The following is a 144,179-nucleotide window of genomic DNA, read 5'->3' on the forward strand; positions in this document are numbered from 1 at the left end:
TAGATCTCTGTGAGCTGGCTTAAAGCAGGCCTTCTGGGAGGCAAACAGTGCTGTCTCTGGTTAGATAGGGGAGTCCTGTATTCCTAGTTAAGGCAGGCCTCCTATGACTCTGGCTAAGGCAGATCTCTTGTGATACTGGTTATGGCAGACCTCCTGGGAGTCAGGCTGTCTCTGGGTCGGTGGGTGGGTAGGCTATAGCTCCCAATCTGCCCTGGGTAGAGTTGCAGACCAGAAGGAAAACATGTCTCCACCAGTGCAGACAGGTCATAAGTGCACTGGGTTCTGTGGGGGTCCTAGCTAGGGTAGATATAGGGGCAGGGGGCATGACTCACCTGTGAGGTTGGTTATGACAGATGTCCTGGGAGTCAGGCTGTCTCTGGGTATGAGAGGGGAGCTGGAACACACAATCTGTCCCTAGATTTATTTTTATTATTTGTATTTGTGTGTGTGTGTGTGTGTGTGTGTGTGTGTGTGTGTGTGTGTGTATGTGTACTTGATGGGGAGGCCACAAGATAGTGCTGGGTCCCTTGGATGTAGAAATACAATTGATTGTGAGTTCTGGGAACTCAACTGTGGTTCTCTGGAAGAGCAACAAGCAGTCTTTTCCAGTAAGCCATCTCTCCAGTGACAGGATTTGCTTCTTCATTTTCAAATACACAGAAAATTCTAAATACAAGTAACTGATTTCTTACATAACTACATTATACTCTAAAATATATATTATATACAAATATATACCATATATTCATGAGATATTTGAGACCTAAATGATAGTATAACAACATGCCTTTTATAAACAGCATATTGTCACAATTTTTATTCTGTAAATATTAAATGTTATATTAGATTAGGCATGTTGAAGCAACTAATATTCGTGGTTTAAATATGCTTTTTCTATTCTTTTGTTTGTCTTACTTTTCATATTATTTCTTTTCTCTCATTTCATTTTACTTAAATTGATGGAGATTTTTGTGCCTAAATTTCTTTCTTGACATGATGGCTTAGTGAAAACAGCTCCTATTGTCAACCTGATGACCTGAGCTTGATCTAGAGGGTACTTATAGTGAAAGGGGAAAACGAACTCCTATATTTTTTCTCTGACTTTCAAACATATGTCATAGAATATGTTCACCCACATACATACATATATACAAACATACATACATACATACACACACACACAGAGGAGAGAAATGCTAATCATTTAATTTATTGTGGCAAAATGCACACTCAATAAAATGGGTAATGTGAACCACTTATCTGTGTGCAGGCTAAAAAGTCACAAATGATTTTCAGTTTCTTCAGTGGCTTGGTGGTGGCTCCTCTGGGAGGCCTGAACTCTAAAATTGGCTCCTCCAAATACTGTTTGGGACTGGGAACCTTGGCATCCTTCTTTATCTCAGCTTCCTCCTCGTTGGTAATGTAGCCACTCGGTTCCTTTATGTCAGGGCCCTTGATCCCATGCATCAGCTGTATGTGCTTCGCCAGCATCAGTCACTTTGGTGAAGGCGAGCAGACATCAACGTTCCCGATGCCTTTGTGCTTGATGTGATTGTAGCACAGGCTGTGGGAGGAGCTAAAAGACATCACACTGGTGGCAGGAGTGCTTCTTCATTTGCTTCCCATGTGAGACAGATACACATCCCTCCGTGTGAACAAGTAGTCACACTCCCAACACATCCACCAAAGACTGACCATCTTTTTAGATTCTGTGGATTTCTTTGCAGGAGGTGGAGACTTCTTTTCCAATTTCTCTTTCCCATTCATGGACTTGGCATCCTCTCTGCTCTGGTTTTCTGAATTCTGAGTTGCAGCTTTAATATTCAAAGCCAAGTTTGGAGGCCCTTCAATAATTTTCAATGTTCCATGCGTAGACTTGATATGGTCCATCATAAGTCGTTCCTGGGCATATAAAAGAGAACAATAATCTGGACACTTGAAAACAGACATCTTCTGGTTTTCAATGTGTTGGTCAATGTGGTGATATAGCAAGGTTTGCATGGTGAACACAGTGTGGCACGTGGAAGACTCATAGATTTTTGGTTCTCCTATCTTGATGCCAGGATGCTTTGTGTAGGTGTGGGAATATGTACTTGAGGTAGACTTAAATGCCATTGGACAGATGGGGCACTTGTAGAAGACTTCACAGTGAGAATCTTGAATGTGAGACCTCAGTGTGGCCACATCAAAGCATACAACATTGCAATGTACACATGGAAAGCCACTGGGTGTAGTGTAGACAGTTCTTGGTGACGTGACTCTGGAAGTGTGCTGACCTGCAGATGGCCCTGCACTTAAGGCAAGTGTAGGGAGATTTGTGCTAATGGATTCTCTGGTGGGACGCATAGCTGCACTGGTTAGGAAGCAGCATCTGGCAGACAGTGCAAGTCTTTTGTCCACTCGTATCTGCAGCATGCCGGAAATGTGTAGCCAGGGATGTCTCATCCTGGAAGTCTTCATTATACTCCAAACACGTAAGACTGTGCTACAGAGCTTGGAGGGGTCTTCATTAGGGGCAGAGCTGGGCTGATGGGTGTGCTTGGGGGAGCTGAGATAACTGCCCCCATTATGCCAGGCTGGACTTTCGTGACAGTGTGTGTGGCAGCTCTCACAGAGCTCTGCAGAGTGGAAGCAGTAATATTTGCTAGATGGAGAAACTATCATCTGGTTGGCTGGGACTGCTTTTAGGATTAAGTGGGAACACTGCATTACCACGACATTCTCCTTATGCCCTTGGGCATGAGAAAGGAGACTGCACTTGTAAAAACCAAGGTCTTTGTACATGACAGCATATTACTTTGATGCACACTACCCCTGTCGTAGTGCTGGCTCAGGCTCTTTGCCAGGGCAAAGGAGTCCCCACACTCCAAATCTTATACCTGCACATTGGTAACATGATCCCTGCATTGGGAGGAGGATTGAGGTTTGGGATTTTCATTTTTACAACTCACCACATAAATTGTAGGTGATTGTGGGTCTGACAACACTAGCAACTTTTAAATGTCTTAGCACCACACTCAGCGTGCCTGCTCCTAGCAACTAAGGGCTCCAAGGACAGCATCACCTGGTTAAAAGTTTAGCCTGAGTCATCCCAGATCATTGAAAGCAGTCTTACAGGTCTCTCCTTTTCCACAGTGGGTAAAAGAGGCCAGGAATCTAGTAGGGAGTATGGGTATCCTTAATTCCAACTGGGAGAATAAGGAAGAAGGAACCCATAAAGGGGAGAAAATGGAGCTGGTGATATTTTTCAGATGAACTCAAAGGCTGGCTTACATAAGGAGACAGGCTAGGAACAGGCCAGCCTGTGGTCAAAGTTGAAAGTTATAGATAGACCTGCAGCTCTCTATGTCTCGATGTAGCTCTTTTGTCATGGAATTCAGCAACCATTCTGGAAACATACACTACATGAGTATCAAACACCCACATAGAAGGGGAGGGGGAGGGCTTAGGGGGGTGTTGGCCTGGAAACCGGGAAAGTAAATAACATTTGAAATGTAAATAAGAAATACCCAGTTTAATAAAGATGGAGGAAAAAAAAGAGTATCAAGTATTTCTCTGGCTCTTGGCAGGAACAAAAAGGCACGGTTGACTTAATCCTTTGCTGTCTATACAGTTGGTGTTTCTCGTTTTGGGTGCTATTGCCAAATGTTCTGGTGCATAGTGTCGGAATACACAGCCTCACCACCAACCCAGCAATGAAGAAGCCTGGACTCTGCAAGTGGCCATAGATGAGCCACCAGGCTTCTAGAGTTGTTTCAGCTCAAGGCTGCCCGACGGGAGCATTGTGGAGGTGTTCTTTGACACATCCCTGTATAGTTCTCTAGGAAAGCTACATATTTCGGTTATTGTTTTGTGTTTTCTGTTGCATTTTTATCTTGTATTTATCTCCAGATATTCTTGGTACTTTTGTCTTCCTAAAGGAAGAAACACATTTGTGCATACAGACACTTGCATGATAGACTGTAGTCAACGTTCTGCTCCTTGAAAGGTCTGGCTGCTGTCAGGCGTGCACCCTACACCATCGTGACTGTACTCAACTCATTTCACCTGTAGATAAACGAGGAACATCTGGCCCTTGGGGGTGGGGGAGAGAAGTTACAAATGCTTACCACTCCTCCAGATTTTGACTTCCAATACTCGTTCAGTTCGCAACTCCCTTCAACTCCAGCTCAAGGAGATTTAGTGTTCTCTTCTGGTCTCTGCAGGGACCTTCACTCGTGTGCATGTGACTCCCCTTTCCCCACAGCATATACCCATAAGTAAAAATAAAAGTAATTTTTAAAAGTAAAATATATCTGTTATTGTTCAGTCATCAGCATGGACTTTCTCCAGATCCGTCATCTTGCAAATCTTACACTCCTTTTCCGCTGTACGGTAACTCCTCGGACTCCTCCCACCAGTTTGTGCTGGCAACACCTCTGCTTTCTGTGCTATGATTTGGCTATTCTGTACTTCACACCTAAGGGAAATAATATGATCCTTCTGCTTCTCGGTTGGCTTAGTTCATTTAGCTTTATGTCCTTAATGTTCCTTTGATGTTGTTGTTTTTGAATGCTTGTATGGGTGTGGTGTGGGCAGCAAATACATGTTAATGGAGATTTGGATGCAGAGCTCCACTCAGGGTTTAGTCTCAGGAACACTGTCCACTTCCTTTATGATGAGTTTCTCATTGCCTTGGAGCTTACCAGCGAGGCTAAATTGGCCAGTGAGTCCCAGCAGTCTCCTGTTTCCACAGCACTGAGATCATAAGCACTACCATTACCCTGCCTAGACCATTTTTGTGAATGCTGAACCTTAACGCCAGTTCTTGTATATGTAAGGTTTTACCAACTGAAACTTCAAAAAAGTCTCCTCTTTTATAGCTAAATAATATTGTATTGTGTGTCTATATCATGTGCTCCCTCTCTATTTCCCTGTTAGTGAACCATGGCTATTTCAATGTTTTAGCTGTTTTGAACAGTTGCTATAAAGGATACTTGAAAATACTACTCTGTATAGTGGTAAATATTAAAATAACGAAATGAGACACCATGCCACACTATCGCTGGCTACTCTCTGGGTCCTGCGGCCATCTTGCCACCGTGACCAGTCCCAGCAGTGACTTACCCTTCTAGTTCCCATGGAGGGTTGCTACCATGCCAGCTCCAGGCAACAACTGCCTATCATGGCTCTCTTGCTTCTGACTCACAATTCCGAGGAACGCAGTAAAATCAAAACTCTAGAAGCTTGGAATCCATCAGTCAGATTTATATCAATAAATTCTCACCCCACAAAAGGTCCACAAAATAAACTCAGAGTCAATTGATATTGATATAAACCACCCACCTCTATAAGACAAAGTGTCCTGAAATAATCCATCTCTTATGAGAAAATCATAGCCACCTGTGTCTATTTAAAGTCACAGAGATCGCCGGTGTCCTTCTCTTTCTCCATCTCGGTGGTTCTCCTTCTCTGCCTATCTCTTCCGCCTCTCAAAAGCTCTGCGCCCGCCTTACTTTTTCACTGCCCAATCACAGGCCTTGCTTTATCTTCTGCCTGCTGCCCTCATCTGCGTATAGACATCAACCCACAACTCTGAATAAACCTCTGCCTGCAGGTATGCCGAGATACATGTCTCACAGTAGAACTGCTGGAGCATACAACATTTTTAAAGCCATTATTGTTTTCTATAGCACCTACACGACTTTCACTTCTACCATAGGTGTCCTAATTATTGCACAAGGAAAGATATGTGCTTTAAAAAAAGATATGTTTATTCTATTAATTTAAAAGTTTTTCATATTTCTGTGCTCACCTCAGAAATTACCATGTTTGTTCTTCATGCATCAAGTATCTTTTGGTATTTTTCTCATCTTCTGAACAGTGTAAGAACTGTGAACTATTTTAATTGAAACCCCTAATCTCCTCTATATTGTATGCCAATGTTGTTTGATACTGTAATTCTCTTTGTATTTCACACTAATGAAACTGCATTATTATTCCTGCTGCATTTTACAATCTTATTTTCTTGGTCCCTTATTCTCTTCCAGATCTCAGAGTTTTTATTCAGCAGTGTTTTTCTTCTCATGTCTCTAAAATATCTTCAGGAATGCCTGTTTGCGTAGTCTGCTATGTGTCACTCTCCTATGTAGTCTTTGGTTTTGTTTATTTTCCGAACATGTTTGGGTTGGTTGAAGTTTCTGCACTAGCTATGATATTTCATATTCCTATATTTTAATTTGGGGTTCTGAAAGAAATCATATCATGGCGTCCTGATTTCTTGGGCAATGATCTTGTTTTGTTTGTTTGCTTGTTTGTTTTGAGAATTCAACAGTCCAGTTGTTTCCCTAAGGAAGGAATAGTTTCTGCTTCAGTTCCATCTCAGGTTTCACTATTCTCTTTCACCTCCAGTTGTTTCACCTGACTCTTGTCATTATTATTTAAATTTTATTCAGTTTCTTAAACCTTTGACTTGATGAGTTTCGTCATATTCACTGTGTCCCTTCTCTTCTCTTAGTAATGAATGAAACACTTGCTAGCCCTTCTCTTGCGCTCTCTAGTCCTCTTGCATTCTCTTTGTGTTCTATTACTTTGTCACTCTGACTCTTGACTTCTAAACTGCTTCTCAGTCTCTCAGTCTCTTCTAGGCGCAAGTTTCCACTCCAAAATTATCTTTAAAAACTGCCTCACTCGATTCCCACCAAATTTCCTCAGCCTTACTTCATCTTGTTACCCACCCAGCCCAGATTTCAAATTCAAAATTATTTAGGTAAATTTCCTCTTAAATATTAGTGTTTCTTGGTCAGTTGTGTTTCATCTTTTGAGATCTCTGTCCAATTCACACCCCATTTTGGATTGAGTTGTTCGTTTCCCTGATGTTCCAATGTTTAGGTCTTTATATATTCCTTCTTTCCCTCATTGGGAATTCTCCTGCCCAATTTCCTTGATATATATTTGACTACTTATATATACCTCTGTCCACATGGTTAGGAAACTTCCAGAAAACCAGAACAAAGAAGTATTCTGCTTTGATGTCCCAAGTACTTAGCAGAGCACCCAACGCTGTGAATGAATGAAGACACTAAGAATGAATGAACAAATAAATGAACGACAACAGATAAAAGGGGAAGAACATTTCAGATACAGCCAGATTATGAACTAATTTCCTACTTTAATGTTATTCATCTTGAATGTTGGAAGCCTGGGAACTGAGAACCTCAGCGACTATTAGCATGACACCCGAGTATCGTGACTCTAAGTAAGGAAGCTATTTCTGTATTAAAATGAAGGAAGAAGCATTTTAGAGATAAAAGTATATTTCTTCTACAAACAAACATCTTAATTTTATTGTAACTTATTATTGCCTTCATCTTTTCATTTAAAATTATTTTCAGGAACTGTTTAGGTTACCATACTGTTGAGATTTCCTGGGTGTAGATTCAGGATGATCCAAATGCGACAGACAGAAGAACTAATAAAAATCAGAAGAAATTGATAGAAACAAAGAAAATCTTACAAAGAATCAACAAATCTAGAAGCTGGTTCTTTAAAAAGGAAAACAGTATCAAGAGATTATTGGCCCAGGTAACCAAAAGAGAGAAAGATATTGCTCAAATCAACAGAATTAGAGATGAAAAAGAGGGCATGACAGAAAAACAATTAAATTTTAACAAAGTAATTATTCAGTTTATCAGTCCTTACATTAAGATTTTAGAAGAAGCCACAAATCCTTGCCTTTGTTTCCTTTCCCCCTCCCTGAAGGCTTATACTAAGTTTAAACTTTAAAAACTCTTAGACAATCCTGGGTGTGATGGTGTTCACCTGTAACCCAAAACTAGAGACGATGAGGAAGGAATACTGCTCTGAGTTATATGCCATGCTGATCTAAAACAAAAAGAAAAAAACTAATTATTTATTAAAGAATGTGTGGCCTTTTCTTGTTCCTTTCAATGATATCTTTCTTCAGAAAGACAGACAGACAGACAGACAGACAGACAGAAAGAAAGAAAGAAAGAAAGAAAGAAAGAAGGGAGGGAAGGAAGAAAGGAAGAAAGGAAGAAAGAATGAAGGAAGAAAAAGAATAAAGGGAGAAAGGAAGGAAAAAAGAAAATGTTAAAGTTGAGTAGGAAGTGTACTTCAACTATTGGAATAATATAAGCTGAAAATAAACAAGAAATGTGAGAAAATGAGGAAATAACAGTAGAAATATAATGTGCGATAATCCTCTTCTTGGAGTAACATGCTATTGAGCTATCAAAAACCATTAATATCTTGGGATAAATTAATAGGACAGATAATGTAATCAGTCACTGAAATATTCCTGGCAGGTTTGACTGGACTTGTTACTATTAGAAGACAGTTGCATGAGTTGAGCCATCTCAGGAATGACCCCCATCTTCCTGGCAGAGTCAAAATTGATTTCATGTTCTCAGGCCCCAGAACCAACTCATATCCTGCTTCTTCAGGTGTTTCATGTTTGTATGCTAACCAGTAAAGAATGTAAAGAGGAAAGTTGCCAGTTACCTAAACTAAGGTACACAAGTCATAAATATATTGCCTGCTATGACTTAATTGACTACCTGCAGCTTGCCCACTCCAGGCCAAAGTCCACCAGAAGACCACCAAGGCTATGAGTCAAGGATCTTGAAACCAGATGACCTGGATAAGGCCCAGTGTTTATCCCCTTGCTCAACCCCTTGTGTTAAAATAAGATTGGTCAATGCCACAGGCCACCCTGCTCCCACTCACTTTATCATCTCATCTTTTATATATGCTGTGCAATTTGTCTTCACGGTCACAGTTCAGCCCCTGAGTCTGTTCTGTGGCCACGATCCATCAGTAGCAGCCTGAGTACAGTAACATTTGTCATCTGCTTAAATACTTATAAGATGAATGTCAAAGATGCAGTCAGCTTGTGAGTCTGTGCTGCTGTCCCTGACTGGTCAGTTTTTGCTCCCTAATTCAAATAATGATCTTGCTTTGATGGACTCTTGTGGCTAATTGGGGTTTTTTGGTAGCCGACAGTTATGAAAGATAGAGGCAGAGGGTGAAGACCCATCATATGAAACCCATACAGGAAGACCTCCCGAATGTGAAGCCGCAGGGTTAGTCTTGAGACCATGGAAAAATTCAGGAAGGTTCTTCGCTGCTGAAACAAATAGCCATGAGGAGACATTAGCAAATCTCAGTACAAGCTAAGGTGCATAAGGAGGCACCTGCAGCACAAGCACTGGCTCCTGCTTTATTACAAACTTTATTACAAGCGCCCCTGTCTTTCCACCAAAAGTTAAGTTGTGAGGTGTTTGCATGCCACATAGAACATAAACTTGTTCTGTGCCATCGGGGGCCCTGTGTGAGGTTGTCTTTATGTACAAAATCAGGGAATGGAAAAGGGCTTTGCAAAATGATTCTTGTGTTAAAAAGACAAGTGGAATAGACACTAAAGGGGTAGCAGGGTATTCACCCAACTAGAACCTGTTGGGTGTCTTCTTTTGCTTATTAGTATCCTGTATGAGCAATGACATGACCCGGTCCATACTTCATCCTCCAGGTTTACTTCCTATTTTCCTAACCTGTCATGGTTACCACCTTCACATGCCTCTGAAATTTTCTTCTGACTAGAACTGACTTAAACGGCCATTTCCATTGACCTACCTAATACAAACAGATATTCTTCCGTGGTTATCGTTTACCTGTGACATAAAGCTCTCCCTAGCATTTATCACTCATGGATTCACAACGCTAATCCACTAGTCCAAGAAATTTGAATTTGAGTCATGCTTTTTTTTTTTTTACATTCTTCAAATAACAGAGCACTTTTTAAATATTTTAAGAATAATTCACAGATTCATAAATGACATTCCTGGGAATAGAAAGAGAGCCACTCTATAAGTTAAGTGAGACCACAGGTGTAAATCAAGGCTATAAGAACACATGGATGAATTAAAATATCAATGAAATCAGGTTCGTCCAATAACTTTCTGGGCACAAAGAAAAGGTATAACACCCTCATCAAGTGCCATGGTGATAGAGGTATAACACTGCAACGGAATGACTTCAGACCAACATATCATCTGAAACCTGGCATGGATATCAAGGACCAACAAACAGAGGATTCTCTGGCTGTCCCTGGAACCATGGCTCGCCTTGGTCCTCTTTGATGATGCAGGCTACTTGACTTCATGGTCTTGCATCGTGACTCATATTCAGCTATTCACACATCTCGATCTTCCCCAGAGCCATTCACTGTTCTCTGACTGTTCTTTGGCCCTTCTTTTTTTTTTTTTTTTTTTTTTATTATTAACTTGAGTATTTCTTATATACATTTCAAGTGTTATTCCCTTTCCCGGTTTCCGGACAAACATCACCCTCCCCCCTCCCCTTCCTTATGGGTGTTCCCCTCCCAAACCTCCCCCCATTGCCACCCTCCCCGCATAGTCTAGTTCACTGGGGGTTCAGTCTTAGCAGGACCCAGGGCTTCCCCTTCCACTGGTGCTCTTACTAGGATATTCATTGCTACCTATGGGGTCAGAGTCCAGGGTCAGTCCATGTATAGTCTTTAGGTAGTGGCTTAGTCCCTGGAAGCTCTGGTTGCTTGACATTGTTGTACTTTTGGGGTCTCGAGCACCTTCAAGCTCTTCCAGTTCTTTCTCTGATTCCTTCAACGGGGGACCTATTCTCAGTTCAGTGGTTTGCTGCTGGCATTCGCCTCTGTATTTGCTGTATTCTGGCTGTGTCTCTCAGGAGCGATCTACATCCGGCTCCTGTCGGTCTGCACTTCTTTGCTTCATCCATCTGGTCTAATTGGGTGGCTGTATATGTATGTCTTTGGCCCTTCTTTATCTAGCTGCTGAACTCTGCAGGCTCACTCTTTTTTTTTTTTTTTTTTTTTGCTTTTTTGCTTGTTTGTTTGTTTTCTCTTTTTTTCCTTTTTCTTTTTTTTGGAGCTGGGGACCGAACCGAGGGCCTTGCGCATGCTAGGCAAGCGCTCTACCACTGAGCTAAATCCCCAACCCTGCAGGCTCACTCTTAAACCCTGACTCCAGAAGCTTTCAGGGTCTTCTTTCTGACACCACTCATCAGATTCCTCATCTTGTCATTCCAGATTCCACCCACTGCTGAAATGTTTACAACTCGGCTGCAGCCATTTTAACTTGTATCCATCCATGTACTGTATGATGTGTGATAGTAGAGGTAATACTAGAAATTAAAACTAGAATAAAAGAAATTTCATTTGCTTCAACCAGGCTACCAAAGTATGTGAAATTCTGTGATAAGTTGCTGTCATTAAAGCCTTTAATTCTTGTAAATTCATGGCTTTTTTCCTTTTTTTTTTTTTGGATATCACACACACACACACACACACACACACACAAACACACACACACACACACACACACACACACATATATTAACCATACTTGATATTTTTATCGGATTGTATATTTACATTTCAAATGTTATCCTCTTTCCCAGTTTCCTTTCCAGAAACCCACTATCCCATTTTCCCTCCCCCTGCTTCTATAAGGGTGTGTCCCCACCAAACCATCAACTCCCTCCCATTTCCCTGCCCTGACATTCCCTTACACTTGGGCATTGAGTTTTGATAGGAGCAAGGGCATCTCCTCCTACTGATGCCCAACAAGGCCAGGTTCTGCTGCATATGCAGCTGGAGCCATAGGTCCATCCCTGTGTACTCTGGGGATGATGTTTCCGTCCCTGAGAGCTCTGGGGGACTTGGTTGGTTGATATTGTTGTTCTTCTTATGGGGTTGCAAATCCCTTCAGCTCCTTCAGTCCTTTCTCTAACACCTCTATTTGGAACCCAGTTCTCAGTTCAACGGTTGGATGCAAGCATCTGCTTCTGTATTTGTCAGGCTCTGATAGAGCCTCTCAGAAGACAGTTATATCAGGCTCCTGTCAGCAAGCACTTCTTTGCATCTTTAATAGTGTCAGGGTTTGGTGGCTGTATATGGGAAGGACCCCCAGGTGAGACAGTCTCTGGAAGGCCTTTCCTCCAGTCTCTGCTCCACACTTTATCTCAATATTTCCTCCCTTGAATATTTTGTTCCCTCCTCTAAGTACTGAAGCAACCACACTTTGGTCTTTCCTCTTCTCGAGCTTCATGTGGTCTGTAAATTGCATCTTGGGTATTCCAAGCTTTTGGGTTAATACCAACTTATCAGTGAGTAAATATTATGTGTGTTCTTTCTCATGATGATATTTCCTAGTTCCATACATTTGCCTAAGAATTTCATGAAATCATTGTTTTTAATAGCTGAATAGTGGTCCATTGTATAAATGCACCACATTTTCTGTATCCATTTCTTTATTGAAGGACATCTGGATTCTTTCCAGATTCTGGCTATTATAAATGTGACTGCTATGAACATAGAGGAGCATGTGTCCTTGTTATATGTTGGACCATCTTTTGGGTATATGCCAAGAAGTGGTATAGCTGGGTCCTCAGGTAGTACTATGTCCAATTTTCTGAGGAACCTCCAGACTGATTTCCACAGTGGTTGCAACAGCTTGCAATCCTACCAACAATGGAGGAGTGTTCCTCTTTCTCCACATCCTCAATAACATATACTCTCACCTGTGCTTGTGATCTTAGTTATTCTGACTGGTGTGAAGGGGAATTTCAGGGTTGTTTTGATTTTCATTTCTCTGATGATTAAGGATGTTGAACATTTCTATAGGTGCTTCTTGGTCATTTGAGATTCCTCAGTTGAGAATTTTTTGTTTAGTTTTGTAGTCCATTTTTAGTAGGGTTATTTGATTCTCTGGAATCTAACCTCTTGAGTTCTTTTTATATATTGAACATTAGCCCTCTATCAAATATAGGATTAGTAAAGATCTTTTCCCAATACGTTGGTTGTCATTTTGTCCTAATAACAGTGTCCTTCCCCTTTTAGAAGCTTTGCAATTTTATGAAGTCCCATTTGTTAATTTTTGATCTAAAAGCATAAGCCTTTCCACATTTTTCTTCTATTAGTTTGAGCGTATCTGGTTTTATGTGGAGGTCCTTGATCCACTTGGACTTGAGTTTTGTACAAGGAGATAAGCATGGATCAATTTGCATTCTTCTACATGCTTACTGCCAGTTGAATCAGCATCATTTGTTGAAAATGCTGCCTGTTTTTCCACTGGATGGTTTTAGCTCCTTTGTCAGTGATCAAGTGACCATAGGTGTATGGGTTCATTTCTGGGTCTTCAATACTACTCCATTGATCTACGTGCCTGTCGTTGCACCAATTCCATACAGTTCTCATCACTATTGCTCTGTAATACAGCTTGAGGTTAGGAATAGCGATTCCCCTAGAAATTCTTTCATTTTTTGAGAATAATTTTTGCTATCCTGGGTTTTTTGTTATTCCAAATGAATTTGCAAATTGTTCTTTCACTCTGCACAGAATTGAGATGGAATTTTGATAGGTTATTGCATTGAATGTGTAGACTGTTTTTCAAAAGATGGCCACTTTCACTATATTAATCCTGGCAACCCATGAGCATGGGAGGTCTTTCCATCTTCTGAGATCTTCAATCTCTTTCTTCAGAGACTTGAAGTTCTTGTCATACAGATCTTTCACTTGCTTGGACAGAGTCACACCTAGGTATTTTATATTATTTGTGACTGTTGTGAAAGGTGTCATTTCCCTAATTTCTTTCTCAGCCTGTTTATCCTTTGAGTAGAGGAAGGCTACTGATTTGTTTGAGTTAATTTTATATCCAGACACTTTGCTAAAGTTGTTTATCAGGCTTAGTAGTTCTCTGGTGGACTTTTTGGAGTCACTTAAATATAGTATCATATCATCTGCAAATAGTAATATTTTTACTTCTTCCTTTCCAATTTGTATCCATTTGATCTCCTTTTGTTGTCTGATTGCTCTGGCTAGAACTTCAAGAACTATATTGAATAAGTAGGGAGAGAGTGGGCAGCCTTGTCTAGTCCCTGATTTTATTGGAATAGCTTCATGTTTCTCTCCACTTAGTTTGATGTTGGTTACTGTTTTGCTGTATTTTGCTTTTACTACATTTAGGTATGGGTCTTGAGTTCCTGATCTTTACCAGACTTTTAATATGAAGCTGTGTTGAGTTTTGTGAAATGCTTTCTCAGTATCTAGTGAGATGATCATGTGGTTAATTTCTTTGAGTTTGTTAATATACTGGATTACGTTGATGGATTTCCATATACTGAGCCATCCCTGCATTCCTGGGATGAATCTTACTTGATCATGATGGATGATCCTCTTGATGTGTTCTTGGATTTGGTTTGTGGGAATTTTATGAATTTGGCATCAATATTCACAAAGGAAATTGGTCTGAAGTTCTCTTTCTTGTTGGGTCTTTTTATGTTTCAGGTGTAAGCATAATTGTGGCTTAATAGAAGGAATTAGGTAGTGCTCCTTCTGTTAGTATTTTGTGGAGTAGTTTGGACAGTATTGGTAGTAGGTCTTCTATGAAGGTCTGATAGAATTCTGCATTAAAACCCATCTGGTCCTGGGCTTTTTTTTCCGCTTTGGAGACTTTTAATAACTGCTTTTATTTCTTTAGGAGTTATGGGGTTGTTTAGATTGTTTGTCTGATCCCAATTTAACTTTGGTACCTGGTATCTTTCTAGAAAATTGTCCATTTCATGCAGATTTTCCAGTTTTGTCGAATATGGGCTTTTGTAGTAGGATCTGATGACTTTTTGAATTTCCTCAGTTTCTGTTGTTATGTCTCACTTTTCATTGCTAATTTTCTTAATTCGGATACTGTCTCTGTGCTCTCTGGTTAGTCTGGCTAAGGGTTTATGTATCTTGTTGATTTTCTCAAAGAACCAGCTCCTGGTTTTGTTCATTCTTTGTATAGTTCTTTTTGTTTCTACTTGGTTGATTTCCGCTCTGAGTTTGATTATTTCCTGCCTTCTACTCCTCTTGGGTGTATTTGCTTCTTTTTGTTCTAGAGCTTTCAGGTGTGCTGTCAAGGTGCTAATGTATGCTCTCTCCACTTTCATTTTAGAGGCACCCCGAGGTATGAGTTTTCCTCTTAGCACTGCATTCATTGTGTCCCATAAGTTTGGGTATGTTGTACCTTCACTTGCATTAAATTCTAAGAAGTCTTTAATTTCCTTCTTTATTTCTTCCTTGACCAGGTTATCATTGAGGAGAGAGTTGTTCAGCTTCCATGTATATGTGGGCTGTCTCTATTTTTGTTATTATTGAAGAACAGCCTTGTCCGTTGTGATCTGATAGGATGCATGAGATTATTTCAATCTTCTTGCATCTGTTGAGGCCTGTTTTGTGACCAATTATATGGTTAATTCTGGAGAAGGTGCTGAGAAGTTATATTCTTTTGTTTTAGGATGATATGTTCTACAGATATCAATTAAATCCATTTGGTTCATAACTTCTGTTAGTTTCAATGTGCTCTGTTTAGTTTGTTTCTATGATCTGTCTTTTAAAGACAGTCTGTGTTGTCTGTGTTGAAATTTCCCACTATTGTTGTGTGAAGTGCAATGTGTGCTTTGAGCTTTAGTAAAGTTTCTTTTATGAATGTGGTGCCCTTTCATTTGGAACATAGATATTTAGGATTGAGAGTTCATCTTGGTGGATTTTTCCTTTGATAAATATTAAATGTCCTTCTTTATCTTTTCTGATAACTTTTGGTTGAAAGTTGATTTTATTCGATATTACAATGGCAACTCCAGCTTGTTTCTTGGGACCATTTGCTTGGGAAATTGTTTTCTAGCCATTTACTCTGAGGTAATGTCTGTCTTTGTCACTGTGGTGCATTTCCTGTCCGTAGCAAAATGCTTGGTTCTGTTTACTTATCTAATCTGTTGGTCTGTCTTTTCATTGGGGATTTGAGTCCATTGATGTTAAGAGATACTGGGGATCAATGGTTGTTGTTTCCTATTATTTTTCTTCTTAGAGATGGTATTAAGTTTGTGTGGCTATCTTCTTTTGGGTTAGTTAAAAGAAGGTTACTTTCTTGCTTTTTCTAGCATGTAGTTTCCTTCCTTGTGTTGAAGTTTCCCATCTATTATCTTGTGTAGGGCTGGACTTGTGGAAAAATATTGCATAGCTTTGGTTTAGTCATTGAATATCTTGGTTTCTCCATTTACGGTAATTGAGAGTTTTGCTGGATATAGGAGCCTGGGCTGGCATTTGTGTTCTCTTAGGGTCTGTATGACATCTGCTCAGGATCTTCTGACTTTCACAGTCTCTGGTGAGAAGTTGGTGTAATGCTGATAGGTCTGCCTTTATATGTCACTTGACCTTTTTCCCTTACTGCTTTTAATATTCTTTCTTTGTTTTGTGCATTTGGTCTTTTGACTATTGTATGATGGGAGGAATTTCTTTTCAGGTCCAATCTATTTGGAGTTCTGTAGGCTTCTTGTAAGTGTATGGGCATTTCTTTCTTTAGGTTAGGGAAGTTTTCTTCTATAATTTCGTTGAAGATGTTTACTGGCCCTTTAAGTTGGGAGTCTTCACTCTCTTCTATACCTATTATCCTTATGTTTGATATTCTCATTGTGTCCTGAATTTCCTGGATGTTTTGGGTTAGGAGCATTTTCTGTTTTACTGTGTCTTTGATGGTTGTGTCAATGTTTTCTATGATATCTTCTCCCCCTGAGATTCTCTCTTCTGTCTCTTGTATTCTGTTTGTGATGCTTGCATCTATGACTCCTGATCTCTTTTCCAGGTTTTTTATCTCCCTTTGTGATCTCTTTGTTGTTTCTATTTCCATTTTTAAATTCTGGATGATTTTGTTCAATTCCTTCACCTGTTTAGATGTATTTTCCTGTAATTTTTGTGTTTCCTCTTGAAGGGCTTCTATTTGTTTACCTGTGTTGTCCTGTATTTCTTTAAGGGAGTTATTTGTGTCCTTCTTAAAGTCCTCTTGTCTCTGACAGTGGCTTGACCCTCCTGTAAGCCTGTGTGTCAGCACTGCTGTAGACCTGTGCTCTTTCAGCTGAATCTGGGAACAGAGAGTTGCTCCTGGGTTTGTGCGTCCTGAAGCCTCCAGGCAGATCACCTAGAGCAGAAGAGTTGGCTTTACCTCTGTTCTCAGGTGTGTCCGTGCTCTTGGTGATTGGCTTTCAGCTGTGGGCACAGGCAGAAACTGGAAAGGTCCTGCCCCTGACTGTTCCTAGCTTCCTCCTGGTTCAGGAATGTGAGCAGAAGTAGTTGTTTCCTCTGAGCTCTCAGGATTGTCCTCACTTCTGAGAGTCCAGCTCTCTCCCCCCATAGAATTTGGGTACAGAGAGCTGTGGGACCAGTTCAGTTCAGTTCTGGGCACAGGCAGAAACAGGAAGGTTCCTGCCACTGACTGCTCCTATGATCCTGTATCCAGAGGGCGCTATCCTAAGGGATTAGAGCTCATCCCAGCAGGGACAAATGGGGGGAAGTGGGAAGAAATGGAGTTTATGACTGAGATGTTGGTTGGGATTGTTAAGCAGAAAGCAGAAAGCAGAAAGCAAAGAGCATGAGGTTGAAGTACTGTGAGAGTATATGATCTCAAAGCCCACATCCAGTGATGTATTTCTTCCAGCAAGATTCCACCACCTGCATGTCTCCATAGAGCACCACCAACAGGCAAATGAGTCTTTAAACACCTGAGCCTGTGGGGGATGATTCTTATTTAAAATACCACAGAAGAGTTGAATATATTTCAGTCACTAGTGTAGTATTTTTCTGTGTGAGTATGGTAGATGTCTATTTATTTAGGGGGCAGCAAATCACTGAGCTTAATCTTGAGTTCTTTTTTCTCTCTGTTTTTAGTAAAGCCAAATTACAATACTTCACAAAACTCATTTATCAAATTTTTTTCCTAATGACAGTGTCCTTTGCCTTACAGAAGCAATTTATGAGGTCTCATTTGTTGATTCTTGATCTTAGAGCATAAGCCATTGGTGTTCTGTTCCATTGATCTACCTCCCTGTCTCTCTACCAATACCATACAGTTCTTATCACTATTGCTCTGTAATACAGTTTGAGGTTAGGGATGGTGATTCCTCCAGAAGTTCCTTTATTGTTGAGAAGAGTTTTCACTATCCTGTTTTGTTGTTGTTGTTGTTGTTGTTGTTGTTACAAATGAATTTGCAAAATGTTCTTTCTAATTTTGTGAAGAATTGGGTTAGAATTTTGATGGGGTTTGCATTGAATCTGTAGATTGCTTTTGGAAAGATGGGCATTTTTACAATATTAATCCATGAGCATGGGAAATCTTTGCATCTTCTGAGATCTTCTTCAATTTCTTTCTTCAGAGACTTAATCATCCTGAGTGAGGTAAATCAATAACAAAAAAACCACACATGGTATGCAGTCACTGATAAGTGGATATTAGCCCAAAAGCTCGGGTAATTCAAGATACAATTAATAGACCACATGAAGCTCAAGAAGAAGGACAACTAAAATATGGATGCTTCAGTCCTTCTTAGAAGGGGGAACAAAAATATTCATAGAAAGAAATACGGAGACAAAGTTTGGAGCAGAAACTGAAGGAAAGACCATCCAGAAACTGCCCCACCTGGAGATCCAGCCCATATGCATACAGCCACCAAACCCAGACAATATTGCTGATGCCAAGAAGTGCATGCTGACAGGAGCTTGTTATAGCTGTCTTCTGAGAGGCTCTGCCAGAGCATGACAAATATAAAGGTGGACACTTGCAGCCAACCATTGAACTGAAAACAAGATCCCCATTGGAGAAGTTAGAGAAAGGATTGAAGGAGCTGAAGGGGTTTGCAACCCCATTAGAACAACTATCCCAACCAACCAGAGCTACCAAGGACTAAACCAATTCCAAAGAGTATACATGGACTGACCCATGGCTCCAGCTGCATATGTAGCAGAAGATGGCCTTGTTGGGCACCAGTGTGAGGAGAAGTCCTTGGTAATGTGAGGGCAAGATCACCCAATTAAGGGGAATGTCAGGGCAAGGTAGGAAGTGGTGGGTTGATTGCATGGGAGAACACCCTCATAGAAGAAGGGGGATGGGAGATGGGATGAGGGGTTTACAGAAAGGAAACTGGGAAAGGGAATAACATTTGAAATGTAAAGAAATATCTCTAAAAGTAAAAAAAAAATAAAAAATTTCAATACATATATAATAACAATTGCTATTAATTGCTATCTAGCATTCATAAGCAACTATTATGTACCAGAAGCAGGCAACTGTCCTCCTCACCTTCATTCATTACATCCTCCCCTGCTAGAAGCATTCACTAGTGTGATAAGTAGAAAGGTCATATATCAATAAATTATGTTACTTCTGCCTTCTTTATAGAATGTGTGAGCACTGATGCCAGTTTCCTACATCCTAATTTAAGCAGAGACATTCTCTTATATCCAACACATAAGACAAATCTAATCTGTAGAAATATCAAGACCATAGCTGGAACATTTCGAATGTGTGTGTGTGTGTGTGTGTGTGTGTGTGTGTGTGTGTGTGTGTGTGTGTGTTTCTGTCTGTCTGTACTTTTACAAACAGCTACATGAATTCAATTCAGCACAAGAAAGTTATGTGTGGTAAAGGTTTATCAAGGGATGCAAGAGAAGTTTTGACACTTCTCAATATATAGTCATAAAAAATCTTAAGTTCTTTTTAGCAGTCATGACATAAGACAATTGTATGGTTTGATTCTCAACTTGTATGTTTACTTATGTTTCCTTCCAAATGAGCTGGTCAAATGGGAAGGGGAAATTATTTAAACAGATGGGGGAAACGAATTGAAAATATTGTCATTAAACCAAAGCACACATAATTATGAGGTATCTCTACTCTGTTTTCACAAAACAAATTAAAGTTGAAAAGCAAACAAACTGATGTCAGTGATTTTTGTTCTAAAGGTTTTTTTTATAGCATTGCTCTATTCTAACAGATTCCACTTATTCAAACATGCCTTCTAGACGGGTTTCTCTCAGGATAGTCATTAAAGTCTGAGTCTATGACTTTGCGCCATCACACAATCTTACAACACCTCCCTTTTGTCAATCTGTTAAAAAGATAAAATATTCACTATCAGTGTAAGAGTAAGACAAGAAACTCTTTGTAATTTTCATAGTTCCTCATGAGTGGTAGGCGTGGTTGTGTTCACTCTGGCTATCTGCATATGTATGCATGTGTGTCAAGAGTGAGGGAATTGGGTAAAGGACGGACTATTCATTTCATATACCAGCAGAGATGAAAGAGAACTTTAGGTTGGTTCAATCCTTTTGATGTCAGTGCATGCTTATGATCTCAGTGATACAGCACAGAAGCTTTATAACTGCAAGGGTCACTATACCATACTTTTTTTCTTTTAGTAATTATTAGTTTTTAAATTTTATATCCCATATACTATTTAGAGCAGAGAAGAATTTCATACTCAACATGAAAGATTAATCTAAGCCATTTTATATGCAATAATATCAGAAAAAACCAAAACCTTTGCTAACATTGGTTGAACATCATATGTCTGTGCTTATCTAAGCACCTACCTGTGTGAAGCCATTTATTTCTATGACACTTTAAGGAGGGCACTCATTAACCTCCTTATTACACAAAAGTTAGAGCACTTATTTTTTATAATACTAAAAGGGGTATACTCTGAAACACAGAATCTATCTCCATAAGTTTCTCCATGATGTACATGAGAGTTTTGTTGTCATTTAGGTTGACATGATACTTTATTGGCCAGCACTTTTCAAGATAATGAGGATCCATTCCCCTTTCCAATTTAATGCTCATACCAGCGGCCAGGCATAGTGGTAACCAAGACTGATCCCGAACCTCACCATTTCCAAACATCTGCTTGTGAATGCAATTTTCCAACTTAAAAATACTGCAGACCAGATTTCACAGGCAATATCCTATTCAATTGAGGGTTTATACATGCAAACATACACACTGGCAAATTTGCGTAACTTAGAGATAGTCAAGGATTGAATAATTGTACATTTTTAAACCTCCCCTTGGCCTTCTTGACAAATGTTCTTTTTCTCCAGTCCTTATGCACAAAAGCTGGGATCTTTTTTAAAAAGGCAAAAGAAAGAAAACATTAAACACAAAAATTAAATGTGAGAAAAAGTGGGGGAAACTGAAGCAAAATAGAACATGGAAAGAATTGGTAATGAGACCTCAGGTTCATTGTCAGTGTCACTTTTTACCTCGAGCTACAACTTTAAGAATAAATGCAATGGGTGTATAAAACAATGTCAGTATCTGGGACAACCTACCCAATCACTTATTTCTGTGTTTTAGAGAATTGCAACATTTCGAAAAGGGGACGGGGAGGCCTTCCATTTGTTGGTCTGTTTCAAACATCACCAAATTGAAAACTGTCCCCTTACAATTTCTTTGACATTTGACTGATCATCCTCTGCCACATGTCACTTCCAAGAGCAGGCAGATCATCGACTACTTTTAAAAGAATCTACATCTCTTTCATTTTTTCCTAATTGACAGAAAGGCATCTTGTTTAGATCTGACATCTGCTGTGCCTCAGCCTCTGTTCCACCCTCTGGAATCATATGGAATGAGTTCAATCCTCCCACATGAGATCCCTCTGAAATTTTGAAATAGTTGTGTTGCCCCTGAGTCCTCCTTTACCCTAAATAAACATATGTGGACCATAGGATCTGTCCTTTAAAAGACACTATGTCTGGTTGCATGGCCAATGTCCTCAGAAGCCTGGCTTCATTTCCAACTTGGTTGTAATATTTTACACACACACACACACACACACACACACACACACGCACATGCACACACATATTTATATATGTATAGTCATATATATAGTCAGCAGGTCTTGTATGTTGTGTTATATAGCCTGTGTGAACTCCATGTTTATACCTATGTATAAACATGAATTCGTACACCCAAGCATTAACCAAATAGTTTATGTTTATATTCAAATTTGCAGCCACAGCCACAGGCACATGTGTAAAAGTTACATGCTGAAACCCTTCCCTCCCCATCAAGTGCTCCTTAATTCCCTGTGTCCAGTTCAGTCCTCTAATTCACTTATCTATAGACTTATTTCACCCCTTCAGAAATACGATGATCTCTTTAGAGCTGCACTTAGATCGCTTAGCTCAGTCAGAGCAGTATGCACACTCTGCCATGGCTGACCAGCCCTGGGTGGATCTCTTTCACCTTACAAAAATGAAAGAAAACACTCAGACACCTCACAACAGAAAAGTCCGATATCACTGCCCATGTGAAATAATGTAATAAACAATTGATGATCATAAAATCCTGTAAACTAAACACCAACCTCTTTTTGTGTCTCAGCTTCCTTTCCAACTACACCTGCTTTGGTCTTCTTCCAGGCTGTGTGTGTTAGATGTTTGCCAACCTGACTCAGGGTGAAGTCTTCTGAGAAGAGGGAACATTAGTTAAGAAAATGTCCCCATCAGAGTGGCCTATAGACCAGTCTATGGGACACTTTATTGTTTAATGATTAAAATGGGAGTGTCTACACCAAGGAGAGCAGTGCCTGTGAAGATTGCCCTGGGAGGTACAGTAAAAGTAGCTGACATTTGACTTTCTGGGTCTATATTGCTGGATTCAATAGGATCTCTTCCAACTACATTTATTTTCATACATAGGTCATAATTTCCTTTTTCTTTACAACTGATTTCTTTACAACTATATATGTTTTATTATCTGTCCATGGACTATAGTATATATGGGTCATAGTTTTATTATGTATTCATTATCTGTTCAAACAACATTTAGGTTGATTCCATTTCATAGCTATTGTGACTAGAACAACAACAGATGTGGCGGACCAAGTATCTGAAAAGTAAGAAACAAACATACAAATAGCCTCATATGGATTGGCCCATATATATAAACAATTAATGTAAAAAGAGGTCATGAATTTGATAAAAACAAGAAGTAGAATAAAAGAAATAAAATGATATAGTTATAGTGTGATATAAAAATAAAGTACTATGACATTATTATGAGAAAAAAAGACAGGATAAAAGTTAATTTTACAAGATGTTGAGTCCTTGGGACATGACAAGGCATGTGATAGCTGGATCACATAGTATATTTATTTTTATCTTTTTGAGGACTCCCTTCACTGATTTCTATGATGGTTGCACAGGTTTCCAATTCCACCAACAGTAGATGAGTGTTCCCTTTTTCTAATATTCCCTCTAGAATTTGTTGTCAACTCTTTTCTTGGCTTTTGCCATTCTGAATGGAGTAAAGTAAAATTTCCAAGTTGTTTTTTATTTCCCTAATTGCCATGGATAGTGAGCAATTTTTGAGGCGTTTCTTAGCCATTTTTTTTTCTTTTGAGAACTCTCTGTCCAGGTCCCAGGTCCCCTCTTTTTTGATTCTCTGCGTTTTTGAGATCATTATCTACTCTGGATATTAATCTCACAGAGGTCAGAATGTGTACCTGGGAAAGAGTCTCTCCCATTCCGTGGGCTTCCTCTTTAACCCAATTAATTGTTTGTTCAGCTGTGGAAAAGCTATTACATTTTATGTAGTCCCACTTGTCAATTGTTGTTTGCCTTAATTCTTGATAATTAAGTATCATCGTGGGTGATACCGGAGACTTAGCCCACTATCCTGGGCTAGTGAATGCGTGGGTCTTAGAGGAGAACCTACAACAATCACTTTACTAACCATCACAATCCATAACTACATTCTAAATATTTGTCCTTCTCCCCATAGATAAATATTATCTTCAACCCTTATCAAAGAAACTTCTCAATGTAACAGATGGGAACCATTACAAGAAGCTATGCTTAGCCAAAGTTCAGAGTTGTGGGACACAGTCCCAGGGAATACATCTATAAAACAACTCCCACTCAGGGAACACTGGAGAAGGTGGAGGGAGAAAAGATTGTTAAAACCAGACAATCAGAGAGTTTGTGGTAAAATTGTGTTTCCAAGTGATGTCACAAGCTACACCACTAAGTCTCACCAACAGGATCCCCTAAACATGAGCCAAATAAAAGCAGCAATAAATATGATTAATTGAATGACAAAAAGACCACAAGGCCAGAACCCTACATAAAGAATCACAGGCAATTAAGGAATGCTGAGACCTTGGAGAAGAACAATACCATTTGGTTATCTAGTACCAAATGGTCCAGCCCTGGAAACAAACATACAAATATCATATGAATTGGCCCAGATATATATATATATATATATATATATATATATACATATACATATACATATATATATATATAATGTAAAAAGAGGCCATGAATTTGATGATAGGAAGAATTATAAGAGAAATAGAAATGATATAGTTGTATTGTGATCTAAAAATAAAAATGTTAAGTACTATAACATTATTATGAGAAAAAAACTGACAGTATAAAAGTTCATTTATAATTTTACAAGAAAAACGTTTTCTAGGATATTTTATTTATTTACATTTCAAATGTTATCCCCTTTGCTGGTTTCCCCTCCAGAAACCCTCTATCCCATCCTCCCTCACCCTGCTTCTATGAGGGTGCTCCCTTACCCACCTACCCACTCCCGCCTCCCTACCCTGGCATTCCCCTACATTGGAGCATCGAGCCTTCACAGGACCAAGATCCTCTTCTCCCATTGATGTTCAACAAGGCCATCCTCTGCTACATATGCAGCTGGCCATGGGTCTGTCCATGTTTACTCTTTGGGTGGTGGTTTAGTCCTTGGGAGCTTTGGTTGGTTGGTATTATTGTTCTAATGGGGTTGCAAACCCCTTCAGCTCCTTCAGTCCTTTCTCCAACTCCTCCATTGGGGACCCTGTGCTCAGTCCCATAGTTTGCTGTGAGCATCTGCCTCTGTATTTGTCAGGTTCTGGCAGAGCCTCTCAGAAGACAGCTATAACAGGCTCCTGTCAGCAAGGATACTTCTTGGTATCTGTAATGTCTGCTTTTGGTGTCTATATATGAGATGGATCCCCATGAGGGGCAGTCTCTTTATGGTCTTTCCTCAGTCTCTGCTCCACACTGTCTCCTTATTTCCTCTCTTGAGTATTTTGTTACCCCTTCTAAGAAGGACTGAAGCATCCATTTTTGGTCTTCCTTCTTGAGCTTCAGGTGGTCTGTGAATTGTATCTTGAGTGTTCTGAGCTTTGGAGTTAGTATCTGCTTATCAGTGAGTACATACCAAGTGTGTTCTTTTGTGACTGGGTTACCTCACTTACATTTAATACTAGAAAACAAATGAATTCTGTGTCTTTTTGAAAATTACAGGAACGTTTGTTCTATCGACCATTTTTTGTTCAAATATATAAGTAATCTACATTATATATGTGGAGAAAGAGGAACACTCCTCCATTGTTGGTGGGATTGCAAACTGGTACAACCATTCTGGAAATTAGTCTGGAGGTTCCTTAGAAAATTGGACATTCCACTACCTGCGGACCCAGCTATACCTCTCCTGGACATATACCCAAAAGATGCTCCAACACACAACAAAGACACGTGCTCCACTATGTGCATAGCAGCCTTATTTATAATAGCCAGAAGCTGGAAAGAACCCAGATGCCCTTCAACAGAGGAATGGATTCAAAAAATGTGGTACATCTACACAATGGAGTACTATTCAGCTATCAAAAACAATGACTTCATGAAATTCATAGGCAAATGGAATGAATTAGAAAATATCATCCTGAGTGAGGTAACTCAATCACAGAAAAACACACTTGGTATGCACTCACTGATAAGTGTACATTAGCCTAAAAGCTAGAATTACCCAAGATGCAATCCACAGGTGACAGGAAGCTCAAGAAGAAGGATGACCAAAATACAGATGCTCCCACTCATTCTTAAAAGGGAGAAAAATATCCATAGGAGGGGATATGGAAGCAAAGTTTAGAGCAGTGACTGAAGGAACGGCCATTCAGAGACTGCCCCACATGTGGCCTATATATATATACAAACACCAAAACTAGATAAGATTGATGAAGCTAAAAAATGCATGCTGAAAGGGACCAGATAAAGATCTCTCCTGAGAGACACATCCAAAGCATGTCCAATACAGAGGTCAATGCTAGCAGCAAACCACTGAACTGAGAACAGGACCCCCTTGGGGGTAATTAGAGGAAGGATTGAAAGAGTTCAAGGAGCTTACAACCCCAAAAGAACAACAATGCCAACCAAGCACAGCTTCCAGGGACTAAACCACTACCAAAAGACTATACATGGACTGACCCAGGTCTCCAACTGAATATGTAACAGAGAATAGCCTTGTTGGGGCACCAGTGGAAGGGGAAGCCTTTGGTCCTGCCAAGGTTGGACCTACCTCCAGGGCAGGGGAATATGGGGGAACAGTAAGGGGGATATATAAGGGGAATACCCGTATAGGGGAGGGGGAGGGGGAGGGGATGGAGGCTTATGGACAGGAAACCAGGAAAAGGAATAACATTTGAAATGTAAGTAAAGAAATATATCTAATAAAAATTTAAAAAATTATCCAAAGGTGTACAAATATTGAATAAGGTGAAATGCTTATCACAATTTATTATAGTTTAGTTAAAGTGTCACATAATTTTGAACATAGATTTATCTTTCTGGCATAAGCTAACATTTTATGATTTGTGGCTGAATAATAACTTGCACGGGCATGGCATATTCGACTTATCTATTCATTTGTTGCAAGACAATGCATGGTTTCACACCTTTTTAATTACTTCTCTAATTTTGAGATTGTATTATAATTATATCATTTTCTTTTCTCTCTCATTCCAAAAAACTTACAGGAACATTTATGCTATCGACCGTTTTTTAGTCCAAATACATAAGTAATATATATTATATATTATATTATGTATATTATGTTCATTTTAAACACTCATCTTAAGGTATAAGAAGCTAAGATTATTAATAAAAATGCTTAATATAATTATTTTTCCTTATAAGTATCGCACATAATTGTTTTGATTTTGTGGGAGAGATATCATGAAATTATTCCTTAAATTATATTCAATACTAGAAAATATCATCTTAAGTAAGGTAACCCAATCACAGAAAAACATACATGGTATACACTCACTGATAAGTGGATCTTAGCTCAAAAGCTCGAATTATTGAAGATAGAATCCACAGACCACATGAAGCTCAAGAAGAAGGATGATCAAAGTGTGGATGCTTCAATCCTTCTTAAAAGGGGGAACAAATATATTCATAGGAGTGGATATGGAGGCAAAGTTTGGAGGAGAGACTGAAGGAACAGCCATTAAGAGCCTGATATATATATATATATATATATATATATATATATATATATATATCCCCACCAAAACTAGATAAGATTGATGAAACTAAGAAATGCATGCTGACAGGAACCGGATATAGATGTCTCCTGAGAGGCACAGCCAGAGCATGTCAAATACAGAGGCAAATGCTAGCAGCAAACCATTGAACTGTGAACGGGAGACCCATTGGAGGAATTAGAGAAAGGATTGAAAGAGCTGAAGGGGCTTGCAATACCATAAGAACATAATACCCACCAGAGCTCCCAGAGACTAAATCACTACCCAAAGACTATATATGGACTGACCAATGGCTCCCATCTGCATATGTAGCAGAGGATGACCTTGTTGGGCACCAATAGAAGGAGAAGCCCTTGGTCCTGCCATGGTTGGACCCTGAGTGTAGGGGAATATTAGGGGAGCAGGAAGGGGGTGCATGGGGAGGGGAACACCTTTATAGAAGAAGGGGGGGTGATGGGATAGGGAAAGGGAATAACATTTGAAATGTAAATAAAATACTATCCAAAAAAGAAAGAAAAGAACAAAATGAACATATATGTGGGCATTTCTTTCTCCTAATTGCCAGTTGAAAACATTATCAAATGTGTTGGCATACCAGACGTTGTTAAGTAAAATGTTCAGGAGGCTGTTGGTTTGAACTGAGCCCTTGTGCTGGCCCCCGGCACACCTAAATGGAACATTCTTTCTGAAGTTCTGTACCATCATCCTAGAGTTGAGTTGCTTGTTTGACCCTCTCAGAAAGCAGGAGAGAGAATTGGAGCAGGCAAATTGTCAACAGGCAAGATTCAGCTTAAATAATCAAGAACCCTAAAAAGATAGTAGAAGAATCACACCTCTGCTAATCCGCATGCTACTAGCATTAGAGGATTTCTTTGTACCTGCTCAAATTGTCTAATAAAACACGCTACCCTCTCATGCCCACTGAAACACTGCATTTGTCATGTGTCTTTAGAGGAACAGAACTTAGAGAATGAAGAGACAGAGAGAGAGAGAGAGAGAGAGAGAGAGAGAGAGAGAGAGAGAGAGAGAGAGAGGAGAGAGATGAGAGATGGGGGCATTTATTATAATGACTATGGTCCGGGTAGTCCAATAGTGACTGTCTACCAACAGAAGGTCCATGACTCTAGCAGTTCATCAGTCCACAAGGCTGTCTGTCTCAGCTGGTCTTCAGTGCACACTAGAATCCTGAAGAGGTAGACTCTAGTGATAATGGATGAATGGGCTTACTAGTGAGAGTCAGAGTGGGAGCAAGCAGGCCAGGCGAGAAAGCTTCCACCTTCTGTCCTTTTTACAGGCTGCCAGAAGAAGATGTGGCCCAGCTGTATATATTCCCACTTCGAGAGACTTAGATTACAAATGGGTCTTCATATTTTAAATGATTTTTTAATAAACTATCTCCCCCAGGTGTACACAATCATTTGGTTTTCAGATAATTCCAGATGGAGTCAAGGTGATAACCAAGGATAGCTGTCACAGACACCATCCCTAAATTTCTGGAGGAGATACTGTATTAATCATTAATATATGCCAATTCAATTTTTAGATTTAGGGAAATCTTGCATTTTGATAGCATCATCCATAACTCTTCCATGTTTGTAATTGGTGTACCTGTTCTATAAAGGGAAAAATAAAGACAGACAGAAAGGAAGGAAGGAAGAGAAAAGAAAAAAAGTCATCAGATACAAACACTTAACATTCCTTCCTTTTGTCTCTGCTCATCTTTACTTGCCTGCAAACAGGTTCCTTTATAATTTCCTCTTAAGTACTATAAAGAAAGTACTCAAACTACTCAACAAGTAAACAAAGATCCCCCTACTGAGTCACAGGTAAAGGACCTAAAGAAATATATCTCAAGGGATATTTCCAATCAGCCAAAAGATGTCTAAGACGCTACTCAATATAACCAATATACAAAGCAATGCAAATCCATAATTAATGTTTTCTCATACCTATTAGAGCAGTTGTTATAAAAATAAAAGGTAGATATCTATGAGAATGAGGAGAGAAGGGTACTCATGTATATTGTTCGTAGAAGTGTGAAGTAGTAGATTAGTTGTAGAAAACACTTAATGTAGGTTCCTGAAAAAATAGAATTACTGTATAACCTAGTTTCATTTCTGGATGTATATCTTTAAAGGAAATTAGAATCAGCCTTAAAAAAATCTGTATCCTCAGGTTCTTTGCAATTCTACCTAGAATCAAACTAAGAATCCGTCATTCTATGAATGAATAAAGAAAATACAGCAAGTACTATTATTCTGATTTCAAAGCCAAGGACATCTTACCATTCATACCTATGTGGATGAATATGGAAGACGTTATACTGAGTGCAACAAGGCAGAAAAAAGATCAGATTAGTACTGCATAATCACACATATGAACTCTAAAAGACAAAGTCAGCAAAGAATTCAATGGCGATTTCCAGAGGCTCAGAGGAAAATAGGAACATGTTTGAAGAGTACAAAGTTTCATTTTTGTAGCATGAATTGTACTGGAAGCAGTGGAGCATGAATAATGACGGGTCCTGAAACACAGTGTGATCATTCTTAGAGACCGCCGATGCTCTCTGTACCCATCCGAAAGTAACGAGGGAGGGACGGGTATAGAAGATAGCACCAGTGAGCTCATCACTTCACAATCTATGTCAAAGCATCCACACACCGATATGCAATTCTCTTATAAAGCTAGAGAAATAATTTCAGTGGTTCCTCTATAGATAAAAATTTTCTATAAAATAAATGAATATATTCTCCTTTAAAGAGTTACAATTATGGTTGAATAGTAGGATAAATATTTGTAATCAAATTAGTTACCAAGAATATGCCCTAATATTCAGGAGACAACCAATTCCCTGAAAGACTGACTTGGACAGTTTCTTAGTTATTTTTCTATTACTAAGAAGATACGCCATGACAGGGCAACTTTTTTTCCCTCCATCTTTATTAAATTGGGTATTTTTTATTTACATTTCAATTGTTATTCCCTTTCCCAGTTTCCAGGCCAACATCCCCCTAACCCCTCCCCCTCCCCTTCTATATGGGTGTTCCCCTCCCCATATCCCCCCTTTGCTGCCTTCCCCCAACAATCACGTTCACTGAGGGTCCAGTCTTGACAAGACCAAGGGCTTCCCCTTCCACTGGTGCTCTTACTAGGATATTCATTACTACCTATGAGGTTGGAGCCCAGGGTCAGTCCATGTATAGTCTTTGGGTAGTGGCTTAGTCCCTGGAAGCTCTGGTTGGTTGACATTGTTGTTCATATGGGTTCTCAAGCCCCTTCAAGCTCTTTCAGTTTTTTCTCTGAATCCTTCAATGGGGTTCCCGTTCGCAGTTCAGTGGATTGCTGCTGGCATTCGCCTCTGTATTTGCCGTATTCTGGCTGTGTCTCTCAGAAGAGATCTACATTCGGTTCCTGTCAACCTGCACTTCTTTGCTTCATCCATCTTATCTAGCTTGGTGGCTGTATATGTGTGGGCCACATGTGGGGCAGGCTCTGAATGGGCGTTCCTTCAGCCTCTGTTCTAAACTTTGCCTCCCTATTCCCTCCCAAGGGTACTCTTGTTTCCCTTTAAAGAAGGAGTGAAGCATTCACATTTTGGTCATCCTTCTTGAGTTTCATGTGTTCTGTGCATCTAGGTTAATTTGAGCATTTGGGCTAATATCCACTTATCACTTACTGCATACCATGTGTATTTTTCTGTGATTGGGTTACCTCACTCAGGATGATATTTTCCAGTTCCATCCATTTGCCTATGAATTTCATAAAGTCATTGTTTTTGATAGCTGAGTAATATTCCATTGTGTAGATGTAGCACATTTTCTGTATCCATTCCTCTGTTGAAGGGCATCCGGGTTCTTTCTAGCTTCTGGCTTTTATAAATAAGGCTGCTATGAACATAGTGGAGCATGACTTTTTGTTGTATGTTGGGGCATGACAGGGCAACTTGTAAATGAAGGCATTTAACTTGGATCTCACTCTTTCTGAGTATTAAAGTCCATGACCATCATAGCAGGGAGCATGGCAGCAAGCAGGCAGGGTTGGTGCTGGAACAGTAGCTGAGAGTTTCCATTTGATCCGAAAGCATAGGACAGAGTGCTAGTGGGAACTTTTGGCATGGAGTTTTGAAACAGAAATGCCATCCCCAGTAATACATTCTCTCCTTCAGGGTTATACCTTCTAATTCTTCCCAAATAGTTCCACCAATGGGGTTACCAAATGTACAGCTGGTTTTGTGTATCAACTTGACACAGCTGAATTATCACAGAGAAAGAAGCCTCCCTTGAGGAAATGTGTCCGTGAGATCCAGCTGTAAGGCATTTTCTCAATTAGTGATCAAGGGTGGGAAGGCCCATTATGGGTGGTGCCATCCTTAGGTTGACAGTCCTGGGTTCTATAGGAAAGCAAGCTGAGCAAGCCAGGGGAAGCAATCCAGTAAGCAGCAGCCTTTCGTGGCCTTTGCATCAGCTGCTGACTCCAAGTTCCTTCCTGGTGTGAGTTCCAGTCCTGACTTCCTTTGGTGATGAACAGCAATGTGGACGTGTAAGCTGAATGAACCCTTTCCTCCCCAATTTGCTTCCTGGTCATGGTGTTTTGTGCAGGAATAGAAACCCTGACTAAGACACCAAGCATTCAAACATATGAGCATGTAGGGCCCATTCTCATTCAAACCACCATAGATGGGAAGCCAGAAAGACTGGTACTAATATTTCTAAGATGCTGAAACTCATTGAAGGTTTGAGGCTAGAGAGAAAGCTAGATTTGCCATGTTCACACTGACTGACTGTAAAGGTGGTCCTGTGACACTCACTGTGGACATAGAACAAGGATTCATGCTCTATTTTAGTTACAGGGAGTCACCCTAGAGACTCTTGTTCTGGCCTGGAAAAATCTAATGCTGTGGGTTCCAGCATCAAGAGGTCAGCCTGGCGGTGAATGCTCAAGAAGTTCTCAGTAGATAGTTCTTGTTAAGGGTGTATATTTAGACAAAGCTACAGGAGATTTGGGGGTCAGTGTGTCTGCTATTCTGCTCATTTATACCTGTCAGAGAGAAGCTAAAATAAAATTTTACTTCTAAATACATAGTTCTAACCCTATGAAAAATTGGAACAACGTTCCCAGAAACTGCCCAAGTATCATTGATATAATTACATGCATTTACACTGACCTCTACTCCAAATAAATATGCACGGAACTTTGAGAAATCAGAGGATCAAACCTCCCAGGACCAACCAGCTTTGCTTTCCGGTTATAGTTACCTCAGTGAAGAACCTTAACATTATCAGCTTTGAGCTCATAATGTGAACTTCAAACTAACTAGGTTAAAAACAAGAACACACACAAAGCCTACTGAGCAGTGTATGTACCGACTCCTACTCAAGACGGAATTTTTCCTACTTAAGAAAGAATTTTCAAATTTCCTTTTCTTATCTTATATTTAACCTACTCTTAGTCATCATGGGTCCAAAGTAAAAAGAAAAAGTAATCAAATATGTCCTGGAAAGAAACGACTAAGAGTTGCATAGCTGGTAGGATTGACAGAAACTATTACCAGATACCTGAGCACCTGCAATAGTGAGACAGTGGAATTACATTTAATCAGCTTCTGCTATCCCCACAGAGCACTTAGGTGTGTGACAAAGCCATTCTTTTGTGATTGTCCCCAGCCAAGCTAATACTTCAGGAATGTTCCAAGTCTACATTTCCTTCTCTCAGGTTTGGTTAATATTTCCTTTCTCTCTGAAATATATATATATATATATATATATATATATATATATATATATATATATAGAGAGAGAGAGAGAGAGAGAGAGATAGATAGAGATGGATAGATAGATAGATGTAGATATATATAGAGAGAGATATTGCTACACCCTTATTTGCATAAAATAAGTTAAAACATGAAAATAAAATGCAATAAAATAGTCAGAATAAGACAAAATACTCTAAACTTCTCACTCATTACCGGAATCATACTAGTCACGTGAACTGAGGTTCTCTTCCCATGCTGACTCTAGATTATGTCAAGTAGATAAAAATAACTAGCACAATATACCTTACTGTTTTATACTCTAAATTAACACTAATAATTATGAAGCCAAAATACTTATAAGCCCTAAAATGCTGAAGTTGCTATTCATATAATAGTATCAGGGATTCAGCCAAAATTTAATTATTTAAGATAAAATAAGTACACCTACTTCACTAGTATGTGAATTTGCTTTTGTCTTTAATAAATAGTATAATTATATGCATATCAAAGAATTGCTTTCAAATGTATTGCTCTAATTTATATGCCCAGACACATAAATTTTTCTTTGGTGAAGAATTTATGAAGCTCTGAGTCCCAGGGACAGCTCTCTGCAACATTTAACTACACAGAGCAGTGTCACACAGTGATGCTCCTTTTTGTTCAAGAGCCTACTCTTCCAAGCCCTGCTGTACGGCACGTTGCTTCTCTTCATTTTCATTTCCTGTCTACAGAACAAGCATTGTAATTTTATCTTTCTCATGTGCTCTTATTGTGAGGACTGAATGCGATGCTCAAAGGGAAGAGCTGAGTGAAATGCTTTGGCACACAATGTGGGAAACACACACGCTCAAGCCAGAGCCTGAGAGCTGTTCACAAACGCCGTCCTTCCACTAAAGCCACAGCGGCCTATCTCCACATCTATGCATCTGTTAATTCTCCAGTATTTTATGGTTCAACTAGTCTTTCTCCTCTGGGCTACACTATAACCAGATGATATCAGTGCGTTCTTATTTTAGTCTTCAAGTTTATAAATAGACTCTTAAAAGAAGATCCATATTTACTGAACTATGTCACCACAAAATCCAAGTTGTTTTTCATGCTACATGTTGTAGATTAATACCCCAAATGTGCTTATCTTTCTATGCCCACTAGAACCTACGATGTCCTTAACGTTAGCAATTGTGTGCTTTTATTCAGTATCTTACCTAGGACCCAGGCTCCATTAAAAGGTCAGATAAATAAAGGCAGATGTGTGCAGAAGAAAGAGCTGAACTCTAATGCTACCAGCTGTTTGGATAATGCAACCCAGAATAGGAAGGCAGGTATCAAACAAGGAGGAGAGTCAGGGGCTAAAAAATATTTCACATCCGTGTTCTCTCCTGAGCAAAGTAAAACCTTCTAAACCACTATAGAAGGCAATGACTAAGAATTAGGAATTCAGAGTCCCCTTCACACCGTGTTTACCTCAAAAGATAGATTATTGACTTTCTGGAGTAAGGGAACGTCATATGATCTCAGGGTTTCTCAGAAAACCACTCCTGCACAGTGATTTCAGACCGGATGCTCAGGATTTATAACTAGTAATGACAAGGTGCACAGCCCGAGTCAGTTGTTTTGTGAAACATAGCTTTTATTAGGTATTTCTCAGAGAAGCAATTTTACAAAATGATGCGGTCGTATCCTGGTTTCATTTCCCATTGATGTGACAAAATACACCAACCAAACAACCTAAGGGAGAAAAGGGTTTGCTTGGCTTACCATTGCAGTGAATCTCGCCATTGTCTGGAATTCAACACTCCATCTTCACTCCATCTTCACTCAAGGTTGAAGAGTAGTAAATTAATGCACAGATGCCAGCACGAAGTCCACAATCCGATCCCCTTTTCATTCAGCCAGCCCACAAACTGATACTACCCACAAACACAGTGGGCCTTCCCACCACAGTTCACTACGTTAAGAAAATCTCTCATAAAATCAGTCAGAGGCCTGTCGCCCAGAGAATTCTAGTGTTTTTCCTAAGTTAACAGTTAGCATTGAGTATCATAAAGCTACAGTCAGAGTAACCCAGAGAAACAGAAGCAATAAATAGACAGACACGTGAGAGACAGACAATAGACGACAAGGGATACAGTAGAAGTATTGTCTCACAATTATGGATGCCGAGACCCAGTTCATAATATGTTTGTCATTGCTAGAAAACTACAGGGTTGACAGTGTGGTACCATCCAAGTTGGAAAGCACCAGAAGCAGATGAAGCCAATGATGTCGTTGCCAGTCTAGACTTAAGGGCCTGAGAAATGAGGAGGCTGCTGGTGTAAGTCCTAGAGACCAAAGTCCAGAGAACTTGAAGATCTGATAACTGAGTTCAGGAGTTATCCTGTCCCTAAACGAAGAAGAGTAAAATTTCCTTCTCTGAATTTTTGACACCTGTTCTTGTCTTTTTTATTCAGTTTACCGGCTCAGATGCCAGTTCATTCTAGAAGCACCTTTACTGAAACACACACAAGTGATGCTTTATCAGCTATCTATGTCTTAAGCTATCCAGGGTGACATCTGAAATTAACCATCATTGGGACAGTACTCAAAGCCAGCCTGGAGGAGGTGGGGGCATGGATTTATAGTAGACCAGTGTGTTACAAGTTTGACTTTACATCGAAAAGACCTGTGAATTTTTAAAAGACATACTACATGACAATAAATCATTTCTACTTCCTGCTTCTCAGGTATTCAGAATTTGGGTCAGTGGTAATTAATACTGTCAACCTGATAGGATCTAGATTATCTCAGAAATGAGGCATGTCTCTGAGGAATTTTCTAGCTTGGAATAACTAAACTGGGAAGACCCATCTTGAACATGGGTGGTCTAAATCTATAATCCAGTAAACAGGGATGTGAGAACAGCAACAAAGAAAGCAAGCTAATACCACCACGGATCTTTCTCTCTGCTTCCTGACTGCAGATGATACATTGTGACCACCAGACTCAATCTGCTGCACCATGATTTACCCACCATAGTGGATTGCACTCTCCAACTGTGAGCCAAAATAAGCCATTTTCCCTTAAACTACTTCTGTCAGACGACATCAACAAGATGAAACAATCCATAGAAGAGGACTTCTGAGTGATTTTTAAGGTCACTCAGAAACTATTGGCCTTTCTAATTCCCAAGGTTACTCAGAGTCCAGTCAAAGTCTTGGCACAATAGTCAAGCTATTACTGGTCCACGACTTAGCAAATTAGGAGAATGTCCTAATTCATTCAAGTTTCAATTTAAAATTACCATAGACTGAGCAGTCTATACTCAATATGAATTAATTTCTCACAGTTCTGGAGGCTAAGACATTCAAAATGAACAGACGTGGTGTCATGGAAGGCCTTATCACTTGGTTCCTTCAACAGTCTCTCTTGATGGGCCCTCACATGGTGAAGGGGACAAGGCAGCTCACTGAGCTCTTTTGTAAGGACATTAATCTAATATATAAGGGCTGCTTTTCTCTTATCTCAGCACATTCCAAAGACTTTAATTGCTAATATCACATTGAATTTGACAAGGACACAAATATTCAGATCATAGCAAAGTGTCCTGAACTTTTTATAGGAATATGACAATTTTTTTTCAGTCTATTAAGGCTAAGAATGGGGACAAAAAAGATGGACTAGTGTAAAAAGACTGGCTGACATACTTACGTAGAAAGATTTCTGTACCTGTTGGTGGAAGTTTCCTAAATAACTAAACAGCCCTCTCTGGTAGTTAGGCTATAAGTTGCTCTCTTCTTTAAGCCATTAACCTCTTAGAACTGAAACATTAAGGTCAAGAACTAATTGTTCCAACTAAGCACGCAAGCATCTGGGTACCATAGGGTTAATGAGTAGGAGTGGGGTAGGAGGGGTTACAAACCAGGAACACATGTCCTCTAAGTTAGTTTGCTTTCCGTTTAATTGCCCTTAAAACACATACTCTCTCACATAGCACAGAAGGTGAGAGCTGAATGAAGTTTGCTGGGTAATGGCTTGAAAGGTTTTCCTTCTGAGACATGGTGTTGAGTTACAGCATGCAGCCAACTGGGAGGAGAGAAGCTGCTGCCGGCAGCCCCATCCTAGCCCCACGTTCTCTTGTTTTCTTGGCCTTGAAGGAAGATGGACAAGGGCCGTCCGAGACAAGATGCGGTGATCTATCCTGCAGCTGCAGCTGATTGCTCTGGGAGTCACCTGGAGCCAGTGTGTACTAGGGTTTAGCCAGGGCCAGGGAGCGGGCACACATGCTTTGCTGTGAAATGCCACGCAGGCAGAGAGTGACAGGCAGTCAGTAAGAGCTGAGCTTTCCTCCTTTGGACGTCTGTTTCCTGCTAGGTTCCGAAGAGAGGGGCCTTGCTCCTGCTGCTGCTACTGCTGCTGTTACTGTTGCTACCTCAACTCTCTCTCCACTCCAGGTAAGCAGAGGGCAAGCTGCAAGGCAAGCCTTTGTACGATGAACAAGATCCGAAAGTTTTTCCGAGGAAGTGGGCGAGTCTTGGCATTTATATTTGTAGCTTCTGTCATCTGGCTGCTCTTTGATATGGCAGCTCTCCGCCTCTCATTCAGTGAGATCAACACAGGGATACTCAAAGAAGATATCATGAGGAGGGAACAGACAGGATTCAGAGTTGAGGCAGACCAAATGACGATCCTTTCCCCCAGCAGCAGAGGGATGAGGCCGCCCCGGAATGGAGCGGGAGGCAAGGAGAGCTTTAGAAAGGCTGAGAACCGTGTACTCAAGGTTGAGGAGAATGTGGACCAAGTCCAGAGGAAAGGGAAAATGCAGTTCCTCCTGGGAAGGGGGAAGGCTGTGTCTTTGTGGCATCGTACACATGTGCAAACCCTCCCAGTGACACTCCCCATGCAGAAGACCCAGGGGAGAGACAGCAAGCCTGAAGTCTCCTCCTTGCACATGATGTCCAAGCAGACAACAGTGTTAGGGTCTGAGAAGGACTCTTTCACAGTGTCAAGAGGAGTTCCATTGAACAAAACAGCAGAACATACAGAAACCTTAGATAAAAAACAAGAGGCCCCAGAGAATTATAATCTCAGCAGTGATACATCAAAGCAAGCCTCCCAAAGGGCCCTGAATGTGACCATCAGTGTCAGGACTGACAGATCAAAGCAGCAATCACAGACAGTAACAAAATCAAGCATACAATTTGCCAGCCTACCAATCCTGAAACCTGAGGAAGTCACGGTCACAAAGAAAACTGAGGCTCAGGGCAAAGACCTAAAATATGAAGCCCATAAAGCGCGCCCTCTTCTTAAGTTCACTGCTGATGTGGGTCATTTAAAGAAACAATCTACAAATGAGACAGGATTGGGAGTATTGCCAGAAGCCGATGGGGCCAAAGTGGCGCCAGGGAAGAAACTAAATTTCTCTGAAAGTCAGATTGTGATTATAACTAAAGAGGAAGGCCAGAAGACAGACACCAAAGAGGTACCTAATTCTAAAATCCAAACTGTCTTCCCTAAATTACTGGGTGAAAGCCAAGGAAAACATATCCCCAGGAGTCAGAGCCAGACCTTGTCCTCTCCATTAGCTCCAAAGAGAGCTGTGTCTCAGTCCAAGCCCACCTTAGCTGAGGAACTCCATACAGCAAGAAGCAACTTGACTGCCAAGGCCACAACTGTAGGACACCAGCAAAGCCATGCAAATATCTCTGAAAACCCTGGAAAGCATCACGTGCTCAGAATCGATGTGACCCTCTCTCCAAGAGATCTCAATGCTCCAGGTCAGTTCGGGCGCCCTGTCGTGGTTCCCCCTGGAAAGAAGAAGGAGGCTGAACAGAGATGGAAAGAAGGAAACTTCAATGTCTACCTTAGCGATTTGATTCCAGTGGACAGAGCCATTGAAGACACAAGGCCTGCTGGGTAAGGCCCATTTCTCTTCTCTTTTCTTGAGCTTTGCTTATGAACAGAAGGGTTTTATTACAATTTAATTTTGTGTGAATTTTGGCCATCTAGGGAATTCATTTGATAGTAATTATTTGATGGTTAACCAAATAGTTTACCCTGCGCACAGAGAAAAGTTCTGCTATCCAAAATGTCCTGCTCTCTCTTTATGTGATCACATCTTAGCTCCCTTCCTAAGCTTTCAGTTTCTTCCATTTGTAATAAAAAAAAAAAACTGCCTCAATGACATGTGTTCACTATCCATTAGTAATGTAGCTCTAATTACAACTTGATGTTCAGTTCCATAAGCCAAGCCAGCCTGGAAGCAGGAATCCGAATGTCAATTTGAACATGTGTAGTACATAAACAATGACTGGGGTTTTTTTGTTTGTTTGTTGTTGTTTGTTTTTTGTGTTTGGTTTTTTTTTTTGCTTCTTCAGAAAATGTTTCTTTTGTAAGTAGGTAGTTGGGGCAGGTTTTCGACAGGGCTCTCAGAAAGAACCTTTGTTCATGGTAGTGACCCAATTTTTGATAATCTATAGCTAAGTAATAAAATGTAAAGCACAATTCCATTATAACAGCGAGAGTGGAAGTTTTGTTGTTTTCAAGCTCCGGAAGTGTATCTAGGAAATGTTGGTCTGTACAGGGAGAAGCAGCCTCCTAAGTCTCCCTGCAGTTAAATCTTAGAAGAACCATAAGTAATAGTGATTGGGACAAGAGAAGAGACGATTGTTCTCTAAAGGTAAAAGCCCTTCTGGTGGTGAGAATAATACACATTTGTGTATTCTGCCACGTGGAGCAGTAATGGTGGGAAAAGTCCATCATCAACAAGCAAACACCTTAGGAGCTTCAGGAGCACGCTACCTATGATCCTGCTTGCAGAGTTTCTGCATTACAGGAATCTACAAATATGAATGTGAACTTTGTGAGCCTGAGAGAGGAGGGGGCGGGCTTTCTACCCTGATTTATTAGATGACGGCGCTCATGTAATGAGTGTCTTCCTAATACTTTATATTAGATGTGTATTACTTGCCCACAGTAGTACGCCTCTAAGTTTCCCAACGGACCTCGCATTCAGTTCTTTAAACAATGAGACTCTTTACCTCCCTCATTGCAAGGTGGAGTCAGAGAAATGATTTCAGTGCAGGTTCAGGCTCTCTTTGGTGTATTTACAAGTGAGATACTTGTAGCCATGTGTTCACTACCCACTAATTAATAATATAGCTCTGACCACACTCCGCTCTCCAAGCTAAGCCAGCCTGGAGGTGAGAAGCCACAAACAGCAAGACTGAGACTTTGAGCATGTGCAGTACATAAACAATGGCTTTCTTTGGCTTCTTCAGAAAATATTTTGAAGCTAGGCAGTTGGGGCAAGGTTTTAGACAGGGTTCTCAGAAAGAAGACGTGTACAGATGAACCTTTACTCATGGTAGCAAAAGAAGTGTATTCATTATGATGCCAGTGTCAAAGAAGACAGTCTCTTAACCATTGATACAGAGCAATTAGCCATGTACTGTTGGCATGTCGAGACTAGGCACTGTGCCACCCATACTCCCATGAGAACACAGTAATATTCCCAGAGAAGGAAACTGAGGTCCTAGGAACTTAAATGTCTCAGATCACTGACCTAGTTCTTTGTAGAGAAGAGAACAAAATTCACGTTCAAAATTCTCTTTCTCTCTCCTGTCTCCTGTGTATTATCTTCCAAAAAGAATTCTAAAATGTTAGACCAGCTATACCCCGAAATCCTACGTGTCACAGTATTGAGCACTAGCTATAATATTCCACAAGGATTTCAGGAAAAAAGTCTCTTTTTAGGCAGCTTTGTTTAAGTGAGCCCTTGGTGTCCAGCAGGCTGCTCCCAGCCTGGGAAAGAATCAAGCGGGCTACAGGAGCACAGGATACAGCTCTAAGTGGAAAAAAAAGGATCAGTGTATGAGGCTAGAACAAACACTAATGCTATCACCCAGCTGATTTATTGAAGGCTCCTTGCCTTCCAGAGCTTGTTAATTTATAATTTTGTTTGAGGAACTGGAGTCCTGCAGGCTAGGAAGGTTACAATTGGACTCTGTCTTCTGCAGGAGATTGTCCAGCTGCTGTTTCTGAAACTGACACGTGTGCTTGACATGATGAGTCAGAGTACACACAGGCAAGTCCCCTCCCTATTGCCACACAAACCACCTTGGATAAATATAGGGGTGTGTGTGTGTGTGTGTGTGTGTGTGTGTGTGTGTGTGTGTGTGTGTGTGTCTGGCTGATGCTCCACTCCAACCCCAGTCAGATGATGATGTTAGACTTCAGAATGCTTACGTGCGAAACCCTCAAAGGATTTTTGGTCCTTTTGTGGTGTTCTTCCTTAAAGGAGAATAATTCATTTTTCTTTTATTTTCCTCACACTTGCAAATTATGTGTGCCCATGAATATGTTTAGAAGAAAATACAAATAAAATATGTGGTATATTTTTTAGGTAGGCAGGATTCAGAGGAAGGGTATTTTGTTGTAGTGTTTTTAATGATTTGATATTATTTTTCTTCAGCTTTGGTCAAAATTATCTGAAATGTCTTACTCATGCATATAATAGTGTTTGAGGTAATAAATTTTTGTCATCTTAGAGAAAATTGGTATAAAATATAGTAATGAAATATGTACTTACTTGCATGTGTATGTGGGTAGGGTGCTCTAAGAACCAGGCCTCATAATTAGCTGAAGTGTATACTACCATAATCTTTAGGTTTCAAAACTTTAGGAATAGCCTCCAGATGTTTATATTTTAAAATAAAACTGCTCCTATAGATTACAGAGTGAGTGCCATATTATAACTTTTGGCTGAATACAGATTGAAAAGGGATTAAAAGCCGGGATTTGCAAGATTCATTTTTATTTCATTTCTCTCAGGCCAGATAATGACTAGTTTCTAGTTAACTTCTTACAGCTAAATTGACTGATATGTTAGGACAAGATTGACATTGAGAAGAGACAGGGTTGCCAGGACAACGCCTCCTACTTTAGCCTTAAAGTCAGAATCTCTTTTTCAAACCACCTCTTACAACTCCTTCCTTCCATAACCCAGAGAAACAGTTATTACTCTATCTCAGGGTCTTATCCAAAACAAAGGACCCCTCTCTACCACCAGCATTGTTCAAATTGTGTCCTCAGGGCCGTCTACAATTCTCTTACTGGTAGTAGATATCTATTGTGGTTCACATGTTGTGTTTCCTAAGACATCTCTAGAGTCTGTCAAGGTGGTCCCTCAGCATTGGGGGCCCAGTCTCATAGCACTGTAAGAAATGTTTGTAGTTGACATGTATGTGTGTGTATGTATATTGACATGAGTGTGTGTGTGTGTGTGTGTGTGTGTGTGTGTGTGTGTGTGTGTAGGGTTGTAGTTAACCTTGTGTGTCTTCCGTTACTCTCTACTTCATTTATTGAATTAGGGTACCTTGTGGAACCTACAGCTTACTAACCCAGGTGGACAGCTTGCTTCCACCATTTCTGCTTCCTCAGTACTGAGGTCCTAGGCAGCCATCACTTGCTGGATTCCGTCCTCCACATGCTCGCATAGTAACTTCTTCACCTGTTGAGCCACCTCCCCAGCTCACATGACTATGTTTTCTAAATGAGATGCTCCTGACTATCACCTGTTTATTAGTTGATTTCTTCACAGTCTCCCTCTGCGACCTGCTTAAGCGGTCTCACCATTTTTATCCTCACGCGCTAATCCAATATTACTCAGAATCCCAGTGTAGTATACCTCGTCCTGGGCCATGACATAGCTACAACCATTAAATTCCAACAGCATTCAATGTATGCAGCCTTCTTTCCACTGAATCACTTTGGTTCCTCAGTAAAAAGAGCCTTGAGCATATTTTTTGTGATGTTCCAGGCTTCTGCAGAAACTTTTTTCAATTTTACTTCATACTCCCTGAGGGTACAGCACAGAGCTTCACATTCCAAAGATACAAGCTGGCACAATACGCACTTTATAAGCATATTTCTCTGACATGGGTTTTGAAAACTAATGCTACTGTTAAACAATACATCCATGACAGGTTATCAGTTCAAATGAAGCTTATAATAAGTCACCTCATAAATTTCTAACTGTCTTGATTTCTCGTGTTGAATATGTAGAGTATTATCATTTAGCTTAAGGTATCTATGTCCTGTTTTATGCTGAGTTATTAATTGATTCATGTTTATTCATTAGTCCATATTTTTATTCTCTTAGTTTCAGTCTCAAGGGAATTGCTCTTGTTTAGATTTTTTTTCATTCAAGAAATAAGATAGAATTTTATTTCTACCTAGAATACTTACATATAAAAGATACCAAAAACCAAGTGTTCTTTTGACAGTTACTTTAAACTACCATATTTAATCCTTTAAAGGTAAAAATCTAGTCATTGAAGTCTTTGTTTTTAGTTCTTGAAGGTGTTTACATCAGCACTGATCAACATTCATATGCATATTTCTCATGCACATATACCACATACAGCACACACACACACACACACACACACACACAGACACACACACACACACACACACACCTATTGCTGAGCTGAGGTCCTTTCCTCTCAAAAATCCATTCTACTTGAAGAAGTCTGTTTTTAAGCCTGAACCTATGGTTAAAATAGAACTGCAAAAATGAACTTATTTTAAGAGTGCACTTCCTGAATCTGTACTTGGAGAAAGAAATATTTAAAAGAATTTTTCCCTAATAGTTTTCAAATTACAATAAGAATAGGGGCTGGAGAGATGTCTTAGCAAGGAAGACTACTTACTGTTCTTGTAGAAGACCCAGATCAAAAATCTAGTACCACACAGTGACTAACAACTGTTTATAACTCAAGTCCTGGGGAGTTGTTGCCCTCTTCTGACATACAGGGGCACCAGGTACACACATGGTATACACACACACACACACACACACACACACACACACACGTGCATGTGTACATAGACAAAACACTTATACACATAAAGCAAAATTTGAATAATCATTTTAGAAAATCTATGAGTTGCAGTGCACTCATGTCTGTTGTATCATAACAGTGCTCAACAGCCTACCATAATGCTGGCTGTTCCTACAGAATTCTGTCAAATTCTCCCATAAGGTCATTATGTCTTTGCTACCTTAGTTCAGAGCAAGGACTGTTAACTAATAATACTTTTTGGCAAACATGAGAAGCAAAAGATTGCACTGGGCATTTCCTATGAAACTGCCAAAATCACTAAAGGAAAAGTTTCTGGAATCTTAATGTTGACTGTGGGAAGCTGGAAAAAGCTGCAGTTAAAATAAAAGGAAGATGGGGAGGAGGACAGTAGCTAATCATACATCCTCCACATCCTGAGGCTTCTTGAACATTATTCTACGGAAAGAAAATAAAAGGTTAAAGTCAAATACAATTTGATTTTATTTTCATTATGATGAATATTTGTCTTGGTGTTTTGGGGTTATTCTATGACTAATAGTGACTGGAGAACATTATCTGGCAAAATGGGAGAAGCTGTGATGTGTCCCAGAGAGGAAAGAACCCATCAGAGATAAGGAAAAACAGCACCTCAAAGGACTCCCTACTGATTTCACATGTGGAGGTGAAAGCACTCAACTGTGTTTCTTCAGCTGCATGTGTATCTGTACATGCACAGGTGCACTCTGTTCCACAATTTAGAGGGGGAGGGATGTATATATATGTATATATATATGAAATACATATACATCGTATATATGCATATACCTATACATCATATGCATCATATATATCATATATATGACAGTGTTTACAAAGCAGAAGCTAGATCATAACAGCAATGGTTAAATATGGCTGAGAAATAATTCTGAAACCTTCATATGTCCTCCTTTGTCACAGAACTACACTTGAAAGAGAAAGACTACCAGAGGAGGAAAATGTAAATTGCATTTCAGCCATTAATTCGAAGCAAAGAAAGCTGTTCCATGGGTCCTAATTAACCTAACACTGAGGAAGTTAAAGCAGGTCAGGACGCATCCTCCCACATCCTCCCAAATGCTGCCCAGGAGCTGGAAGTACACTTGAGAAAGCATACGAGTAGGTTCAGGACTTTGAACCTATTCACACCACTTGCTTAGACGTCTCAGCCAGGGCCAAATTCAACCGCCGGTCTCATTTTATCAAACTCGCGATGTAATATTTGCCCTGGGTCCCCCTGTCCCAGGACATAATTTCCTGTTGTCCTCCCTGGCTGACCTCTTCCAAAAGAGCTTTCCAAAGAGAAGAACGAGTCACCGTGCCTCCCCCAACAAGGCAAAGAAATCTTAGGAAAAATAGCAATGGTTACAGGCCTTGTTTTGTTATCTTTCAAAACTAAACAGAGACATTTAGACTTCCCTGGAAAAACATCAGAATTATGGGATATCATGGCAAACCTTTATATGGGCTTGCCTTTCAAATGTGCCAAATTGGCCATGAGAAAGAGTTGAGATGGAGAACTGGACATTTGCAAAGTTCTTGCCACTTGAACTCTTAGTTGTCCTAAGAAAAATAATTCAAGGTTGCTATGGTCACCATCACCCCAGCATTATCTACAGAGAAGCGGGGGTGCTCACATTATGGTGGTAATTCAGCCGTGACCATTGACTTCATTGCACATTACATACCACACTTTATTGTTCATCAGGAGCCAGCAAGTCAGGCCAGGCAGCTGGTAGCCTTTATCATTCATGCATGTTATCTCATGTGACTGCTACAACAGCCATGACAGACTGATAAAGTATTACATCTCCTTATTAACAAATAAAGAAATAAATGCAGGATTGAAAGAGCTGAAGGGTCTTGCACCCCCCATAAGAACAACAATGCCAACCAACTAGAGCTCCCAGGGACTAAACCACCATCCAAAGAGACATGGACTGACTCATGGCTCCAGATGCAGATGTAGCAGAGGATGGCCTTGTTGGGCACCAATGGAAGGAGAATCCCTTGGTCCTGCCAAGGTTGGACCCCCAGTGTAGGGAATTGTCAAGGAGGGGGGCAGTAAGGGAGAGTGGATGGGGAGGGGAATGCCCTTATAGAAGAAGGGGAGGGAAGGGGATAGGGGGCTTATGGACAGGAAACGGGAAAGGGAATAACATTTGAAATATAAATAAATAAATATCCAATAAATAAATAAATAATGCATACGTGTGTGTGTGTGTGTGTGTGTGTGTGTGTGTGTGTGTGTGTGTGTGAGAGAGAGAGAGAGAGAGAGAGAGAGAGAGAGAGAGAGAGAGAGAAGGAAAGACAAGGGCTCACAACTCAGAAATAATGGGTTGAATTCCAATGCTTAGTCTTCTGATTTGCCATCACTAAGTACTAATTGTGCTTCATCAGTCAAGTTCTTTCTGAACCCAGCTTCTCTACTACTCTACCTCATAATGATGTGCCTAGGCCTCCTTGGTTTGTCAAGGTTCTTTGTGAAGGGAAGACTGTGTCTTGTTGAGACTCTTAAGATATGCTTACTCTATTAGACAGTGATACATGTATGTTTATGTACGCTATATGTGCTTGTCTGTTTGACAATAAGCGCTTCAGAGCAGCACTAAGGATAAGAACCTGCCCTGAATGCTTTAGTGATGAGAAAAGTGACTCTGTATAAAGGAAACAGCTAGCAGCTTTGAGATGCAGACTCCCCAGCTTCTCATTGAGGGTTCTTTCCACAGGCTTCATAACATCCTTCTTTTGATTCCTTATAGTCATGGGTTTTGGAAAAATTAAAGCCTCACTCTTCATGTATAGGTCAGAGGTGAGAAGGAAAAGTCTGAGGAAATAACGACAAAGGGCGAAGAGCCCAAGGTTACACACCGTATAACAACCTATGTTCCAGAGCAGGTATGAGGAGTGACTTGACCAAGGTTACACACAGTAGAGCAGGCAAGAAACATGACCCACAGATGCTCTGCTCTTCCCCCTGGATTATTTTTATCCTAGAATGCCATCATCTTAACTCCTGCCTCTATCCCAGTTTCACCCTGACAGCTGCCTGCTCAAAATAGACTATTGTTAACATGGCAGTGTTGGTGCTGGTGGGATGTATTTGTGAGCCTGAGTCCGTTCATTCTCATGACACATTCTTGCCTCTGCAACTGCAGCATCGCCAGGCTAAAGGCTTTAGTGGAAAGTGGGGGAGCGGCAGTGAACATTCTCAGTCAGGTGGTTTGAAGCAAATGTCAAGGATCATTTACCCTATAAAAGAACAAATCACAAAAGTAAAATCCTCATATCCCTATACCTTCTTATCAGCGGGAGGCAAAGAGGCCCAAATAATTTTAAGGTCTTAGGAAAGAATATGATTCCAGACAGAGCACCTCAGCTGGTCACTTGATTCTCCTGATGCTCCTGGAGATATCAGAGTGTAGAGAGTGAAGGGCGCTCAAGGCTCCCATGGAAGCTGTCGTTGAATTGCAAATAGACATTGAAACATATTCTTCCGACCTTCTGTTCAAACCCATAAAGACTGAGATTTGACCTTCATGATGTGTTTTGCCTCTGCTGGAATAAAATGAAAAATTCATAGAAATGAAAGAATGTTATCACCCCTTCAGTGTTCTGATTTGAAGGCCTCTCTAGTTGATAGACTCCATTCAAATCAAGTCAGTGGCCAAGGACTGAGCACACAGAAGCTGAGGAGGTAAACCATCGGCACTGGAGTCTCTTGATAAATGAGCGAGCATTTGGTAGATTCAGATCAAATACTGTCTGGGACCGGCCAGTGCTTCAAGTCAGAACCTGAGTCAAGATAGATATTTCGAGCTCTCACACAGACTTTTCAGCATGAGGCTTGCCTGGTATTTTTATATCCATTGTTTCATGACACCTGCATCGCTGTTCTATGGTGCAAGCGTCATTGTCTTCATCCTAGAAGTGAATGATCTGAAATGATGAAGATTAAGTGTCATGCTGATGCTCAGGCAGCCAGTCAGTGCCACAGAGGACTAAACTTCCTTGTCCTTTCCCATCCAGAGCCTTTGTTCTACCATGGTTATGCACCACCTCTTCCAGGACAATGAAATTCCTCACATTTGAGTTCCACATAATCTGGAGTCTTTGGATTGCTATAGTGGTTCAAACCAAGACTCCCCTAAGCAAAAGAACATGTGTAATTTTAAGCAGAGAACCAGACTTGTAGATTCTAAACACATAGTTTGTGTAATAAATGATCAATTAGAAAATAAGTCATAAATTCTTAATCTCAAAAAAAGTTCCCAAAACTAAATATCATGAAGATGTTAGACTTCATTAGCAATTCCCTCTCCTGCAAAAGTATCAGAAATCAAGACTCTGAAAAACTCAGAAGCAAAGATAATTCACTTTACTTGGGCCAGTGGAGAGTAATTTGAATAGGTTCTACAACCTATAGAATCTAGATGAAGTTGGATGGCTGTTACTACTTGTACCTGGATTAAGTGTTAGTAATGCCGAGTGCTGTCTGGTTTGACCTGTTGTGCCTGTGAATAAACAAACAAATCTGGTTTGTTACACACTTGGCACATGTTTAATCTGTTTACTGATATAGAAGATCGGGTTTCTAAAAGTGTGTGTGACCTAACACTGCCCAGTGATAAGCACAAGAATGTTTTCCAAATGTATATTTAGGAGAGAGTCCTCCTTTGAATTCCAGAAAATTCTGAGTTATCTTATACCAATAAAGCAAAGCAAATTACCTGTTGCTGTTTCCCCATTGGAAACCTTGATTTCAGTTACATCATAGGAGAAGGGATCACAACTAAAGTTTAACATTTTCGAATAGAAATACCTTTTTGGGAGGTAAAGAAATTATATATTGATTCTACATGACTATATTACACAAATTAGATATTGAGAATCTATAGGTCCAGAGGCTGGAGAGATGACTCATCTCCCAGAGGACCAAGATGTAATTCTATTCTCAGCATCCATAGTGGCAGCGGACCACCACCAGTAACTTTGCTCGCAGAGTTACTGTCATGCTCTTCTGACTTTCATAGGTACTCTATGCATGTGGTAAGCAGACATACTTGCAGACAAATATCCATGCATTAAAAAATCATAATAAACAGTTTAGAATCTACAGGTCCTGTGCAATAATCACACAACAAAAATGTAGGTTTTAATCCTTTCACACAAAGTTACCTGTATTTGTTATTGCACCCCTACCCTGTCTCAAAGGAAAATACATTCTCTCTTGCCACTCAAGCTTTAAATTTAAGTTCTCCTCCAAATCTCTGTCCTCTCATCCATCCATTCAATATGAGTTATTAAAAATTTACTGTGTGCAAGACTCTTAGGAGCTTGTGGTGATACGGGAGCAAAGCATTTGACATACATTCCAGAATTCTGGCTGTAGAAGAGAAGGAAATAGAATTGACAAATGGATGCTGTGGAAGAAATTCAGGTAGCTAACAGAATGAGAGAACAGTGGCAGGGCAACTGACAAAAGCTCTGGGCAGGCAACATTGAATCTAATGCTCAAATGAGCCGATGCAGACATCCACAAGGTCCTGGGGATTGGGGCTCACTGGTGAGACAAAGCTTCAGACTCAGCTCTCAGAATCACCTGCTTAGTGGTCATGAAGAACCAGTAAGAAAGAAACTGAAGGGAAACAGCCACTGGGCAAAGGCTGAACATTACAAGAGTCTGAAATCTCAGGAGATGGGGAAGATACCGAGATGGACTTAAAGAGATATTACACATCAGTAAGGTTGATCATTGCAAGGAGAGACTGCCCCTTGGTAATTTTAACAGTCATTGACATGTTTGCCAGCTCCTAGTTCTATCTGAACCATCCCTTACACCCACAAATATGACTCCATCCCTCAGGAAAGGGAGAAGAGGCTGACGAATTTGCTCCCTTCACACCTAGCTAGTTTGCTGTCTTTTTTTTTTTTTTTTTAAGATTTTGTACAAAATAGTCACAAAGTTCTGTCTGTTTCTGCATCTGACTTGGACTAATTATTCCAATAATAGACTCACCCCGTCCCTTCTCAGTGGACCATAGTCTCTTCATACCAGTCTTCACTGCTCAGCAACGCAGCTTCTGAGAAGTGAAATATAAGTTGCCTTATATAAATGTGTAAAATACATTTCAGAATTTACCTTTTCTATTTCCTAAATTGTCCTTCAACTGTTACTGATTATACAACCAACTGCAATTTTTTATTAAACCTCGACAAGCCTACAATTGGTGACTTTCCTTGTTCTAATTCTTTTCTAGATTTTATTATTAACAACATTTAATTCATGAAAAGTTATTACAATTAATGTTTTATGTATTTCTTCAAAAATTGTAAACATAAAAAGCTCCAAACATGGATTTTGAAAGAAGGAGAGAAAGAAACAAGAGAGTAAATGGCTAATGTAGCATTTCTCTGAGTTATAACTAGGCCTACTTTTGAGTTAGGGGGAGAGGGAGTCCCACATTTAAACCACAGAGGTATGCTGCCCTCCAAAAGAACGGCTGTTTCCTCCTCTGAGTTGTTAAGCTTGTGGGGTGATCTGATGAACATATCCCTTCAAAGATGTATTTACTTCCTATTTCCCAGTCTGCAACAATTCCTTACATAACAAAAAGGTGAATTTTGTGTAGCAAAACCTGTAATTGTTAAATATAAGGCAGAGGCTGGCAGAATTTGGGCAATCATGATAGAAACATCTGAAATATTTGTCTTGAAGATGTCAATGGAAACAATGTGGACACTAAGGATACTTGTGAGGGTCAGAAAAAAGTGAGGCACTCTGCAGAGAATGTTTCTATCACTCCTGTGGACATTTATGTTGTCATCGAAAGATATCGCTAAAAAACGTGGGCTTGGATTGTTTCTCCTGATTGCTTTCAGGGGTTCAGTATCAGGTGATTGGGAACCAGAGAAGAGAATTATAATGTGTGTCACAGAGTGGCAGAGAGCTTAACTAAATTGTGTCTTATAACACATTAAAATGAACAGAAATTGGAGGTGATGAACTTGGACATCTGATAAGGAATGTAGCAAGCACAGCATTGAAGGTGTGACCAGGTATCTTTATTCTACGCGTAGTAAAATGCAAGAGAAGACAGATACATTAGGAGAAACTTTGGAGTAGAAATCCTAGGTGTTATAGCAACCACAGGTAATTAATATAATCCTTAAATATAGTCAGGAATGCTCAGACTTTACAGAAATTCCAATGCAGGTGCTCTTTGTACAGAATAAGATTAATTTAGGCAGCCTGTTATTTTACATTAACATTAGAATCAGATTAAGACATATGATTGAAATGTGTTATTTTGATTTTACAGCACCTGAAAATGTAGCACACGTTCATTTTAACCCTCTAATATTTTTTTAAGTTAAAATCACATATTACGAGGAGACCAAATTAGCTTTACTGTAGGAACTTACATTCCCAAACAGATGGGTCAATGAACTGTGAGTTATTCTTTGGTTTCTTGTTTATGACAAAGAATCTTAATTTCCATGCAAACTTTCTGCATCTGTTTTCTGAGGTTGAAGTTGGGTGTGGTTCTCCAAGGCCTTTGTACATTATGTTAACCAATCACTTTTAAAAATGACTGAAATTAGAGACCCTTGGTAAGTTTGCTTGTGCTTCTTATGAACAAGCTCTGTATCAGATATATATTTAATCAAGACAAGTTTTTAATCCATGCTTTGTAGTTGGCAAATAAAAGGTCAAAGAAGTTATGCAATTTCTTCAAGCCAGTAATTAAGGATAACTGATATGCAACCATATGTTTATTTGATTCCCAATCCAAACTCTATTAGTACAGAAAATCACCATAGACCAATAAAATGAAAACTACATCATTTTGCAGTCCCATGGACGTAGTAACCAGGGAAATGATGCTGGGTGAGTCACTGATCATCTTGTGCTTCATTTTGCATCATTTAAAGAAGTATTTGATAATATATTATACAATTGCACCTCAAGCAATTGCCATGGTATTGAATTAAATTATGTTCACAGCAGTACATTGACAACCATAAACAAAGAACAAGCAAATATTGTTGGTTTAAGTATAGCATTTACTTTTATCTATGTCTTATTCGTTAAATTAACAAAAATGAGCCATGGTACTTGACAGATGCTCTGGTTTCCACAAATGCTACATCTGCGGCTAGCGATGTTTATTCTGGGGATCTAAAGTTCTATGGCTACTTCTAGAGGCCAGGTTAGACCAGAGCTTCAGTCCCAGATCTGGAACTTACTAACAACATAACCAAGAGCCAGTCTGTCCAAGACTTCAGCCATTCATCTGTTGAAAAGGGAAAGAGGTCTAAGTTTTACACTGAAATAGGGTAGAGTACTTAAGTATTTATTTGCATGCACCACTGATTATTCCTTTACTAAAAGGAGGTGTGTTTGCAAAAGGGTAAATACAATTTGGACAGTCTCACAAAGAGCTGCCCTGTGACAGTGAAACAGCCAGGTACAGAAAATGCCACAATGAGGTAGTCATGAGCTGCAGAGCCTGTAGGAGACCATGGGCAGGAGCAGCCCACCAAGCACCTACTCCCTCTTAGCCTGGCTATCATTTCCATGCCAACAAAATGACTTCAAGTATAGCTTCTCTACAGCAGTCACAGCAAGAGACTTTCAAACAGAGAAGTGGGAAGGGGGGAAGGGGTGCAATTATTTGGTGTATGTGCATTGTGCAAAAAAAAATACTTTCATATGCTGAGTGGAATGAAGGATATCTCTCTTGCCATTTGGCAGATGGTTATTGATACAGGCAATCATAAACTTCTTAGTGACACTAAATAACGCAGAATGCTCTCTTCTGGTATAGAATTTAGTAATGATAGTAAGAGTTCCTGTTCAGTAAATGTCTGTGCCTGGAACTATACTAAATGGTTTCTATGAAGATCACTGGGCTCTGAAACCCTAAGAGGAGCATTATCTTGTTTGGCAAATGTGAAAACTGAGGCATGGTAAGTTATTGAACTTAATTTCTTGGTCATAGAATTAAAGTAGTCTAACCTACAAGACCTCATCCTTTTCACTACAGTGTTATCCCTCCTCAGGAGGCCTCACATCTGCCATGATGGTTCTTTCAGCAAATGCTATTGCCCATGCCTACAACGAAATGAACATGGTACTCATATAAACTGGGGACTTATAGATATTTGAGAGGGGGGGTGCATGCTGTATGTACAGATGAGTCAGGGCCCTTTGTGATCTCAGTGGCACATCTCTTGCACTGTGCTTATATCCTGGCCCAGGTGTGCAGAGCAACTAGTTCACAACGACCTCCCAACCACCAGCATCATCATGTGCTTCGTGGATGAGGTGTGGTCTGCTCTCCTGAGGTCTGTGCACAGCGTCCTCAACCGCTCCCCTCCACACCTCATCAAGGAGATTCTGCTGGTGGATGATTTCAGCACCAAAGGTAAGAAAACCTTCTTGGATTCTTCTTGAAAAGCTAAAGCTTTATGGTAGGCTAGAGCACTTTTGTTTGACAGGCTATTTAATGAAGCTGACTTTGTAAGAACCAAGCTACTGTTTCATTGCAGCCATTAAAGTATGAATCTAAGCACCACATGTATATTACTAATTGAAGCAAGAGGGATGGCTCAGCGGTTAAGAGCACTGACTCTTCTTCTAGAAGATTCCCGGTTCAACTCACTGCACTGACACCCTCAAAACTATTTGTAACTGTGGCTCCAAGGGGGATCCAACATCCTTTTCTGGCCTTAACAGGCAATGCATGCTTACCGTGCATAGATGTACATGGAGGCAAAACATTTGAACATACCACATATCTACTTTTAAGATTATCACTGGTAATCCGGGGGTCTGTGGTGCTGTATGTTTTAGCCATTCCCATCAAGACCTACCTGCTTCCCAGGACTCATTTTCATCCTGCCACTCCCTGAGGTGGTCATATGAGTCCAGAAGGTGATGAACAATTCATTTTTCATGGACTATAACAAGCAAAGTCCACCCTGTTCATAGAATTATTTTTCTAGTCAATAACCAAAGTTAAACTCTGTGGAAAGCAAAGAAATGGAAATCCCTCAGCTGCCGCTAAAGAGGAAGGAAGATGTGTGTGCAGTAAAGCTTGGAGAGGACATATTTTCAAAGGCTCAAAGAGATAGCCATTCTAGTGAAGGCTGGAAGCAGAAGCTTCCCCAGTGTTTAAGATTCCATTTATATTCATTTGTTATATTGAAGACTTTTGCTCTTTGCATTACCCAAGGATCTCTGTGTGTAGGAAGTCTTCTAGGCCCAGCAAGACCACAATGTGAATTCCCAAAATGTCCCACATGGGACATAGTAAAAACAGCACATGGGAGATGGTGTTAGAGACAACCAAACCCTGATCTGTAGGCATGATGATGTGCATGCTGTCTTTGCCCAGTTGTTACCACCATAGCCACAGTGAACTCATGCAGCAGGAGGACGCCTGAAGAGAATTAAGAATGCTAAGTGATTGGGAAACCATACACAGAAGTAGCAGTGAGCCACCAAGCAAGAAAGCCCTTTGATGAGGAGCACAGCCAGTTTTTGTTTTCATGGTTTATTTTTGTTTGTTATTGTGGAACCTGAGTCTTGTACAATTTCCGGGTCCTCTTTAAGAAACACACACACACACACACACACACCCCACACACACACATACACCCCACACCCACACACACACCCGACACACACACCCCACATACACATTTTGTAAGAAATATGCTGTAAATATATTCCAGGAAAATCAGTATAGTGGCACACATCTGTAATCATAGTACCTGGGGGCAGGAGTGGGAGGATCAAGAATTCAACTTTTGCCTGGAGTTTATTGTGAAATTCAGTCTCAAAAAAAGAAAGAAAATATGGAAGCCATTCCTACCTGGTATAGTTGTCAATAGCCACAGAAGTGACTGTAACTCTATCCTTAAACATCTCTAAAATGTTCCTTAGCTGAGCCCCTCTGCACCCCACTAACAAGCAAAGATGTTCTAAGATGAGGCGAAGTCCTAAGTCCTATGACTAAATCTCTTGTGGGCCAGGACTGAAATTTGATTAGGCAGGCCTGTTCCTAAGAGCAAGGCAGACATTGTATAACCGGCAGTCACACCACACCTCAGGCTGATCTCTTCAAGCTGAACACAAACCAGTCAGGGCTGCTTTCCTTCCCATGGTGAGAATTACATGCCGAGAAACAGCCCACAGACACAGTCACTTAACCAAGCAAGTTCTTCAAACCGGAGACCTCGGCTCTAGTTGCTGCTCTGTCTAATGATCCTTAAATATACTCATTAACTCTTTCATCACTGAGACTTGTCAGCGGGGACGGTAGTTCCTAACCAACCAAATTTGTACTGTCTTCTTAAACATTTTCAAATTTATACACTCAAGTCAGGCAGCTTTCTATCTTGGATTTGAGAAATTGGTTTGTTTAGAATATTGAACCCACGGAAAATATTTTCAGTAAGATGACATCAAATAAAATGAGTCCAAAGTTAAAATTTGGCAAGAAGAGTGACAGCATAGTTTTGGATATGAAATTGCGAAAATGCTCCTTGTAAACCCAGTCAATTAAAGTACTTTGGGTTTCTTCTTACCCTGATACAGACTACCTGAAAGCTAATTTGGATAAATACATGTCTCAGTTTCCAAAAGTTCGGATTCTTCGCCTCAAGGAGAGACATGGCTTGATCAGAGCAAGGCTGGCTGGGGCGCAGAATGCAACAGGTAAGAAACTGTCCCGAGGCCAAATTGCATTAATCACAATTTTGCTTTAATTTATAATGTTTTCCAAACAAACACAGAATATGAAAGAATATATACCCACATGTTCTTATTTGAATATTAATTTCTAGCCCTGTGACATGAAATTTCACAGACACACACAGATACACACATACACACACACACACACACACAGAGAAAGAGAGAGAGAGAGAGAGAGAGAGAGAGAGAGAGAGAGAGAGAGAGAGAGAGAGATGATTACATTAATTGCTTTTTCTGAGCCTTTCAAAAGGGATTCGGAGACAGCATAACACCGTGGCACTACATACCTGAGTTTTTCCTGGACATTACAGAAAATGGTAGGGAGATTCTCTTAAATAAATATACTTTTATTTTGAAAAACAGCAAAAACCTATAAATGTTCTTGTCAACTTTTCTCACTATTCCCAGTGTTTTTCTTTCTTTCTTTCTTTCTTTCTTTCTTTCTTTCTTTCTTTCTTTCTTTTTTACCTTTTTAAGGGATTATTTATTTATTTTATGTATATAAGTACACTGTACCTCACCAGAAGAGGGCATCAGATCCCATTTCAGTTGCTTATGAGCTACCATGTGGTTGCTGGGAATTGAACTCAGGACCTCTAGAAGAACCATCAGTGCTAGTATCTGCTGAGCCATCTCTCCAGCTCATTCCCAGTGTTTTTCAATTCAAGATCTTTTTATATTTCATGTTCTTGGTTATTTCAGCTATTAGTTATTTTAGTTATTTTAATTTCCCAGTCTAGTTACCTCACACCTTGCATTGACATATTGCTGCATTATTTTAATATTTCAGGCAATATATTTGTAAACTTGACCATAGTTTGAATTTTTAGTTCTCATGTTCCCTATAAGATAAATAATGATTTGCATGTGATGTATATATATATATATATATATATATATATATATATATATATATATATATAATTTGACCTCAGGTCACAACAGTTGCCTGTTTCTTGCTTTCTCCTATACTGTTAGACGGTTCCACTGTTTGGTTACACTGAGTTAAGATGCTAACAACTAGACCTCTCCTTTGGGAGGTGGAAGTAACTTGTGGGCTAATCCTGTGTTTCAGAAGATTAACTTAATGCTCACACATTTTACACAGGGATTTAATATACACTATTGTTCCTTGCTTGTACCAGTTATTAGAATGAGGGCCTATAAAACTGCTTTTCTCTATTGCTTCTCTTTTAAGCTGGCATTTGTGTGTAGTAAAGAGATCTTATACAGATCCCATCTCTTTTCCTCATCTTCCTTCTTTTCTATCCACCTCTCCTCCTACCCCTCTCCTAACCTTCTCTACCCATCAGATGCCCCTGCAACTCTGGGTCTGTAGATAGGTCCTCTCATTCTCTCAAGCTGGTCAGTGGGAATGGAGCTAGCTGCACCCAGACACCCGAGTCCAGAGTCTGCACTTTCATTTACTATACTCTATCTATATTGCTTGTGAGCATTTAGTGACTACTCTCCCTCCGGAAGCTCTGGCACTGCCTGTCTCCATCAGCTTGGAGAAAATACATTCTGATGATAGTCTTGTTTCCCTGTAACTAGACCCCAAAAGTGTTCTTATCATCCCATTGGTTTGCTAACAGTGCTGATCCCTTTGTGTATTAGTCTGGGTTCTCTAGATGACAAAAACTGGTATACTGAATGTCTAGTAAAGGGAGATTTTAGGCTGTCTTATACAACACCGTCTGGGTAGTCCAACAATGGCTGACACACACAGAAGAGTCTCAGAACACAGTTCATGAGGCTGACCGTTTCAATGATCCCAGTCTGCCACTGAATGTCTAGAGAATTCCTGAAGAGTGGTTTGTTGTTGTATTACTATTACTAAGATAAAACACCAACTCTACTCACCTCAGATAGGGAGATCATGAAGGATGGATACTATGGAAATCCAAGTTTATGAACCTATGAGTTTTATCATTGTTATTTACAGGTTTGAGATAAGAGTTTACTTACAGGAGCAGAAAACCCTCAAAGAAAGTTGTATCACCAAAGCTCAACCCAGCATGAGGGATGGCTGACAAAAGCTAGGAACTTGGAGCACACTGAACAGCCTTCAGGGAACTCAACAGATTAGAGAGTGGCCTTTTGTGGCGGCTCAATTGACCTGAGCCTCTTCAGGCAGCACAGCTGGCCTTTGTCTCTTTTAGACAGTTCACTTGGCCTCTGCTTTTTCCAGGCAGCTGGATTTGTCTGAGTCTCCACTTTGCAGTCTTTTCTATCTTTATACTTTGGTATACAGATGGGGAGGGGCCTAGTGAATCTAATCAATTTCAAGTACTTCCTGAAGCTTTTTGAGTTGTTTAATTCCTGTCTTAAAAAACTTTCCTACAGTATTTTAAAACCCCCCCTCAACTAGAACACCACTATTTTACCTCCCTGTAGCATCCTCTCTTAAGAAGTTTCCCTTCAAGATGGAAGGTTTTAATATCAAAGGAAACTGCTACACAAGAGTGGTCTACACTCAGAAGCTAGGTCCTGATATTAGCAAAGAAATAAAGAAGCTGCAGCAGCGTAGACAACCTTGCTAGCAAGAGTGGAGTGAGCAGGCAAAAACCAAGCTCCCTTCTTCTATTCCTTTTATGTGGGCTTCCCTGGAAATTGTTTGCCCATGTTTAGGGTCAATCTTCCCACTTCGATTAACTTGATAAAGAAATTGCCTAACAACATACCTAGCAGATTGCCTTCTGGGTGATTTTTGATCCAGTCAAGTTACCAACTAAGTTTAACCATCACACTTTATAATAGAAACTGTCAGTGAATAACAAATGAATCACAGCAACATTGGTGGTAACTAAGATTTTTTATATTTGTATTATTCTCATTTATCAATTATGATATTAAGTATTAAACCCAAGGTCTCATACATGTCAGTACATGGGTTTCCAATGAGCTCTGTGCCCAGCAGTAACTTTAGTTTTTTACCATGCATTCATCAGACAAAATAATATTCCATTATGAAATTCTTTGCATGTATATCACTTATACCAATATTGCTTATCCCTCAAAATCTGCGCCTGACAGACTGAAAATTTAAATGCCCCTCCAAGATTAATTTCCTTAGTAAAGTAAATCTATGAATAATGTAAAACTATGATAGTTAAGAAATAAAATTTAGAAAAGAAACTTATCGGCTGACATGTGGCTGAAAAATATTCCCATGTGCAAGTGCTGAGCGCAGATATGAGTTGGACACTTCCAAAGCAAAGAAGGAGTTCATATGTCCTGATGAGAACTGACCAGAGAGGTGAGTGGTAAGAGCTTCATTTGGAGGGAAAGGCAAACATAAAACTTCTGTACAGTTCTGTATGCCAGGCTGGAAAACCAGTGAAGGTCAGTGAAGAGAAGCTAAATTGTCTGATTTGCATTTTAAAAGCTCAGGCTGCCTCCATATACAAAATGGATGTGAGAGAGATGAGAGGAACCAAGTAGACAATTCAGTTAGGAGGCTATTACAGTTGTCTTGTACCAGAGAGGAGCAAGGGCGGCTGGAAGAAGAGTCAGATTCATAATTTGCACTGGGCATGGAGGCTACAGGAGGTACCATCAAATAAGACATGATTAGAGGGGAAATGAGAAAAATTTAAAAAAACAAAAACAAAACAAACAAAAAAAAAACACAACAGCAACAGCAACAATAAAATGCCTTGAACTGGAGTCAAAGCAACTCAATGGATCGTGAGGCCATAACTGGAGGAGAACATCTGGCACTACAGTGAGTTCTTTGTACCCTGCATTGACTTTAAAATGAAAATTAGACACCCATGAGGAGAAACCCAATAACTACAGAGTGAAAACCATGATGCTTATCCATGAGGTCTCTCTCATCCCACACAGAGAACAAAGTTTGCTGGCATTAACCTCCTAACTAGTCCAACTATTAGACAGCGGAATGGGGTGGGGCACTCTCTTCGGGTGAACTTGGTTAGGAACAGTGGCGTTTGGTTACAGTTCTCGCCATAAAATACTGCCTTTGAGTTTAATGAATCAAAATGTAAAAATTTAAAATTTGTGTCCCACATTCATCCATACCCTTGAGAACATGAACTCAGTGCCGATGTGGTAAATGTCACACTCTTTGACAAAGGTTTCTGTTAAGAAATAGACAATTTACATTACAATCTAGATATATGTGCAAATACATGTGTGACCACAGAAGAAACCTTCTCAAATAGCATTTGCAGTACATTCTATCTTCCTATCTATGTTACTGAACAGTCCTACCATACTGACTGAGTGCTTCCCTAATGTTCCCAGACCTCCATCTGGATAACCCCAGCTATCTGTTCACTCCTCACTGCTTCTAGTAAGAAGTTCTGCCCAAGGAACCAAAAGAGGACACTTTTGTCACCAATAACTTTTGTAGGACTACCCCATTGTAAATCACAGCTAAACAAATTTACTTCAGATAAAAAATTTAGATGATATAGAAAACCACAGGTTCATTTTAACACAAAATAATGATATATGTATATACATGTGTACAACAAACCCTCCTTATGTATTCATGGATTCAACCAATTTTGGATTAAAATATTTAAAAAATAATCATCTATACTAAACACACTCAGAGTGGTTTCTCTTGTTATTATTCTCCAGATGGCTTGCTATCACAACTATTTATATAAGATTAGGTATTATAAGTGATCCAGGGATCATTGAAAATATGCAGGAAATATTACACTATTATATATAAATAACCAATTTCAACACCTGAGAATGGTGTTATGCCTTGTGAATACTAAGAGATCACTGAATATTTTAAACAGTAAATAATTCATAAATTATCAAATCGATCTAAAGAATGAGAACATTGATTTTCATTCTATGTTCCTACCTCCTGTAGAATGCATGATTTGAGTGTGATGCTTTGGGTAGCATTATTGGATGGCTAATATCTGAGGACATGGAGAAAAGCAGAAGGTTATGTCATGAGTGTTGGTAGCATCCTGGTTAAGGATTCATCCTTGCTTCTGGAAGCAAGCCTGACTTGTGCCGTTTCATCAAGAATATACTTCAGGGATTATCTTTGATTAAGATGGGCTAGCCTACTCAGTATATCTTTCTCATTACCCTGAGAGTTCTCCAGGCCTGTGAGCAGCCATGAGTTGGAAACTGTAGTAAAACCTGAAGACTGCTTAAAAACCAGAGATTAGCCAAGATGCTAAGCAGAAATATTCTCAGAAATGCTTCAGACAAACAAAGAGCTAAAAATTGAGAATTTGAGTTCTGTGTCTACATGGCCATGTCTGTCCTCAAATTACTCACCCGGGGGGGGGGGGAAGGCATGCATCTTACATGGATGGGGCTAGACTAGTCAAGGACACAGAACAATAAAATCCAGACTGTTTTCCCTGAAGGACTAACTAGCTACTTTTGAAATCTGAAAGGATCATCTCCAAAATACTCAAGAGCTAACCAGTTACCATTAGTGACAGCAATGGTGCCCTCTGAGCTCAGGTTGTGAGTCTAGTGCACATACAAAGATTATATCAGTTAGATGCTGACCGCATGAGATTTCCCAAGGAACAACCTGGATGTCAAGATTCTATGGGTAGGAGAGCAACAATGTATGACTAAGACTTATTCACCAAAGAAAGGTTGGGCATAGAGCAGAGAAAATCCTCAGTGAGAGTCCCGTGTCGATTCTCAATCACTCCATGATAGGTCCCTCAGCAAAATTCTCAACATTGCCATTAGCATTCCTGGACTCCGTTAGCTACTTCAACTAACTACCCAACAAGAAAAGTCAAACTCTTGACCTTCATCAAGATTTCCTGAAAAGCATGAGTGGCCATCATTCTACACACTCCAGGCTGTTCCTGCTGCAGGTTTAAAATGCCTCAGTATTACTTCAAAAGCATTATGTAAAATTAAATCGAAAGCCAGGCCCATGTTCATCTAGAAACCATAAACACAATGGTCTAGCACTAACTACTTGATGATACAACAGAGTCCGTGCATGGGATGGACTACCACGGTCACAAAGGAGAAAGGGCATTTGGCACACTGAGTAACTTGAATTTGGCCATTTTTTTTTTTTTTTTTTTGTATCTATTTTTTTTTTTTTATTAACTTGAGTATTTCTTATATACATTTCGAGTGTTATTCCCTTTCCCGGTTTCCGGGCAAACATCCCCCTCCCCCCTCCCCTTCCTTATGGGTGTTCCCCTCCCAACCCTCCCCCCATTGCCGCCCTCCCCCCATAGACTAGTTCACTGTGGGTTCAGTCTTAGCAGGACCCAGGGCTTCCCCTTCCACTGGTGCTCTTACTAGGATATTCATTGCTACCTATGGGGTCAGAGTCCAGGGTCAGTCCATGTATAGTCTTTAGGTAGTGGCTTAGTCCCTGGAAGCTCTGGTTCCTTGGCATTGTTGTACTTTTGGGGTCTCGAGCCCCTTCAAGCTCTTCCAGTTCTTTCTCTGATTCCTTCAATAGGGGACCTATTCTCAGTTCAGTGGTTTGCTGCTGGCATTCGCCTCTATATTTGCTGTATTCTGGCTGTGTCTCTCAGGAGCGATCTACATCCGGCTCCTGTCGGTCTGCACTTCTTTGCTTCATCCATCTTGTCTAATTGGGTGGCTGTATATGTATGGGCCACATGTGGGGCAGGCTCTGAATGGGTGTTCCTTCAGTCTCTGTTTTAATCTTTGCCTCTCCCTTCCCTGCCAAGGGTATTCTTTTTCCTCATTTAAAGAAGGAGTGAAGCATTCACATTTTGATCATCCGTCTTGAGTTTCGTTTGTTCTAGGGATCTAGGGTAATTCAAGCATTTGGGCTAATAGCCACTTATCAATGAGTGCATACCATGTATGTCTTTCTGTGATTGGGTTAGCTCACTCAGGATGATATTTTCCAGTTCCAACCATTTGCCTACGAATTTCATAAACTCGTTGTTTTTGATAGCTGAGTAATATTCCATTGTGTAGATGTACCACATTTTCTGTATCCATTCCTCTGTTGAAGGGCATCTGGGTTCTTTCCAGCTTCTGGCTATTATAAATAAGGCTGCGATGAACATAGTGGAGCACGTGTCTCTTTTATATGTTGAGGCATCTTTTGGGTATATGCCCAAGAGAGGTATAGCTGGATCATCAGGCAGTTCAATGTCCAATTTTCTGAGGAACCTCCAGACTGATTTCCAGAATGGTTTTACCAGTCTGCAATCCCACCAACAATGGAGGAGTGTTCCTCTTTCTCCACATCCTCGCCAGCATCTGCTGTCACCTGAGTTTTTGATCTTAACCATTCTCACTGGTGTGAGGTGAAATCTCAGGGTTGTTTTGATTTGCATTTCCCTTATGACTAAAGATGTTGAACATTTCTTTAGGTGTTTCTCAGCCATTCGGCATTCCTCAGCTGTGAATTCTTTGTTTAGCTCTGAACCCCATTTTTTAATAGGGTTATTTGTTTCCCTGCGGTCTAACTTCTTGAGTTCTTTGTATATTTTGGAAATAAGGCCTCTATCTGTTGTAGGATTGGTAAAGATCTTTTCCCAATCTGTTGGTTGCCGTTTTGTCCTAACCACAGTGTCCTTTGCCTTACAGAAGCTTTGCAGTTTTATGAGATCCCATTTGTCGATTCTTGATCTTAGAGCATAAGCCATTGGTGTTTTGTTCAGGAAATTTTTTCCAGTGCCCATGTGTTCCAGATGCTTCCCTAGTTTTTCTTCTATTAGTTTGAGTGTGTCTGGTTTGATGTGGAGGTCCTTGATCCACTTGGACTTAAGCTTTGTACAGGGTGATAAGGATGGATCGATCTGCATTCTTCTACATGTTGCCCTCCAGTTGAACCAGCACCATTTGCTGAAAATACTATCTTTTTTCCATTGGATGGTTTTGGCTCCTTTGTCAAAAATCAAGTGACCATAGGTGTGTGGGTTCATTTCTGGGTCTTCAATTCTATTCCATTGGTCTATCTGTCTGTCTCTGTACCAATACCATGCAGTTTTTATCACTATTGCTCTGTAATACTGCTTGAGTTCAGGGATAGTGATTCCCCCTGAAGTCCTTTTATTGTTGAGGATAGCTTTAGCTATCCTGGGTTTTTTGTTATTCCAGATGAATTTGCAAATTGTTCTGTCTAACTCTTTGAAGAATTGGATTGGTATTTTGATGGGGATTGCATTGAATCTGTAGATTGCTTTTGGTAAGATGGCCATTTTTACCATATTAATCCTGCCAATCCATGAGCATGGGAGATCTTTCCATCTTCTGAGGTCTTCTTCAATTTCTTTCCTCAGTGTCTTGAAGTTCTTATTGTACAGATCTTTTACTTGCTTGGTTAAAGTCACACCGAGGTACTTTATATTATTTGGGTCTATTATGAAGGGTGTCGTTTCCCTAATTTCTTTCTCGGCTTGTTTCTCTTTTGTATAGAGGAAGGCAACTGATTTATTTGAGTTAATTTTATACCCAGCCACTTTGCTGAAGTTGTTTATCAGCTTTAGTAGTTCTCTGGTGGAACTTTTGGGATCACTTAAATATACTATCATGTCATCTGCAAATAGTGATATTTTGACCTCTTCTTTTCCGATCTGTATCCCTTTGATCTCCTTTTGTTGTCTGATTGCTCTGGCTAGAACTTCAAGAACTATATTGAATAAGTAGGGAGAGAGTGGGCAGCCTTGTCTAGTCCCTGATTTTAGTGGGATTGCTTCAAGTTTCTCTCCATTTAGTTTAATGTTAGCAACTGGTTTGCTGTATATGGCTTTTACTATGTTTAGGTATGGGCCTTGAATTCCTATTCTTTCCAGGACTTTTATCATGAAGGGGTGTTGAATTTTGTCAAATGCTTTCTCAGCATCTAATGAAATGATCATGTGGTTCTGTTCTTTCAGTTTGTTTATATAATGGATCACGTTGATGGTTTTCCGTATATTAAACCATCCCTGCATGCCTGGGATGAAGCCTACTTGATCATGGTGGATGATTGTTTTGATGTGCTCTTGAATTCGGTTTGCCAGAATTTTATTGAGTATTTTTGCGTCGATATTCATAAGGGAAATTGGTCTGAAGTTCTCTTTCTTTGTTGTGTCTTTGTGTGGTTTAGGTATAAGAGTAATTGTGGCTTCATAGAAGGAATTCGGTAGGGCTCCATCTGTTTCAATTTTGTGGAATAGTTTGGATAATATTGGTATGAGGTCTTCTATGAAGGTTTGATAGAATTCTGCACTAAACCCGTCTGGACCTGGGCTCTTTTTGGTTGGGAGACCTTTAATGACTGCTTCTATTTCCTTAGGAGTTATGGGGTTGTTTAACTGGTTTATCTGTTCCTGATTTAACTTCGATACCTGGTATCTGTCTAGGAAATTGTCCATTTCCTGAAGATTTTCAAATTTTGTTGAATATAGGTTTTTATAGTAAGATCTGATGATTTTTTGAATTTCCTCCGAATCTGTAGTTATGTCTCCCTTTTCATTTCTGATTTTGTTAATTTGGACACACTCTCTGTGTCCTCTCGTTAGTCTGGCTAAGGGTTTATCTATCTTGTTGATTTTCTCAAAGAACCAACTTTTGGTTCTGTTGATTCTTTCTATGGTCCTTTTTGTTTCTACTTGGTTGATTTCAGCTCTGAGTTTGATTATTTCCTGCCTTCTACTCCTCCTGGGTGTATTTGCTTCTTTTTGTTCTAGAGCTTTTAGGTGTGCTGTCAAGCTGCTGACATATGCTCTTTCCTGTTTCTTTCTGCAGGCACTCAGCGCTATGAGTTTTCCTCTTAGCACAGCTTTCATTGTGTCCCATAAGTTTGAGTATGTTGTATCTTCATTTTCATTAAATTCTAAAAAGTTTTTAATTTCTTTCTTTATTTCTTCCTTGACCAGGTTATCATTGAGTAGAGCATTGTTCAATTTCCACGTATATGTGGGCATTCTTCCCTTATTTTTATTGAAGACCAGTTTTAGGCCGTGGTGGTCCGATAGCACGCATGGGATTATTTCTATCTTTCTGTACCTGTTGAGGCCCGTTTTTTGACCAATTATATGGTCAATTTTGGAGAAAGTACCATGAGGAGCTGAGAAGAAGGTATATCCTTTTGCTTTAGGATAGAATGTTCTATAAATATCCGTTAAGTCCATTTGGCTCATGACGTCTCTTAGTCTGTCTACATCACTGTTTAATTTCTGTTTCCATGATCTGTCCATTGATGAGAGTGGGGTGTTGAAATCTCCCACTATTATTGTGTGAGGTGCAATGTGTGTTTTGAGCTTTAGTAAGGTTTCTTTTACATATGTAGGTGCCCTTGTATTTGGGGCATAGATATTTAGGATTGAGAGTTCATCTTGGTTGATTTTTCCTTTGATGAATATGAAGTGTCCTTCCTTATCTTTTTTGATGACTTTTACTTGGAAATTGATTTTATTTGATATTAGAATGGCTACTCCAGCTTGCTTCTTCTGACCATTTGCTTGGAAAGTTGTTTTCCAGCCTTTCACTCTGAGGTAGTGTCTGTCTTTGTCTCTGAGGTGTGTTTCCTGTAGGCAGCAGAATGCAGGGTCCTCGTTGCGTATCCAGTTTGTTAATCTATGTCTTTTTATTGGGGTGTTGAGGCCATTGATATTGAGAGATATTAAGGAATAGTGATTATTGCTTCCCGTTATATTCATATTTGATGTGAGGTTATGTTTGTGTGCTTTCATTCTCTTTGTTTTGTTGCCAAGACGATTAGTTTCTTGCTTCTTCTAGGGTATAGCTTGCCTCCTTATGTTGGGCTTTACCATTTATTATCCTTTGTAGTGCTGGATTTGTAGAAAGATATTGTGTAAATTTGGTTTTGTCATGGAATATCTTGGTTTCTCCATCAATGTTAATTGAGAGTTTTGCTGGATACAGTAATCTGGGCTGGCATTTGTGTTCTCTTAGGGTCTGTATAACATCAGTCCAGGATCTTCTGGCCTTCATAGTTTCTGGCGAGAAGTCTGGTGTGATTCTGATAGGTCTCCCTTTATATGTTACTTGACCTTTTTCCCTTACTGCTTTTAATATTCTTTCTTTATTTTGTGCGTTTGGTGTTTTGACAATTATGTGACGGGAGGTGTTTCTTTTCTGGTCCAATCTATTTGGAGTTCTGTAGGCTTCTTGTATGTCTATGGGTATCTCTTTTTTTAGGTTAGGGAAGTTTTCTTCTATGATTTTGTTGAAGATATTTACTGGTCCTTTGAGCTGGGAGTCTTCACTCTCTTCTATACCTATTATCCTTAGGTTTGATCTTCTCATTGAGTCCTGGATTTCCTGTATGTTTTGGACCAGTAGCTTTTTCCGCTTTACATTATCTTTGACAGTTGAGTCAATGATTTCTATGGAATCTTCTGCTCCTGAGATTCTCTCTTCCATCTCTTGTATTCTGTTGGTGAAGCTTGTATCTACAGCTCCTTGTCTCTTCTTTTGGTTTTCTATATCCAGGGTTGTTTCCATGTGTTCTTTCTTAATTGCTTCTATTTCCATTTTTAATTCCTTCAACTGTTTGATTGTGTTTTCCTGGAATTCTTTCAGGGATTTTTGCGATTCCTCTCTGTAGGCTTTTACTTGTTTATTAATGTTTTCCTGTGCTTCCCTAAGTGTGTTCAGGTCTTTCCTGAAGTCCTCCAGCATCATGATCAAATATGATTTTGAAACTAGATCTTGCTTTTCTGGTGTGTTTGGATATTCCATGTTTGTTTTGGTGGGAGAATTGGGCTCCGATGATGGCATGTAGTCTTGGTTTCTGTTGCTTGGGTTCCTGCGCTTGCCTCTCGCCATCAGATTATCTCTAGTGTTACTTTGTTCTGCTATTTCTGACAGTGGCTAGACTGTCCTATAAGCCTGTGTGTCAGGAGTGCTGTAGACCTGTTTTCCTCTCTTTCAGTCAGTTATGGGGACAGAGTGTTCTGCTTTCGGGCGTGTAGTTTTTCCTCTCTACAGGTCTTCAGCTGTTCCTGTGGGCCTGTGTCTTGAGTTCACCAGGCAGCTTTCTTGCAGCAGAAAATTTGGTCTTACCTGTGGTCCCGAGGCTCAGGTTTGCTCGTGGGGTGCTGTCCAGGGGCTCTCTGCAGCGGCAGCAACCAGGAAGACCTGTGCCGCCCCTTCCGGGAGCTTCAGTGCACCAGGGTTCCAGATGGTCTTTGGCTTTTTCCTCTGGCGTCCGAGATGTGTGTGCAGGGAGCAGTCTCTTCTGGTTTCCCAGGCCTGTCTGCCTCTCTGAAGGTTTAGCTCTCCCTCCCACGGGATTTGGGTGCAGAGAACTGTTTATCCGGTCTGTTTCCTTCAGGGTCCGGTGGTGTCTTCGGCAGGGGTCCTGCCGCTCCTGGGCCCTCCCCCACGGGAGCCCAGAGGCCTTATACAGTTTCCTCTTGGGCCAGGGATGTGGGCAGGGGTGAGCAGTGTTGGTGGTCTCTTCCGCTCTGTAGCCTCAGGAGTGCCCACCTGACCAGGCGGTTGGGTCTCTCTCTCACCGGGTCTGGGAGCAGAGGAATTTGGCCATTTTTAAATTTCCCTCATGTCCTTCTTCTTCTTGTTGTTCTTCTTGCTCTTCTGTCTCTTCTTGTTTTTCTTGTTGTTCTTGTTGTTATTGTTGTTGTCCTCCTCGTCCTCGTCCTCATCCTCGTCGTCCTCCTCCTCCTTCTAACTGCTGCTGTTGTTCATAAACTCCATCTCCAAACAAACCAGAATTACCAGTATGCAGCTCCAGAGACCAGAAAATTATGCCAGGTTAAAACCAAGACTGAGTTAAATTAGTCTGAATTTAAGTTTAAACAATTCATCAAAAACACAGTAGGGAGCACTAGCCATTTGTTAAGAGGAGTATTGGGTAGATTGTAGAAACACACAGTAGGGTAAAGCTCAAAGAGAATTTTTTTATTATTATTATTTGTGTGTACTTCATCCCTCTCCCCATTCCCTCATGCCCTTCAGCCCCTCTGCATCAGCACGGCCTCACATGTGACGATCCCACCACAATTAGAAACACTACCGGGAGCCAGCTATGCATGGAACGAACTCCTTACTTTCTTCTCTAACGCAATCCTGAGATTTTACCTTAAAATAGAGTATCGGAAAGTAGAGCAGTGGTATCCGTGCGTAGGAGAGTCTCCTCTTCCCCCAAATAAAGCAATATAAAATTCCAAAATATGTTTTAGGCAGGTGCTATTTCCCTCAGGTTCTGGCAACAGATGAATGAGAATATCAACTAGGTAGGATCTGGGCCATGTGGGGAGGGAATGCAGATTTGGAGCCCCATCGTGACCTATGTAATGAGTTGTTTTATACTATTACATGGCACTAGAGGTAAATTACTTTGGAACGGTGCCCTAGCTATTTGTTCCTCCAATCTTTATCTCTTAAGTGGGAATTATAATCCATCTATACTTCACATTTGTAGCAGGAAACAGATAAGACCACCTGGTAGAGCAGAGGCACTGCATGGTAAGACTTGCTCAAACATGGTAAGACATGGTAAGACATGGTAAGACATGGTAAGGCATGGTAAGACATGCTAACTGAGCACTCAGGTCCCAGAGTGGTCAGTGAAAACAGTAATGAGAATGAAGGGAACTTCAAAGGAAGAAGTGTCTCTCAGACTGGCCTGTGGGCATGTCTGTACAGCATTTTTTTAAAGTAATGATTAATGTGGGAGGAACCAGTGGTGCCATCCCTGGGCACCAGTCCAAGTTCTATAGGGAAGCAGGCTGAGCAGGCCTTGGCTTCCATCAGTAGTGGGTGGTAATTGCATCATTTAAACCAAATCAACTGTCTCCTGCCTAAGATGCTTTAGTCATCATCTATTATAGTAACAAAGAAGCAAGAGTGGCACTAGCTTGTCCATTGTTTCTAGTCATGATTCCACAGAATCTCTATCCCTTAACTCTCTCCATATTATTACAAAAATAAACTTCTAGGAACCAGGAACTCAGTGAGAACAGAAGGCACCCATGTTCAAAGTCATGCCCGTTGAACAATCCCTCACACCGTTAATGATGAAGTGTATGCACTTGCCATATTGTACTGGATTTTTCCAAGGTTTTTTTTTTAACTCTACAGGTGATGTGCTGACATTCCTAGACTCCCATGTGGAATGTAATGTGGGCTGGCTGGAACCCCTTCTGGAGAGAGTTTATTTAAATAGAAAGAAAGTAGCCTGTCCAGTAATTGAAGTCATCAATGACAAGGACATGAGGTAACACTATCATCCCTTACCAACAGAGAGTAGCAGAGTGATGGCCCTCATGTGTGCTATGTTAGAACCTAAGAAGCATGACCTATTCATACAAAGAAGTGAAAAGACATGATCAATATCTTGGGTTCAGAATCTATCAATTCAGTAATCTATCTGACCAATACACCAATACCTACTTACCTGCTAATAAATCCGGCTGATCATCATCATATTCATTCTATTTGCTAGTCAGTCAAACTCCCAAATATTTATTTTTCTCAGGTTTCTAGTCAAACCCACATAGACTTTATGCAAAGTCTACATGTTATTCTAAGCTGCTATTTCTTCTTCTTAAATGGCCATTATAGACTGAGATATGATTTCAAGTTGAAACAATTGATCTTACCAGCCAGTCACCCATGTGGATCATAACTATAAGAGGTGATGATGCAGAATCATATGTATCATCAAGTGTTTCATACCTGAACTGGTCACCAAGCTGTGTTAGTGAAGTCAATAGAAACACAACTAATCTTGAAAAGTGCATTTGCAAATTTCATTTGTTTTGTGTGTTCTGAATTAGTTACATGACAGTGGACAACTTCCAAAGAGGTGTCTTCACCTGGCCCATGAACTTTGGCTGGAGAACAATCCCTCCAGATGTTATTGCAAAAAATGGAATTAAAGAAACAGATATAATAAGGTAAGTGGGTGAAACTGAAGATGAGACAGCAGTCCTAAGTTCTTTTGGAAAGACGGAAAGTAAGTTTTTAAAACAATTATACTCTATTGTTCTGAAAACCAGCAAGAATTATAGGAATCAATTAGACATGATGGTACACACCTATAATCTTAGCACTAGAAGCCAGAAGCTTCAGAAGCAGGAGGGTGGCAAGTTTAAGGATAATCTAGACTACAGTAGTGAGATGCTGTCTCGAAAAACAATATAAAAAATTATAGCTCTATTCAAGACATTATCAAAGCGAGCAAAGTTTCCTGAGAAGCTAGTTTGCTACCCCCACCCTCCAATTCAATTTAAAATGTATCCAGTTTAGCTCTGACCCAGAGAAATCCACAACTGCCCCAGGGGTTGAGTCAGAATAAACTTGAGAAATAAGAATCATACTTCTGCCCATGTCCTTTGCAGTCCTAATCAGGCTTAATCCCCATGAACCAAAAGCATTTTACTGAAGAAAACATTCTAAGACTTCCGTGCACCTATCCAGAAAAGCCCCCAAACTCTCACATAGCCATACAGAGAACCCCACTCTAGAAGTTAAGTTGCATGGGATAAAGGTTTAACACAATCCTTTTTGGTTGTAGGTGCCCAGTCATGGCAGGTGGATTATTTTCCATTGACAAAAGTTACTTTTATGAACTTGGAACTTATGACCCTGGTCTTGATGTTTGGGGTGGAGAAAATATGGAGCTATCATTCAAGGTATCCACTACTGATTGTTTCTCCTTGTTGTTGTGTTTTTTTTAAGTTTACCATTCTAGTTTACTTAGTTGCTAAGGAGATTGGCACACAAGCATGAAGATCTGAGTTCAGATCTCAGGTAGTAAGCCAAGGGTGATGTGTGTAATCAGTGAGTTCCCCATTCAGTTGAAGAAAGTGTTTAAAAATGAAAGTGGAGAGCAATTAAGGAAGATACCTTTTGTTACCCTGTGCACTTCGCATATATGTAAACCCAAACATCACCACATACAGACACATACAGGCACACACAGGTATACACGCACATACGCACGCATGCACGTACAAACACACACAGTCACCATTTATGATTCTCAAGTGGCTTCATTTTATCAGTACAGTCATACATCTGACTGCCACTGAGAAGAAACTTCACCATAGCACAGGTTCTACAGATTGAGTGGTTCATTTCCCAGACTTAACTTGGAAGAATCAACCACTGTTGTAAAACTACTGGAATTAATATTTCACAAAAGTGTTTTTATGTCTAATCATGGGAAATTTCTTTTTCTGCATAAAAGCTATGGGATTCTTACTTAATAGAAGTTACTCTGGGATTCATCTGTGATATACAGTGGCTCTCTTGGAATAGCTCTCTAATACACTGGAAGCCATAGAAATACATGCAATGGGTAATATTAATTAATACAAATGAGGAAGAATCCCTCTAGTGCAGACCACCAGCAAATTAAGTGTGTGCTATAGCCTCTTTGGAGACTGTGTATGCAATGACTGACAGCATCATTGACTCTTGTCAGGGAAGCCTTAACAGGAACAATAGAACTTGACAGCAGCTTTTCAATGGGGCTGGGTAGTCTGTCTTCAAATGGGTGTAACTTTGGAGGTCTTGACCAAGAACCATTTTGAATTGGTTATCAAGAGCCTACTGGTCTCCCAAGGAAGGGGAAGGTGAACAAATAGATATCCATAACCATTCCCTGATTCAATCCAAACAGAAGCAATGTGATATATTTTATATATTGGGGTTCTATAAAGAGTTCTTTAGAAAAGAGATAAAGAGAATTTTGCTTAGGTGCTCAGGAAAGGGAAATAGTCTACTTTATGGATCAGAAAGCAGTTCACCATATACAAAATTAAATAAGCCTGCTGTATTTTCTTTTCTTTTGTGAAAATGCTTTTCTAAGTAGCAAGTACTACTTAGCAGGCAGGGTGTGGGTGTGGGGATGGAGTATCTCCAGATAGTTCTGTAGCATTGTTAATTGCCTGTGATTTGTGACCCATCACTTGATAATCAGTGCTTTTCACTGACTCCTTTCTAGGTCTGGATGTGTGGTGGTGAAATCGAGATCATTCCCTGTTCCAGAGTGGGCCACATATTCAGAAATGACAATCCCTACTCCTTCCCCAAGGACCGCATGAAGACGGTGGAACGGAATCTGGTGCGGGTTGCTGAGGTCTGGCTCGATGAGTACAAGGAACTCTTCTATGGCCACGGGGATCACCTCATAGACCAAGGGCTGGATGTGGGCAACCTCACCCAGCAAAGGGAGTTGCGAAAGAAGCTGAAGTGCCAAAGTTTCAAGTGGTACTTGGACAATGTCTTTCCCGACTTGAAGGCGCCTGTTGTAAGAGCTAGTGGTGTGGTAAGTTGCCGTAGCCATTTGCTGAGATGACAGAAACTCCTTCAAGCATGCTTAGAAAAGAATGACATATTATCCTCTAACCAGCAGGCACAAGTACCACGAAGAGAGAGTATAGATGGATGAGAGTTGTTAGAGGTAAATCTGAGGAAATCTGTCATATGTCATGATGACTGATAACTATCACATACCTACACTGCACACAAGAGACCAGGCCGTATGTCAGGATGTAGGCTTCATCTCTTCCTTCAGAATTTGACACTGACTAGAGAACAAGGGTAATAAGAAAGCAAAGTATGGATACAGAATATGATGGCTCTCATGAAGGACCAGGCCAGCAGTGCTGATGGCTTTTAAATGCATGCTGTCAAGAAATCCTGTCAGAAGATGAGAAGCCAGGTCTATGACACAGGGTCCAGCCATCTCCGAGGGAGTAAAGGTGGAGGTACAACCCCTACACAACTCAGGACAGTCTGTGGCAATCAAGATCTGGCAAGGTGAAGGATGCTGTCAGGGAATAAATGGCGAAACATAGGTAGAGAAGCAAGAATCAGTTCATGTAGATCCTTGTGGGTAATTTTCTTTCTATATTGCCCTCCTTCTTTGACAGGGTTGAACACAAGCTTTAAATGTAGGGGAAATAGAAGTTTAATTGGGCTCTAACAAACTTTTGTAGAGATGTTGGAAATAATATAAATAGTCAAGTCACGAAAGGAGGTTTCTTTCACAAAGGGTAAAGTGAAGCAAACAGTTTGAATGGGGCACAGTGCAAAGGGAAACTCAAAGAAGCTGAGACCCTGGGGCAAAGAAAGCCTGCTGTGTACCCAGGAGCGCAGTTTCCTGTAAGCCTGTGACAAGCCATTCTTCCGCTTGAGCTCATCTTTATGCTTGTGTTTAGTCTCTTAGTTCACTCTTTTACATTTTCATTCATCTCCCTGCCCCCATGTTCAAGAAGATCTCTAAATTGATTGTCAGTAGAACACTGGTCTCTGTCTTCCTAGGAAATAGATGTGGAAAACCAGCCCCTCTTCCAGCCTGTCAAATCTCCTGATAACGAGGACTCACTAAAAACATTGTTGCTGTTGTCCCTGCTATGGAAATCCAGGGAGGGTATTAAAAACAGGAGAGCATTCTGAATAGTTGTTCTGATTTTATAAAATTTAGCCAATAAATACGTGTTACCTGGCTTGTTTATAACACAGTGTTGTGAACAGCTCCCAACAGTTCGGCAGGATTTGGGGTAGGTCAAAGTAGACATCAGCTACTCTAGATAACTAAACAGAAAGGACATATTGGCCTTAGTCACATCAAACACATCACTTACATCTTCAAATTCCATCCCCCAGACAAGGATGACCACCAAAAGGCTCAATAAATTTCTCCAGAGAATCTGAGCAGTAGCATTACTAAACGTTTGCCACCAGAGGGTGCAGTCGAACTACCGTTGGATTCCTTTGTAAGTTGCCACTGATCTTTGAAAAGCTCTGCTCAAAAGAATTCGCCTGCAGATGCCTGCACCCCAATGTATGAAAATGCGGTGTATATATTTCAACAGATTTCGCCAGACCCTTTTTGTGTGTTTCCCTTCTCTTTCCTGCCTCATGCAGACAAATATTAAGGAAGATACCGTTTCCTCTTCTGACAATCGTGTTATTAGCATTTTACAATTTTGAGGGCATTTTTTCCCCCAATTAAAACTGAATATAATTCAGTAGACTGTGGCAATCAGGAAAAAAGGTTCAAAAAATAAAATCTACTTATTTCTTGATTTTCCAATCATTTAACCTGTACACCTTGAAAATGTATGTCCAATCAATGTGATTTTTATTGTAAGGGATTTCTCATAAAGTCAATAATATTTTCAATCAATAAATACCCTCATCATCACTGGGTTTTTTTTTAATTAGAGTATATCATTAGCAAACAACCTAATCCTGAGATTTAATGATTAAGTAAATAAGTGTTGGAAATCTCTACCTTTGACATTGGGAAAATGAAATAATTCAACACAGAAAGTATAAAATCTACTCAATACTTGATTTTTTTTTTATTTTTACTTGAAGTAAAATAGTTTGCGTGAAGGACCAGGTAGGAGATGTTTTCCCTCAGCCTGGAGTGCCTTCCAAGGCCTGTGGGAAGGAACAGTTTAAAATCAAATCAAAAGAATGGCAAGGACAAAACTGGACAAACTAAGCCTTCCCAAACCACACTCTGCATAATGATAGTTGTACAGCCGGGAGTCAGTAGATCTGGGAAAGGAACCACTGTCCTGAGCCAAAAACTCCGTTCTGGAAGATTCTAAGAAGTTCTAGAATAGGCAACTTGTTTAGCTGTGTTGGAGGCAGTTTTCCGAACTTATTTTGTGGTAGGATTCTCAAATGAGACGTGAGGACATGGAACTCAGTTCTCTGTTTGGATTCAAAGAACAATTAGGGTTTTGATTTTCTTTTTTTTTTTTTTTTTGGTTCTTTTTTTTCCGGAGCTGGGGACCGAACCCAGGGCCTTGCGCTTCCTAGGTAAGCGCTCTACCACTGAGCTAAATCCCCAGCCCTTGATTTTCTTCTTTGAGCTGCAGAATTGTTCTATGCCTTGTGTGTCTGCTCGTGCTCCCTGAACTTAAAGCGCCATTGCTCCGTTTTCTATGCTACCCCTGCTCAGACCTCCTCCTGATGGTAAATGTGTGTGTATTTGTCATTTTGATCTGTGAACAGAACATTTTGAAGAGTTTTGTTTTGAAATGGAGAGTTGTCCTCCTAGAATCACTTCGTGTTCTCCTGTGTCAGACACTGTAGAAATGTCCAACCAATAAAACTGCCGATGTTCGCTTATATTCTCTGAAGGTCTATGAGGGCTCCCACCCCTACCAGATAGACTACAGTTTTATTTCAAACCCAAACAACGGTCAGTGTGAGGTTTTAGATTCCCAGAGAGAGTCTAGCTTCCATGCTTTTTCCCTATGCTAGTGGGCCAATCCCTTTTCCTAGAACCCACTGGCGGAAGGGTGGTCTTTGTGTGAAACAGCTCAGTCTTGGATCTGACTTGCTCATACCCGCACCCCATACACCCCACATGCTCACACCCATCCCCATATGTTTCTGTGGGGATATTCTTCCTACTTACCAAGATCGCGGTAATCCTTCTCGGGGCTTCTCTCTGCATTTCTGACCCTACAAACGACTCCCTACTTATTTTCGAGCTCAGCTATGCATTCACAATGCACACTAACCCACTAGACACCCTGCTACAAAATCTGACACTCCTGTGGCCAATGTGGCCTCTAATATTGCGGCACCCCAGAACAGGAGCTCCGTATCGAGCACCCTAAAAGCTGAAAGAGCACAAACACGCTCACTAAACCCCCCAAGTTTATCCGGTTTTCATAGAATGCATATAATTTCACCTCTCTACCCCCAGTAAATTAAAAACCTAAATTGCATTATTAACCTACCATCTTGTTAGTCCTGCCCAGCACGTTAAAGGAATCAACCCTGTCTGCATTAAACGGTGACTGAGAGAAACCTTTCTCCATATTTGACCCTGTAAATCCATTAAAAGCTCCAGTCTGCCAGAAAGGGCCTTCATGTTTGGCTCTGTTTTAGCTTTCGTGACTTTCCTGTAATGAGTCGTAGCTTGACTGAGTCATTAGAAAGAGTCTGCCAGGGAATTAGTTGGAATCTGCTGTTCTCTGAAGGACTCAAGTTATCTATGATTCAGTACCTAAGCGATCAGATAACTCAGAGGGGTCAGCCGAGGAGCACAGCCTATAACTCTTGGCTTGAAATTCAAAGCATGGACTTTTAAAATATGCATTGTGATAAATTCAAGCCTTCCCCCTCCTAAATCCCTACTATCTATTCCAACTTTTGTTCGCTTTCATTCAGCATTCCAGCAAAGAGTTAAGGATACCCTAATGTTCCTTGCCACTGTGGCTGAATCATAGGCTTAAACTGACAGCTCTGCTGGGACAGGGTCACACTGTGTCTCTGTTAGCGAAGTGACTAGGAAAATCACGCAGTGCAGACTTTTGCTAATCTAGTGACTATCTTTTAACCTTATGGTCTTCTACTTTCTATTTCCTAAATGTGTCTGGATGTTTTGGTGTACATTAAAGATATGTCGGCCCTTAATGCTCATTTTGTATTTTCCTTCCTAGTTTATTAATCTGGCCTTGGGCAAGTGTGTTTCCATCAAAAATATCACAGTTGTCCTGGAGGACTGCGATGGGAGCAGTGAGGTAGGTTCAGCCTGGGTTCACCATGAATAGTGATTGACATGCTTGTTGGTCACGTGACCATTGGCCTCCATCCTGGAGAAATCCATATTTCTCAATGCCAATGGAATTAATAGTCTGGTATTAGGAAGTGCCACTCAACAGGGAAGCAATAATGGACAGAGTTGTTACTGAAGCCCTTGCTCCATGGTGGGTTTATTGTTGGCTTTTTTTTTTCTTGTAAAACTAGCTCAACATACACAAAGTCTTAAACTTTTTTGTAAGAGTCAGCAAAGATAGTGCCTATCTCTAAAGCTGAAATGCATCTTCAACACACAAGAACTGAGAAGCACAACCTAACGGTGGGCACTCTGGTGATACTGGATGTAGTGATAAAGATGACAATGTCCAAAATACACCTGGCAAAATGGCTCAGTGGGTAAAGGAGCTTGCTACACAATGTGAGTTCAATCCCTGAGACCCACACGAAGGTATACCGACAGAATTAATTCCATGGTACTCCTCCGACCTCCACACACCAGCTGTAACATATATGCCTATGCATCACATATACACACACGTACATACAACTAATAATAATAAATTTAAAAGTTTATCCACAGATAATATAGAAACCATGTTTCTGAGCAGTCATCCTGAGGACTCAGCTTTATTTTCTGATTCTGGTCCTCTCCCCAACTTCTCTCCTTCTTCCAGATATTAAAGGAGTTGGGGACATCCCATGATCCCTGATGGAAAAACTCTTTCAATAAAATGACTGCATAAATCAGAGCACCATGAATGGGAGAGGTGTGGGGCCAGGGGGAACAGGAAAGGACTACTTCTTCTATGCTGTAGGCAAGCTCCAAGTGATTACACCTCCCTCTCCAGCACCTGCACCCCAGTTGAGAATGGTATCTGCTTTGGATGCTAACTAGGACTCATGGGAACACTGATTCATGTGTACAAATCACCCCTTCTCCCAGATTGAAGATCACACCTTGGTAGGCCGATCCTTTCACAGTGATGTCCTTGGCTTGCTGAAGTATTTCTTTGTCCCGATTAAAGCTTTGGGGTTTTTCCTTTCAAGCACATCTTGTCTCTGCAACTTATTCCTAAGTTGCCCTTAGAAGAGAAGGCATATCTGCCAGTGTAAATAAATCTTCTGTGGATTGTAAACCTGAAACCAAGGAAACACTTTCATAATTAGAAAATGGAGAAGATGATAAATTTAAAGAATCAGCTGGAAGAAATAACTTTTTGCTTATTAACAGTTCAAACAGGAGAAAGTCATAAATTATAGAAAAAACAACTACAGAGTTAGTCTAAACTATATTAAAATATTTAATAATTTACTCCTTTAAAACTATCACTGTAGGAACTTAGCATACCTGTAAAATCAGTATTTCACTAAAAACCTAACTTCTGTTCTTGAATACCAATGAGTTGGGAAGGGGAAACCAAAGTATGAGTAATAGAGCCACCTCCTTCCAGAAAACTCCATCACACTTTGACCCCCTTGAACATTTTGAGCTTCTCTTGCCAGTGCTTTGTTTGAATCATTAAAAGGATAGGAATGTAAAGGAAGTTAGTTTGATAGGGTCAAAATTGATAGGATTTAATACCAGACTTGTATTCATCTAAAATGACTCAGAAGAAATGAAATACTTAGCTTCACCCTCAATTCCTGCCCCTTACTTTAACTGCAAGTCTTCTTACATTTTTACTTTGAACTCTTTCTACAGTAATGTTCAGTTTATCTTAGTGACTATATAACTTAGTCTGTTGTCTCTCCATGCTTCTCAGACACTGATACTCACACAGATCACCTTGGTAGTTTGTTAGGTGAGTGTGACTTCCAAGGTCCATAATGGTCTGAGTTCCAGCATTTCTAACTAGTGTCTGGGTGACAAGATGTTGATTCAGGGACTATTCTTTGAGTGGCAAGACATGCTACCATTTCTTAAATATAGCCTTTAGTCTAAGTTAAATCTGAACTTGAAGCCAGTCAGAGTGACACAGGCCAATAATTCCAGCTGTTAGAGGTGCTGAGTCAAGAAAAGAAAGATTTTTAGGGATTTCCCAGACTACATTAAAAAAATGCAAGGCTATTGTGGGCTCCTTGGTAAACTTTATCTCAAAACAAATTATACCAAAAAGATAGGACGTGTAGCTCGGTGATAGGAAATTTACCTATCCTGTGTAAAGTCCTTGGTTCAATGTTTAGTTCTGCAAATAAAAGATACTCCACTTATATTATAAATGATTCATAGAGGAAAAACACTTCAATATTTTTTTCCTGTACTTCCTTGTTCCCTCCATGGCAAATTTCACAAGGACCAAAGGTTTAGAATAAAAGAGTCAACCAACCTTAAATTATTTTTAAATAGCTGTCAACTTATTTTTAAGGATTACAAACACTCTTCAATTACCTGAAGCCATATTTATTTTAGACACTGTCAACTCCTCCAGTCTGGACTTACTCTAGGAGCTGATCCTATGAATTGGGAGATGTTACATGGTGGCAAAGACACACTTCAATAACTTTCCATCCATTAGAGTAAATCAACTTGAGTCCAAATGAGAGTCTGAAAGAAGAAGATATGATAATTTTCCCTCAAGAAATCTATAGCTGGGCTTTGAGCCACATAACACCACTGATGGATAGAGATTTACACACTCTAATACTCTGCCCCCTGATTACCTGTAATTCACAACATTGGAAATAACATCCATATTCAGAGATATACTTAGTGTACTAGCAACACACGCCACTTCCTGTAATATTTATTGAGAGCTTACTGTCTACTAGACATCGTGACAATCATTACTGAAACCAACAGAGATAGTCTTGCCACATAACAATGGAAAATATGACAGTGGGCAGGTAAAATAATGCACCTACCTTGTTGGATCAAAGTTTCTGATTTGGCAACCTCCTCTGCCTCTTCTTGCTAACAGAATGGCCTTTCCTGTTCCCATTCCCTACAGCTTCAACAATTTAATTATACCTGGGTAAGACTTATTAAGCATGGAGAGTGGTGTGTGGCGCCCATCCCTGATAAAGGATCCCTGACGCTGTACCCGTGTGACAACAGAAACAACAGGCTTAAATGGCTGCACAGATCAGCATCTGCCTTTCATCCAGAACTGGTAAGCAAAATACCTGCGCCATCCTTTACCACAAAGTCAACTTTCAGTCAAAGGGGACATAAAACTCTCACTATCAACCTCCTCAGCTGGAAGCCTTTAAACGCTGTGTGTAACAATAGGGATGGTGTGAAGTTTCATTCAGGGGCATAAAGACCATTTTGCCATATTTTAATTTAATTTAAGTTTGTTTGCTCTTTTTTTTTCCCCAAAATGTCTTTCAACTGAGTGGTTCAAATTAAAGGCACCCATTTCTTTCCACCATATTGGTATCATTATCCTAGATTCTAAAATTTGTTTCAATCAAACAACAATGTCATGCATATTGCTGAAACTTATTCCCATGGGTTACCAGAAAAGTCTAGAGGGGGGATACATGGGGGAAAAAAAGCAAGAAACTGTAAGCTTCCTACAAATTTTAGTGTCTAGAATGATTCCGGTTCCTCTCTCTGCCCTCGTTCCATGAAAGGAGTCTTTTCCTCACCTCTGTGTGGATCCACAGATAAGATTCTCCAGGCACTGCAGGGACTGAATAAGGGAAGGTGACCGTGTGTCTGTTGCCAACTTTGCATTTGGTGCTGAGAATGTCTGCACCGCAGTGGTTCTCTAAACAAGCTACCCCAGTGCTGCTGAGTTCAATCTCAAAGTCCATTCCATTTTTCTCTGTCCTGTTCAAAGTAGGCTCAAGGTCATAAGCTTTGTCTCAGAATCTTGAGATGCTAGGAATAGCCTCAAGACTGTCTTCTCAAATTCCTGCCTTCTCACTAGCCTGCAGTCATGGGATGTCTTGCAGGCACTTTTGTGGTTACAGTTAGCTCCTGAGCATGCCTTGGGAAGACTGTTTGATTATGTTAATTGGCCTGAGTAGACCTAGCTTCCTCTTGAGTAGGACTATTCCTTAGTAGTAAAATGAGCTAAGAACTATATAGGATTGAACTCCTAATCTCTCTTCATGAAATATGACTAGATCCACAAAACTCCCATCACTGGAAAACTCCCCACCCATGGTGGAATATCAGCATGAACTGTGAGCTGAAGTAAACTGTTGTCCCTCAAGTCATTTTTATTGGTATTTTATCATAGCAAGAGAAAAGAAACTAAGTCTCCAGGCAATATAGAAGTCATGATTCTGTCCAGAGCTGACCTTAACAGAAACTCATTTTATTTGAGGGGTGTCCCCATTGGTTAGGGTGTCCTTCCTTTGATTCAGACATTTTTTTTGCTCTCTCTCTCCCCCCCCCCAGTGTGTGTATGTGTGTATGTGTGTCTGTCTGTCTCTCCTTTTTCTTTTTTTCTTTTGATAATTATCATACAAATTCTCTTAAGCCCCTTACTATCACTTCAGAAAAATACCTTAAATAATTAAAGGAGAGAGGTTGGAATCAGCTCTGTGGATCTGCCAGGAAGCCTCATCTCTCAAATACTTAACCATGTCCCAATAGTTCCACCCTGGGGAACATGTCTTTAACCCATCAGTCTTGGAGAATAGCATTCAGGACACAGCTAAAGCAGTCCCTAAGATATGTAAGCCTTAAAGAAGAAGAGAAATGGAAAGGGACTGTGGAAAACAAGGTCTTCCTTTTCAGAGTTTGACTCTAGATAGCAGTGACTAGTTAAAATTCCACACATCTAAATTTGTGTTTTAAGTGCTCCCTACGTCAGTCCTCCCCTGAGACTCTGGACTTTGCCTCTCATTCCAGTGCCAGATTTGGAGCATGAAAGTCCTCCCTATCACTGGTCCTTATGTGTCTTTTGATGGGGAAGAAATGATTTAGTTACCTTTGTCATTCACCACAGAACACTGTCTAGAGAATAATGAATGACTTGCTTCAAGGCTACCTACTTTACACAACCTTAAATATAATACAAGAGTCATATTTCCAAGGTTTTGTAAGAGTCATAATATTTTATGAAAACATATTTAAAATGCTTTAGCATAAAAGCATTCCCTTTTGGGGTAAAAAACTAACCACATTATTATATATTATATTAAACTAGCTTAATAAATTATATTAAACTAATTTATTAATAACTTCAATGATCATGGTCATATTTATGTGAAATTGTGATTTACAAGTTAAAAACCACAAAGCCATGTTGGTTCTAAGTAGACTATCTCTCACTTTTAATAAATATAGAACAATATTAAGGTCATCTGAATACCCTTGTCTATTTCTAACTAATTCTGAGCACTGGACATTTGGCGCTCTATATTACCAGATAAGGAGTTCACAAACAAAATGTGTCATTTCTAGCATTTGCCAATACCAATGAACATTCTAAGACATGGGTTGGATTAATAAATTAACAAGCTTGCTCTCTATCACACTACATGGTTTTTTTTTCTTTGCCACCATCCATGAATTAGCCACCCAATACACTAAGTAACAATCAAACTTTTTCCTTTAAATAATGTAGTTATCAGCCATATCACCATTCACTTCCCGATGAAGGAAAGCATTACAGTGAAGAGAAGTTGGATCACTTAGTTTGAGACAGAGACAAATTTGATGTCTTCCCAAGCTTCTGCTCATGTCACTAATTTAATTCACAATAGTTCCTGGGGGACTGGAAATATAATTTGCTTATTAGACCTTCATATCTCTGTTGCCAAGTTTAGTCTGTAGCTCATTCCCATATCCTCTTTCTCCTCAGGTGGACCACATTGTTTTTGAAAGCTATCAGCAGTTATTATGTATGGAAGGGAATTTCTCTCAGAAGACCCTGAAACTGGCTGCTTGTAACCCGACGGAACCACAACAAAAGTGGAAATTTGAAAAATACTACGATGTCTAATGAGAAATACTTTATCTAGTTAAACCACTAGATTCTGTGAAAATAACACAAAAACTTGGTGACTGTATTTCTCTCCATAGTAGTTTAAATTCCATTTTAATAGCATTTGAATGGAAGGCTTTTGAAAATGACTACATTTGAATCATCAAACAATAACTCAGGGAAAGAAGTTGCCATTGGGCTGCTGTTCTTCAGCTCTGGGTGGCCTTTGGAAGTGTCTTGTGTCCCACCCTGCATTGGGGTGCATACTGCAAGTCTTCCTTCCGGACTCTCACAGGTAACCAGAATTGGAAACAAAGAATGATGTCATGCCCGTGACTGCTGTCATGGCCCATGAATGGCGCTAAACCCAACCACATTCTGATTTCACCAAATTCATCTGCATGGATTCCCACACCTGGAAGACATAGCTAGCTGCACAGAGACACCACCTTGTTGAAAGAGCTCCATGTTTACCTGGCAGTGTAGAGCAGTCTGCTCAGGTCTCCATGACTCCTCCTTTTTTTTCCATGACCCCTCCTAATAGGGGGTCTTGATCTGAATGTTTTCTTAATTTGAAGCTATTGGGGGGGGATTTAATCAAAAAGGAAGAAGCCTTAATGTACTTAATTCTATGTGTTGTTTCAGCTCACTTTGTCCTCTTTCATAATGCTACAGTTTTAAAAACGTGATCATAGCAATAATCTCTTAGATTTCTGTGTTTTTAAGGTAAATGAGAAGCTGTTGTGTCTCATTGCACTGTATTAGCAAAAAATTGCACCTAACCATTGAACATTCCCACACAGAGTTAAATGAGAGGAGTCGATATAATTACAGCAGAAGTGATACTGAAAAATGAGACAGAACTTAAAAATATGAAAACAATAAAAATGCTACTTTAGCTTTAGCAGTAGTCATTTGGATGAAGCATTCTAAGAAACAGATTCTAAAACATGCCAAAGCAGACACCGATTTCAAAGGAGGAAAGTGATATAAGCAATGTGGAAGGGAGAGGCTTGTCCAGACCTGACAGAAGAAGACAGGGGATGCAGGGCTTCTGATGGGGAAGGACAGAGCACAACCCTTACTTCCATGGACCTGAGGATAACCTAGGCCTGTTGTGGGAAGCTGGATGTTTCCACATCCGAACTGATCTCTCATGTTAAGTACACCAATCCTTAGGAATCGCTGAAGAATGCTTAGAGACCAGGGTTTGTTGTAATCCTTTTGGTAAGGAACCAGATGTTAGGAAATCAATTGCCTCTCTGATAAATCTCACAGGCCAGTTGTGGGTAACAGGGCAAGAATTCAGATCTCTGGGTGTGACTCTATTGTGTGCACCGTGGCTCTTAGTTTGCCCATAGAGGTCTTCAAAGGACATGAACCAACCTCCTTACTGAAGCTGTGCCTTGCAGGGTGGCCTTGCTTATGCTTGCTGGTGGGTTTAAATACTCGCTCCCATGAAAAATAAGCATTTTCTGTCTGTTTTCCTATTTGACACATTATCCTCCAACTAATTACAAACAAGAATGACTCTGTGAATAAAGGGAAAGGAAACATTTTCCCTTTACCATTTATAGCATATGCAGCATATCTAAGATACCTCATTCCAAGTAACTGATGGTTAGAGGGATGATTAGAGAATAATTTGAAAATGAGATAATTCTTACCAAAACAGTCTTATGGAGAGAAAAAAGCCACAAGTCTTTGCCAATGGACTAACTGAATTGACCAGACAGTACTTAGTGGACCATGTCACTTTCATATGATTGAGATACCTTGAATATTCCCCTGTCCATTGGTTTGCAGAGTATGTATTTTGTCCAAGAACAGTTTCCTCAAAGAAAAGTCTTTTTAGCAAAAGATGAGTCATTCTTTGGTTAGATCCACCCTTGGATGTGAGGAAAGTAAATGTCATTTCCCCACAAGAGAGCCTTCTGTCTCCTCTACTCTACGTACTGTCTAACTGTACCTTGAAGTATTTGTTATATAAAAGCTACCTCTGAGGACTACCCATAGAACAAAGGCTTTATTTGTAACATCGTGTATCTATTTGGAAGTAAAATTGTACCAAACTTTCCACCATACATTTTCCCACTTACCCAAAGATGCAAGGAATTAGTCATGAGTTACCAATCAATCTCTGTGGGCCTAGTCTTGAGAGAAAGTTTGTACAATGCGGATAAAACGACAAAACTACAAAAAAAATGAGGGAAACAAGGGAGATAAAGTAAATGTTATTGGGTGCTTACATCCTTCTGGGGTTTGTGTGTGCTCATCTTATTGGCTTCTATACATCTCTCTGTTCTCCATATGATGACAGTGTCTACTTCTTCCTTTTAACTAAGGAAGGATATGATCACCACATCAACAATACATAAAACCCAGTGACCATTCGACCCAGTATTCTGATCCACAAATCCACTGCCAACGTTTTAAAAATTACTATTAATGAATTATTTTATTTATTTACATCCCAAATGTTGTCCCTTCCTGCCCTCCCCCCCATAGAGTTCTTCCCCTATTCCCCCAATTTACCTCCGAGAAGGTGTCCCCTGGGGTATCCCTCCTCCTTGGACTAAGCCACCACCAAAATTATACACAGGCTGGTCTGAAGTCCCAGCATATATGTAGCAGAGGACTGCCTTGTCTGGACTCAGTGGGAGAGGATATGCCTAATACTGTAGAGACTTGATACCCCAATATTTTTTAAGAAGCACTGTCCCCCCCAATATTTTGAAGATCAAAATGAATATAAAAATTCTACTACAGCATCCTTTAATATAATGACTAAGCTTTCGTGGAACACCCTGTGGTCCAAGAGAATTCTTTGGTAGAAAGATGGGGCTTTACGTTTCCTTGACTTGGCTTAAGCTATTGCCTTTCTTAGAAATGTGCCTATGTGTCTTGTCAACTTGAACACAGGGTAGCCTTGCTAATATTTGACAGAACTAATCTGATGGAAATACAAAGGAGTTAGAGATAGAATGGTAGGAGCTGAAGGGGTTTGCAACCCCATAAGAACAATAATACCAATCAACCAGAGCTCCCAGGGACTAAACCACCATCTAAAGAGTACACATGGACAGACCTATGGCTCCAGCCACACATGTAGCAGAGGATGGCTTTGTTGGGCACCAGTGGGAGAAGAAGCCCTTGGTCCTGTCAAGACTTGACCCCTCCCCACCCCCAGTGTAGGGAAATGTCAGGGCAGGGAGGCCGGAAGGGGTGGGTGGATGGGTCGGGGAGCACCCTCATAGGGTGTCAGGGTGGGGGTATGGGATAGGGGGTTTATGGGCAGGAAACCGGGAAGCGGGATAACATTTGAAATGTAAATAAAAAAATCCAATAAAAAATTTAAAAAAAGAAATACTTCCTGAATACTGGAAGTACTTCCTCACCCTTCAGCACACACAGCAGCTTTCTCTTTCACCACTTATGCAGAGCTCCCCCCCTTCCTCTCCCGTGGGATGACACAGCTGTTGTTGCTACAGTGCTGTTTTATCACGAGCGTCAAATTTTCTCAGTTCTGCTTGCTGACATTCAATTATCTGTCATTCACGGGACTGCAAAACCACCCTGTGCCATGATCGCAATGCATCACTAGCTTCCCCCGTATTACGTTGGAAGCACGCTTGTAGATGTTAGAAAACCTTCTTTCTAGTGTTGGCTTAAGGATCAGAGAGGGTCATGGACATCACTTACAGTGGATAAGACTTCAGCATTCCCGGCCTGACCTGATTTCACGAATGGTTTACTATGATTTTCAAGGAGCGCTCAGACAAGGTAAGGAGGTTGAGACAAGCCAGGGAGCACCAGCTTGCTTCTTGTTGCTAAATAATTCTACTTTTATTTTGAACACAGCCAAGAAGTCACATCTCATACAATGACCTTAATAACTAGTATAAAACCCACAAAACTATACAAAATAAAAGAAAAATTATAATTGAACGCTTAAACTCTCCTACGTTTTGTGCATGTTTGTCTTATTGGCTTGTATACATCTTTCTTCCTCTCACATGATGATCCTCTTCTTATACCAAGAAGATCAACATCAACATCAACATCAACAATAGACAAAATCCAATGACCATTCTATCCGATATTTTCAAAAGTATTTCCACTACACAATGTCACAATCATTCTTTTTTAAAGTTATAAGGTTATCAATATAGGTGAGCTCAGGTAAGACCCTGGATTACAGATTAAAAATAAGGAAATGAGTTTGGGTAAAAAGCTGAAAGTCAGAAAGTCAACCTTGGATCTTTCTAATTGAGCAGCTGACGTGTAGATGTCTGTGAAAACCCTCGTAGGTCTTATAATGGTGTACAGCCTTCATGTGAGGTAGGACTTTTGCTTTTCCATCTCCTGGACCAAAGTGACAAACAGAAATGTAGAAAGCTGCTACTCCATGAATCACAGTACCAACCTTCCTTCCAGTCTTTAAGCAAAGCTGACACTTGGTTCATTGTTTAACAGAAATGGGAAATAAAATTTTTAAAAAATCCCTTCAATTTAAAACAAAAACAACAGCTTTTAACTTCAACTCACTCTGCAGATTATGTCATAAGAATTTTACAACAGCTGCACAGGGTATCCGGTAATTGTTGCAAGCCAGATACCTAGACGAAGAAGAAATGCTAACCAGAGCTATTGTGCAAATGTTTATTTTTTGACATATGCTCATTCCTGGACATTTTGCATAAGCCACATAAAGTGTTATAGTCCTTTCTGAGGCTTGGTGGGTGGTGTTTCAAATGTTGTCTGTGTATGAAAGACAGTAAATCAACTCCGTGGTGAAGCAGATTTAATATCTCTGTTTTAGCCTGAGGTGTTAACTGGTAATAGCTGTCTCCATCAGGATCCCTTTTCAAGTTCATGTGAGTCTTCTCTTGGAGAAACAAAATGAAAATTCCCATTTTCCAGCATGCTGACTGACTTTGAATATGCAGAGTTCCCAATAATGGTGATCACCATCACATGAATGTAAGTAAATTTAATATATATTGACAGATAACTAGTCAGTTCAACAACATTGATTACAGGTTCACAGATAAATCCTTTGTATTAGATGTTGAAGTTAAAACTTTTGATAACATAATAAAATAAATATTTTAAGCTTTCCTTGACCATGTGAAGACGGCAGTTGAGAGAACAAATGCCTTGTGTGTAAACATGCATTGTGTGTGTGCATCTATTCCATACATTAAATTGGGAAGGGTTAAAAAATCCTTAGGTCTCTTGTTACAGCACAAAGCAAGCAAGCATCTGGAGCTCTCTGAACTCAAATGCATTCCCTTCAGGATCCTCTGCAGGAAGAATTTCAAGTAGATTTGCTCTGCCCAGTGTCTCCATTATTGAAAGTCACATAAAATTACATTCCTGGAGTTTGTAGGGTTCTTTAAAAAAAACTGAGAAGGGTTTTCTAGGTTTATACACTAACTGTAGGAGCTGCTCATTCAAGAAAGAAGGGAGAGGGGCACGAGAAGGCCAAGGAAATGATTTTCCTATTGATTTCCTGAACGAGTTTGGAAATGGAAGCACAACAACAAAACATAGAAGAAATATTTGGGTTAACTTTATTTTTCTAGATAGCTGCTTCTTTTGCCTCTGATACACTGAGGTTATTCTAGGAAAGGAATCAGATGCACAAGTTTAATTTTACAGGAAAAAAATTAAAATTACATTCAAACTTCATTTTTATTATTCTCCTGAGCTGGAAGCGAGTTACTAGCTGTCACCAATTTGTCTGGTGTTTTACCAGTTATCTTGTGATTGACTTCTGGTGCCCACTACACGTGTGTGTGTGTGTGTGTGTGTGTGTGTGTGTTTGTGTGTTTGTGTATGTGTGTTTGTGTGTGTGTTTGTATGTATGTGTGTGTTTGTGTGTGTGTTTGTATGTGTGTGTTTGTGTGTGTTTGTCTTTGTGTGTGTTTGTGTGTATGTGCTTGTGTATGTGTTTGTGTGTGTGTTTGTGTATGTGTTTGTGTGTGTGTTTGTATGTGTGTGTTTGTGTGTGTCTGAGTGTGTTTTGTGTGTGTTTATGTGTGTGTGTTTGTGTATGTGTGTGTTTGTGTGTGTATTTGTGTGTGTTTGTATGGGTGTGTTTGTGTGTGTCTGTGTGTTTGTGTGTGTGTGTTTGTATGTGTGTGTTTGTGTGTGTATTTGTGTGTGTGTTTGTATGTGTGTGTTTGTGTGTGTGTGTTTGTATGTGTGTGTTTGTGTGTGTGTTTGTGTGTGTGTTTGTATGTGTGTGTTTGTGTGTGTTTGTCTGTGTGTGTGTTTGTGTGTGTGTGTTTGTATGTGTGTGTTTGTGTGTGTTTGTCTGTGTGTGTGTTTGTGTGTGTTTATCTGTGTGTGTGTTTGTGTGTGTGTGTGTGTGTGTGTGTGTGTGTGTGTGTGTGTGTGTGTGTGCTTGGCTCAGCCTTCCCATGTACTGCAAGAGTTGAACACACATTATGTTCTTCATAGTATATCATGACCTGCTATTTTAATATGGGAAACTATAACATTTGGCATTAGATTTTATAACCCTGTTATTATAAAGCAATGAAAGTTCAGGCTTCAAGAGAAGTGGTTGCTTTTATCATATCATTAAACATAGTTCCTATTTATTATACTCTAGAATTTCATCCTTCTCAATAATTACTTATTTTAAATGTTCTCCTTGATCACTTTGAAACACTTAATGTGAGTTGGAGGTATACCACAAGTAGTACCATATGTGAAGTGCAGAAATAACACGACAAATGTGTCAGAAGAGCTTAAGCGCATTACCTTGAGGGCTACAACGATAAATGTGTGTTTTTGATATTGTTGATGCCAATATGCATCTAAGGCAAACTCTCATTTTCATGCGCATTATGTATCTAACCACCAGAAGGGCTCACAGTTTCCCATATAATCATTTGAAGATCTTCTAGACACAAACAATGTACATTAATTTCAGTTAGGTATTCTCTTGATTTTTGTAAAGTGAATCGATTGATTCTCTAAAGAGCTGCTTCCATGAAAAAAAATTCTCACTAAATTCTAAAGAAATATAGGCTGAAACCCTGAAACAAAGAACACAAACTTTTATTAAAAGGATATCAGACAAGGAGGTTCTTTATTTAACAGCAGGTAGGTAGGTTGATAATAGGTAGACAGGTAGGTGGGCAGGTAGGTAGATAGATAGATAGATAGATAGATAGATAGATAGATAGATAGATAGATAGATAGATAGATAGATGATAGATACTGAACCAGACAAATTTCATGTCTTTAAATATAGTATTAAATTAAAAGGAAATTTCATTTTCACAAAGACAAAAGGCTGTTGTTAATTCCCATTCATCTGGCAACAAAAGATAATTAAGTCATTTAAGACATGCCAGCAGTCACACAATCCCCATCAGGTATCAGGTACCAGAATCCTTCCCACTCCTGAACCTTGAATCACAAAATCTCAGCTAAATCTTCATGAGTGGGAATCAATTGATAATGACCCAGATGAGCTTAAACTATATTAATATGTCCCATGCAATCTAAACAAGACCTTTGTTTTCTTCCACATTTCACAGACCCAAATGTCCACCTACCACCACCATGTTATCCAGGTGTTGACTCGGGCTCTGCAGTACTGTGATAGGATATGGCAAAGTATAATAATACCAAGGAATGTTGCCAATGCTCTCCTGATTCTGCTTTGCTTCATCCAGGAGTGTAAATGTTATCCTAGTTGAACATTCCTTAAGACAGTCTTTGTGGGCAGAATGTTTCACAGTTGGTAAATTTTGTGGTAAAAGGACACAGCTGAAAATCCTAGGCTATGGAGTATCATAGAAGCTAATAGCTTTATCACACCTTTAAGAATATACTATCCATCACATGTAAGCTCTGTAATAACACATCATCTCCATCTAACAAACCAACTGTCACATGGGTAGATCAACAGCATAGTCCTGTTACATAAAACTGGGCTTTGAGGTTAAGTAGAAAATGCCAGAACTCATCAGGAATCCAAGGAAGCATACAGGTTGTCTCTATAGAATAACCAAAGGCTCTAAATTAAAACTGAGAGACTGTGACAGTCTATCAATCTTCTAGCCAACTTTATCAATGAAGACAGCATTTCTCTCATTTTACTCAGAAAATGCACATTTGTCCTAAGTGAATTTAGCAGGCTCAACACTCTAGGGTACCAGTTCTTTTACTTGGTTGGGTTGTAAAGGATTGCTTTGAAGAATAAAAGAAGCAGGTTAATTCAAACTTGAGTCTTTTAAATTCTCCATAATAGTATATGATACTATGGAAATATATTATGTGACCAGGAAGAATTAAGGAAGTTGTCATGAGACTGTGTGGGATTTGTTACACATAAATAAGCAATCGCCTAAGCAGGACCAGCCCAGGTTTTTACACAAACTGAGAAGGAAGCAAACAATGGGACGAATAGCACAATGAAGGCTGTATTACAGTCAGACAATGAGGAATTGTCTTCCTATTTGGAACGAAAAGATATTTTTAATCTGTGGTCATGGAAAGTTCAGAGCCATATATACAGAATCACAAAATGATAATTTGTGGAGTAAGCTTTCCGAGAGTATAAATACACTCTTGTCATAAATATGCAATGCTTTATTTGACATGTTGGCTCCGGTGACACTCCACAGGTGCAGTGTTAAGCTTCTTGATTTGGGCTTTGGTCCAATAAATTAAATATTCCCCATGACTATCAGCTTTTCCCCTAAAAATATATGCTCACACTCTACTTCTAAAATAGTTTAAGATAATTATTTTTCCATTTTCATAGTAACTAGTACAGTTATGACTGCCAATGTCTCTCATTTCTAAGAAGAATAAAAACAATTTTAAGATATTGCTAATACAAGAAGGTGCGGTAATGAAGTAAGGCATTTTCTTAAAGTTGTGCTAAAATTGCCATTTTTATTTTTAATGATTTCATTGTGCTAGACAAGACTTTGTTTTCAGTAACAAAATAAAACCATCCAATACAAATCTCTAATCTGTGGCTCACCAGTCATCTAGGCTCTCTCTGGATCAACTTCGCAATGGGTTTAATTCATGTTGCAAGCATAAAGCTGGGACCAGCACTCAGCAAACAGAATTCTGACTGACAATTGCTTAACCTTTTAGTGAGGAAATTCACTGAACAGTTGCAGCTAGAAAGGAGATCTGCTGAATTTTTACTCAGTAGATGCCAAGGAAACCTACTTAAGATACAATATTTTTTTTATAATAAATAGAAAAGAAAAAAAACAGGATCTATAAAACCATGTTTAATGGAGGTGGGGTTTAATTTTAGGCTTCTCATTGGCCTGAAGAAAGAAAGACACCAAAAGAATTATGAGAATCACGTCTACTATCCTCGTTCCCTTGACTGCCTCTCTTACTATTACTGTTTTTAAATACAAATTCTACCAGGCTAGGCTCTGGGACAATGCTTACCTGATCCTATATTAGTTATGCGTTTTTTAAAGCAAAAACCCAGGAATGAATTTAAAGCTTGTTGGTTTGAAGTTACCAGAATGTGTTTGGTCTATGGTTATTTCCACATTGCTTTATGGTGAAAAAGATACTAAGCTTGCACATCTTGCAAATAAGGCAGTGGAAGATATCTCAGTGGAAGGAAGTTAGAAGTTAGCTTCTCTTTAATGCTCCTGACATTTCTCAGTCCCAGTTAGTTTATAAGTGCATCATTGACTCAAACTCATCAATTCTCTGTTTGGTGTTACCTTTCCTGATTTTCCGATAGGATATCGTGTTGTATCTGGAATAAGAATTCCTGGCGATATCTCCCTTCTTTCCTAACACCAGCTGCTCATCGGGGGTCCCAGGCTGGGAACTAGGGCTGCTTAGTGGGGAGTCCTCCCTTGCAAGGCTTTCCTCTTTTAGTGGAGAACCTTCTCTGTATTTTCTCTTAAATTCTATTACTCGAACTTCATCTTCACCTTCGTCCTCAGCACACTCATCGACATCTTCCTCATTTATTTCTTCATTCCAAACTTCTTCTTCCTCATCGCATTTAGAATGCAATATGTCAACTTGACTAGATTTCTGGAACCCCAGCCATTCAATTTCAGTTGCCTGGTGGGCTGCGCTCTCATCTTCTCTCTGCTCTAGATGTTGGTGGACAATTCTTTCCTTCTGTCTACTCATGTCCAGGTTATGGCTGTTCAGAGGGATCTTCTTCCATGGATGCCCTGCAGCAAAATAAACTAGCGGGTGAGACATGCTGGGCTTTCAGAGCACCTAACTGCTATTTGGTAATACTCTAAGCCGTTCTTCTGGACACAGAGATTCCAACTTGTGCCATCTGGACTGTGACTTGAGGTTCCCTGATAAGGTCTAGACAATCAAATAGGTTTCACAGTCAAAAGTGTTTGCAAAACATTGCATTTCATATAGTTAAATAATTATCTCATCATTTAAGCTTTTAAAATGGCAACGAGTATTATGTGTTTTCAGTAACATTTACAACACAACCTCCTTTGACTGGAATTCTATTGCCATTGACTGCTGTGTTTAGAAGATTAATGTTCTCTGAGGCACACTAAAAATTCTTCTCTTGCAAAAATTATATGTGTGTTTATGTATATGTGTATGTATGCAGATCACACATATGTGTATATGTATATATGCTATATGTGTATATATGTACACACTCAGTAAAACTGTTTGGATTTACTTCACGTCTACAAATAGATCCCACAAGGACAATGCAATCAATACCTTAGGCTAAAACACATTATTCCAGTGTGTAAATGATATCTGCCCATGTCCAGTCAAACTCAGTCATAGATACTGTCTCTATGTGAAGTTAGAAAATGACTCAATGGTTAAGAGTACTAGCTACTCTTCCAGAGCCCCAGGGTTCAGTCCCAATAGCCACGTGGTATCTCACAACCATTCCTAACTCCAGTTCCAAGGCATCCAATACCTTCTTTTGGCTTCTGTGGGCACTAGGCATGCACGTGGTACCCAAACACACATGCATGCAAATCATTCATATACATGAAATAACACCAAATTTAAAAAAAAATTAAAAGGAGTAAAGGGAAGCTAGAGAGATGACTTAGTGGTTCCGGGAACTTGCTGTTACAGAGGAACCCGGGTTTGGTTCCAACACCCACATAGTAGCCTACAATTCTGTGTAACTCTAGTTCTGGAGGATCTAATGCCCTCTTCTGGTCTCCAGGAACCAGGTGAGAAATGAGGGCACTAACATACATGCAGACAAAACACTCATTATACATAAAAGAAAAATAAAATATTTTAAAAAGACCCAGAAGATCACAGGTCCCTAGGTACTCAGAACTCATGAATTCATAAGTGAGCCACTGGGTCATACACAACATGGCTTAGGCTCTCTACTGACTTATAGAGATCCAGATCTAAAACTTATGTTGGGCTTGTACACATATAATGTTAGGTTCTTCTTTTCCCCAAATGACAGCAGAGTAACAGGTTATTTGGTCCCATGTTGTGGCTTTTAGAAGATTTAAAGAACTATAGTTTTTTTTTAAACAGCTGGATCATATTAACACATGCCTCTAGCATTTCTTAATGTATAAGAATGAATGGCAAGAGAGCAGAAGTTTTTCTTAATATGCCCACATAGCAGGCTGATGTGGAAAATGTTACCTAAACCATAGAGAACATGGCTACAATGTGTGGCTTCACTATTCTCTTCCTATGCCACAAAAGCCTATAAACAAGGTGAACGGTCGTTGCCAACTTCTTTCTCCCCCAACAGTTCTCCCTGTAAGGCTGCTTTTATCAAAAGCTTTTATTTCTTTCTCTGAGTCCAAGATTCCATGGACCATGATAGAGGCACAAGCATGAGTTACCATTCTCACTCCTAAACTACTGCTGTCGGTCCTCCACCTGATAGTCTTTACACTGCAAATAAGTGTACACTGGAAATTGGGTGATACTGGGCTATGATTTGGTGTGTTCTCCCAGCAATAAAACAAAACAAAACAACACATGCACACACACACACACACACACACACACACACACGCACACGCACACGCACACACACACATATACACACACACACATGCACGCACACACACACACACACACACACACACACACACACACACACTGATTTTCATTCATATTCAAAACTCAGGCCCAAGACTATCAAAATCATCCTTCCATTTAAATTGATTAATGTTTTTTTTCCTCAATATTTTTAGCATCTGATTTTTGGCAGGCATGTTTCCTTAGTAGACTGCATAGCTGTTTGCCATTTTAAAAGGAAAGGCACAGCACCTCTGTCACAGAGCTGAAGTGTACTGTGTTAAGAGGGAAAGGGCGCCAGCAGAGGCAAATTCACTGGTGACACCATGTCACATAGGAAGAGAGCCCCACTCCTCCACTTGATTGAAAGGCAGTCCTAGTAACCTTTGTTTACAGTGGATCTCATTACTGATAAAGAAGTTATAGGTGGATGACTGAGCCCTGCTTTGATGGACTAGTCACATTAAAAACAGAAAGACCAGAGCAACTAAATTATGTCATTCATTTTGTGGGGTCTTAACTTTTCCCTCCGCCTGTCCTGAGATGGTCTATCTGTGATTCCTCTGTGATACTAGCAACTGCTCTCCTATAACTGCTTACATGGTGGCCAGCAGAGAGTCTGGGAATTGTCTAGGCAAAGGGAGAGACTCTGAAATTCCCAGTCACCACACTGTTCTTCACATCTGTTATTTACCTGGTCTTCTCTTGTCCCTTGGGATTTCCCCTTTGTTTTGCCTGGTAGGGTCCTAAACTAAATTGGTTAGGTGCCACATGCTGCTGGCTTCAATTTGAAGATAAGCTGTTTACAGCTTCTAGAGAGGGAAGGAATGATTAATTAATAAATTCTATCCTGCGCTGAGCTCAGAAATTAGTTGAATGTAAATATCTCCTTAGAAGAAATATTTAGAGGATTTTGTAGCTTGGTCTACTGACTACTTGAAATTTGGCATTGTTGCTTCCTTGGTCTTTTTCTCCCACGGTTGTGTAAAGATCACAAAATGATTCTTACCACTCCAGGGCATGTTGTTTTTCTATGTTTTGGACAAAAAATAGTTAACTATTCTGTACTTCTTTCAGATATAATTTTCCCACATAGTAGCTGGTTTTATAAAGTTACTTTAGATCGAATGTCAATAGGAAACTTTAGACTAAACCTGTTTCTTAACCATCGCAGAAGCTGCCAGACACTCATGAGAACGCTTGATATAGTGGGCTAACCTACCAAGGTATAGCTATTGCTTTGCCATGCCAGGCAGTCAGACTGACCCATACAATTCGGGACATGAGCCATCTAGAAAGCTCGGTAAGGTGAGGCATGACTCAGGTATCTGCCCTTAGCAGCTTGGAGATTTTGAAATCACTGTTTGGGACTGCTTCTCTGCAGCACACATGCAATACACACATCTTATGCAATGATGTCATATCCAGCCAGACAGTTATGTTGGGAGACTAAGATTCCCATTACCTTCTTGGAAAACTGTGTCTTCTGCACTTGTTTCTTGGAGAGACAGATCTTGGATGGCCTGGTGAACAACAAAGAGGTTCTCCTCTGTGTTTTCTAGGGAGAAACACAAACAATGTAACCATTCCAGTACGTATGGTTAAAGGTCCACAAGTCATTCTATTTTTCTGATTCTTTTAAAATTTGATTGCATTTGTTTAATAATTAGTTTCCACAATGATAACCACTCAGCTGATATATGATAGATAGATAGATAGATAGATAGATAGATAGATAGATAGATAGATAGATAGATAGATGGATGAAGACATCTTTAGACTTATATAGAAAGGGATCTTATAATTCTGAGCTCTCTTTTTTCAAACAACAGTGGATCTGTGCTTCTAACAATTATAGCAGTAGTTAACATTGGATTGCTAGTTAGAAATTATGTAATAGCTCAATAAAGGAGGCTACTTTTCTTCAGTTTTCTTCTAGTGAAAACAGTCAGGGGTTCAGAAGAGAAAACAGCAGGACTGCTGAGCTATCAGAGAAGCCTAAGTTATGAGTCAGAATGGTAGGAAGCCCCCATTGAGAAAAGGGACTGTATTTCTTGGGTTTAGCTTATTAATATAATATTAGTTAATACAGTTTTTCCAAGAAGCTTGTAAGTCAAAAAAAATAAACTGAGAAAAAAGGAATACTTTACCATTGAGAATCTTCTCATCTTCCGACCCTCTGGGCAGCACGTTCCCTTTACTGTTTCCACTTTCTTCTTGATTTTCTTTTGCAGGTAAATGTTGAAGACTGGGTTCAACCCCATAGTATGTCTGGGTCTCATCTGCATCAGTTGTCTTCCTGGTTTGACTGCTAGGCTGTTGGCCATTCTCAGGTGGTCTGTCCCCATTGCACTCCGAGCCACTCAGTGTCACAGGAGTATCTGTCATGATGTTCCCTTAGGTCTGAGTTAAGGAAGCAACAGAGAAAGTATGGGAGCAAATATTTGATAAGCTCTAATGCTGTGGTTCCTACAGTTCTAAAACCAAACCTTAAACTCTCAGCCTGACATGCAATGGCAAGATTCTTTCTAAAGGTTTACAGGGCTCGGAATGAATATGATAGGGTTTGTCAGTTTGGTTACCAGCCCGGGAACAAAATCCAGCCAATCAGCAACATCCCCACCACCTCACAGCTCCAGTCTCAGAATTAATGTTGCCTTTGATTTGCATAAACAAGCAATCTGAAGCAATCAGCCTTTTGTGTTGGCATGCAGAGGGGGACTTGCCGCTTGTCAGTCCCCCTCTGGGAACAGAGATTTTTGTCCCTTTCCATAATGGCCCATTGTAATTTTCCTTGTAACAGGAGCCACAATTGTTCCCAGACTTTAATCCAGAGAGAATGACCACCTTGAGGCACATTAGTTCTGTGTAACCAGCTTAACATTTCCGAACAGATTTGGTTCAGAGGAAAACCTCAGCTATTTTGCAGTAGACAATGGCATCATTTCTCATCTATTAAAGAATAAAACCAGCTTTTCAAGGACCTGTAAACATGACAACTTGAGTGTAAATGACTTTGGCAACAGATTTCATTGTGTGCTCTCAGGACGCTGATTTTCCAGTTTCTTCACATCTATTAAAATACTGGTATAATTTTCCCATGAAGTTTTCCCTTGCTCCAATCAGAATTACCCTTTGCATTTCATACTGGTATTTGTGATGCAGTCTGCCCTCCAGTGATTGGTTAAAACTAATTTGCTGTTCACTCCCCTTTTCTCCTTTAAAGGAATACATTCTCTCTCTTTTCTGGAAGGCTCAGTCCTTCCCAAGACCAAGTCCTTGGTCCAAACAATGTTTCTGAGCCCTCAATTTCTGGGTAACTTGATACTTCCCTAACCCACATTTTTCCCTTTAGACCTTATTTGGTTATGATTAAGTAATTTTACAGTGATCACTTTTTACCAACTCAAATCTAAACTTCATCTAAGCAGGGTAAAAAAAGCTCACTTATTTTTGTTCTCAGCATGCACCACTCACCTTGACCTAGGGAGGCAAACATCCTAGAAGTCATGAAGACAGTCTGAAGAAAAGCATTTGTCCTTCCTTTCAATTATCAAACTAGTAGACAGTAGACCACAAGGAACTGGAACTTCCTTAGGACTTTCCTCTTGGAATGAGAAAATGGCTAGAGAAGCCTGGTGCCAGCCAGAAAAGGCACTTGTCACCCAGGAAAAGTTTTCATACAATTCTGTAAAGCTATTAGACCACCTTTCAGGGGGCACTGGAACCATGACCATGGCAGGTAAAACCATGGATTGGCCAACATAGCAGCAGTTAGACATAGTTCCCATTTAACCCATAGGTCATGTTAGCACCTCAAGATGAACTTGAGTGGATGACTGGATCTTTTTTTCTTCCCACATTGAATAATTCTTCTGCTCTTTACTACACGTGACTCTTTAGTTGGTCTACTGAAGAGATTACTGCCTAATAACTCTGGCAACAGGCATTCAGTTTTTAAAATTTAACTATGTGTGAAGAAGTGAAGAAGTCTCTACCTCCAAGAGAATACACTTGAGGGCATTTTTATGGGAAATCAAGAACAGAAATTGGGGGGCGGGTTATTGTAAATCTGTCACCTTTAAAATTATGCCTAAGAGGGCGGAAGACAGCTCACTGATTAAGAACACTGGTTGTTTTTCCGGAGGACCTGAGCTCAATTCCTAGCACCCACACAGCTGCTCACAAACATTTGTAATTCCAGCTTCTTCAGATGAGCCCACAGACTCTTTCTGCCCTAGAAATGGCCGAGATGGCTCAGCGGTTAAGAGCACTGACTGCTCTTCCAGAGATCCTGAGTTCAAATCCCAGCAACCACATGGTGGCTCACAACCATCTGTAATGGGATCTGATGCCCTCTTCTGGTGTGTCTGAAGACAGCTACAGTGTACTTATATATATAATAAATAAATAAATCTTAAAAAAAATCAGCGAAACACCCGTACACATAAACTAAAATTTAATTTTTTTAAAAATTTAACAATGTGCCTAAAGATGACTCCATTTCATTATATGTTAGAGACATCAAACATGTCGCTGTGACATCATTTGCTTAATCTTGTCCCAGGAAAAAGCTCTAGGAGAGACTGCAGGCCCCCTCTCCTGTCATCATCAGCTTTTCCCCCTCTTGAACACTCTTTGCTAAATGGGAAGGACGCTATATAGTTGGTAATCCCACTGATGAAATAAGGTAATGGGGCAGGGCTTTGAGTTCAGTGGAGACCATCTCACCACAGGAAGGGTTTAACTTAGACAGTCAGAATCTCACAGTCACAGAAAATTTTCCACATTTTATCTTGAGAGTCTGAAGGATAAAATTAATGGATCACAGAGAGTGTGAGTTTTGGAAAGTTTATGAAGAACATAAGAGAAAGAAAAAAGGCAGAGATCCTTTGGAAATGCAAAGACCATTGAGATGCTAATCTAGGGACAGTTGACAGAACTAAGTGCAGAAACTAATGTGAGGCAGGGGAGGTGTTCAGTCCAGTTGGTCAATATAATGTGTCTCCTTTCACCTTTAGACATATCTTACACTCAGCTTCTAGACACAGGTGCTGACCAAGGGAAAAATAAACAATTATGTACCACAACTCCATCTGGCATGCCTGGCCCCAGTGAGGACAGAACTGCAGACAGGACCAAGCACATTTCCAGCTTTCAGTCAAGAGAAACAATGAGAACTGTTCACTCACAGGGTCTCTGCCCCTAAAATTGTTGGATGAGTGTTTCTCTCTTGTGCTTATCACTTTTAAGGGTGCATACTATAAATGAGGCTACATGCCATCTCTTGCCTTCACACAGATGTTTGTATTGACCACAGTTCCCACAGGGATACTTAACCACCTTGGCATATGTGAGAATTATAGCCACTAGAGGGCAGGAGAAGGCCCAAAGCAGTACCAACCCTTCCAGGATGCAAGCAAGAGATGCTGGAGACATGAAGGATCTGTCTTCACAAGAAATAACCAGCAAGCCTATAAAGGAGAAAATATTGGAGGGGATCTACGAGGGTATACGGAAACTGAAACTGAAGTTCAGGCACAAATGGGAACATATTAAACTCTAAGATCCTTAAGAGAAAGAAGTGACCCTCATTCAACTCAATAACCAGTAGCAAACAGAGTTGTACAAATGCTCACATTAGTTTTAAAGGTCCTATCCCCAATTACTCCCAGCGGGTTTTGCCAAGGACCTCATTTCAGAATCACTGAAAAGTTTACAGATTCTAAACACAGTCTTTCCTACTTCTAGGTGTCTATTACTTCTAGTAAGTATAGCATATGCTTGTACCCTTGTATTAATTTAATTCAGTTTATTTGCCTGTGGTTGTTTCTATTTCTAAGGAATGCTTTAACTATTTGTGGAGTTAAAAGTATTTCAGGGTTGAAGAAAAAATGAATACAGGATTTGTCAACTTAGGCTGATCAGACTTCATTTCTATAGAAAATATTTGATAAATTGTCATACAGAATAATGGATACCAGGGGAATAGGATACAATGTGTAGCCTCTATAGATATCAACCAGCAATGACATATACAATTGCAGTAAGATGAGGCACCTCCTCTTGTATTAAGCCTTGACAAGACAACTCAATAGGAAGAAAGGATCTCAAAGTCAGGCAAGAGGCAGGTCCAGATCCTGCTTCCCCTTGGTCACACAAGAAGACCAAGATACACAGCTGTAACATACATGTGGAGGACCTAGGTCAGTCCCATATAGGATCCCTCGTTCTCAGTTCATTCTGTGTGAGCACCTATGGGCCCAGCCTACTTGATTTTACCATCGTCTATTGGTTGTGCTTGCTTCTTTTTGTTATAGAGGTTTCACGTGTGCTATTAAGATGCTAATATGAGACCTCATAGTGCTTTCCTCTTAGCACTGCTTTCACTGTGTGCCATAGGTTTGCACACATTGTAGATTCATTTTCATTAAACTCTAGGAAGTCTTTATTTTCTTTCTTTATTTTTGTTAAAGATTTATTAATTTATTCCACATATGTGAGTACACTGCAGCAGCTGTCTTCAGACACACAGAAGAGGGCATCAGATTCCCATTACAGATGGTTGTGAGCCACCACGTGGTTGCTGGGAATTGAACTCAGGACTTCTGGAAGTGCTCTTAACCACTGAGCCATCATGCCAGCCCATTTTCTTTATTTATTTCTTCATTGATCTAGTGATAACTGAATAGAGAGTTGTTCAATTTCCATGATTTTATAGGCTTTCTCTTTCTGTTGTTGTTTAAGTTCAGCTTTAATCCAGAGTGGTCAAATAAGATATAGAAAGCTATTTTAGTTTTCTTGTATCTGTTGAGACTTGCTTTATAACGAAGTGTATTGTCAGTATTGGAGAAGGTTGCATGAGCTGCTAAAAAGAAAGAATGTGTGTGTGTGTGTGTGTGTGTGTGTGTGTGTGTGTGTGTGTGTGTGTGTATTTGGATGGAATGCTCTGTTGATATATGTTGGGTCAGTTTGAGTCATAACATTTGTTAGTTCTATTATTTCTCTGTTTAGTTTATGTCTGGATGGCATGTCCATTAGTGAATGAGCAGTATTAAAACCTCTCACTATTAATGCATGGTGTTTGATGTATGATCTAAGCTCTAGTAAAATTTCTTTTGCAAATGTTGGGGCTTTTGCATTTGGGTTGTTCACAATTGAGATGTCATCTTGGTAGATTTTTCCTTTGATGAGTATGGAGTGTTCTCTCCATCTCTTCTGATTAATTTTGGTTCAAAATCAATTCTGGTATTAGACTAGCTATACCAGCTTCTTTGGTGCATTTACTTGGAAAATCTTTTTCTAACCCTTCACTCTGAGATAATGTTTATCTTTGATGGTCAGGTGTGTTTCTCGTATGCAGTCAAATATTGGATCCTGTTTTCTTATCCATTCTGTTAGTCTGTGTCTTTTTATTGGGGAATTGAGACCATTGATGTTGAGAGATATTAATGAGCAATGATTGCTAATTGCTGTTATTTTTATGTTGTGATGGTAGTGTGCATGTGTGTGTGTGTGTGTGTTACCTTCTCTTCTTGATTTTGCACATGTGGAATTACTCATTTCTTCTATTTTCTTGGGTGTAATTAACCTCCTTGGGTTAGAATTTTCCTTAAGGTATCTTCTGTAGGGCTAGATTTATAGATATATATTGCTGAAATTTGTTTTTTTCATGGAATATCTTATTTTCTCCCTCTACGGTTATTGAAAGTTTTGCAGGTTATTGTAGTGTAGGCTGGCATCCATGGTCTTTTAGAATCTGCAAAACATCTCTGTCCAGGCCTTTCTGGCTTTTAGAATTTCTGTTGAGAAGTCAGATGTCTAATAGGTCTGCCTATGTTGTTTGTCCTTTTCCCCTAGCATTTTTTAATATTCTCTCAGTGTTCGGTAAATTTAGTGTTTTTATTATTATGTGGCAGGAGGATGTTTCTCCTATACAAATCTATTTAGTGTCCTATAAGCTTCTTTATAGGCATCTTTTTCTTGAGGTTAGGGAAATTTTCTTCTATGATTTTGCTGAAAATATTTTTGGGGCATTGGAGCTAGGGATCATCGTCTATTACTGTTTTTCTTAGGTTATGTCTTTTCCTAGTGTTCTAGATTTCCTGAATGTTTGGTCACAAGAACTTTTTAGTTTTAACAGTTTGGTTTTTGTTTGTTTGTTTGTTTGTTTTTGATGAATAAATCAATTTTTTCTATCATATCTTCAATTCCTGCGATTCGTCATTTCATCTCTTATATTCTGTTGTGATGCTGTTTCGGTTTGGTTACATAGATTTTTCAATTCCAGATTTCCCTCACTTTGTTTTCCTTAGTGCTTCTATTTCCATTTTCAGGTCTCAAACAGTCCTTCACTTGTTTGCTTTTTCTTGGCTTTCTTCACATTCTTTAAGGGATTTCTTCCTCTTTCTCCAACTTTTTGTTTGTCTATTCCTTGACTTCTTTAAGGGATTTATCATTTTATCTTTAAGAACCACTATCACCTTCAAAAAGTTTTAAGGTCATTTTTATTGGCTTCAACCATATTGGAATATTCGATCTTGCAGTCATAGGATAGATGGATTCTTGTGGTGCCATTTTGTTCTGAGTGTTGTTGGTTGGGCTCTTACTCTGCTGTGTAACCATCTAAGTTTGAGTTGATTATAGGTCTAGGTACTGATTTCTGAGTTTGTCTTTGTTGGATGGGTGTTTTGTTTCTTGGTTTCTGTTTCCTCTTTGGTCTTTTGGGTGTTGTGATTTGGATTTCTGGCAATCTGTTGGATCTCTGAAGCACAAGGGTGTCTCTGAACAGATTAAGGGCTGGAATATGCCAATGTACTTAGATTTTGGGACAGCATGGTGTCTCTGTTCTGACTGATTGTGCCCTTCTCATGAGCAGCTGAAAACTGCTACAATTGGGGTCAGAGACCTGGCCTTGGATTAATGGTTTGATGGAAGGGGGCAATGGCAGAGTGGGCCTTGGGGAACTGAGTCTAGGGAGTGGGGCAGTTCAACTGGCACACAGATCACTCACTATTCTGACTGTTGCAATCTGCAACTGAACATCTGGAGTCTGCTGGGAAGACTGATAAATCTTTCAAATTCTATTCTATAACGTTCATTGTGTGAAACATGATTTTGCTAATATAACTTCTCTCAAAGTGTTTTTGCTTTACCTCTATTATCTTTATTTTAAAGTTTTACTTATTTTTAGTTTACGTGTTTGTGTGTTTGTGTTTTGTGCACGTTTTGCCTGTATGCATCCCTGTGTGTCATGTTCATGTGCCCATGAAGGCAAGAAGAGGGTGTGAGATCTTCTGGAACTAAAGTTACAGACAGTTGTTAGCAACAATATGGGTCCTGGGGATCCAAACTGGGTCTAGGAAAAAACAAGTTCTCCCTATTATTCTTAGTGGCAAAGGGTGAAAAAGGTCATACCTCCTAACCTTTCTTACTTAGAGCCACTCCCTGATGATGAAGATTTACATATATGAGCCTGTGAGAACCATTCTTATTCAAACCACCACATATACACCTATAATTTTAAAATAATAAAAACAAATTTCGTCCTTCCTTCCTTTCTCTTTCTTTCTTTTAGAAAGAGTTAAGTACTTTCCACTAGGATAATTGAAAAATATTCCTTGCCAGTCTTACAGAAATTAGATTGACCCCCACCTACTGTCCACATCTGTATTCAGAACTATAAATTCATTTTAAAGACTTTCCCTTGAGAAGAGAGCCACTGAGAACACCTGTTCACATGCAGTCCCACATCTATCTGTTTTCCTGGGTTTAGTCACCCAGGTATTCAAAAGCAGTTGCAGCCCTGATCCAAGAGAGCCTGGACATTGCTCAAGTTGACAGCAGGACCTGATATTGCTCATGCGGTTCTGATTCTATAGACATGCATTGTGTAAGAGCTTCAGAGTCATTGAAGCTTCACCAAGATTCAGATGAAGGCCTAAGAGAGCAGACAGTACATAGGGGTATCAGAATTCTGGTAGGCAGCAATTGAAAGGGTGTTACATAAAACTGTTTAATGAGAACATTAACATTGCGCTACAATGGAAACTCTAGAGTGTTAGAGATTCCAGGAATACATGATGTCTGCTGAGGAATGCCATGGACAAGGAATGACCCATACCAAAAGATAAGCCATGAGGGATCCAGGTGGCAATAACCTAATGATGAAATTGCTTTAGTGAGTTGAGACCAGGATCCTACCACTACATGTACTAGATGTCAGAAGGGGAGCTAAAGAACTCAGTGTTTTCCCTGCTGAGCTGAAGTCTTGTTTTAATCCTATTCCTTATATCTATGCTCCTTTTATATGAAAAAGAAGTGTTTGGCATGTGCTACCGTGTCTTGGAAAAAAAATGAAAGTTTTCTTTCATTTTACATAGGCTTGTACTTGAGTCTTAGAGGAAAATTGGAGATTTGAACAATGTAGGAACTGTTACCATTATCTCAACTCTCAGAGACAGATCAGATCTTATTTTTTTTCAATATGGCATAACCATCAACCATTGAGAGTCGGATGAAAAATAAATATTGTTGTTCTAATAAGACATGTTCCTCCCTAGGGTCTTGTTTTGAACTCTTGAAAATTAGCTGAGAGAATTCTGGAGGTGGAGTCTATCTGTAGTTAGTCTCAGGGTGTCTGATTTGAAGATTGTACCAGATCCCCAATTCCCACTGTGTGAGCACTTCCTCTTTATTATGCTGGATAGATAGTTCTCCTCTGCTACACACTCCCATTGCCACACGCTTTGCCCAAGCACACAAGTTAAGTCACAGGGACTGATGCCCATGATTATCCTTGTCTAAATACATCTTTTATCCTTTCATATTATCTTAGGTACTTTGCCAAAGCAATGAAACAAGTCAAACAAACAAAATCTTAATGTGCCACTAGCTTCTGGTTTATCTATCCACCTATGCACATACTGTCACCTATCTGAAGGGACCTGAGGAATGCCATAGGTAATTCATAACTGTGGGCATTCATATCTGTTAGCTATTATAATAATTTCTTCTTTAAGTCCATTGTCACATCTTAACTTGAAGCTTAAGTCTTCTTGTCAGAAAGCGTATAAGGGAAGATCTCTGCCCATGGGAGAGCAACAGGATAGAAGAGATGAGCATGAACTGAAGCCTGTGTCGGTTCCCACTATTTCTGACTCCATTCATATGAATATCCTCCAGGTGAATCTGGTTCTTCTCATCATAGCCAAGGACTCATTGATGAGGATGTTAGATGCAAAGGAAGGTGGAGAGGTTGCAGGCACAGATGATAGGCCATGCGCTCGGTGAGTCAATAAATCAACACGGTCTTTGAGCTACAAATATAGCTGTTGTTTCAATTCAGTTTTACAAAGCACATACAAAAACCTCTCCTTTTGCCCTATTTTTCTTTTTCTGGAAATTTGGGAAAGACATTCTGGGAAATGTAGTTTGGCCAAGTCAGGGAGAAGACACATAACAAAGTCACTACTCCTACCAATAATTCATTAAATCTGCTGGAAGGAATTGAGTAATACTTCTGAGGATTATACAACTCCATGACTCTCAGAAGACATGACCATCTAGATTTGTTTACTTAAAGAACTAAAACTCTAAAATAAAATGACATCCCAACTAGGAAGAATGTAACAAAAAACCTAGAAATTTACATCCTTAATATCAATCACTATGTATGTTTTGCTTCAAATAATAATACTTTCTTACCCCCAGTATATTTTCCATAAAGTTGATCATTTGTGCCATGTTAGTGCCTGGTGTTGCTTTTTATGCCCACATAGAGTAACAACTACTATGCAAGTGATACAAGACCCTGAAGCAAATCAATAAAATAGATAGTGAAACAGTGGGTTTTAAAAAACAAATGCAACAGAATTTGAAACTCCATCTTCCAAAAATGTTGTTGCTGATTTTTTTTACTGTTTTGAAAGAAAAGATTTTTACAACCTCTTTGAGTTGTTTTAATTGAGAGACTAGCCTCCTAGTGAATCCCTGAATAGTATTTTGAAAAATGGTTGAGCAGGCTATTTCATGAGGGCTAGAGAAGCACTTGCTTCTAAACAAGAGCCACATGTATCTTCCTGTGGCCAGGACAGGTAAAAGTACCCAATGTGGAGTGATATCTCTGAATAAACGCTAGATCACCCCTTCACATAGAGGACTCTGTGGCTATTCTTGGTTGTCAGTCTGACAATATCTGGAATGAACTACAAACCAGAAATAAGAAACACACATTTGAAGCATTATTTTTGCTTCATTTGAAGTAGATGAATCCACTTCTAGTCTTGACCTTTGAGGTAGGAAGACACACACCTTTGATACAGAACTTGAAGTTGGAAGATTAGGACATTAATTTGAATCATGAGGTGGGAAGACACAAGGCTTTAATTCAAAACTTGAATTAAATTAATATGGGCCATACCTTCTGCTGCAAATCTATATAAGGACATAGAAGAAGGAAGCTTTTGCTCTTTACATATTTACCTTCATCCTGTTGGCACATCCATTTCATAACTGGCATTGGACCCCATGTCTTTGGGGTCCCACATGTACAGAAGACCAGCAGAAGCATCCAGGCTTGTGGGACTGAGCAACTACTAGATTCTTGGTTTTTCCATTCACAGCCATGGTTGCATTAGCTGGACCGCAGCCTGCAAATTATTCCAATACACAGACATATACTCAGAAAGACAAACACAGAAACATACACACATTGAGAGGGGGGGGAGGGAGAGGGAGAGGCAGAGGGAGAGGGAGAGGGAGAGGGAGAGGGAGAGTGAGAGGGAGAGGGAGAGGGAGAGGGAGAGGGAGAGGGAGAGGGGGGCTGGGATTTATTCCACAAGTTCTGTGGCTCGGAAAATCCTGACTAATAAAAAACAAACAAGCATTCTCATCAGAGACTTAGACTGCTCTCTGGTGACTTTGGATAAGCATTCAAATTAAGCCTTTTGGGCACATGGGTTGCAGATTCAGCATAAAGATTCTTAAATGGTGATTTTACCAGTTTATGTAAATGCTAAATCATGTCCATGTTGAGACCTAAGGGTTTAAATATTAATATTAAAGAAACAGGACATAGTGGTGCAGGCTGCAACTAGCACTGTGGGAGGGGCAGAGAGCAAGAGCATCAAGATCACAAGGTCAGCCTCATCTCTCTGAGGAGAAAGAAGCCAGCCGTAGTGTAAATAATATCTTAGATAACTGATGTCCATTGATCACAAAGAAAGTAATATATTAGACTGTTGGAAATACTTGGGTAGGCATTTGGTCTACAGTTTTTAAGAATTCCCTACTATTTCAGGTATGTTGGGCAAGCAAAAATGGTGACCAATCCTAGTAATCAGATCTCATCTGTGGAAACATAGGAACTAGTGAGCATAGTAAAGCTATAAACCTCAGAAAAGATGAAAATAGGTTATCCTTTGATGTCTCTAAATGAAGTACACCCCTGTCAACACCTTGCTTTCATATTTCTAGTTTATATAACTGGACGAGAACAAATTTGCGCTGTTTATATGCCACTAAATGTGTGGTAATTTGTTTAAACAGTAACTGAGCAATATGATAGGTCCCAAATACTCATCTTCTAGCTTCAGTATCACTGCCTGGATAGAGATAGGAAATTCAGCTTCTGTGATCATTTTTAGGGTATGTACTTTTTTTTTAATCCCAACTATTTTAGATTCTTTCTTGTTGACGAAAATACTCTCTTTGACATTCCTATGTGTTCCACATCATCTGATTGATAACTCAGGTTTGTCTAAACTTTCTAAGTTTATTAAAAGCTACACAAGAAAATCATAAACTGTTCAACACACTAGAATTTTTCTAACACGCCTCCAAAAGTGTAGTCTTCAATTGGAAATCTGACCCAAGATCTGAGACTGCGATTTGTCACACTGATGGTCATTTTAACATTAGGGGTAGGCAAGTTCTGTGTCTCATCACTTGTCTGTTGATGCCACCTCACAATGTAAGGTCTGTCATCTCAGTCTCAGCCATGGTGCCCTTCCTTTGCAATGTTTCATTAGCTGAAAATGAAAAGGGATTTGGCCAAAACATAATAATAGCAATAGGATGTATCCTGGGTTCTTGAATGTTCTCTCTGTGTTCTTTCATTTTTATACTTCCTTTATATTGGATTTTTCTCAAGTAGATGTTTCACTTATCTTGGTGAATTGTCATCTGGTTACTTTACCTAACAAAGTAATTAGAGATATGAAAGAATTTATTCCCCATTAATTTCATCCCAAGCCCAGTGGTGGCCCATGTTGAGCTAGCCTGGGACACTGATTGATTTCTGAACCTACTGCAATAAGTAGAGAGAATAGATGATCCAATTGTCTAGTACTGGAAAGACAGAACAAATAACCACAAAAAATGAAAATTAAAAACAATTTGATAGGCACTTCTAATATTAACAGACAAAGGTCTTGGGATGAGGAAATGTCTCAGTGAGTAAAAGCAGTTTGCTGTGCACGCATGGGGACCTCAGTTTGAATTCTCAGCATCTCCACAGAAATGCTGGCCATGGCTAACCATTGTTGTAGGACAGAGACTAGAGGCTTGTTAGGCAGATGGCTCAGCCAAAATGGCGAGCTTCCAGGTAGTGAGTGAGCTTACCTTAAGGGAATACGGTGAAGAGGGACCAAAAAAGACACTTGAAATCTTTGTCTGCCTCTGTATCAGCAAGTGCAAGTACAGCTGCATGTACATATACACAACACAATAACACAATACTGCACATACAAACATATACTAGATTTCTCATACGTTAAAGGTAGATACTAACATTAAATGTTCTTTAAAGCTCGTAAACTCAAACTAACATAGGGAAAGGGCTTAGAACAACATAACATAATATGTATTTATTCTACATTTGATTTATTATTATTTTACTATTAGTTGCATTGCTATTGCTTATACACTTTAGAAAATTATGCTACACTATACTACACCACACCACAGCCCACCACACCATACTGTTACTATCTATACTATACTATACTATACTATACTATACTATACTAAACTGCTTTAAAAAATTCCCTCAACATGCATGAGATCCATGGATTCATCTGTTAATAGGGATAATGGCACTTGCTATTTATTGTCACAGTTAAAGCAACCAGGGACAAAATACTTAGAATAAGGATGGCATATGCTAGAGATTCATGGATGATAGAGGTGGTCTTTTATTATTCTTTTTAAATAGGAAATAGTCATTAAGCTATATCTCATATCTCCTCTACATTAAATGCTTACACAGCAAATTCTGATATTTGAATTCTGTAACAGACTTGAGTCAAAGTTCTGGGAGCTCTTTTTGCACATCCGGAGGCAGGATGGGTGCTGAGCTGGATAATAGAGGGTAATAAGATATGCCAGTTGCCAAAACATCCTGGCAGGTATGGAATCTGTATGATGTGTACTGCTTTAGTTCTGTTCTCTACTCAGGAGCATTCTTTTGAAATGCTCATTTTAGGGGATACTTGTAAAGAAGATTGTTACTTTTCTTTTCTAACAGCACACATTCAGATGGATAGATATCATGGTTTTACCTTATTTTTCTTTCATTGAGAGAAGTATAAGATTACCATGCCAATAGTTACAAATAACTACTCTAAACAGTGTAGGGAATTGACTTGGGGGAAAGCCTACTTTGGGAGTCTAGTTTAACAAGGTATAGACTTCAGCCCATATGTCTCTCACTCAAACGCATACATTTATAGTATGTACTATATATTTTTAAATGTCACAGCAACCATATATTTGTTTCTGTATTTTGTTTTAAACACATATTTTAATATGTTCTTTGAGAATTCCGCATGCTCTACAATTGCATTTGGATTACTTTCCCCGCATGCTCTCCTCCTAACCCTTACATCTACTCCATCTGACCTCTGCCTCCCAACTTTATATCTACTTTCTACCCACAAACCACAATGTCCAATTTGTGCTGTCTATATACTTGTGGCTGTTGAGCCATTCTCTGGATTATGGTCAACGTAACAGGATCCACACCCTTAAAGAAAATGGACTCTCCCTCCCACAAATGTCAACAACTGTAGGTAGCTCCTCAACTGCTGGTAGGGTGCCTCTTTCAGCTAGCATGGATTGTTTTAAGAAACACATAAATACATAAGGAGGACACCCAGGGAGCTGGACACTTTTGATTTTTTTATCTAGGCAATTAGAATCTGTTTTACTTGTGATGGAGTTTTTGTTCCTGTATCTCCATGAGTATGCAGGTGATACATGTACACGCACATACACTTACGTATACATACAGAAATCAAGGATGTTAGGTATCCTGATTCATCAGGCTTCATTGCATTTACTGGAGACAGGGTTTGTCACTGAACATGGAGCTTGGCTGGCAGCCAGTAGACCCTACTAGCCTTCCACAGGATGCTAGTATTACAAGATTGTAGGGCGGCTATACCTGACTTTTGTGCAGTCCCGAGATCTAAACTTAGTGCATCATGCTTGCATAGCAAGCATTCTTACCTACTGAGCCGTCCTCTCAGCTTGCTTATAGAATTTTAATGGGATGATTTGTTTACTCACAGAGCCTCCGTAACTGCTAAAAGAATTTAGAAAGGGAATTTGTCTGGATATTTATAAAACCACAGAAAGCATTTGTGCACACAGACTCCTTAGTACTTTGAAAGAATTGAATAATCCTCTGGGGGAAGCAGAATTGAGTGTAAGTCTCTGTTAGCGTTACCCATCTCAAACTATTTTGGATGTCAGTATAAAAGTTAAGGCAACATGTTGTTTTTCAAAAAAAAAACAAAGGCAAGAAAATATTAAACATATTTTTCCTTAAACAGAGAAGGAAAAGTGAATCTACAGTGTATTAGCACCTGTAGGAACATTTAATGGTGTAAGCAGAACAGATTATTTTTTAGGCTGCATCTGTCAATTTAGCTGAGTCAGGTTTTGGGAATAAGTAGGTAAGATTTCCAGACATATTAGGATCTCCTGTCAAGCCTCTGTGTTGAGAAACACTGGACAGCTGTGTGCAGATCCTACTAATTTTTGGATGATGTGAAGAATGGCATTAAGCCTCTATGTAATACTCATTTCGTCACCTTTCAGGACTGGAGTGAGGAGGCTGCAGAGATGGCTCAGCAGCTAAGCATGCTAGGTGTTCTTCTAAAGAACCCAAGTTCTAGCCCCGGTACTCAGGTCAAGTGGCCCACAACCACCTGTAATCCCAATTCCAGAGGACCAGTTGTCACTTGTTTCCTTGGGTATCTGAAGCAATGATGTGTGTGTTGCAAGCATGCATCTAAGAACCCACACACTTTAAAATGAAGTAAATCTTGAAGAAAAAGAGGAGGAGGAAGAGAAGGATGAGGGGAGGAGATGATGATGTTGATGATGACAATAATGATGATGACGACGACGACGACGACGACGACGACGACGACGATGATGATGACGATGATGACACAGGGTTATCAAGACTTTGTGGGTAAAAGCACTTGCCACAGAAGCCTTCTGCCTTGAATTTAATCCCATGACCTACATCAGGATGAAAGGAAAGAACCACCTCCAGAAAGATGTTTTGTGGCTTCCACATGTATATTGTAGCATACACATAACCACATACAGATATCATTTGAAAACACACAAATAAATAAGTAAATATTTTAAAAAAGAAAAGAAAAAAATAGAGTCAGACAGTAAATGCACAAAAAATCCTTCATAAGACAGGCCATTGGGAGACATGTCAGGAGAAAAGTACTGCACAGAGAGAGGTGCACCATAAATTGAATAAAGGCTTCCAGAATTGTTTATCTGGGCCATTTTGATAGCCATCTATATGGTCTCCCTCCTCCATCGGTCATCTCACTACACAGATTAGTATTCTTACAGCAAACATCAACTTACAGGCAACAACAACAGTTCTGATGAGACTAACAGTCTTATAGCACATTGTCTAGTTCACGGTCTGAATTCAACAAGGTATGTGCTTTCAAGATTCTCTGTTTGCACAAATTCTACAGGGAGAAGGGAGGGAGGGAGGGAGGGAGAGACAGACACACAGAGAGACAGAGATGAGAGAGACAGAGTTTTAGTTCCCAGAATTCCTCTGGTGATTTTTATGCAAATCACAGTCTCCTGAAAAGCACAATTCCTGTAATTTTCTTTCCATGTTTTGTTTGTTTGTTTTACCAAATATACTCCATTCACTTTACATCCAGATTGCTGCCCACTTCTCAGTTCCCCCGTTAAGTAATCCCTCCCCAGATCCCACCTTCTTTTCTCCTCTGAGAGGGTAGAGTACCCCGCTGCCCTTGAAATCCTCCCATCCTAGCACATCAAGTCCTGGCTTTTTTGTAGAGAGGATACACTTCCTTGTTCTGTCCCAATGTCAAATTCTTGCCAAATGTCTCAAAGCAACCCCAAGAGCTCTCCACATAGCTGTTATGAATAAAGCTTCTATAAACATAGTTCAGCAAGTGTCCCATGGTACAGTGGGGCGTCATTTAAGTATATGCCCAGGAATGAAATACCTGGGTCTTGAGATAGAACTGTTTCTAGTTTTCTGAGAAAGTGCCATATTGATTTTGACGTGGTTGTACAAGTTTGCACTCCCACCAGTAATGGAGGATTTTCCCCGTGCTCCCTGTCCTTGCCAGCATGTGCTATCACTTGAGATTTTTATCTTAGCCATTCTGATGGGTATGAGATAGAATCTCAGGATCATTTTGATTTGTATTTCTCTGATGACCAAGGATGCTGGACATGTTTAAGTGCTTCTCAGGCATTCAAGATGGTGAGAATTTTCTCGGTATTCAATTTTTCAGTTGGTGTATTTGGGGTGTTGGTGTCTAACTTCTTGAGTTCTTTATATATATTTGGATTTTAGCCCTTTGCCTGATTAGGGATGGTGAAGATCCTTTCCTAATTTTTTTCCTGTTGGCATTGTTCTTTGTCTTACAGAAGCTTTTCAATTTCATGAGATCCTTTTTAATAATTGTTGATCATAGAGCCTGAGCTATTGGTTCAGGAAGTTGTCTCCTGTATGAAAGACTTCAAGGCTTTACCCCACTTTCTCCTCTATTAGATTGAGTGTATATCAGGTTTATGTTGAGTTCTTTGATCCACTTGGACTTTAATTTTGTGAAGGGTGGTAAATATGGATCTATTTTCATTCATCTTCCTGCAGACATCCAGTTAGACCAGCACCATCTGTTAAAGATGCTTTCATTTTTTTCCCATTGTATGGTTTTGCCTAATTTGTTAAAAATCAAGTGTCCTTAGGACTGTGGGTTTATTTTCAGGGTCTCCAATTCAATTCCCTTGACAAATCTGTCTGTTTCTATACCAATACCATGCAGTTTTTATTACTATTACTCTGTAGTACAAATTGAGGTCAGGGATGGTGATTCCTAGAGAAGTTCTTTTATTTTTCAGGATTGTTTTAGCTATTCTGGGTTTCTGTTTTTCCATATGAAGTTGAGAATTGCTCTGTCAAGGTCTGTAAAGAATTTTGTTGGTATTTTGATGGGAATTGCATTGAATCTGGTTTTGGTAACATGGCCATTTTCACTATATTAATCCTACTAGTACATGAGCACAGGAGATCTTTCCATCTTTTGATATCTTCTTCAATCTCTTTCTTCATTGATTGGAAGTTCTTGTCATATAGGTCTTTCACTTGCTTGGCTAGAGTTATCTCAAGGTATTTTAATTATTCATTGTAAAGGGTGTTATTTCCCTAATTTCTTCCTCCACTTATTTATCATTTATACAAAGGAGGGCTACTGATTTTTTTTAATTTATTTAATACTTAATAATAATTCTTTGGTTTCCGGGCAAACATCCCCCTCCTCCCTCCCCTTCCTTATGGGTGTTCCCCTCCCAACACTCCCCCCATTGCCGCCCTCCCCCCAACAGTCTAGTTCACTGGGGGTTCAGTCTTAGCAGGACCCAGGGCTTCCCCTTCCACTGGTGCTCTTACTAGGATATTCATTGCTACCTATGAGGTCAGAGTCCAGCGTCAGTCCATGTATAGTCTTTAGGTAGTGGCTTAGTCCCTGGAAGCTCTGGTTGCTTGGCATTGTTGTACATATGGGGTCTTGAGCCCCTTCAAGCTCTTCCAGTTCTTTCTCTGATTCCTTCAACGGGGGTCCTATTCTCTGTTCAGTGGTTTGCTGCTGGCATTCGCCTCTGTATTTGCTGTATTCTGGCTGTGTCTCTCAGGAGCGATCTACATCCGGCTCCTGTCGGTCTGCACTTCTTTGCTTCATCCATCTTGTCTAATTGGGTGGCTGTATATGTATGGGCCACATGTGGGGCAGGCTCTGAATGGGTGTTCCTTCAGTCTCTGTTTTAATCTTTGCCTCTCTCTTCCCTGACACGTGCTCCACTATGTTCATCGCAGCCTTATTTATAATAGCCAGAAGCTGGAAAGAACCCAGATGCCCTTCAACAGAGGAATGGATACAGAAAATGTGGTACATCTACACAATGGAATATTACTCAGCTATCAAAAACAATGGCTTTATGAAATTCGTAGGCAAATGGTTGGAACTGGAAAATATCATCATGAGTGAGCTAACCCAATCACAGAAAGACATACATGGTATGCACTCACTGATAAGTGGCTATTAGCCCAAATGCTTGAATTACCCTAGATGCCTAGAACAAATGAAACTCAAGACGGATGATCAAAATGTGAATGCTTCACTCCTTCTCTAAAAGGGGAACAAGAATACCCTTGATTTTTTTAGTTAATTTTGTAACCAGCTACTTTGCTGAAGGTGTTTCTTAACTGTCTGGGTACTATGGTAAAATTTTGGGGTTACTTATGTATGCTATCATATCATCCACAAATAGTGATACATTGAGTTCTTCCTTTCCAATTTTTATCATCCCGATCTTCTTTACTTCCTTTATTGCTCTATCTAGGACTCCAAGTACTATATTGAATAGATAGGGATAGAGTTGGCAGCCTTGTCCTTCCCTGATTTTAGTGGAATTGCTCTCCATTAATTTGGTGTTGGCATTGGTTTGCTATATATTGCTTTGATTATGTCTACATATGTGTCTTATTTCTCTGATCTCACTAAAAATTTTAATGGGAAGGTGATTCATATTATCAAAAGCTTTTTTGACAATTAATATGATGAAAATGTGTTTTTTCCAGTTCATTTATATGGTGGATTAGGTTGATGGGTTTTCATATATTGAACCATCCTTGAATCTCTTGGAAGAAGCCTACTTGATTTTGGTGGACAATATTTTTGATGTGTTCCTGGATTTGGCTTGCAAATATTTTATTGAGTATTTTTCATTGATGTTCATAAGTAAAATTGGTCTGAAGTTCTTTCTTTGTTGGTTCTTTATGTGGTGTAAGTATCAGGATGACTGTGGCCTAATCAAATAAGTTTGGCAGGGTTTTTCTGTTCCTATTTATGGAATAGTTTGAGGAGTATTGGTATTTAGTTCTTCTTTGAAAGTCTGGTAGAATTGTGCTAAAACCATCTGGCCCTGGCTCTTTGGGGTTGGGAAACTTTTAATGACTGCTTCTATTTCCTTAGAGGTTATAGGGCTGTTTAAGTAGTTTATCTGATCTTGATTTAACTTTGGAAACTGGTATCTGTCTAGAAAATTATCCATTTCATTAAGATTCTACAATTTTGTGGAATGTAGGCTTTTGAAGTAAGAACTATTGATTTCCTCATTGTCTGTTCTTATGTTTCCTTTTTAATTTCTGATTTTGTTAATTTGGATACTCTCTCCCTGCCTTTTAGTTATTTTGGCTAAGCTTTTATTTTTTTTTTCTGTTCTGATGATTTTCTCAAGGAGCCAACTCTTGATTGTATTGATTATTTGTATTGTTTTCTTTGTTTCTAATTAATTAATTTCAGCCCTAAATTTGATTATGGACTGCCTTCTGTTCTTCTTCAGTATTTCTTCTTCTTCTCCTCCCTCCTCCTCCTCTCTTCCTCCAAACCTTCCTCCTCTCCTTCCCTTTCTTCCTCCTTCTCTTCCTCTTTCTTCTTCTATTCTAGAACTTTCAGCTCAATTTTAAATGTATGATTTAATGTTCTAGTTTCCAAATAGGATCACTTAGTACTGTGAATGTTCCTTTGATCACTGATTTCATTTTGTACCATAAATTTGGGTATGTTGTGCCTTTCTTTTCATGGAAAGTCTTTAATTTCTTTATTTCTTCCCTGACCAATAAATCATTGAACAGAGAATTATGCAGTTTCCACCCCCAGAGAGAGTGGGGGAATTGAATGGGGGAAGTTCTGTCACCTCACTAATTGCTATCTTGAGGTACTGAGGCCACTTTCCCTACTGCAGTGAAAAAGACCCCACACTTCCTACAAGGAATCCTCAAAGTGGGTTTATTCACCACACGCTTTCCTGGATGGGTCTTTCTTCTTTGTGCTACAACCTTGGTGTTTTATATCCTTCCAAAATCCATGTCAAAATTCTGCCACTTGGTAGAAGTGGGACCATAGGAGGTGATCAAACGTTGTCAGGGAAATTCTGTGTACTTTTTATTGTATGAAGACAAAGCAAGAGGGTGCCACATAGAAGCTAGAAGGTAAGCCGTAGTCAGACATTGGATCTGCTACCATCTTGAATATTTCACCTTCCACAGCTCTAACATACAAATGTCTACTATTTAAAGAAACATTTTCTAATAATCTTTCAGCACCACTGTACAGATTAATTTAGATATGGCAAGTCATTCAAATAGCAAAGTGCCGGTGACTCAGTGAGGACTATGAGTGGAAGTATCAACATCAAAGTCTTTGTCAACAGTTTTTGCATTGCCTTACCTTATCATAGTACATAGTACCTGTGACTTATCCTTGGATTTAATTGTTTTCTTGAACACAAAATTGTCCCAAGTCTGTTTTTCTTTATGTTAAAAATGAAAGCTCATTGTATTTATTATGTAACCTTTACTTACTATTCTGAGAAGTGGGCACATTCTATTCCTGATTATAACTTTATTACATCTATCATGCAACTAAGACCATCTCTAAAAACCTTCTTTCTAAAATATTTGAATCGAGCCAGGAATTCTATAGAATTATTATCTATTTATCTATTATTACATTGTGCATTATTACAAGATAGTAATCTGGATGGCTTTGATCCCTGTATGTTCTTGTTGTAGTAGGTATTGGGAGGGAGTTAAACCTCAATGATTTGTGGCAGGCCTCAAATGGATATCCTTGGGCTGTATATTTTCCAATAAGCACATCTGTGTGTTTCTGAATAAGTAGCTCCAAAAGAATTGGGCAGAAAGATGGCAGGAGAATGACTTCTCTACTTTTTAACACCAAATTTTGAGTTCTTTTCCTTACTATCTTCATAGTTCTTCAGAGATCTGCTCAAAAGGTTGGGCCAATACCTAGTGATTGTTACATATTTAATAATAACAGGAAAAACATATTAGTAACAGGAATCTTTCCTAAATTGATTTGCCTATTAGAGCAAATCCACAATAGAATTTAATCCAAGGCAGACCTATCTCAGAAAGATCATTTACTACTTTTTAACTTCTCCTAAAATGTTTCCTGACAGTCTTTTCATGACATTCCTGATTTCCTAAATGTTTCGTGTCAGGAATTTTTTAGATTTAACATTTTCGACTGATGTATGAACTTCTTTTTATATAGGATGTTCTATGCCTGAGATTTTCTCTTTCATCTCTTGTATTCTGTTGGTGATGTGTTGTTCCTGTTCTTTTCCAGGGTTTTTCATCTCTATGATTCCCTCAGTTGGTGGTTTGTTTTTGTTTTCGTTCTTATTTGTTATTGCTTCTATTTCCATTTTCAGGCCTTGAACACTTTTATTTATTTATTTCCTTCTCCTATTTAGTTGTAATTTCCTGCATTTCTTTAAGAGATTTATGCTTTTCCTCCTTTAAGGCTCCTATTATTTTTATAAGATTGGATTTAAGGTTATTTTTTCATGCCTCAGTTGTGTTAGGATATCTAGAACTTGCTGTAATAAGGTAGCTGAGCTCTGAAGGTATAATACTGCCCTGGCTTTTGTTGATTGTATCCTTTCAAGGACCTTTAGCCATCTGGATGGCTTTGATCCCTGTATGTTCTTGTTGTAGTAGGTATTGGGAGGGACTTAAACCTCAATGATTTGTGGCAGGCCTCAAATGGATATCCTTGGGCTGTATATTTTCCAATAAGCACATCTGTGTGTTTCTGAATAAGTAGCTCCAAAAGAATTGGGCAGAAAGATGGCAGGAGAATGACTTCTCTACTTTTTAACACCAAATTTTGAGTTCTTTTCCTTACTCCCATTACACTGCTTCCCTGCTTCAATGTCTTGCCTTGCTTTTTCTTTGTCCTTGCATAGCCTAATATCCTTTCTATTGTCTTTACCCAAGTCAGTGGCACTTATCAAGATCATTCCCAAACACATGTCTGCCAAAGATTACTCTGAAACTTGTTACCCAAAGATTCCACTTGTACTTTTCTTTAAGCTCACTTGGCAATTTATTTTCACATTGTTTAATGGTAGCTTACCATTCTGCCTTGTTTTAGCAGTTACACAATTGTCTTACCTTTTGTTTAAAGACAAATGTATCAACCTAAAACATATTTTGTATTATCTCAAGCAAATTCTTTTCATTGTTTGGATTATTATGGCACCTGATTCAAATACTCTCCATGAAGTTTTGAAAATATTACATCATGTGGCAAAATATATGTGGTTCGAGGGCCCATAATGCTAATTATAGGGATATGGTCATATCATTTGCATAGGTAAGCAGAGCATCCTTCCCCTGGCCTATTATATAAATATGCTTTTAGTTGGTAAGAAATAACTTTTTCTGGGTTAGAATGTGACACAAAATTCATTTGAAATATCCTCATCCCCAGTTCCCATCTATCATTTATTTGTTTGTTCATGTTTGCTTGCTTAATAAAGCTGTTTCTGTCTCCTTAAGTGCTGGATTTCCTTACACAGCAGGATTGTGGTGTGGATTTAGATGAATCTATACACTGGAAAATAAAGTAGCTAATTGCACTTCAAACCCACACATAGCATTCACCCACACTCCTAGATAGCTAGTAGAAAGACTTGCTCATTGGGATATTCTGTCTTGCTTGCAGTGATCAGTGTTATCTTTGACTCACACTGTGGTAAATACTCACAGCAAAATTTCTCAGGGAAAAAGTGTTAAGCAAGGAAGAGCTTACAGACTGAAAACTCTGTGGCCTAATCAGAATCTGCCCAGACATAGCTGGTTCCACCTCTAGTATGCACTGACCAATAATTTAACAAAGAAGTTTCATAAACCACAGTATCTGATCTAAAAGTTGAGCACACACTGGAAGTTGCCCTCTGAGACTGCTTGTGGCTGTTAAATAAGATGCTACTCAGAGTTTTGTGGATATGTATAAGGTATGCTTATAGACAGAATTATTGCTTTCAAGGAAGCAAAATCATACCAGGCTTACTCTGTTGTATTATCTTCGGTATCCAGCTGGCCTGCCTGAGAATCCTCTGGATACCTCATTTAAAACAATGTATTTCTAGACAACATTCTCTGGTGTTCTGATAGAACTGAGTCTCAAAATGCACATTATAAACAAGTACGTGTTGCTCCTGACTCTGGTGCACACGCTCTAACAAGCAATTCTGTACTTCCTAATTTCCAGTCCATAACCAAACTGGGAGAAATAAAAGGCAGCAGATATCTTGGAGGAGAATGCTGTTGCCTTTTACTTTTATATTCATATTTTTTTTAAAAAGTCTTGGAACCTGAGACAAGTAAATCTCTCAAAATAATGGAAATAGTGATAAGAATATGTAAAGCACTTACTGTGAGCCAATCATTAGTCAAATCTCTTTCCACATACATCCTTAATCTTCCCAGTAGCCTTTTGGGAACAGTTGTTTTCTTCTAGAATTTCATAAATAAAAATATTGGACTTAAAAGGCTGGGGGTGAGTTTCAGAGGTTATCTGTTTGGTGAGGGCCAGAATTTACAGTAGAGAGAATGATTTAAACATAAATCTGTTCCTTATTATGAACATAGCAAAACTGAGCTGGCTGTGTGAGTAAGTAGGCTACTTGGCTCACATGCACAGAGTGCTGGGTGTCATCCCAGCACTGCAGGTGGAAGCAGGAGCATGAGAATTTGCATTTCATGTGTGCTACATGGAGTATCATGTCAGCATGAGACACATGAAATGGTGCTTCATGTGTGTGCATACACACACACACCTGAACACACGTGCATACACACAAACACACACACACACACACACACACACACACACACACACACACTGCCAAACCATAATTCTTCAAAATAAATAAAAAGATTTCTTCTATTTAGTGATGGAACCAGGTAAAAGTAAAACCTCTAACAATGGCTGACAACTTTCCTATTTTTTTTTTCTTTTTTTCTGGAGCTGGGGACCGAACCCAGGGCCTTGCGCTTCCTAGGCAAGCACTCTACCACTGAGCTAAATCCCCAACCCCCTTTCCTATTTTTTTAATGAATTCTCTCTCTCTCTCTCTCTCTCTCTCTCTCTCTCTCTCTCTCTCTCTCTCTCTCTCAGTGTGTGTGTGTGTGTTTGTGTCTCCATATCCCTGTGTGTGCATGTACAATAATTTAAATGAGATTGCCTCTGTTTTCTTCCTTTATATTGCTGCATCCTAATCCTGAGTTCTCATTGTTAATAATTCTTTAGTTCCGTGTTCATGGGTATGTGAAAATTATCCATAGAATTGTTTGAATGTCTAATAAAAGTCAGATACATAATAAAACAGGCATTCTTCATAGCGATAAAGGTTTTATGCAAATCAAAAGGATGAAGATGTCCTAGGCAATCTTTCTATGACAGGCTGGGTTCGAGAGAAATAGTTATCATGTGCAAGAAAGAACAAGGCTTATACCTACTCTTCCCGTCTACTATGTGGCATAGTTTGATGGTTAGCATCCCCCAGGCTATAGTCTTGAGATGCTTTTTGTAGCTGAGAACAAAATCCATGCCTACAACAGGTTTGAGAACAGAATTTAGAGTTACTTATTACTTCTTTCCAAAAATCCTCAGGGAGAAGAAAAAAAATGACTCGGAGAATATGAGTCAAGATTCATTCTTAAAGCAAGATCGGGCAATGTCAGAGTAGTTTCCTTTCTCACCTCACCTCTAATCCCCATGCTCCCCAAGCTCCTGGTAAACTGATTTTGGGTATATTGATTATATACACACACACACACACACACACACACACACACACACACAGTATATATATAGTACTATATATACTATAGTAAAAGCAATATTCAGCAAACCAGTAGCCAACATCAAATTAAATGGAGAGAAAATTGAAGCAATCCCACTAAAATCACAGACTAGATAAGGCTGCCCCCTCTCTCCGTACTTATTCAATATAGTACTCAAAGTCCTACCCAGAGCAATCAGACAACAAAAGGAGGTCAAAGGGTTACAAATTGGAAAGGAAGAAGCCAAAATATCACTATTTGCAGAGGATATGATAGTATACTTATGTGACCCCAAAAATTCCACCAGAGAACTACTTAACCTGATAAACAACTTGAGCAAAGTAGCTGGGTATAAAATTAATTCAAACAAATCAGTAGCCTTCCTCTACTCAAAGGATCAACAGGCTGAGAAAGAAGTTAGAGAAACAACATCCTTTACAATAGTCACAAATAAAATAAAATAACTCAGTGTGACTCTAACCAAGCAAGTGAAAAATCTGTATGACAAGAACTTCAAGTCTCTGAGGAAAGAAATTGAAGAAGACCTCAGAAAATGGAAGGACGTCCCATGCTTATCGATTGGCAGGATTAATATAGTAAAAATAGCCATCTTGCCAAAAACAATCTGCAGATTCAATGCAATCCCCATCAAAATTCCAACTCAATTCTTCATAAAGTTAGAAAGAGCCATTTTCAAATTCATTTGGAATAACAAAAAACCCAGGATAGTGAAAACTATCCTCAACAATAAAAGAACTTCTGGGGGCATCACCATCCTTGACCTCAAACTGTATTACAAAGCAATAGTGATAAAAAAAATGTATGGTATTAGTACAGAGACTGGCAGGTAGATCAGTGGAATGGAATTGAAGACCCAGAAATGAACCCACACACCTATGGTCACTTAATCTTTGGCAAAGGAGCTAAAACCATCCAAAGGAAAGATATAATTTTCAACAAATGGTGCTGGTTCATCTGGTGGTTAGCATGTGGAAAAATGCAAATTGATCCATTCTTATCACCCTGTACAAAGCTCAAGTCCAAGTGGACTCCACATAAAACCAGATACATTTAAACTATTAGAAGAAAAAGTTGGGAAGAGATTTGTTCGCAGCCCTTTCATTAGAGAGTAATCTGATCTGATCTGATCTGATACAGGTGAAGCAAATTGTTTGAGGAGAATTCTTTTTTTGTTTGTTTGTTTGTTTGTTTGTTTGTTTGAGAGGAATTCTATTGTGAGACTTGTAACAGTGACACCTGGCAGTGCAGCCATCATGAGTCTCTGGTCCTTAACTTGGAAAATGAGAGGATGAGTTAGAACCTGAGGTGTCACATATATGCAGTGCCCTGTTACTGAGCATACACTTAATAAACACTGGTTGGATGAAGACAGAGAGCTTTTTCTAACCACCTCCTTTACAGATGAAAAAACTTAATGCTCATGGAGATGGGGCTCTTTGAGGCAAAAATGGAAGGAAGGAAAGACAATGGGGCATGGAAATGAAATATATCATCCTTCCACTTGACGCCCTCCCCTTCCCAATTTCCTCATCCTTCCTTTGTGTATTCTGCATCTTAAAGTGGTGTTTCTCCTTTTTCACTACATCAGTTGCCACTACTATGGAACTAAAACACATTATGTGTTGAAATACGAAAATGGGAACATTACAAATTTCTTCATAAGGAATGAGCTTGCCTCAGGTTTAAGCTTCTTTCTCTGTGATGGGGGAACTGCATTTAATCACCCTCTTTGGGGTTCATAGTCTTTAAATTTTCTCAAGTTGCTCAGTAACTTACCACAAGCTGTTCTCGCTAGTTAAATCACATAATTCTCTCCTCACACTTTCCTCAGGGCCACAGATGGGAATAAACTTGATGTACTACACAGAATGTGTTCATGGAGATGCCACAGTTACCACCTGCCTCTTGAACCAAAGATACTTGAGACTGATAGGATCTACAGAACTGTTTAGTAACTATATCTCTTACAGAACATCCACTTAGCACTCAACATCCAGGCATTTGGTTTTGTAGCTGCACATCCTTTAATAATAGGAATGTGGTACTTCATGGGAGCATCCTCTAAACGTTGCTGACTTCTGAAAACTTTTCCTTGTGTAGAGCTGAACTTTCATGCCCTATTGTTTCATATGTTAACTGTTCTTGATTGAACCCTTTGGAGATACAGAATAAGTCTAGCCTGTCTTCCACCTGACAATCCTGTAGATATTTGAAGACAGCTTTCCTGCCCACCCTTTCCCTCAAGTCTCCCCTTTCTGGTATAAAGATCTCTGATTCTTTGAGCTGTTTTTCTACAGCACTGCACTATGTGTCTTTGCCCTGTATACTTTTTCCTCTGAACATGTGTCAATATGCAAGAGGACAGTGGGCAGATATGTTAGTACAGCTATATATGTATACCATGTATGAGTATAAAGACCCTGAGTATTAACTTATTAAACTACTTTCATTGTTATTAATGCAAAGCTTTGGTTCTGGTATTTGTCTTAAGTGGGTACCTTTATCCATTTTCTGGAACTCTCCTGATATCAATATGAAGAGTAATAGTTGTCCTTTTCTGATTAGTCATTTCTCAAGTCATAACTTATTAAATACTTTAAGTGGAGTTTAATTTTTAAGATCATTTTTAAGACTGTGTCAACCCCTAAAATAGAAAAATAGTAACTATGTATTTCTGACCTTGAGTCATTGCTTCTGTGCCCACAAAGATAACACGTGTTTGCAACATCATTCTTGTTTAATTTCTTCAGCAAGACTGTTGGAAGAATCATTATCCATATTCCATGCCAGAAAAAACTGGGTCCTTAGAGATCCTGGTTCTTGTTGATCTCTTCACAATTTTTAAATGCAGAACTCGAGGCAAGAACACATACATGCTCAAAGACATGTCGGCAACACTGCAGGCTCTGACATTTTGGGACACAGTGAGCTCAAGCACACTAATGTTTCTAGGTTCTTTAGTAGAAAAATTCACAGAGTGTGTGAATTTTTAACTTCTTGTTTAACATCTATTAAGCACTCCAGTGAAATGATGCTTTAAGTATTTGGGGATTTGATCCCTGACCTTGACTCATGGTGACCAAAAGAATGACTTGAGGTTTCACATTTTGTAGTGAAGGAAATGTAATGAATGCTAAAGATCACCTCTGTTTCCTATTCTTGGAAAGTGTGGTAGGCACCTGAGGACAGGAGTTGAACCTTAGGACCTTGGGTTCAAATGCAACATTGTTTCAGTCAGCCACAGGGTGGATCTGCAGCCTTATGATGTCATTGTTTGTCTTCATGGCATTCCTCCCACACTGTCTGCCCATACTCTTACCATTTTTACCTAGAATGATGGCTATAAACAGTGAACAAAGAAGACCTTAGCATCTTTGTCTATAGGTCCAGCATGTAGCAAACTTAGCAACTGTCACTTCCATCACATGACAATAAATAAAGGAAAAAACGTATGTACTTCTTATAAAACCAGTTTCAGGACAGAATGTTACCCCCACATCTGGACAAACACATTCATTCAGAGACCCCCCCAGGTAAGTTCTACCTACCTGGACCAGAAACTTCCTGAACTTGATGAACAGTAACAATGCTTCCAACAAGTCTCTCATGGCTGAATGTGGACTGCTCCAAAGGGAGAGATTTGTAGGACCAGTCTTAGGCACATCCTTCCAACTCCACAAAACTCACGATGCAATCTGAGGAGCCCCTCAGCACTCAGGGCTCCTACTAAAATGTAGCTAGCGTAGAGTCTAGTCTTAACACCACAGAAGAAATTTTGTGAACCGGATGACTTCACAGTGTTTATTGATTGGAATCATGGACACACAGCTCCAAGCATCAAGTGCAGGTAGAGGCGAGGAACAGATGCAGTGAGTGCTTGAGCAGCAAGTGTCCCAGTAGTTTGATAGCTACTTTGTTTAAAGGAAATGATTTGTAACTAAGGATGAAGGAGATACAAAATATGCTTTTCCTATTCCTAAAGCATGGTTCTCTGACTTTTTAAGTGTGAGTGCATGCCTCTCTCTCTGTGTGTGTGTGTGTGTGTGTGTGTGTGTGTGTGTGTGTGTGTGTACCTGATTAAGCCAGAGGAAATTCTAAGTCCCCAGAGTCAGTATTACAGACAGTTGCATGCCATTAGGCTGCTGTAACAGAGCTCCAGGTATTTGCAAGAGTAGTGCTTGATCTTAGTCACTGAGCCATCTCTTCAGCCCTGCAGATTTTGTTTTTAATAAATAAAATTACAATTAGAGTACTTGGCAGGCTTACATTGATAAAGAAATGCAAGTAAGATAAAAAAAAAAACATTGCTCTGCTTTTGGAGTGATTTTTTTTATACATGCAGAAGAATTCAAATAGATCCATTCTTATCTCCCTGCACAAAGCTTGAGTCCAAGTGGATCAAGGACCTCCACATCAAACCAAATACACTCACACTAATAGAAGAAAAAGTGCAGAAAAGCCTCAAACACATGGGCTCTGGGGAAAATTTCCTGAACAAAACACCAATGGCTTATGCTCTAAGAATCAACAAATGGGACCTCACAAAACTGCAAACGCCTCTGCAAGGCAAAGGACACAGTCATTAGGTAGGACAAAACAGCAACCAACAGATTAGGAAAAGATCTTTACCAATCCTACATCCGATAGAGGTCTTATATCCAAAATATACAAAGAACTCAAGAAGTTAGACCACAGAGAGCCAAATAACCCTATTAAAAATGGGGCACAGAGCTAAACAATGAATTCTCAGCTGAGGAATAGTGAATGACTGAGAAGTACCTAAAGAAATGTTTAACATCCTTAGTCATCAGGGAAATTCAAATCAAAACAACCACAAGATTCCACCTCACACCAGTTAGAATGACGATGGGGAGGATGTGGAGAAAGAGGAACACTCCTCCATTGTTGGTGGGGTTGCAAACTAGTAAAACCACCCTGGAAATCAGTCTGGAAGTTCCTCAGAAAATTGGACATTTTACTACCTGAGGGCACAGGTACACCACTCCTGGGCATATACCCAAATAATGCTCCAACATACAACAAAGATACATGCTCCACTATGTTCATAACAGCCTTATTTATAATAGCCAGAAGCTGGAAAGAACTCAGATGTCCCTCAACAGAGGAATGGATACAGAAAATGTGGTACATCTACACAATGGAATATTACTCAGCTATCAAAAACAATGACTTTATGAAATTCATAGGCAAATGATGGAACTGGAAAATATCATCCTGAGTGAGGTAACCCAATCACAGAAAACCATACATGGTATGCACTCACTGATAAGTGGCTATTAGCCCAAATGCTTGAATTACCCAAGATACAATACACAGACCACATAAAGCTCAAGAAGGATGACCAAAGGGCACTTCACTCCTTCTTAAAAGGGGGAACAAAAATATTCATAGGAGGGTATTTAGAGACAAAGTTTGGAGCAGAGATGGAAGGAATGGCCATTCAGACACTGCCCCGCCTGGGGATACAGCCACCAAACCTGAACAATATTGTTAAAGCCAAGAAGTGCATGCTGACAGGTGCCTGATATAATTGTCTCCTGAGAGGCTCAGCCAGAGCATGACAAATATAGAGGAGAATGCTAGCAGCAAATCATTGAACTGAGAATGGGATCCCCATTGGAGGAATTAGAGAAAAGATTGAAGGAGATGAAGGGGCTTGCAACCCCATAAGAACAACAATAGCAACCAACCAGAGCTTCCAGAGACTAAACCACTACCCTAAAACGACACATGGACAGACCCATAGCTCCAGCTGCATATGTAGCAGAGGATGGCCTAGTGGGTACCAGTGGGAGGAGAAGACCTTGGTCCTGCCAAGGCTGGATTCCCCAGTGTTGGAGAATGTCAGGGTGGAGAGGCAGGAAGACAGGGTGGTTGGGGAGGGAGAACACCCTTATAGAAGAAGGGGAGGTGGGTGGGATAGGGGGCTTATGTCTGGGAAATGAGGAAAGGGAATAGCATTCGAAATGTAAATAAAACATGCCCAATAAAAAAAGAAAAATGAATTTATATTACAAAAAGAGATAACATATGACTCAAAAACAGTTGAATCATCAAAAGGCCACCCACTCCAGCATGGGTAATTCATTGCATGATTTTCAGGCAGACCAAATGAAGAGAATCTCTTTTCTCAAGAAGATGCTGGTGGTAAAATATTATTACATAAGGACCTTCTAAATCCTTTCAGTATCAGGAATTTAAGACTTCTGAATTGTTTGTACTTTGAAACTTGTGAGTTATTTGACTTCTTAAGTCTTAATAATCCTCTCTCTAAGATGCTATGTTTCAATTCTGACAAAATTGCTAAATAACTCAGTTTCCATTCATGTCCACCTCCTGAACTCTGGGCTCATTTAATGCTGCTTTTGCCTCTGTTTTCCTAAGACAATATTTCTCAACCTTCCTAATTCTATGATCCTTTAATATAGTTCCTCATATTATGGTGACACAAACCATAAAATTATTTTTGTTGCTGCATCATAACTATAATTTTGCTACTGTTAAGAACTGTGATGTAAACATCTCTGTGATGGTCTTAGGTGACCTCTGTGAAAGGGACCTCCAACCTCCAGAGGTGTTGCCATTCACAAGTTAGGGACCACTGGACTAGAATGATTTTAAATAAGTCATGGGGATTAACCTCTCCATCAACCTTCAACAGATCTGATGATCCAAAAGCACACAGGTTACAATACTTCCCATACCCATCTTCCCTACCCACTGAGTTCTCTGGGTCACTCCTAGCTGTCCTGAGCCACTTGACATCCCCATCAGTCCTCTATTTTGCCACCACTTCTTTGCACACCTTCATCAGACTTGCTGATCCAGAAACACTCAGCCCAGGATACACATCAGATGTCTGTCGTACCACACATTAATAGTGTGAGACCTCAACACCCCATTCCCACCAACTGACAGGTTGGCCAAACAAAAACTAAATAAGGAAATATTAATATTATGAATCAAATGGACCTAACAGACATGTGTAGAGCATTTCATCCAACATAAAAGAAAATTCCTTCCTCTCAGCAGCTCATGGATTCTTCCCCAAAATTGACCATGTAATCAGTTTCAAAGCAAGCCTCACAGAAATATAAGAAAATTGAAATAAAGCCTTGTATTTCATCAGACCACCATGGATTAAAGCTGGACTTCAATAAAAACAGAAAAACCAAAAGCCTACATATTAATGGAAACTGAAGAACTCTTTACTCAATGATCACTGGGTCAGGGAAGAAATAAAGAAAGAAATTATAGAAATCACAATGAAAAGGAAGGTACAACATACCCAAGTTTATGTGACACACTGTAAACTTCTGTAAGGCAAAGGATACTGTCATTAAAACATGAGAGCAGCATACGTATTGCAAAAGAAACTTCACCATTTCATCTCTTACATCTGAAAGAGAGCTAATATCCAAAATTTATAAAGAACTCAAGAAGTTAGACATCAAAAATCCAAATAACCCAATTTAAAAAATTGGGTACAAAGCTGAACAGAGGATTCTCAACAGAGGAAGATCAAATGACCAAAAAACACTTAAAGAAATGTTCAAAATCTTTGGACCTCAGGGAGATATAAACCAAAATGACCCTGAGGTTTGACCTTACACCCACTGGAAAGGCTAAGATCAAAAACTCAAGTAATAACACATGGTAACAAGGATATGGAGCAAGGGAAACACTTCTCTATTGCTGGTGGGAGTGCAAACTCGTATAACCACTTTGGAAATCAATTTAGCAGTTTTTCAGAAAGCTGGAAAATTTTCTACCTCAAGACCCAGTTACACCACTCCTGGGCATATACCCAAAAGATGTTCCCACAAAGACACTTGCTCAACTATATTCATGGCAGCTTTACTCATAATAGCCAGAAACTGGAAACACCTTACATATCTCTCAAGTGTATAAAGAAAATGTGGTACATTTACACACTGTAACATTATTCAGCTTAAAAAAAAAGACATCATGAATTTTGCAGGCAAATTGATGGAACTTGAGAATATTATCCTTTGTGAGGTTACCCAAACCCAAAAAGACACGCATGGCCTGTACTCACTTATGAGTGGATATTAGCCATAAAATACATGATACCCATGTTACTTACCATAGACCAAAAGAAGCTAAACAAGAAGAAAGGCTCCAGTGAGGATGCTTGAATCTAACTTAGAAGGGAGAATAAAATAGTTGTAAGAGGCAAATGGAGGGAGGAAACTGGGTGGGAGACAAATGGGGAGGGGAATGGGGAGGGGGTTGCATTTAAGATCAGGTATCAGAGGGACAGGAGAGATGGCCTGATGGCCATGAGAATGAATGGAAATCTGCAGATGGCTTGGGAGCAGATGCATCTCCTTGGGATAAGGGAGTTTCCCAAGAATCAATGGGTGTTATCTTAGCTGAGAGTCATAGCAGTTGCATATGGAATCTGAAGAAGGCAAGACCGTGTGAGCCAGGCAGGAATCACACTGCAGTGGTAGGGACACCAACCCACCCACCAAACTTTCTACCCCAAATTTATCCTGCCTACAAAAAAAAACATGCTGGGACTGGGATTGGAGCAAATACTGAGGAAATGGACAAGCAATAACAGTCCAACTAGAGACCTATCCCATGGACAAGTGCCAATGCCTGACACTCCTAATGATACTCTGTTATGCTTGCAAACAGGAGCCTAGTGTGGCTGTTCTCTGAGAAGCTCCATCCAGCACCTGAGTCAGAGAGATGCAGAAGCCCAAGGCCAAACATGGATGGAACTTGGGGACTCTTATGGAGAAGTCTGGAGGATTGAAGGCCCTGAACAGGATAGGAACTCCACAGGCAGACCAATTGAGTCTAACCTGGACCATTGGGTGCTCTCATAGACTGAACCACCAATCAAAGACCATATACCAGCTGGACCTATGCTTCCCGCCTATATGTAGTAGATGTACAGCTTGGTCTTCATGTGGGTCCCAAACAACTGGAGAGGAGGCTATCCCTAAAGCTGCTGCCTGTCTGTGAAATCCAATTCCCTAACTTGGCTGTCTTGTGTGGCCTCAGTGGGAAACGTGCCTAGCCCTACAGAGACTTGATGTGCCAGAGAGGGAAGATAACCAGAGGGGCCTCCATTCTCTCAGAGGAGAGGGGAGAGGGAGGAGGGGGGAAAGGAAAGGACTGTGGGAGGAGCAACTGGGATGGGTGACAGCAATCAGAATGTAAAATAAATAAATAAAAATAAATTAGATAAGTCACAGGGAAATTATTAGATAATAGAGTTAGAGATGTCATAATAATAATAATAATAGGGAAAGAAACCAGTAAAGAGAAGTCATGGAGCAGGAAACGCCTTGATAATGAGAAGCCACATGTATTAACTGCCACATGTACAAAGGAGTTAGCTGTATGGGTTAAGATAATCTGAGCAGATGTGCAACAAGGACATAGATAGTGTCAGGGGGTCAACAGTTCCAAGATTGACGATGTTGTAAATTACAGACATCATTAAATAAAATGAACTTTCTTTTAAAATTGTGGCTATGGATTTTTGAGACTCTCTTTTTAAATTAAAGAGTTTCTAGAATGAACCATAGTAAGTGGGTAACTGGAAATCATCTCTGTCACTTGGAAGCTTTTAAGAGACTAGCTTTTAAGAGACTATTGTAAGTATAATTATGCTTTTACAAATATCTATGATACTCTTTACTAATAAGTCCAAAATGATTAAAATCCCAGGGCTTTGTTTCTATCATCATCTATGGTGAGAAAAGTTGGTGCTTGGTCATCTGCTTGGTGCACAGATTGAAAACAGGAGTTTTCAAATAGAGAGAAAAGTCTAGGCATTCCCCAAGGGCAGCTCTTCCTACACCTTTCCCTCCCTCTATTTCTGCCATTTGATTTCCTTTCAGAATGTTTAAATCTGGAGAAAACAAATGTTTTATATACCATACTAAGCTCTACAAGACAAATCAAGTTATAACAAGTCCTAGGGGAGATGGTCAGGAGCATGTTTTCTGTGTGGCTTTTCTTTATCTTGAGTTTACCAAAGGACCTTTGGGTAACATTCAAAATATGTTATTTGAATGTGCTATACATGCAGTCTCTGGGAATCATTTCGCTGAGTAGCTGAGAAGCTAGAGTAAAGTTTTTGCTATCAAACTGCTAAATGAATGGATTATTTAACTATCTTCATATTTATAACACTGTATTTGCTTGAGATAAATCTTCCTGCCACAGCCAGCACATAGAAAACTCTTCATCTTAGTGGGAGATCACATTCATCTTCTCTCTTAATGTACAACGTTCTTAGATATTCATTCCACATCCACTTACCCAGCATCTGCATAGTAACTGAACAATGAAGTCAATTGATAGATAATTCCAGACAAAAAATAAGTATTATGAAGAAAGCAAACTGAACAGTAGCATAAACAAAAGCAAGAGAGATAGGAACCAACAAGGACTTACATTGAATAATTAATGTAGACTTTTGGAGAAACAAAGAGTCTAATGATGAGAAGGCTCCCAGAGAGGAAAGAAAAATAAAAGCAAAGACAACCACGGTGGTGAACATAGTTGTATTTCAGGAAGAAAGGACAGCGTGTGTGACACACAGATATCAGAATGTAGTTAGACAGCCAGCATATAAGGAGAGGCAGACTATAAAGGTGCACTCGTGAGAATGAGTTTTTAATATAATCCAACTTCAGTGGGCAGTAATCGGATAAGTGAGTACAGCGGTATGATCCAATTTCTAGTTTTGAAGCCCAATCTAGTTGTGCACAGGTGGGAACAGAAAAGAGAAAGGAACCATTTAAGCATTAATACATTCCTGCATGCCATGCAATTGCAGAATGGAGGCAAAAAGAGTCACTTTAATAGCTGGTCAGATTGTAAAGGTATTTTGGCAGTAAAAGGAAAAAAGCACTTTATGTGGCATTTAAAATAGAGGAATCAAGGCAGAAGTTCCTTTATCTGTTTTCAGCTGCTTACTTAATAGTATGAGTTCAAAGCTAATGTTAGACACAAAGCATGCTTATAAAACAAAATATAACAATGAGGGTTGACCAGATGTACAAATAAACTGTGGAACCCTTGCAGGCATATGAGCAAGGGTCCCATATTGTTTCTAGATTTTGTAAACAAGGGATCCCAGGCTTGCTGCATTTTCCATTTCTTTCTGATTTTGAATCTGTTCTTTTACTTCTGTTTACATTCTACACACGATCACACACTTCTTCACTTTCATTAATTCCCACCACCAAATGCCAGAAACTCAGTAAAAATCTAGTCCACAGCATTCACGGACAATGCACAAATGACAAAAATTTAGAAAATTCTGAAGTTGCAAAACAATGGTATAGGGAGAGAGAGTGTGTGTTCACCATGCCTGGAAAATGCAAAGAAAGATTCTTTCTAATCATCAGCTCTTTGTACTTTTGAACTGAGCAAGTTTGAGCTGATTGGGTTCAAAAGGTGGCCAAGACTGATGAAGTAAGTGCTTTTGTTAACAGTTAAATTTAAACTGATTCTCTCAGAAAAAGCATATTTATTAGCCCTCTAATGAGCTTCTCAATGGGGAAAAATGAACTTAATCTTTTGGTTCACTCAGGAGGTTCTCTTAGTGAAAGGGAGCCTGGTAAGCCACCTTTAAAAGATGCTGGAAACTTAGCCCTAAACAGTGGCAGCTTTAGCCTCTCCTCTCTGCTCTCCGTCTTCTCTTTGTTAGCTATCTGCAGACTGTTTATCAGGCTGCCAAGTAATGCAGAGGTTTGTACCTTTTACAGAAAGATTTTGAAAAAAAAAATTGCATTATGTCTCTCAAAGCTTTGTATTGATGACGGTAAATAGTGCCGCACAAAAGTTGTTCAAGCTACATTTGCATCACAGATAGAATGCCCCAGAATCTCTTTCCTTAATGGGAGAATAGAATACAATCTGAGACTCAATAAGGCCTTGAAAGTAGAATTGTCTAAGGTTTCCCACAGAAAGCTTCTGCCTTCAATCTGTGGCCCTCAAGATAGCCTGATAAATCATCCAAAGAGAATTCAATAAAGATGTCATGAAGGTAGACTTAGGTTATAGAAAATTATATAAATCTTTTTTTCCTATGAGTAGATATAACTGTAGATATTGTTTCACCAACTTAATGTGTGTGGGAAGTAGGTCACTTTAGCCATAGTAGATAGAGTGAAAGTGGTTTGAAGGCTTCAAGCTCTGAACAGTCTTAACCAGTTACTTAAGATATTCTGTTGCAAATATTTTGAATAAATAAAAGTGCCACTTGAATTAAAATGTAGATGTCACCAAACAAGTGATAATCCGGGACCAAAGTTAAACAACCAAGGTAAATTGCATGACTAAGTGGTGGATGAGTAGATACATTTTGATACTATAAACATCATTTCTTTTCATTAATTCTCAGCAAGAGGCACCATTGGTCTCTAGAATGTAGAATCAAAGTTTCCTTCCAGGAGAAGAGAGGGAAGTAGGAACTACAGATGAATAAGGACATCAGGATTAGAAAGTTGGATAGTATTGGAAAACAATGTAAAGTACAGAGTAAGAAGGGCATCTTTGCTTCCCAACGATGTGACTAACCATGTGATCTGAGGCCTGTCACTTAGGAGCCTCAGTGTCCTTCCCTGTTAAATGAACATTCAAATATCCATCTCATGGGGTTTGCACTAGTCATGGTTGTCGCCATAAAACAAAGTATTTGACCAGAGAACATTAAGGAGTAAAGGATTTGCTTTCTGCTTATATTTTGATTGTACAGTACATCAGGGCAAGGAACCTGTGAGGGAAAATAAGAGCCTGTTTTGTTTTATTATTATTTCTTGGAACACTGTATATTTGCTAAGGAGAGAAAAATGAGTGTGGATTCGGAGGAAGGGGAGGAAGGAAAGACTGGAAGGAGTTTGGGGCAGGGAAAATGTAAGCAAAGTATATTGGATGAAAATATATTTCAGTAAAAACAAAATGAATAAATTCCCCCACAGCACTCTTTCAATGTATCTCGGAGGTTTTCTTGTGTTTTCACTTCCTCTAGTTACAGGAAAATTTTATTTCTTCTCTGACCCACTTATTCTTCAGTCATGAGTTGTTTAATCTACATGAAATTGTGTACTTATTAGAGATTTGTTTGTTTAAGTTTTGTTACATTATGGTCAGATACAAAGTTCTTTCAATCTTTTAGAATTTGTAAAAAAAAAAATTATTCTTACAATGTGGCCTGTTTCAGAGAAGCATCAGTGTGATGTCGAGTAAAATTTACATTGCTTGTTTTTTGGACAAAAAACATTCTATAGATATCTGTAAAGTATATTTAATGAAGTCAATTAAATTCTGATGTTTCCCCATTTGTTTTTGTATTTGTTTTGTTTTGTTTTGTCCCCATGACTTTTCTATTAGAAAGCAGGGCATTGAAATCATTTACTGTTTATGGATATGCTAATCTTCTTTTTTCATTAATGTACTTATTCACTTTTCATCCCTATCACAGCCCAAATACCCCTTCTCTCCTTCAAGCCCCACCCTCACAAACCATTCCCCCATTGCTCCCTCCCCTTCTTGAAGGGGAAACCCCATGGGTACTAACCCATCTTGGCAAATGAAGTCAAAACGGACTCTCCCACTGAGGCCATGGTCAAGGCAGCCCAGCGAAGGGAAGGGGATCCAAAGGCAGGCAACAAAGTCAAAGACAACCCCAGCTCCAATTGTTAATGGAGTCACATGAAGAGCGGGCTACACAACTGCTAGAAATATGTAAGGGGTCTAATTCCAACCTATGCATGCTCTTTGGGTGGTGATTTAGTCACGGTGAGCCCCCATGGGCCCAAGGTAGTTGACTCTGTAGCTGCTTTTTTTGTTTTTGACCCCTCAATCCTTCCGTCCATTCTTCCACAAGAATCCTTGAGCTCTGCTGAATTCTTAGCTGTGGGTCTCTGCATCTGTTTCAGTAAGCTTCTGGGTAGAGCCTCTCAGTGGGCAGTTATGCTGGTCTATCTGCAAGCATAAGAGAGAATCATTAATAGTGGCAGGGGTTGTGTCTTGCCCATGAAATAGATCTCGCGCTGGGTCAGTCACGGACAGGCCATTCTCTGAATCTCTGTTCCATCTGTGTTCCTGCACTCCTTGTAAGCAGGAAAAATTTAGGGTCAAAGGTTTCATGGGTGACTTGATGTCTTTATTCCTCCGCTGTGAGTCCCACCTGGCTTCAGGAGCCACTTTAGGCTCCATATTCCCCACTGCTAGGAGATCCAGCTAGAGTCACACCCACATCCTTCCAGGGGCAGCCCCATTCCAGGCCTCTGGGCTGTTCCAGGGATGCCACTGTACCCCCTGTCCCCCATTCAATATCCCCTCTCTCTCCCAGCCGTCTCACTCCCCACTCCTGCTCTGCCCACACTTTTTCCTTTCCCTGATTCTCCTCCCCTTCCCATTCCCATGCAGTTCTCTCTGTCCATCCACCTCCAATTTCTATTTTGTTTCACCTTCTGAGTGAGATTTAAGCATCCTTCCTTGGGCTGTTCTCCTTAGCAAGTTTCTTCAGGTCTATGAATTGTAACACAAATATCCTATATTTTGTGTCTAATATACACTTATAAGTGAGTTCATACCATGAATGCCTTTCTGGATCTAGGTTACCTCACTTGGGATATTTTCTAGTTCCATCCATTTGCCTGAAAATTTCATGATGTCCTTTTTTTAATGGAGGAATAGTATTCCATTATGTAAATGTATCACATTTTCTTTATCCATTCTTCAGTTTAGGGAGAACTAAGTTGTTTCCGATTCCTGATTGTTACAAATAAATCTACTGTGAACACAATTGTGTACAACAGAACACACCTGTCCTGGTGATATTATAGACCATCTTTGGGATATATGTCAAGGAGTGGTATAGTTGAGTTTTGGTCTAGAACTATTAAAATGTTTCTGAAAAGCTGCCAGATACATTTCCAAAGTGGTTGTACATATTTTCACTCTCACCAGCAATGGAGGAGTGTTCCCTTGCTCCACATTCTTTTTTTTTTCTCCATCTTTATTAATTGGGTATTTCTTATTTACATTTCAATTGTTATTCCCTTTCCTGGTTTCCAGGCCAACATCCCCCTAGCCCCTCCTCCTCCCCTTCTATTTGGGCGTTCCCCTTCCCATCCTCCCCCCATTACCACCCACCCCCAACAATCATGTTCACTGGGGGTTCAGTCTTGGCAGGACCAAGGGCTTCCCCTTCCACTGGTGCTCTTACTAGGATATTCATTGCTACCTATGAGGTCAGAGTCCAGGGTCAGTCCGTGTATAGTCTTTGGGTAGTGGCTTAGACCCTAGAAGCTCTGGTTGCTTGGCATTGTTGTTCATATGGGGTCTCAAGCCCCTTCAAGCTCTTTCAGTCCTTTCTCTGATTCCTTCAATGGGGGTCCCATTCTCAGTTCAGTGGTTTGCTGCTGGCATTCACCTATGTATTTGCCATATTCTGGCTGTGTCTCTCAGGAGAGATCTACATCCTATTCCTGTCAGCCTGCACTTCTTTGCTTCATCCATCTTATCTAGTTTGGTGGCTGTATATGTATGGGCCACATGTGGGGCAGGCTCTGAATGGGTGTTCCTTCTGCCTCTGTTCTAAACTTTGCCTCCCTAATCCCTCCCAAGGGTATTCTTATTCCTCTTTTAAAGAAGGAGTGAAGCATTCACATTTTGATCATCCGTCTTGAGTTTCATGTGTTCTGTGCATCTTGGGTAATTCAAGCATTTGGGCTAATATCCACTTATCGATGAGTGAATACCATGTGTGTTTTTCTGTGATTGGGTTACCTCACTCAGGATGATATTTTCCAGTTCCATCCATTTGCCTATGAATTTCATAAAGTCATTGTTTTTGATAGCTGAGTAATATTCCATTGTGTAGATGTACCACATTTTCTGTATCCATTCCTCTGTTGAAGGGCATCTGGGTTCTTTCTAGCTTCTGGCTATTATAAATAAGGCTGCTATGAACATAGTGGAGCATGTGTCTTTGTTATATGTTGGGGCATCCTTTGGGTATATGCCCAAGAGAGGTATAGCTGGGTCCTCAGGTACTTCAATGTCCAATTTTCTGAGGAACCTCCAGCCTGATTTCCAGAATGGTTGTACCAGTCTGCAATCCCACCAACAATGGAGGAGTGTTCCTCTTTCTCCACATCCTCGCCAGCATCTGCTGTCACCTGAGTTTTTGATCTTAGCCATTCTCACTGGTATGAGGTGAAATCTCAGGGTTGTTTTGATTTGCATTTCCCTTATGACTAAAGATGTTGAACATTTCTTTAGGTGTTTCTCAGCCATTCGGCATTCCTCAGCTGTGAATTCTTTGTTTAGCTCTGAACCCCATTTTTAAATAGGGTTATTTGTCTCCCTGCGGTCTAACTTCGTGAGTTCTTTGTATATTTTGGATATAAGCCCTCTATCAGTTGTAGGATTGGTAAAGATCTTTACCCAATCTGTTGGTTGCCATTTTGTCCTAACAACAGCGTCCTTTGCCTTACAGAAGCTTTGCAGTTTTATGAGATCCCATTTGTCGATTCTTGATCTTAGAGCATAAGCCATTGGTGTTTTGTTCAGGAAATTTTCTCCAGTGCCCATGTGTTTGAGATGCTTCCCCACTTTTTCTTCTATTAGTTTGAGTGTATCTGGTTTGATGTGGAGGTCCTTGATCCACTTGGACTTAAGCTTTGTACGGGGTGATAAGCATGGATCGATCTGCATTCTTCTACATGCGGACCTCCAGTAGAAGCAGCACCATTTGCTGAAAATGCTATCTTTTTTCCATTGGATGGTTTTGGCTCCTTTGTTAAAAATCAAGTGACCATAGGTGTGTGGGTTCATTTCTGGGTCTTCAATTCTATTCCACTGGACTATCTGTCTGTCTCTGTACTGATACCATAATGTTTTTATCACTATTGCTCTGTAATACTGCTTGAGTTTAGGGATAGTGATTCCCCCAGAAGTCTTTTTATTGTTGAGGATATTTCTAAGACAATATAACCTATCATATCAACATACTGAAAGTAAAGTCCACATAATGATCTCATTAGATGCTGAAAAAACCCTTTGACAAAGTCTACCATTCCTTCATGTTAAACCGCCCCTTTAAATGCAGTAGGAGAGATTTTTTATGAAATTGGGTGCATCAGAGCTTGCTACAAATATGTTTAGAATAATAATATCTCCTAGATTAACCATTCCCTTGATTAGGGGAAGTATTCTTGTTCATCTCTTCTGATTTGCTTTAGTTCAAAGTCTCTTTGGTCAGATGTTAGGATATTAATGCGTGCTTGCTTCCTGGTGCTATTTGATGAGAGTATTTTTGTACATCTCTTTAAATCAAGGCACTGATTATCTTTAAAACTAATATGTGTTTGTTATAGATAACAGAGGGACAGATTTTGTTTCTTGATTCATTAAGTCAGTTTGAGAGAGAGAGAGAGAGAGAGAGAGAGAGAGAGAGAGAGAGAGAGAGAAAGAATATGGTAGAACTTAAAAACAATCTTAAAAATAAAATTGAAATACTTTCTTTTATCAGATCACGTTATAAGGGAAATCACAGAAATAATGCAAAGACTTGGGAATTTAACAATATTCTCTTGGATAACCAGTATGTTATCAAAGAAATTGTAGAAGAGTTTTAAATTTTTACACAGCTAGAGGAAATATTATTTGTTAGAACGATTGGGATATAGGAAATAAGTTAACTTAAAGATGCATCTCAAGGTTATAAAAATAAAATAGGCTTCAAAGCAGTAATTAAAAAGAATAAATAAAGGTCAGGGAAATGGATTAATAGAATTAAAACTAAAAGAACTATAATAAGTGAAACAGGGAAGGAGTAGGTTCTTAAAATTAAAACAAGATCAATAAAATCTTAGACAAACTACCCAAGAGAGAAAAGCAACCCAAGTTAATAAATTTGGAAATAAGAAGGAGTACTAGAATAGATTCCAATAAAATACAAAGGAACATTCATTCATGTATTCAAAGTTTACATTCCAAAACCCTAAAGAACATAGCAGAAATGGACAAGTGACTAGAAAATCAGAGCCAACAAAATAAAAATAAAGGTGATATTAACTACTTAAGTAGATCTATAACAACAAAACAGGACTGAAGAAAGAAAATGCGTGACCCTGCATTCGCTGCTAAATTTCACTAGACTTTTAAAGAAGAGAGGAAAGTGCTTTTAAAGCTGATTGATGGGGGGAAGTGGGATAGGGGGTTTTTGGAGGGGAAACAAAGAAGGGGATAATATTTGAAATATAAATAAATAAAATAACCAACAAATTTTTAAAAGCTGATTGATAAAACCAGAAAAGAAATGGCAATACCTAACTCATTCTATAAACCCAGTATTACCCAACATCAAAAACACATAAGGACACACAACAGAAAATATATAAGTTAATCATCCTGATAAACAAAAATACAAAAAAAATCTGCATAGCAAAATACATACAAACCAAAGTCAAATTCTAGAATACACTAAAAAGATTCTGTATTAAGGCTTATTTTGTTTCATTCAAAGGATATAAGGATATTTTAAAATATCCAAGTCAATTAAGATAACTTATTACATAAATAGATGGAAGGACAGAAGTTATACAATCGTTTAAAAACATGCAGAAAAGGCCTGTCACAAAGTTCAACATCCCTTCTTGACAAAGTATAGCATGAACATATCTTAATATGGCAGATAAAAATCCATTATAGACAGAAGAAATACTGAAAGTAAGTTCTCTAAAACAAGACTAGACAAAGCAGTCTACTTCCTGCTTCTTAGTAACTGTAGTGTTTGAAATCTTAGCTACAGGTATAAAGCAAGATAAAGAAAGGGGCAATATGTGGCATTACTTGTGGTGGTATTTCTTTTATGAATTTGGGTGCCCTTGTATTTTGTATATAATATTTAGAATTTAATGTCCTCTTAGTGTATTTTTCACTGATGACTGCTTACTTCTTCCTTACTTCTGTTTAATTTTGGTATGAGGTCTATTTTGTTAGACATAATCTGGAATTATAGATTTCAGCTAGAATCATAGATCCCATTACTTGGAAATCTTCTTCTACCCTTTGCCCTGAAGAGATATTTGTTTTTGATGGTGAGGTGTGTTTTTCAGATTCTGCAGAAATCTGGATCCTTTTTAATAATCCAGTCTGTTAGTCTGTGTCTTTTTATTAAGAGAATTATTTTATTAAGAGAATTAAGGGAATTAAGAGCATTATTGCTCAAAGTTAAAGTTTTCAATGATCAATATTTGTTTATTCCTGTTCTTTGTGTTATTGTGTTATGAGAGTATTTCATTCTATTTTGATTTGTTCTTCTGAGATTATTTATTTCTTTTGTCTTCTTATTTATAATTAACCTCTGGACTGAACATTTTCTTCTAGCACCTTCTAGCTGGATCTGTAGATGCATGTTGCTTACATATCACTTTATTATGGAATATTTTTCTCCATCTATTGTGATTGATAGTTTTCAGTGTATAGTAGTCTAGGTTGGCACTTAGTTTGTAGAACATCTATGCAGGCCCTTCTGGCTTTTAGAATCTCCATTTTGAAGGCAGGTATTATGTTAATTTGTCTGCCTTCATGTGTTACTTGTTCTTTTTCTCTTGAAAAATTCTCTCTTTAAATTCTCTCTTTTTTGTGTATTTTTCCTTTGCAGCATTTAAATTCTTTCTTTGTACTGTACATTTTTCCTTTGCAGCTTTTAATAATCATTCCTTGTTCTGTAATTCAGTGTTCTGATTATTACGTATCAGGAGGAGTTTCCTTTCAGGTATAGTCCATTTGGTGTTCTGTATGCTGTTTGGACCTCTATAAGCACCTCTTTCTTTAGGTTGGTGAGGTTTTCTTCCATGATTTTATTGAAAATATTTTCTGAGACTCTGATCTCTGTTTTCTTCCTTCATCTAATCTTATGATTCATATATTTGCTTTTTTAATCTTGTCCCAGATTTCCTGGATGTTCTCTGACTGGATTGTTTTTTAGATTTAACATTTCTTTGACGGCATCTATTCCTTTTACCTTGTTTGTCTTTAATGCTGATATTCTCTCTTTTATGAATTCTACTGAATATTGGTGAGGCTTGCCTCTGAGGGCTTTGTTTGACTTTCCAGATTTTCAATTTCCAGTTTTTATGTCCCAGTTCTTTATTCCTTGAAGTGAATATATATCTCTTTTCATGTCCTGAACTGCCATCATTTCCTTCCACTATATTTCACAGAGTTCATTAAGGATTTATTCATACAATCTCTAAAGTCCTTAAACATATTGATAATAGCTATTTTGAAGTCTTTGTCTTAGCTTTAGCTGCATTGCATTTCTCAGGGTAGACTGTAGTAGGGTTGCTGGGTTTTGGTGGAGACACAACTGTTAATTGAGTTTTGATGCTAGGTCTAGGCATCTGGAGATGGAGTGACTGTAGTTCTAGGTGGTGATATCTGTCTTAGCTTAGTCTGGGAGTAAGCACGTTGCCCACTCTGAATCTTGGGGCAGAGTGGAGGCTGTGGGTTGTCTTGCAGAAAGTGTTCCTGCATGCCAGTGGTTGGCAGAGAGGAATAGAGATGGACTAGAGAAAAGATCGAAAGAGGCTTTAAAAGAAAGCTAAGGAGATCCTGTTCACACCTACGGGTAGAATTTACATGGAGTTGGAAGTGCAATGTAAAAGGAGAATCCAGCATTTAGGTTGTGCTGTAAGGCAAAGAATTATCTGAAGAGACAAGGATGAAAGGGCTAGGGGGACGATGGGTCTGAACCAAGAGTTGAAATCTCCAGTGAGTGAAGTTATTGTGGAATGGGTGAGGGCATCTGGAAGTAGGCTGCTGCCAGGCTGAGGGTGAGAATATGAAGATCACAATGTAGAAGAGAACTGGTAGTGTGATTCGCCTACTCGAGTCCCTACCAGGTGGGAGCCATGGGCATCCCAGGTAGGAAGTGTCTTTAGGCACTGGGAGATGAAGCAAAGGAAAGGCCCTCCAGGTTCATGGATTGCCTAGACTAATATAGCGAAAATGGCCATCCTACCAAAACCAATTCTCATTAAAATTACACCATAGTTCTTCGTGGAAATTGAAAGGACAATTTTCACCTTCATATGGAAATACAGAAAGTCCATGATAGCTACAACATTCCTGAATAACCAAAGAACTGCTACAGGTGTTACCATCCTTGATCTAAAATTGTACTATGGAGCAATAGTAAAAAAAAAACCAGCATAAATATATACACACATTGATCAGGTGGAGCAAACTGAAGACCTAGACATGAGTCCACACACTTCTGGACACCTGATCATAGGTGAAGAACCCAGAGATACACACTTAAAAACAGATAGTATTGTCAAGTAATGGTGCTGGACAGAGTGGCTAAATGTAACCAAATAGATCCATATTTATCATCCTGCACAAAACTCAAATACAGCTGGATTAAGAACCCCAATATAAGGCCAGGAACACTGAATCTGATGGAAGAGAAAGTGGAGGAATGGCCTTTAGTTGACTGGCACAGGAATAAGACATCTGCCACAGACACTAAGATCAACAATCAGTAAGTGGGGCTCCATAAAACTGAAAAGTTATTGTACGGCAAAAGATCCTTTCATTTAGACAAAGCAGTGGGCTACAAAATAGGAAACTATCTTTATCAATTCTATAAACAATATGAGGCTAATATCTAAAATGTACAAAGAACTAAAGAAAACATGCTCATCAAGAAAACAAATAATCCAGTTAAAATTAAAAACGGATCTAAGCAGGCGGTTCTCAAAAGATGGAGCATAAATGGCTGAGAAACACTTAGAATTGTTCAGCGCCCTCAGTTATCAGGAAAATGCAAATCAAAACCACCTCGAGGTTTCAACTTGCACAAGTAGGAGTGGCCAAAGTCAATAAAACAGAAGGTACCTCACGC

The 144,179-nt window shown here is 39.5% G+C and overlaps 2 protein-coding genes and 1 pseudogene across 3 annotated transcripts; 1 reads left to right on the forward strand and 2 right to left on the reverse strand.

Annotated features, from left to right (window-relative positions):
- Positions 1-1,230: 1,230 nt before the first annotated feature.
- Zfp532-ps1 (zinc finger protein 532, pseudogene 1) lies at positions 1,231-3,073 on the reverse strand (annotated as a pseudogene).
- Positions 3,074-37,062: 33,989 nt separating this feature from the next.
- Galnt5 (polypeptide N-acetylgalactosaminyltransferase 5) lies at positions 37,063-83,557 on the forward strand. 2 transcript variants are annotated; one of them, NM_031796.1, is given in 10 exon segments: positions 37,304-38,839; positions 53,071-53,237; positions 55,415-55,534; positions 69,602-69,737; positions 70,300-70,419; positions 71,040-71,157; positions 72,474-72,797; positions 76,948-77,028; positions 79,996-80,157; positions 82,810-83,557. In NM_031796.1, coding segments are annotated over 10 exon segments (2,793 nt in total). In that variant the 5' UTR covers positions 37,304-37,415; the 3' UTR covers positions 82,951-83,557.
- Positions 83,558-91,837: 8,280 nt separating this feature from the next.
- On the reverse strand, positions 91,838-97,502 carry Ermn (ermin). Its single transcript, NM_001008311.3, has 3 exons — positions 97,113-97,502; positions 96,428-96,520; positions 91,838-93,134 (listed from the first exon to the last, which is right to left on the reverse strand). Exons 1-3 carry the CDS (start codon positions 97,348-97,350, stop codon positions 92,617-92,619), a joined length of 849 nt encoding a protein of 282 aa, NP_001008312.1. The 5' UTR covers positions 97,351-97,502; the 3' UTR covers positions 91,838-92,616.
- Between the last annotated feature and the right edge of the window lie 46,677 nt (positions 97,503-144,179).

The sequence above is a fragment of the Rattus norvegicus genome, chromosome 3, assembly GCF_021556685.1.
Source record: "Rattus norvegicus strain SHRSP/BbbUtx chromosome 3, alternate assembly SHRSP_T2T, whole genome shotgun sequence".
In the NCBI taxonomy this organism is placed as follows: Eukaryota; Metazoa; Chordata; class Mammalia; order Rodentia; family Muridae; genus Rattus; species Rattus norvegicus.

Coding starts and splice junctions, on each gene's coding strand:
- Galnt5 (XM_087654697.1), top strand. CDS start 37,416: ATGAACAAGATCCGAAAGTTTTTCCGAGGAAGTGGGCGAGTCTTGGCA. Junction 38,840..53,070: donor GAAGACACAAGGCCTGCTGG/GTAAGGCCCATT, acceptor ATCCTGGCCCAG/GTGTGCAGAGCAACTAGTTC. Junction 53,238..55,414: donor GGATGATTTCAGCACCAAAG/GTAAGAAAACCT, acceptor ACCCTGATACAG/ACTACCTGAAAGCTAATTTG.
- Ermn (NM_001008311.3), bottom strand. CDS start 97,350: ATGACAGATACTCCTGTGACACTGAGTGGCTCGGAGTGCAATGGGGAC. Junction 96,521..97,112: donor AGATGAGAAGATTCTCAATG/GTAAAGTATTCC, acceptor GTTTCTCCCTAG/AAAACACAGAGGAGAACCTC. Junction 93,135..96,427: donor AGACACAGTTTTCCAAGAAG/GTAATGGGAATC, acceptor ATTTTGCTGCAG/GGCATCCATGGAAGAAGATC.